Source organism: the organism of the source record quoted next, unplaced genomic scaffold (assembly GCF_019419815.1).
Source record: "Pyrus x bretschneideri cultivar Hongxiangsu unplaced genomic scaffold, Pyrus_bretschneideri_v1 Contig39, whole genome shotgun sequence".
NCBI classification, from domain to species: domain Eukaryota; kingdom Viridiplantae; phylum Streptophyta; class Magnoliopsida; order Rosales; family Rosaceae; genus Pyrus; species Pyrus x bretschneideri.
Window position 1 is genome coordinate 3,816,692 of NW_025999712.1, and position 140,429 is coordinate 3,957,120.

General features: G+C 36.1%; 19 protein-coding genes and 1 long non-coding RNA gene across 25 annotated transcripts; 10 read left to right on the top strand and 10 right to left on the bottom strand.

Annotated features, from left to right (window-relative positions):
* The first annotated feature begins 4,702 nt into the window (after positions 1-4,702).
* Positions 4,703-6,478, top strand: LOC103937760 (CAX-interacting protein 4-like). The gene is made up of 2 exons (XM_009347712.3): positions 4,703-4,852; positions 5,248-6,478. The coding sequence occupies exon 2, from the start codon at positions 5,270-5,272 to the stop codon at positions 6,233-6,235; it is 966 nt and encodes a 321-aa protein (XP_009345987.1). The 5' UTR covers positions 4,703-4,852; positions 5,248-5,269; the 3' UTR covers positions 6,236-6,478.
* Positions 6,479-6,859: 381 nt separating this feature from the next.
* On the bottom strand, positions 6,860-9,383 carry LOC103944917 (mitochondrial import inner membrane translocase subunit Tim9). Its single transcript, XM_009355392.3, has 2 exons — positions 9,108-9,383; positions 6,860-7,245 (listed from the first exon to the last, which is right to left on the bottom strand). The coding sequence occupies exons 1-2, from the start codon at positions 9,200-9,202 to the stop codon at positions 7,059-7,061; spliced, it is 282 nt and encodes a 93-aa protein (XP_009353667.1). The 5' UTR covers positions 9,203-9,383; the 3' UTR covers positions 6,860-7,058.
* Positions 9,384-12,967: 3,584 nt separating this feature from the next.
* LOC103937762 (outer envelope pore protein 16, chloroplastic-like) lies at positions 12,968-46,849 on the top strand. 3 transcript variants are annotated; one of them, XM_048564705.1, is made up of 7 exons: positions 12,968-13,135; positions 13,301-13,352; positions 13,567-13,598; positions 14,027-14,060; positions 15,331-15,398; positions 15,724-15,878; positions 15,923-16,034. In XM_048564705.1, exons 1-6 carry the CDS (start codon positions 13,022-13,024, stop codon positions 15,862-15,864), a joined length of 441 nt encoding a protein of 146 aa, XP_048420662.1. In that variant the 5' UTR covers positions 12,968-13,021; the 3' UTR covers positions 15,865-15,878; positions 15,923-16,034. The 3 variants fall into 3 exon arrangements, with proteins under 3 accessions (XP_048420662.1, XP_048420663.1, XP_018500616.1); XM_048564706.1 differs by lacking the exons at positions 15,331-15,398; positions 15,724-15,878; positions 15,923-16,034 and adding exons at positions 46,144-46,211; positions 46,538-46,849; XM_018645100.2 differs by having other exon boundaries at positions 15,724-16,034.
* On the top strand, positions 16,670-17,273 carry LOC103937751 (defensin NsD7-like). Its single transcript, XM_009347701.3, has 2 exons — positions 16,670-16,840; positions 16,928-17,273. The coding sequence occupies exons 1-2, from the start codon at positions 16,777-16,779 to the stop codon at positions 17,125-17,127; spliced, it is 264 nt and encodes an 87-aa protein (XP_009345976.2). The 5' UTR covers positions 16,670-16,776; the 3' UTR covers positions 17,128-17,273.
* On the top strand, positions 20,532-21,104 carry LOC108867074 (defensin NsD7-like). The gene is made up of 2 exons (XM_018646880.2): positions 20,532-20,679; positions 20,767-21,104. The coding sequence occupies exons 1-2, from the start codon at positions 20,616-20,618 to the stop codon at positions 20,964-20,966; spliced, it is 264 nt and encodes an 87-aa protein (XP_018502396.1). The 5' UTR covers positions 20,532-20,615; the 3' UTR covers positions 20,967-21,104.
* On the top strand, positions 24,479-25,042 carry LOC108866453 (defensin NsD7-like). Its single transcript, XM_018645098.2, has 2 exons — positions 24,479-24,626; positions 24,715-25,042. Exons 1-2 carry the CDS (start codon positions 24,563-24,565, stop codon positions 24,912-24,914), a joined length of 264 nt encoding a protein of 87 aa, XP_018500614.1. The 5' UTR covers positions 24,479-24,562; the 3' UTR covers positions 24,915-25,042.
* LOC125468624 lies at positions 39,596-43,945 on the top strand. Its single transcript, XR_007251014.1, has 3 exons — positions 39,596-39,892; positions 39,983-40,080; positions 41,300-43,945. It is a non-coding gene; the product is annotated as an uncharacterized LOC125468624 (long non-coding RNA).
* Positions 46,850-49,922: 3,073 nt separating the features above from the next.
* LOC125468528 (neuromodulin-like) lies at positions 49,923-50,351 on the bottom strand. The gene has a single exon (XM_048564356.1). It carries the CDS (start codon positions 50,349-50,351, stop codon positions 49,923-49,925), a length of 429 nt encoding a protein of 142 aa, XP_048420313.1.
* A 1,891-nt stretch (positions 50,352-52,242) lies between these two features.
* Positions 52,243-53,193, bottom strand: LOC125468529. The gene has a single exon (XM_048564357.1). The coding sequence runs from the start codon at positions 53,191-53,193 to the stop codon at positions 52,243-52,245; it is 951 nt and encodes a 316-aa protein (XP_048420314.1).
* Positions 53,194-55,508: 2,315 nt separating this feature from the next.
* On the top strand, positions 55,509-57,378 carry LOC103944918 (outer envelope pore protein 16, chloroplastic). Its single transcript, XM_009355393.3, has 6 exons — positions 55,509-55,696; positions 55,870-55,921; positions 56,104-56,135; positions 56,501-56,534; positions 56,673-56,740; positions 57,067-57,378. The coding sequence occupies exons 1-6, from the start codon at positions 55,583-55,585 to the stop codon at positions 57,205-57,207; spliced, it is 441 nt and encodes a 146-aa protein (XP_009353668.2). The 5' UTR covers positions 55,509-55,582; the 3' UTR covers positions 57,208-57,378.
* Positions 57,379-58,001: 623 nt separating this feature from the next.
* LOC103944919 (defensin NsD7-like) lies at positions 58,002-58,594 on the top strand. Its single transcript, XM_009355396.3, has 2 exons — positions 58,002-58,177; positions 58,265-58,594. The coding sequence occupies exons 1-2, from the start codon at positions 58,114-58,116 to the stop codon at positions 58,462-58,464; spliced, it is 264 nt and encodes an 87-aa protein (XP_009353671.2). The 5' UTR covers positions 58,002-58,113; the 3' UTR covers positions 58,465-58,594.
* Positions 58,595-69,552: 10,958 nt separating this feature from the next.
* Positions 69,553-70,325, top strand: LOC103944921 (defensin NsD7-like). Its single transcript, XM_009355397.3, has 2 exons — positions 69,553-69,908; positions 69,996-70,325. Exons 1-2 carry the CDS (start codon positions 69,845-69,847, stop codon positions 70,193-70,195), a joined length of 264 nt encoding a protein of 87 aa, XP_009353672.1. The 5' UTR covers positions 69,553-69,844; the 3' UTR covers positions 70,196-70,325.
* Positions 70,326-72,458: 2,133 nt separating this feature from the next.
* Positions 72,459-74,727, bottom strand: LOC103945029 (pentatricopeptide repeat-containing protein At1g07590, mitochondrial). The gene is made up of 2 exons (XM_009355533.2): positions 74,171-74,727; positions 72,459-73,852 (listed from the first exon to the last, which is right to left on the bottom strand). The coding sequence occupies exons 1-2, from the start codon at positions 74,504-74,506 to the stop codon at positions 72,602-72,604; spliced, it is 1,587 nt and encodes a 528-aa protein (XP_009353808.1). The 5' UTR covers positions 74,507-74,727; the 3' UTR covers positions 72,459-72,601.
* Positions 74,728-80,937: 6,210 nt separating this feature from the next.
* LOC103944922 (metallothionein-like protein 1) lies at positions 80,938-81,741 on the bottom strand. Its single transcript, XM_009355398.3, has 3 exons — positions 81,578-81,741; positions 81,363-81,440; positions 80,938-81,265 (listed from the first exon to the last, which is right to left on the bottom strand). The coding sequence occupies exons 1-3, from the start codon at positions 81,640-81,642 to the stop codon at positions 81,172-81,174; spliced, it is 237 nt and encodes a 78-aa protein (XP_009353673.1). The 5' UTR covers positions 81,643-81,741; the 3' UTR covers positions 80,938-81,171.
* A 6,026-nt stretch (positions 81,742-87,767) lies between these two features.
* On the bottom strand, positions 87,768-88,715 carry LOC103944925 (metallothionein-like protein type 2). The gene is made up of 3 exons (XM_009355402.3): positions 88,575-88,715; positions 88,360-88,440; positions 87,768-88,175 (listed from the first exon to the last, which is right to left on the bottom strand). The coding sequence occupies exons 1-3, from the start codon at positions 88,625-88,627 to the stop codon at positions 88,082-88,084; spliced, it is 228 nt and encodes a 75-aa protein (XP_009353677.1). The 5' UTR covers positions 88,628-88,715; the 3' UTR covers positions 87,768-88,081.
* A 7,105-nt stretch (positions 88,716-95,820) lies between these two features.
* On the bottom strand, positions 95,821-96,717 carry LOC125467800 (metallothionein-like protein type 2). The gene is made up of 3 exons (XM_009355401.3): positions 96,559-96,717; positions 96,364-96,444; positions 95,821-96,141 (listed from the first exon to the last, which is right to left on the bottom strand). The coding sequence occupies exons 1-3, from the start codon at positions 96,609-96,611 to the stop codon at positions 96,048-96,050; spliced, it is 228 nt and encodes a 75-aa protein (XP_009353676.1). The 5' UTR covers positions 96,612-96,717; the 3' UTR covers positions 95,821-96,047.
* A 3,041-nt stretch (positions 96,718-99,758) lies between these two features.
* Positions 99,759-100,696, bottom strand: LOC103944923 (metallothionein-like protein type 2). The gene is made up of 3 exons (XM_009355399.3): positions 100,536-100,696; positions 100,340-100,417; positions 99,759-100,087 (listed from the first exon to the last, which is right to left on the bottom strand). Exons 1-3 carry the CDS (start codon positions 100,586-100,588, stop codon positions 99,994-99,996), a joined length of 225 nt encoding a protein of 74 aa, XP_009353674.1. The 5' UTR covers positions 100,589-100,696; the 3' UTR covers positions 99,759-99,993.
* Positions 100,697-107,285: 6,589 nt separating this feature from the next.
* Positions 107,286-110,822, bottom strand: LOC103944926 (probable GTP-binding protein OBGM, mitochondrial). 3 transcript variants are annotated; one of them, XM_048564804.1, is made up of 7 exons: positions 110,593-110,822; positions 109,568-109,799; positions 109,336-109,444; positions 109,079-109,161; positions 108,937-108,999; positions 107,752-108,819; positions 107,286-107,424 (listed from the first exon to the last, which is right to left on the bottom strand). In XM_048564804.1, exons 2-6 carry the CDS (start codon positions 109,700-109,702, stop codon positions 107,755-107,757), a joined length of 1,455 nt encoding a protein of 484 aa, XP_048420761.1. In that variant the 5' UTR covers positions 109,703-109,799; positions 110,593-110,822; the 3' UTR covers positions 107,286-107,424; positions 107,752-107,754. The 3 variants fall into 3 exon arrangements, with proteins under 3 accessions (XP_048420761.1, XP_048420762.1, XP_048420760.1); XM_048564805.1 differs by lacking the exon at positions 107,286-107,424 and adding an exon at positions 110,158-110,252 and having other exon boundaries at positions 107,524-108,819; XM_048564803.1 differs by lacking the exon at positions 107,286-107,424 and having other exon boundaries at positions 107,524-108,819.
* A 580-nt stretch (positions 110,823-111,402) lies between these two features.
* LOC103944927 (protein TRM32) lies at positions 111,403-115,487 on the bottom strand. Of its 2 annotated transcripts, none has more exons than XM_009355407.3 (5): positions 115,252-115,487; positions 114,418-114,671; positions 114,038-114,126; positions 112,453-113,917; positions 111,403-112,261 (listed from the first exon to the last, which is right to left on the bottom strand). In XM_009355407.3, exons 2-5 carry the CDS (start codon positions 114,569-114,571, stop codon positions 111,582-111,584), a joined length of 2,388 nt encoding a protein of 795 aa, XP_009353682.1. In that variant the 5' UTR covers positions 114,572-114,671; positions 115,252-115,487; the 3' UTR covers positions 111,403-111,581. The 2 variants fall into 2 exon arrangements, with proteins under 2 accessions (XP_009353682.1, XP_009353681.1); XM_009355406.3 differs by having other exon boundaries at positions 115,222-115,487.
* A 6,249-nt stretch (positions 115,488-121,736) lies between these two features.
* On the top strand, positions 121,737-123,437 carry LOC103944928 (fasciclin-like arabinogalactan protein 4). Its single transcript, XM_009355408.3, has one exon. It carries the CDS (start codon positions 121,813-121,815, stop codon positions 123,079-123,081), a length of 1,269 nt encoding a protein of 422 aa, XP_009353683.1. The 5' UTR covers positions 121,737-121,812; the 3' UTR covers positions 123,082-123,437.
* The last annotated feature ends 16,992 nt before the right edge of the window (positions 123,438-140,429 follow it).

The window sequence follows — 140,429 nt, forward strand, 5'->3', positions numbered from 1 at the left end:
AAGGAACATTTTTCGGTGGTATCTCGTACTAGTATATTTCAACTTAAGTCGAATCTTCAGACTATTCGAAAGGGTTCAGATTCGGTGTCTCAATATCTGCAGCGTATTAAGGAAGCTCGGGATTATTTGTCAGCCACTGGGGTTACTTTTGCCGATGAGGATATTGTTATCCTTGCTCTTAATGGCTTACCTCCTGAGTATAATACCTTTCGCAGTGTTATTCGGGGTCGTGAGAATGTTATTTCTCTAAAGGAGTTTAGGGTACAATTGCTTGCTGAGGAGCTGATTGTTAACAGCAATATGAACTCATCGATTCTCACTGCTATGATGGCTAATAATTCTGGTTCTAAGTCCTCTACCACTTCTCCTCGATCTGGGGGTTCAGGTCTTGGTTTCTCGGGTCACAATAATGGCTTTAATAGTGGTTATTCTGGTTCTTCAGGAGGCTATCGATCTTTTACCAACAAGAAGGGCAAAGGAAAATTTTATCAAGGGAATAGGTATCCTCATTCTAATTCTCGACAGCAGTTTCACACTAATTTTCCTAATTCGCATCCTGGTGTTCTTGGCCCTTCACCACAATATTTTGGTTCTCATACCCCACCACAGGTTTCTTGTCAACTGTGTAATACATTTGGTCACACGGCTCCGTTCTGTAACTCCAAATCAACGGATAGGCAAGGGTGTAACATCTGTGGTAAAGCAAATCACACTACCTGGTATTGCTTCTTCAATGACAAAGGTCCTAACTTCGGTGGTCCCCATCATTATACAGCACCTATGACTGCGCATCCTTCTTCTGCTCCTAACTTTGGTGCTCCACCATTCTCACCTCAGTCTCATATGCAAGCTATGCACACAGTTACTTCTACATCGTCTCCAGCTTCCACATCCTCTTATCAACCACAGATGTGGATCACTGATTCCGGTGCTACAAATCATATGACCGCTGACCTCAGTAACTTGTCATTGGCTTCTCCTTATCCCACCAATGAGACTGTCCAAACTGCAAATGGTGAAGGTTTGCACATATCTCATATTGGTAGCTCCATTATTCCAACACCTATGCATCCCCTAAAACTCAATTCTGTTCTCTATGTGCCTAGACTTTCCAGCAACTTGTTATCCGTTCACAAAATTTGTCTTGATAACAACTGTTGGTTAATATTTGATGCTTATTATTTCTGGATTCAGGACAAGGTCACAGGGAGGATATTATACAAAGGCCCATGCAGTAATGGACTCTATCCCATCTTTTCCCCTCTCCGTCCTCACACATTTCATCGTCCAGGTCCTTCTCCAGCTTCTGCATTTCTTGGTCAGATTGTCAGTTCTCATCTCTGGCATAGTAGGTTAGGTCATCCTATTAATAACATAGCCAAAATAATGCTCAATAAGTCTTCCATTTCTTGTACAAAGGATGTTGTCCCATTGATGTGTCATGGTTGCTTAGAAGGCAAGTTTACTAAACTACCTTTTTAGTCTAGTGATCATAAGTCTGTCATTCCTTTTGAAACTTTACACAGTGACCTTTGGGGTCCTTCTCCATGTACTTCCATTGATGGCTATAAATACTATGTGACTCTTATTGATGAGTGCACTCGTTATTGTTGGTTGTTTCCCCTTGTCTACAAGTCTGATTTTTTTGACACATTTGTTGGGTTTTACTCTTTTGTACAAACACAATTCTCAGCATCTATCAAAACATTACAAACTGATGGTGGTGGAGAATATTCCAGTGTTAAACTTCAATCTTTCCTTCATAGTAAAGGTATTACACACCATAAGTCGTGCCCCTATACTCCGGAACAAAACGGTTTGGCTGAGAGGAAACACAGGCACATTATTGAGACCACTGTCACACTCCTCCAATCTGCACAATTGCCTTCTCATTTCTGGTCCTTTGCCTGTCATGTTGCTGTGTATCTTATAAATCGTATGCCTACTCCTATCTTGAAACATTGTTCTCCTTTTGAGGCTCTCTTTGGCACCCCTCCTATCTTAACTCATCTTCGTGTCTTTGGTTGTTCTTGCTTTCCCCTATTGAGACCTTACAATACCACCAAGTTACAACCTAAAACCAAAGAATGTGTTTTCCTTGGGTATGCCTCAAAGTACAAGGGTTTTATATGTTATGATGGCTTAACAGGTAGAGTTTATATCTCTCGTCATGTTGTCTTCAATGAGTCTAGATTCCCATATCCTCATTTGACTATGAAACCTCTATCTACCTCTGTCCAAGTACCTCTCCCTCAGCCTTTCCCTGTACATCCTGTTATTGATCTACATAACACCTTAGTTACGCCTCCACTTACACTCTCACCCTCACCATCTCTGTCCGTGAATGATGTTGTCTCTTCATCATCCATTCCCATGTCTTCTTTCCCCAATACTTCTCCTTCTGTTTCAGTACCATCTCATAGCATACTGTCCTCCCCAGAGAATGTTGTTTCTCCGTCCATTACTGCACCTGCTTGTTCTTCCCCATTACCCCATGTGGATCCTATGTTCAATTCTGATGACCTTCAAGTGGTCTTGCCTATAGCACCGCTTAATCTACATCCTATGCAAACAAGAAGTAAGGCTGGTATAATAAAAAAGAAAGTGTTGCTTAGTCAGCTTCATGATTCTAGTCCGGTTGATTTAGCTCAAGTGGAACTTGCTACGTATAAGTCTGCCCTGAAAACCCCAGTTTGGTTGAATGCTATGACAAATGAGTTGGCTGCCCTTCACAATCAAAACACATGGAGTCTAGTTCCTTTGCCACCTAAAAAGAATCTGGTGGGTTGCAAATGGGTGTTTAAGCTCAAAACGTACTCTGATGGTTCTATTGCTCGACATAAGGCCCGCTTGGTTGCCAAGGGGTTTAATCAGGAACCTGGCTTAGATGATGAGGAGACTTTCAGTCCAGTGGTTAAGCCAACCACCGTGCGTCTTGTTCTAGCTTTGGCAGCCCACTTTAATTGGTCCCTGCGGCAGTTGGACGTGAAGAATGCCTTCCTACATGGGGTGTTGAATGAAGAGGTCTACATGGCTCAACCTCCTAGTTTTGAAGATCATTCTCATCCTGAGCTCGTGTGCAGACTTCATAAGTCCCTATATGGATTAAAACAAGCTCCTCGAGCCTGGAATGAGAGGTTCACAGGGTTTCTTCCATCTTTGGGATTTCAGTCTACATATTCTGATTCTTCCTTGTTTGTTAAGTTTGTTGGTAGTGATATTGTCATCCTCTTACTTTATGTGGATGACATTATTATCTCTGGGAGTTCTTCTTTTGCTATTCAGCAGGTTATTCACTCATTGACCACTGAATTTGATATCAAGGATTTGGGAGAGTTGCATTACTTTCTGGGGATTCAGGTTACCACAACTGCTCAAGGCTTATTCTTGTCACAATCAAAGTATATCCAAGATTTATTGGCGAAGGTTGACATGTTGGATTGCAAAGCCTGTGACACTCCATGTCTTCCTTATAATCGGCTTTTAAAGGATGATGGTCTTCCATACAACAATCCAACAGCATATAAGAGCATTGTTGGCGCGTTACAGTATCTCACTTTCACTCGGCTTGACATTACTTTCTCAGTTCATCAAGTCTGCCAATTTATGCAGTCTCCAATGATGTCCCATTTCACAGCAGTGAAACGTATTCTGCGCTATCTTAAGGGTACTTTATTGGTTGGTCTCTCTTATACTCGGGGTGATTTGTCATTAAAGGCTTTTAGTGATGCAGACTGGGCAGGGGACCCTAATGATCGCTGGTCGACTACTGGCATGGTTGTCTTTTTGGGCAATAATCCTATTTCCTGGTCCTCCAAGAAGCAAAACACGGTTTCCCGGTCCTCTACAGAGGCTGAGTACAGGGCTCTGTCCACTACAACTGCTGAGCTTGACTGGATTCAGCAATTGTTACAGTTCCTGCATATTAAAATCTGTGATGCTCCTGTGCTTTTCTGTGATAATCTTTCTGCCATTGCATTGTCGTTCAATACTGTTCAGCATCAACGGACCAAGCATATTGAGATTGATGTGCATTTTGTCCGGGAACGTGTTGCTAAGAAGACACTCCTGGTTCAGTTTGTTTCTTCTCGGGAACAATTTGCCGATATACTCACTAAAGGCCTCAGTGCTCCTCTCTTTCGATCTCATTGCTTCAACCTCATGCTTGGTTCCTCCACGGCATGAGTTTGAGGGGGCATGTAAGGATATAGATAGTGGCTAGGATTATGCCATTTGTTAAAACGAGAAACTGAATGTTTAGTTAGTCAATTAGAAAGGTAGTCTTTTATATAAATAGATCATTGTAATGACTTACTGTTTAAGAAAGATAAATACAACAAATCTTTGCAGCTTCTCTCTCTAAACCTTCCTCTCTCTCTCTGGTTCTTGAATTCCTATTCCTTCATTTGTTCTTCCTCTGTCTATGTTAACACTTACAAATGAAAAAAAATATCAATTAACCGTAATACTATGTGGTAAGATTTACTATAATTCTATACATGTGAGATTAAGAATGGGAATCAAACGCGGGACCTCGATTTCTGAAGTTAATTCTCTACCCAATGTAAGTTACAAAAGCCTTGTGACAGCACCACTTGAAAATGGAGCTCCAAATCCAATCAAAACAACAGGCCCAATTCTGTATCATATTATACATTGCCACAAAACGCAACGTCTCATAACATACAAAGTTACAAACAAAAGACGACTGGCAAATTGATGTCGGCCAATAAAATGGAAATAAAAAGGATATATATTTGATATATTCGGGCGCTTCAACCTTCCCGATCACGATATCCGTTTGCTCTTCGACAAGTTTCGTTTCGTTTCGCCTCGCCTCTCCGATTCAAAAGTAAAGATTCAATCTTTCCATCTCAATTTTCGCTCTCCTTTGATTTCTGTCAATTGCAACGTAGAACAAACCCTAGAATTTAAATCCCATCGCTCGGACAATTTTCGATTCTCTGTTTCGAAAAAGCTCGAAATTGCTGTGTCATTTTTTGTAATCGCAGGTCGATTCTATTGCATTAATTTCTGCTCGCTGATTGTAATTAGACATTTTATTAGGAGTTGTAAAAACGCCAGAATTTGAATTTGAAATTGTTGAGTTATCGAACCCCTTTTGGGTTTACTAGCACTAGGGTTTCGTATTGATCGCAAATTAGATTAGATTCTAGTAATTTTTGTTTTTTTTCCTTTTGTGGGTGTAGTAGTTTTTGAGAATTCTGATTGAGTTTGTCTCTCTAGGGTTTGATCTTCGAATTTCAAGATGCCTGCCACAGCGGGAAGGGTTCGCATGCCCGCGAACAATCGGGTACACAGTAGTGCCGCCCTTCAAACCCACGGTATATGGCAGAGTGCAATTGGGTATGACCCCTATGCACCCAATAAAGATGACACCAAGAGCTCTGCGCAGCCCGATGTGTCGAACGCTGATCCGGATGGTGAGAATGCATATGCGAGTTTCCAGGGCCTCCTTGCGCTTGCCCGTATAACTGGGTCCAGCGCCGATGAGACTCGTGGGTCGTGCAGCAGGTGCGGCCGTGTTGGACACCTCAAGTTTCAGTGCAGGAACTTTCTGAGTGTTAAGGAAGATAAAGAGAGAGAGCCGGAAGGGATTCAGGGTGATGTTGCATCAGAGTTGGCTAGGTTGAAGGGGAAGATCGGTAGGACGAGTGGGAAAAATGTGGATGAGAGTGAGGAGAGTGAGGATGAGGATGAAGACAGTGAGAGCGAGGATTCGGATTATGATTCAGAGATCGAGAAGATCATTGCTCAAAAAAATGGGATAAAGGTTAGTAAAAAGAAGTCGAAAAAGAAGAATGATGACACAGACGATGATGAGTCAGATTCAGATTCTGGGAAGAGGAAGAAGAGAGGAAGGTCGAAAAAGAGGAGGAGCAGCAAGAGGAAATATGATGATGATTCAGATGAGTCAGATGAAGGTAGGAAGAGAAAAAGGAAGGAGAAGCGGAGGAAGAGGGATGAGTCCTCAGATGAGGATGGCGAGCGTCGGCAGCGGCATAGGAAAAGTAGGAAGGAGAAGAGGAGGAGGAGAAGTCATCGGCATTCAGATGATTCTGAATCTGATTCGTCTGATGATTCTCGTAGACACCATCGGAGGAGCAGGAAGGCAGCAACACCATCTGATTCTGACGATGATTCACGGGTAGGTAGGGGCAGGAAGCGATCTGAGAAGAAGAGCTTGAAACGCCGTCACAGGGATGATGAGTAAATCTTCCTACGAATGGAGTGTACACCAGCAAGTCACTGACTATCTTATGTAGTTTGCAACAATATGCTTTTGCAACCTTTGTATTGCTTCTGTTAATTTGCTTGGACAAGCTTCCGTTGCGTTTGGATCTTTTGCTTTGTGAGATGAAACTACTAGGCCGCTGATTCAGAAGTTTGAATTTCTGGTAATGTGTATTTAATCTTGTGTCTTTTTCTGTTAAGAATTTACATTTCATACCGTCAATTGTGATGGTTTCGATGTGTTTGTTCTATGTTTCCGACAATCTTGTGCTTTGTACAGTATTCTAGCGTTGGGATTTGTTTTTAGCGCTCCAAAATTGTCATCTCAAACTCGTATAGCATCTCTCGAAAAATTAGTTTTGTTACGTTGCTTTGATATTTTGCATCATTTCATGTGGAGCTGTAAAATCCAAGCACGCAACGCTCTTCTGCCATTCATCACCTTAATTGAAGAGCGTCGAGATTAACATTTCTCCGGGAATTTCCGCTCCGATTTATACATTTTTACTTGAATTGAAAGGCACAAAATTAAGTAAAGGTATGGCCCATTCATTAAAACAATTAATTTATTGATCACATTGAGGAACAGTAAAAACTCTAATCAGACAGCAACTTACGGATCCCTTGCATCTACACAATACAATTTTGCTGTTTTAGCTTGGATAAGAAAAGTGAAATCATGAAAAATGGGTACAACTACCATTTGTCCTGTTTATGTAAGAACGGGGGGACATTCTCTAAGAAAGCAAGAAAACAACAGGGTAAGACGGGCATGACCGGGCGTGATCTTGCTGATTTGATGACTAATCTTGTGTTGCAGCTCCCTGGTTGAGCTCTGCAAACCTCATGCCAACACGCATGGAATGCTTTAGGAACTTCTCAGCACATCGCCTCACACAGGTTTCCTCTTGCTTCTGCAGCGATTTGTGCTTAAAGGTGTCTACACAATCATTGAAGCATCTCTCAACAAGTGAGTTGTACATTCTCAAACTGCAAGCAAACTCATATTGTTAGCAGGTCGTTTCCGTCCTTTACGGTGGCAATGGCATCAGAAAAGCTCAATTCAAGGACCTTCACAACATATCCTATACAGATACTAGGCCAAAATACTATCTCAAAATACGTAACAGATATTTTTCATACAAATAAGTCCAACTTAGTAGCCAAGTACCACGAAACAATACCTTAATTATGATGTTCTGTACATGTTCCGAGTAGCTTATGAAAACAGAAAAAACAAGTAAGCATAACGAAACAGAACAAGCTGTTCAAAGTCTGAAGGAATCACAAAATTTGAAGTAGAAATGCCTGGATGAAAAAACAGAGGAAGCATAAGCTGTACAAGCTTACGACAGAAGGTGCAAGATAATTGCTTACGGTTGTAAGCAACAAGGTCCAGGCGATTAACCAGTATCTCATCTAATTACACTCAGGAATAAACACCATTTGCATTAACACAACTAATGTAGTTCCCAAAACGTCCAGAAGCAACACCGATGTTGCACTGTTTTTAAGGAGAACCTCTATATGGCTTCACAAAGAGTTTTCACAAAATTAAAACATGTGATGCACATCTTACAAATAGGAATTGTGAAGCAACAAATCTAAGTCAATCAAATTCCTTGATGTTCCATGCTCTTCATAAAGATACTAAGGCCGTGTTTGGTGCCTAGGACTCGAATGGATTGGACAACTAACAAGATTCATCAGGTGATCAAATAGTGACTCATCAAATTTTCTTTTTGTTAATTGGGTAAAACTCATACACTCAGTAATAAACAACATTTGCATTAACGCATAACTAATGTAGTTCCCAAAACGTCCAGAAGCAACACACATATGTTGAACTGGTTTTAGGAGAACTTCCAAATGGCTTCACAAAAAGAGTATTCACAAAATTAAACCAAGTGACCTGCATCATACAAAAAGGAATTGTGAAGTGACAAATCTTAGTCAATCAAATACCTTGATATTCCATGCTCTTCACAAAGATACCAAGGCCATGCTCGGTTCCAAGGACTCGAAAGGATTGGACAACTCATAAGATTGAATTGTTAAACTATAAGTTAACTTCTTTACAATATTTTAATATTGAATTGTTAAAAATGCAGTACAAGAACACCACCAATAAACTACACAAGCACTACAAAGCTACTACTAAAACACTACAAATGCACTACAAAAAGAATAAACAAAGGAATATCAAACGACACCTCTCATTTCAAAGTTCCTTCAAATGTATTGCATCTAGTTGTTTTCAAGTCTCTCTATCTAATTTTTGTAGTTCATTCTTAATAAATTTAAAGTCCATGGAACTTTAAAGTCCTGCAGCGAAACACCTATCAACTTCAACAAAATGTAGATGTTGGCATTCATTTCTTACTTCAACATACATTGAATTTTGTGAATTATCCAAACTATCCCAATCTTCAAGGGGTCCGGAAACATTATTTTTCCGTCTAAATACCCACTTCATCGAAGACAAAGTGATCAGTAGGAATCTAACTGCAAACGAAAACACGAGGTATTGCATTACATAGCACAAATTGAAGCAGGACAAACTACCCAATATATAAGAAACGCAAAAACAAATTGGCCAACGAAATCTAAGACATCAAACATGTACTACCCAAAATTCTATCATATACCCACAATCTCTTGTCTCATAAATTAGAAAAAAAAATTCAGACTTTTAGAAAAAATTCAAATTTCGAGTTCCTACATAGTATCAAGCTGAAATTCACAAAAGTTAAGAGCTCAAGAGATAGATGACGAAAATTTAAGAACTTTAAGTGCAAATTAAGGCAATGAACTAGATAGATAAATAGAGAGAGAGAGAGAGAGAGAATGACCTGTCGCGGATCTGGAGCTGGTCGATCATGGTGGCCATTCTCATCTTATCTTCCTCTGGAAGCGAATCCAGATCTCCTATCATGCTCTTGTCCATACTGGGTTGTATCGAGCTTTTACGATTTCAGCTTAATTGCTCTCTCTATGGAAAATCAAGAAGTTAGGTTAGGGTTTATCGAACAGGGCTCGCGCAGCAGATCTCTGCCTTTATAGTTAGGTAAACCCCAAGACTAGACGATGATCAGATCCGTGTCAACGGCACCGTTTAGCTACTTTGTCTTCTTGATAGTAGCCGTTGGATTTTGAGTTCTCCACACCCTTTTTTTACTTCACATTCAATTCCTGATAGTCGAAATTTTGTATATGAAGTAAAAAAGCATGTGCTATTCGTTCAAAAATTGAATGCTTTACAATTTTGAGTAAAATGATAGTTTTAGTGGATTAACTAGTTAGTTTGTTAAAAAAGAAAGTAACCCGTGGAAGTTAAATCTGCACAAAAATATATAAGCATAATTGTTTCCAGCTACAAGATAAAGCGTCATCTACAAATGCCTTACAATTTGTTTTGAACAAAAAATGCCTTACAATTTTTGTTGTGGATCATGTGGATTTTGAATTTATTCTATGTAATTAACTATTTATGAAAACAAAGGTGGGCATTGAACCAGAAAATGGGGCCGGTCCGGCTTGGAAAAAACAAAAAAATCCCCTTTGATTAGGCCCATTTGATTCCCTATTTTTTCACTTAAAATATAGTCGAACCAGTTATATAGTTCTGTTTTTCTAACGTTTTTCTTTTTTTGTTGGTGATCAACTTACATAGAGAGAGTTTGTTGTCACTAAGCGTTTTTAGTCTAAACAAGATCATGTGATGAAAACTTTACATATGTTATTATTTTATTGAAATGAAACGCAATGGTAGTGGTGAACACATTCCATATAAGTCATTCTCTTGTTACTACACATTTTACACAAAGTGTAGAACCGGTTGCACATAACCCAACCTGATAGTGCTATATGTTGCCGTTTAATTGTAGGGAATTGTTATTGACACTTCAAAATTTTCATTATACATTCCAAACTTTCTATAATTAGAAAGAAACAAACATTTGTGAGGAGTGTAGAATGAAATTTTTGGAATGCCAATAACATTTCCCTAATTTTATTAGTAATAATTGTTAAAGTTAAACTTAACACCTTTTACTTATAAATAGAGTCTCGTTTAATTGTATTAGTAACTTTTGATACGATGTTTACTGATCGACAGTTTGTTAAAGAAGTCCAAACAAACATTATCCAATCCTATAATCTCTGTGTGGGGTCCATCGTCTACCTGAGTAAGAAAAACCCCGCTTTAACCAATTCAACGATGTGGTACCTCAGCAGAACACCTTCAGTTTCAAATGCCAAACCAAATGATCAAACCCTCATTCCTTTGCACAATTCCATCTTCCCATTTTCTGATTCTGGCCTTTTCGATGAAATTTGCATTGTTGAAATCTGAAAAAGTCCCCTCATTGATCATAGAAACAACAACAAACAAGCGGAGACAACATATTCATTTCCATCATGGGAATGGTTTGCCTACCAATGCACTCCAACCCAATTCCATTGCGTGGTAGTCCATCGGGTTCTATCCGAATCAGGGTACAGAATCCAAGTGATCGGAGTCTTTCCGGAACAATTCTTGTGTGCCAAGCTTGTGGAGTGTCCTAATCAGCCTTATGCCAGTCTGTGTACCTATTCATGCAGTGACAATTCACTTGATGATGTCCCTAAAATGAACTGTGAGGACCGGAATCCATTCGGCACTGCCTGTGCCCTTCTTGATGGTACGTGGTTCTATGTTGCCGGAGGCTATAAGGGTAACCCTTCTAGTAAGCACTGCTATAATACGATGCATCATTTCCTAATTTTATGAAATGGTTTAATGTGTATGATTCAATATGTTTGGTGTTTTGTGTGTGGCCTGGTCATGGAAATATATCAAAATCAAATCAAAACTCGAAATATCAATTACCCAATTAGGGTTTTTGATGTGTGCTAGAACAAGCAATTTTCAATTTTAGCCATGATCAGTGAAAAAACACAAATATGTAAAAGAATTTTAGGCCGCTTTTCTAGATTTAGAAATATAGCCACTCGAGCACTCAGCTGAAAATGTGCACATTGGCACAATGATCGCATTTCTTGTAGAACTAACTCGATGATCATATGCAGATATTGATCCTTCATCTTACTTAAACTCGGCTGAACGTCTGAACCTGAAGACATGGAAGTGGCAAGCACTGCAAAACATGCAAAATCCACCCAGCCTTTGCATCAGGATTCACTCACAAAGGCAGGTTCTTCGTGGTTGTTGGCAGCAAAGCCCTCGAGTACTCAGCTGAAATCTACAACCCCAGCACCAACTCTTGGGTGTTTCTCAAGTCATTTGTGCCCAAGGAGGCACAAGGGTTCACCATAGCATAACGGACGGTTGATGATACTGACTTGGTCAGATCTGTTAGGTGTGAAGCTATGGCTGTGGACAGTACTGGCTAATAATCCAAATTCGATATGTAGATGCAGATTAATCGGTTTTATACCAAACCAAATCATCGAGAGGCCGCAGATAAAGGCGCAGGGGCGAGGATGGTCCTGTTGGAGGGAAGGAGGTGTGGGTTTTTGTGGAAGAGAGGGAACAATTTTGGCTTGAGGTTGATGGATCAAATGCATGGCCGGTGTTTCCAGCACCAGCTTTTAGGCCTGGGAATGGGAATGAAATTGTGAAGAAAGGTCATATTTATGCCTTTTCTTTCAGTAGTGAGTACTGAGTCGGAGAACAATCCCTATTTACTCAGTTTTTGAGTAATTTTTTCAAGTTTTCTGTTCTTTTCCCCTCAAGAAGATTGTAGAACAATGATGATGCTGCATGTTTTCTACTAATGCATGCACAAAAGAGTTTATGCTATAAAGACCAAAACATTGATGTCTGTGAGTTACGCAGAACTGCATAAACCCTAAACTTTCATCTTTCTCAATCTTGTAGTGTCTTTCCTTCTGTTAGACTATTTATATTACGTTCTTTTTTGTGAAAATAAAATTTACAACAGGAACTCCATCCTTAATAAGTTCATTTGCCACTAAGTTTGCGTCATTAAACACATGCGAACTTGAACAACTTGTAAAGATGATATAAACCCTTTCAATACTTTCAGAAGAGTAAAAATTCTCAAGAAAGGGAAATGAGAATGAGATCAACTAGGTGGGTCGATTTTAGTCCTCTCTGCATTCTAAATCAAACATTGCAATGAGCAAGTGATGATCTAAGCAATTACAAAGTCCAAACCGTAACCTTCTCCCTAAGTTAAGCTCACACCCTCACACATTACATTACATTAAGTAACAACTACAATTTTTATTCATTCATTTAATTCTTCTTTATGGGGAATGAAAAAACAATTATAATTTAAAAAAGTGTGCCAGTAACACAGACTGATACACTAAATGTTATAATATGAATGGTTGAATACTTAGAATTTTTTTTTTAATTGCTTGTATTATGACACTTAGTGTATCGAATCGTGTTCACGGCATAATCAAAGCAAATATTATTAAAAAGAAATGAAAATTGTCACTTGCAATCAAAGCAAATACCAATTTTAGCATTGACACGTTCACGGTTCACATGCACACGACGCACCATTGCACTTGATCCACCGGCACCGCCTGATGCAATTGATGCTGCATTGCCTGGCACCTTCCGATGGCATTCTCGTAAATGTCTCATCACTGATAAATATCGTATCACAAAACGCCCCCACCAATTTTGTCACCGTAGTGTTAGTCACACTACAAACACAGAGGAGGGAGAGAGAGAGAGAGAGAGAGAGTGAGGAGACAGAGAAAGAAGAAGAAGAAGAAGAAGAAGAAGATGCCGAGAAGCAGTTTCTCAGGGGCGCTTACAGGGCCGCAAGTCGACGTGGTCATCGACTTGGGAAACCCCTTGCTCAACCACACCGTCGATGGCTTCTTGAAGATCGGAACCGTACGATTTTTCTACTTATTTTCTTCTTTTTTTAAAATTATCTTCAACATTTTTTTAAAATTTTTTTGTTGTTTTTCTCAGTTGAGTATTTTACTTCTGGGTGTTGATGGTTGCAATGGCAAGGTTTTGAATCAAACGGTGTCCATTTTGTTGGTTTGGTTTCAGGTTGCTGCTACCAGAGCTGTTGCAGAGGATGCTTTCTCTGCGGCCAAGAAAGGTATTGTTGTTTATCATTGCAGTCCTACTGTTTGGTTCCCGAGAAACACTGAGAAAATGATGGTGGGAAAGTTTTAAATTTCATATGCCGATCATATTGTGCTGCGATCTGATGATGATGGTTGTATTTATTGTGGTTTCTGAATGAGATTTTTGGGCTTTTCTTTAATTTGTTTTATTTTATATTTACTAATAATTTGAGGTGGTTTTTGCAGGGGCCATTTCGACTAAAGACTTTGAGCACACTGTGAGTAACCAGACCAATCCCTTGTTTAATTAATTCGGTTTTTCGATTTTGCGATTCTTGAATGATCCAAGATTATTAGCTACTCTTAACCTCGACATTGAGCTTGAAAGTACCGATTTTGATATCCCACTTCGATTGTTAGTGTTGTGCTCAATGATCTTGCTGGTTTACTTTGTTCTGTTTGATTTGTGCTCGGCCTTTGGTCCCCTTGTTACCGAAGAAACATACTAGTAGCTCTGCGTTCGGTTAATTCAGCATCTTCAGTTGTTGCTCAACTGATTTTGTTTAGTGGGATCTATAGCTTTTTAGAGGTCTTATTTATACTGTGGTAACTTGTTGAATAGGTGATCGGTTGTTTATTCATAGGAGAAAATTGGGATGTAACACAATTTCCGAATCCTGCTAATTGAGAGTGCTGCTTTTTGCAGTTGAAGAAGATGTGTAAAGAAGGTGCCTATTGGGGTAAGTTTAGTCGTATTTCGTTGTGTGTTAGATGTATGTATGGATGAGATTATGCTCATCCTCCGGGAAAATTGCTTCAGCTTCCTCACTTTTGCGAATTGAGAACTGCATCAACAATTTCTTCTAGGGGCACTTTGATTCAGGTCCAAAAAATTCAGCTGTTTTTGAATTGGGTCCAATTTTATTTCATTTTCTATTACACCTGTTTTGCCCCTGGATTTCTTTTTTTTAATTCTTTAAATTTGAATTTTTAAAATTTGAATCTTCAAATACCTTTATCTACCCGTTTTTTAATTAAAAAGACATTATTACAAATCTTATAAGTTTATCAAAAATTAAAAGAAACATTGCTAGAGGTAGATAAAAAATTTGTGATGTAGGTAGAATCTATGATAGAGGTAGCCTATGAACAAAAACCTATTGTATAGATAGATAATACAAAATAATCTATGATACAGATAGACTATGAACAAAAACTTATTGTATAGGTAGATAACATAGTTAATTTGTGATATATAGGTAGATAAACACAATTAATCTTATATAGATTATCAACAAAATATGTAATATATAGGTAGATAAATACAATTATTCATGATACAGGCACAGTATAATATAAAAAGATAAAAAAATAAAAAAATAAAAAAAGGACAAGTGATATAGGTAGATAAAAACCAAAAAAAATCGTGAAGAAAAATGATATTGAGGGAGGAAACACTAGAGAAAATGCTAATTCGATAGAACTTCAAAGTTAAAAAAAATAAAAAAAATATATATATATATATATATATGAGAAGAAGAACCCAAAACACAAGATTGACTAATACAAATTTTTTTTTTTTTTTTTTTTTTTTGAAAAAACCAATCAAATGTATATTGATCATCCTTATGAAAGGAGGAGCAAAAGAATAATATTATGGTAGAAGACTACTGGGAAAAATAACAGAGGAAGAAAAAGATATTGTGAGGGAGAAACAAGAAAAGAGAAATGAACGATTTGGGGAAGGAGAAGAAAAAAAAGGAGATTTAAATCCCTAATCCTATAATTAAGGATACGATTAACATTAATCACAAACTTAAAAAAAAACAGTAATTACTTAATTGGTCAATTTAAGGGTAAATTTGGCAAGAGAATACATATAAGCTTATGTAGACAATGAATCACTGGACCTAACCTAAAAATTAAATAAAATTGGACTATAACTAATAATGGCTCATAAAATTGGACTCATATTAAGTTTCCCCTTTCTTTCTTCTATTGCATTGACAGGAACTGTAGCTGGAGTGTACGTGGGAGCAGAGTATGGTATCGAGAGGGTCCGTGGATGCAGAGACTGGGTATATGTCTGTTCGAATTCAAGATAGCTAGTTGTTCAGTACTGTTGGCCGTAATTTTCATGCTCATTCGTCCTAGTTTGCACATGAAGCTTCTAGATTCAGGAAACTGTTTCAGATTGTCTACTTGCTAGTTTAAAACTCTTAACCTCTATGTTCCCTAGATCCTCCCGTTGCCATGATTTGTGTAATTGTTCGTTTTCAGTATGTGCTGGTAGCTTCTAAAATTACATTCAAGCATGCCATTTCAAGTTCGTTTTTATTTAATTTTCGGACTTCCATTGGAACTTCTGCATCTGCTCACCCTTTTTCTTTTGATATCCTGCAGAAGAATGCCATGCTCGGGGGTGCATTGACCGGGGCTCTAGTATCTGCAGCCAGCAAAGAGAACAAGGATAAAGTTCTGGTGGATGCAATTACAGGAGGTGCCATTGCGACCGCTGCGGAATTCATCAACTATCTCACCTGAACATGGACGTAATATTCTACCCGATCTCTCTGTAGATCCTGGAGAACTATGAGTAGGTTTCTCGTGTCATCTTCCTCATGAATTCGTAGAGCATTGTATAAAGAATGTTCAAGGATTCATCTAAACTACTGAAGGTTGATACAATGAATTATGAATCTTCTGATTTTATCGTTCTTGAGCAATATGTTCGATGCTTTTTTCTTTTTTTTTTTTGACAAACGATAACAGTAATGGGTTAAATAGATAGTTGTTAGGAGGAAAAGAATCGGTAGGGATCAAATATGCTCCATGGTGCAAGTGCATAACTGTTTTCCACAATTGCGAGAAAGTGCGAATATGTGTAGATGCTTACTGGTGCAAAGATTGCTATGAATTTGTTGCATTCGCCGAAGAAAAAACAACCGATGCCCCCTCCATCGTATTATCTTCTATTTACAAAGCTGGTATTCAAATACGCGAATCCACATCTATGAAATTTAGATTAGTTAGGTACAGACAGACTAAAACTTGTGTACAAAAACAATTATATTGTTATAAGAACTATATGGTATATGCCGCATCATTTACATATACAAATGTGAATAATAAGTCAAAGTGCTTAAAACCCAAATATTCTTTTAAAAAAGAAACTCTAATGTGCATAGAAAAATGTATGACAGAGAACTTAGTCAACAAAAATAGGGATTTGGTTTATGGTGTCGCGTAAGTTGGAAATTTCAACTTTGTATTTTGGGTATGGAGCTACCTGGCTTTACGGAGACCGTTCCTCTTTAATCTGCACTAGATCACTATATAATAAGTCTTGCATGGTTATTATTATTTGCATCAGCGCCTGAGATCTCTCTTATTAAACACAAGCACACACATAGAAACACACAGATCAAGCACACACTTACATATACACAGATACAAATGGAGCGTTCAATGCGTCTTGTTTCAGCCGCTTTCGTTCTTGTCTTGCTTTTGGCCGCTACCGGTAATTATACCTCTTTTATTTAATAATTAATTTTTTATGATGTTTCGAATAAAGCATCTTATTCAACAACAAAAATTTGATCTTTAGAGATGGGGCCAATGGGTGTTGAGGCAAGGACTGAGTCAAGCAAGGCAGTTGAGGGGAAGATTTGTGAGGTTCCGAGCACCCTGTTCAAAGGGTTGTGCTTTTCGTCTAACAACTGTAAACACACCTGTAGAAAGGAGCAATTCACCAGAGGCCATTGTAGTGTCTTGACCCGTGCTTGCGTGTGCACCAAAAAGTGCTAATTAATTAGTTAAAAAGAAATGTAATCTATGTAGAAACTGTGCTTGTGTAATGTGATGGATTGATATGACCCTGTATCCACATGGTTGCTTTTGCTAATAAATTGAATGGCCCTGCATGGATCATTATTCATATGTATAGTGTAGTGTTTTCAGCGCTCTTGACGTACTTTTAGTCGCCTATTATCTTATATGTTTTTCTTTAGGATTATTATTAACATTCTAGATAGTCACCACATACTCTTCTTTTGTTTATTGACTTTCAATTAAGAAAAAGTGCACGATAATTATCGTGAAATGCTAATAACAATAATTTTTTTTCCCTTTTGACAAGGCATTTTGTTGAAAAATTTCACTTAGTGTACTTGGATTCAACACATTACTTTAATTTGTGTTACAAAGATTATTTAAGTCACATTGTTGATTTCAGATGTACTTTTTTATCCACACCTTCTGTTGTATTAAATTCTTTAGCCTTTTAAACCAGTAGTAATAAACGTAACATAAGGTGAGGTTGATGCACAAGAAAAAAATTAGGAAAAGGTTCGAAATTGCTTAACCAACTTTTAAGCAAAGGCTTAATTGTTTATTTTTATTTTAATTTATTTTAGAAGAAGTAGTCCTTAAAGATTAATATTTTCTTGATAACATTGTAAAAGACTCTTCCACATTTTGTTTCTTAAAACACTTTCATATTTTTCTCTCACTTTTCTGCATAGCATGTGTGGTATTACCAAGGACGGAGCCACATTGGACCCAAGGGGCAGATGCCCTAACTCATTTTTTGTGAAAAAATTGTACATATTGCATATAATAATTTCACATGATAAAAGCATTTTTGGGTATAAAATTTCTAAATGATCTGTCACATCCCGGCCCAGGACGGATCACTTCCCGGGCCCGCTCCACCACCGTAGCACGATATTGTCTATTTTCTTGATAACATTGTAAAAGACTCTTCCACATTTTGTTTCTTAAAACACTTTCATATTTTTCTCTCACTTTTCTGCATAGCATGTGTGGTATTACCAAGGACGGAGCCACATTGGACCCAAGGGGCAGATGCCCTAACTCATTTTTTGTGAAAAAATTGTACATATTGCATATAATAATTTCACATGATAAAAGCATTTTTGGGTATAAAATTTCTAAATGATCTGTCACATCCCGGCCCGGGACGGATCACTTCCCGGGCCCGCTCCACCACCGTAGCATGATATTGTCCGTTTTGGGCTTACCATTCCCTCACGGTTTTGTTTTTGGGAACTCACGAGCAACTTCCCAGTGGGTCACCCATCATGGGATTGCTCTAGCCTCCTTCTCGCTTAACTTCGGAGTTCCTACGGAACCCGAAGCCAGTGAGCTCTCAAAAGGCCTCGTGCTAGGTAGAGATGAGAATATACATATAAGGATCACTCCCCTGGGCGATGTGGGATGTCACATGATCAGTTGAGAAATCGTAAGAAAATTAATGGATGAATGATAACATGGTTATTTTTATAGGAAGAGATATTTGATGATATTGGTAATGAAATTGTTATGCAACACTTTCAAAACTTGAAAATGCGTCTTGAGATATTGTAATATGTTGTATGATATTAAAATTAGAATGCCCTACATCTTTTCTATAGTTGTTAGATTAAACATTCATCTCTTTTAAAGATTTGATTAAGGTTTTTACCAAAAAAAAAAGATTTGATTAAGGTGCTTCAATGAATTGCCACCTCAATAATTTTCTATTTATTTAATTTCCATGTCATTAATTTAAATACATTTATATAGAGGCATAAAGTAGTTTAGCAACTAATTGCCTATAATATAGGAATTTAATTTTGTCAATCCCCTTCTATGCATTAAATGACATTTTTTAATAAAATAAAATTAAAAAAATTAATTAACTAATTCCTCGTTTAAAAAAAAAAACTCTTTCTATTCAAATTGTCTCAATAAAAAGTCTTCAATACATTTTTTTTTTCCTATATAGATATATAAAAAATATACTTAAAACTTATGGTAAATTTGAGAACAAAAGTATCGACTTTTAGTACGTTTAGATTTCAAATGTACCGAGAAACCAAATGTACCAAAAATTCAAATGTACCATAAAACCAAATGTACCCATTGTTATGTAACTGTTGATATGTTTAGATTTCAAATATACAGAGAAACCAAATGTACCAAAATTTCAAATGTATCATAAAACCAAATGTGCCCATTGTCAGGTAACCCTTTTGGTACGTTTAGATTCCTATTGTACCAAAAGACCAAATGAACAAAAAATCCCAAATGTACCACAAAACCAAATGTCTCTATCAGATAACCATTTTGGTACATTTACATTCCAAATGTACTGAGAAATACAAAAAATCAAATCCACTATAAAACTAAATGTGTCCATATTATAGGTAACTAGACGTAGCTATATAATCAAACAAATCTTTATTATGTGTTGGGTCTTCTAAATAATAAAATTTGACAATTTTTTATTATAAATATTCTACTATATTCACAAAAAAAAAAGTAAAAATTATAACAAACAATAAAAAAATGCATAGAGATGGATAATAAATGCATAAATATAGGGATAATAGGAAAAGAAAGAAAAAAGAAAACAAAATACCCAGGAGAAGTCATGAAAAACTAAAATTCTAGAAAAATTGAACTTATGTGAAAAACTGAAATTAATAACCAAAATTTTAGGAAAATGTTTGATCAATTTTTCAAAAGGAGTGTATGTTTAGTCTAAAAAATTAAAAAACGAGGCGCCTATATCAAAACGCCCCTATATATAATGGATTAATGTATGTGCGTTGTTAGTAAATTCTTAAACTTTTTAATTAGTAACTTTATTTTTTAGGATGTATCGATTCATATTGATCTCAGACTTCGTCCATTATGTATTAGTATGAATTTACAGGAACTTATATAATATATATATATATATGTATGTATATATATAACCGATGCCCCGTCCATCGTATTATCTTCCATTTACAATTATATTAAAATATGCAAATCCACATCTATATAATTTAGATTAGTTTGGTACAGACAGACTAAAACTTGTGTAAAAAAATAATTATATTGTTATAAGAACTATATGGTATATGCCGCATCATTTACATATACAAATGTGAATAATAAGTCAAAGTGCTTAAAACCCAAATATTCTTTTAAAAGCAAAAGTAAAATGTGCTTGAAAAAGAAACTCTAATGGGCATAGAAAAATGTATGACAGAGAACTTAGTCAACAAAAATAGGGATTTGGTTTACGGTGTCGCGTAAGTTGGAAATTTCAACTTTGTATTTTGGGTATGAAGCTACCTCGCTTTACGGAGATCGTTCCACTTTAATCTGCACTAGATCACTATATAATAAGTCTTGCATGGTTATTGTTCTTTGCATCAGCACCTGAGATCTCTCTTATTATACACAAGCACACACATAGAAACACACAGATCAAGCTCACACTTACATATACACAGATTCAAATGGAGCGTTCAATGCGTCTTGTTTCAACCGCCTTCGTTCTTGTCTTGCTTTTGGCTGCTATTGGTAATTATAACTCTTTTATTTAATAATTAATTTTTTATGATGTTTCGAATAAAGCATCTTATTCAACAACAAAAATTTGATCTTTAGAGATGGGGCCAATGGGTGTTGAGGCAAGGACTGAGTCAAGCAAGGCAGTTGAGGGGAAGATCTGTGAGGTTCCAAGCACCCTGTTCAAAGGGTTGTGCTTTTCGTCTAACAACTGTAAACACACCTGTAGAAAGGAGCAATTCACCAGAGGCCATTGTAGTGTCTTGACTCGTGCTTGTGTGTGCACCAAAAAGTGCTAATTAATTAGTTAAAAAGAAATGTAATATGTGTAGAAATCGTGCTTGTGTAATGTGATTGATTGATATGGCCCTGTATCCACATGGTTGCTTTTGCTAATAAATTGAATGACCCTGCATGGATCATTATTCATATGTATAGTGTAGTGTTTTCATCGCTCCTGACATACTTTTAGTCGCCTATTATCCTATATGTTTTTTTTTCAGGATTATTATTAACATTCTAGATAGTCACCACATACACTTCTTTTGTTTATTGACTTTCAATTAAGAAAGAGTGCATGATAATTATCATGAAATGCTAATAACAATATTTGTTTTTTCCCTTTTGACAAGGCATTTTGTTGAAAAATTTCACTTAGTGTCCTTGGATTCAACACATTACTTTAATTTGTGTCACAAAGATTATTTAAGTCACATTGTCGATTTCAGATGTACTTTTTTATCCACACCTTCTGTTGTATTAAGTTCTTTAGCCTTTTAAACCAGTAGTAATAAACGTAACATAAGGTGAGGTTGATGCACAAGAAAAAAATTAGGGCAAGGTTCGAAATTGCTTAACCAACTTTTAAGCAAAGACTTAATTGTTTATTTTTATTTTTATTTATTTTAGAAGAAGTAGTCCTTAAAGATTAATATTTTCTTGATAACATTGTAAAAGACTCTTCCACATTTTGTTTCTTAAAACACTTTCATATTTTTCTCTCAATTTTCGACATAGTATGTGTGGTATGACCAAGGACGGAGCCACGTTGGGCCCAACGGATAGATGCCCTAACTCATTTTTTGTGAAAAAATTGTACATATTGCATATAATAATTTCACGTGATAAAAGCATTTTTAGCTATAAAATTTCTAAATGATCAATTGAGAAATCGTAAGAAAATTAATGGATGAATGATAACATGGTTATTTTTATAGGAAGAGATATTTGATGGTATTGGTAATGAAATTGTTATGCAACGCTTTCAAAACTTGAAAATGCGTCGTGAGATATTGTAATATGTTGTATGATATTAAAATTAGAATGCCCTACATCTTTTCTATAGTTGTTGGATTAAACATTCATCCCTTTTAAAGATTTGATTAAGGTTTATACCAAAAAAAAAGATTTGATCAAGGTGCTTCGATGAATTGCCACCTCAATAGTTTTCTATTTATTTAATTTCCCTGTCATTAATTTAAATGCATTTATATAGAGGCATAAGGTGTAACATCCCACATCGCCCAGGGGAGTGATCCTTAAATGTATATTCTGATCCCTACCTAGCACGAGGCATTTTGGGAGCTCATTGACTTCGGGTTCCGTAGGAACTCCGAAGTTAAGCAAGAAGGGGGCTAGAGCAATCCCATGATGGGTGACCCACTGAGAAGTTGCTTGTTAGTTCCCAAAAACAAAACCGTTAGGGAATGGTAAGCCCAAAGCGGACAATATCGTTCTACGGTGGTGGAGCGGGCCTAGGAAGTGATCCGTCCCGGGCCGAGATGTGACAATTGGTATCAGAGCCAATCCCTGGCCGAAAGTGTGTCGACGAGGACGTCGGGCCCCTAAGGGGGGTGGATTGTAACACGTCGGGCCCCTAAGGAGGGTGGATTGTAACATCCCACATCGCCCAGGAGAGTGATCCTTAAATGTATATTCTGATCCCTACCTAGCACGAGGCCTTTTGGGAGCTCATTGGCTTCGGGTTCCGTAGGAACTCCGAAGTTAAGCGAGAAATGGGCTAGAGCAATCCTATGATGGGTGACCCACTAGGAAGTTGCTCGTGAGTTCCCAAAAACAAAACCGTGAGGGAATGGTAAGCCCAAAGCGGACAATATCGTGCTACGGTGGTGGAGCGGGCCCGGGAAGTGATCCCCCTCGGGCCGGGACGTGACATAAGGTAGTTTAGCAACTAATTGCCTATAATATAGGAATTTAATTTCGTCAATCCCCTTCTATGCATTAAATGAAATTTTTTAATAAAATAAAATAAAAAAATTAATTAACTAATTCCTCATTTAAAAAAAACTCTTTCTATTAAAATTGTCTCAATAAAAAGTCTTCAATACATATATTTTTTTTTCCTATATAGATATATAAAAATATACTTAAAACTTATGGTAAATTTGAGAACAAAAGTATCGACTTTTGGTACGTTTAGATTTCAAATGTACCAAGAAACCAAATGTACCAAAAATTCAAATGTACCATAAAACTAAATGTACCCATTGTTATGTAACTTTTGGTATGTTTAGATTTCAAATATACAGAGAAACCGAATGTACCAAAATTTTAAATGTATCATAAAACCAAATATGCCCATTGTCAGGTAACCCTTTTGGTACGTTTAGATTCCTATTGTACCAAAAGACCAAATGAACAAAAAATCCCAAATGTACCACAAAACCAAATGTCTCTATCAGATAACCATTTTGGTACATTTACATTCCAAATGTACTGAGAAATACAAAAAAATTAAATCCACTATAAAACTAAATGTGTCAATATTATAGGTAACTAGACGTAGCTATATAATCAAACAAATCTTTATTATGTGTTGGGTCTTCTAAATAATCAAATTTGACAAATTTTTATTATAAATATTCTACTATATTAAAAAAAAAAAGTAAAAATTAGAGCAAACAATAAAAAAATGCATAGAGATGGATAATAAATGCATAAATATAGGGATAATAGGAAAAGAAAGAAAAAAGAAAATGAAATACCCAGGAGAAGTCATGAAAAACTAAAATTCTAGAAAAATTGAATTTATGTGAAAAATTGAAATTAATAACCAAAATTTTAGGAAAATGTTTGATCAATTTTTCAAAAGGAGTGTATGTTTAGTCTAAAAAATTAAAAAACGAGACGCCTATATCAAAACGCCCCTATATATAATGGATTAATGTATGTGCGTTGTTAGTAAATTCTTAAACTTTTTAATTAGTGACTTTATTTTTTAGGATGTACCGATTCATATAGATCTCAGACTTCGTCCATTATGTATTAGTATGAATTTACAGGAGCTTATAATATATATATATATATATATATATATATATATATGTATATGTATATATATAACCGATGCCCCGTCCATCGTATTATCTTCCATTTACAATTATATTAAAATATGCAAATCCACATCTATATAATTTAGATTAGTTTGGTACAGACAGACTAAAACTTGTGTAAAAAGATAATTATATTGTTATAAGAACTATATGGTATATGCCGCATCATTTACATATACAAATGTGAATAATAAGTCAAAGTGCTTAAAACCCAAATATTCTTGTAAAAGCAAAAGTAAAAATGTGCTTGAAAAAGAAACTCTAATGGGCATAGAAAAATGTATGACAGAGAACTTAGTCAACAAAAATAGGGATTTGGTTTATGGTGTCGCGTAAGTTGGAAATTTCAACTTTGTATTTTGGGTATGGAGCTACCTTGCTTTACGGAGACCGTTCCTCTTTAATCTGCACTAGATCACTATATAATAAGCCTTGCATGGTTATTGTTTTTTGCATCAGCGCCTGAGATCTCTCTTATTATACACAAGCACACACATAGAAACACACAGATCAAGCTCACACTTACATATACACAGATTCAAATGGAGCGTTCAATGCGTCTTGTTTCAACCGCCTTCGTTCTTGTCTTGCTTTTGGCCGCTACCGGTAATTATACCTCTTTTATTTAATAATTAATTTTTTATGATGTTTCGAATAAAGCATCTTATTCAACAACAAAAATTTTGATCTTTAGAGATGGGGCCAATGGGTGTTGCGGCAAGGACTGAGTCAAGCAAGGCAGTTGAGGGGAAGATCTGTGAGGTTCCAAGCACCCTGTTCAAAGGGTTGTGCTTTTCGTCTAACAACTGTAAACACACATGTAGAAAGGAGCAATTCACTAGAGGCCATTGTAGCGTCTTGACCCGTGCTTGTGTGTGCACCAAAAAGTGCTAATTAATTAGTTAAAAAGAAATGTAATATGTGTAGAAACCGTGCTTGTGTAATGTGATTGATTGATATGGGCCTGTATCCACATGGTTGCTTTTGCTAATAAATTGAATGACCCTGCATGGATCATTATTCATATGTATAGTGTAGTGTTTTCATTGCTCCTGACGTACTTTTAGTCGCCTAATATCCTATATGTTTTTTTTTCAGGATTATTATTAACATTCCAGATAGTCACCACATACTCTTCTTTTGTTTATTGACTTTCAATTAAGAAAGAGTGCATGATAATTATTGTGAAATGCTAATAACAATATTTTTTTTCCCTTTTGACAAGGCATTTTGTTGAAAAATTTCACTTAGTGTCCTTGAATTCAACACATTACTTTAATTTGTGTCACAAAGATTATTTAAGTCACATTGTCGATTTTGAAGAGCAAGTTACTGTTGTAAAAGAATCTAGTAAAAGTAAAAGTTAGCTTTAGTAAAAGTTGGTTAGTTGTTAGAATAGTTACCACTGTAACTATTTTCTTTAACTGTGTAAATCTAGTTTATATAAATACCCCAATGTAACTAATTATAACTCAATGAATGAAATGAAATTATTTATTAGTATGGTATCTCTTGCCTAAGTCAATCGATTTCGATCCTCTTTAGCTATTTTCTTGCTTATTTTCCTACCTACCAAACACCATAGCTTTCGTCTGCAAACCTTCAATCTTGTTCATCAATGGCAACAAATTCTTCTAATTCTTCCTCTTCAGCTGCCGCACATGCTGCTTCTTCTCCGATGAACACAAACCCTAACTCATCTTTTCAAGCTTCAATCAACTTCATCACGGTCCAAAACATTGAGAGCATGATTCAAACAAAACTCAAGCGTCATAATTACCTTGTTTGGCGTTCTCTGTTCGAGCCGATCTTCCGCTGCTACAAGTTCACTGGCATTGTTGATGGATCTGAATCGCCACCGCCTCAATTTCTTGCTGATGTTTCTGGAAATTTGTCCTCGATTTCGAATCCAACCTTTGAGATTTGGTATGAAAAGAATCAAAACATCATTATTTGGATCAATTCCACTCTCTCTGAGGATTTGATTCCCTTTACTGTTGGTGTTCAATCAGCGCGTGAACTTTGGCAAAATCTTGAGAAGCGATTTGGTGGAGTCTCTCGTTCTCACATTCATTAGTTGAGATCGAATTTTGCAATCGATGTCAAAAGGAACTTCCACAATCTCTAAATAATTGCAATGCATTAAAGAAATTTTCGATGCTCTCGCTGCTGCCGGTGCACCAGTTGATGATTCAGATCTCATTCACCTTATTCTTAATGGCTTGCCTGATGAATATGATTCTTTCGTGGATTCAATTCAATTTTGTCTTGCTGATACTACTATTGATGATCTACATGAATTTTTTCTCAGTAAAGAAATGGCTCTTGCTTGCCGAAAGCAAACTCAAGGTTCCTTTGAACCATATCAGGCATTTACCTCTATTCCAGCAACTTCAAATGCTCTTCTTTTGCTTCCTACACCTCGACGGCCTCAAGCGTACAATGCTCAGTCTAATGCATCTCAGAATTTTTACAATAGCAATGATCGAGGTAATTTTCAAAGGAACAACTCGCAAAGGAGCTACAACAACCGTAATTGTTACAATCGGTTCAATAATACCTTAACCAATCATGGTGGACATCGAGGTGGAAATCGTGGCTTCAGATCTTTCAACTTTGCATTCACTCCATGTCAAATTTGTGAGGACATTGGACATCTTGCTATTGATTGTTCCAACCTCATGAATCCAAATTTTGAAGGACGTGTTCCGCCAGCTAAACTTGCAAAGTATACATCTTCTACCACTTCTTCTCCTCCACCATGGCTACTTGATTCCGAAGTAAGCTCTCATATGACCAACAATATTCAAAATCTTCAGAATCTGCAGCCCTATACTGGTCTAGATAAAGTCTATATTGGAGATGGCCAAGGTTTGCCAATTCGCCATTTTGGTTCTACTTTACTTAAAACACCTTCTGCAAATTTTCAATTAAAGAATGTGTTACATGTTCCACAATTGAAGCATGATCTTCTTTCTGCCAATATGTTTTTGCGTGATAATTGGTGTTCATTAACACTTAATCCCTTTGACTTCAATGTCAAGGATCTTACGACGGGGAATATGCTTTTTAGAGCTCCTGTCAGCTGTGGTCTCTATCCATTTTATGCTTCTTCTTCTATTGCAACGAATGTTCATGCTCATTCTGCAATAAGGACCTTCTCTCACGTGGCATCAACGTTTGGGCCATCCAACGTTCAATACTTTTCGATCACTGCTATCAAAGTCTACACTGCCTATTTCTAATACTGTTCACCAATTTTTCTGCTTAAATTGTGTTTTAGGCAGATGTGCCAAGTTACCATTTAAAGAATATCTCTGTACTACTTCTCGGTCTTTAGAATTAGTTCATGCGGATGTTTGGGGGCCAGCTCCAGTATGCTTTGTTAGTGGCTATAGATTTTATGTCATATTTGTAGATGATTTTACCAAATATACTAGGCTGTATCCTCTCAAACATAAATAAAAAGTATTTCACATTTTTGTGCAATTCCAAGCTTTTGTTGAAAATCTTTCTAGACACAAGATTGGCACTTTAAGATCAAACTCAGGGGGTGAGTTTATTAGCTCTCAATTCAAGCATCATCTATCTTTACATGGCATTCAGCAGCAATTAAGTTGTCCTTACACTCCTCAACAAAACGGTTGTGCTGAAAGAAAGCACATACATATTGTTGAGATTGCTCGAACTCTTTCATTGCATCACAAGTTCCTCATAAATTCTGGGTTGAAGCTTTTCTTATTGCAGTGTATCTTATCAATCGCCTACCTCCAGTCAACAAGTCTTCTCATTGGGAACAATTTTTCAAAACAGTTCCAGATTACAATTCCTTTCGGGTCTTTGGATATCAATGCTTTCCCTGGCTGAAACTATACACCAACTCCAAATTAGAACCTAAGAGCAAGATGTGTGTTTTCATTGGCTACAATTTAGCTTACAAGGGGTATAAATGTCTAGATCCCTTCACTAATCGGGTTTATCTATCTAGACATGTCTATTTTGATGAACAAACTTTTCCCTTTCATGATCCATATCTTCTTAAATCCTCCACTCCAAATACCACAGAAATTTACTCACCTTTTTCCTTTACATTCCCCAATCTTTATTCTCCTAATCCTACCAATCCCCTTGTTCCAACACCTATACCTTCCTCACTTACTCAACCTGAACCAGTTTTTTCTCTTGCATCTTGTACTACACCTACTCAACCTTCTTCACCTCACTTTTCTCCTATACAAGTCCTTCATTTTCTAAACCTTGAACCACATCATGTACCTCATGTTGCATCTGTTCACTCGATGTAAACATGCTCTAAGTCAGGGATATACAAACCTAAAGCATTTACTACCACAAAACATCATGTGCCATCTCATTTTAGACAGTGAGTTATTCCTGCTACATATCTCCAGGCTTCAAAACATCCTCAGTGGAGGGTTGCAATGCAGGATGAATTTAATGCTTTACAAAATACAGGCACTAGGCAGCTTGTTCCTTCTACCTCCACTCATAATTTGGTTGGCCGTAAATGGGTTTTCCGGATTAAGAGGAAACCAGATGGTTATGTGGATCGATACAAGGCTCGGCTAGTTGTTAAAGGTTACAATCAACAAGAGGGCATTGATTATAATGATACTTTTAGCCCGGTTGCTAAACTTGTGATTATAAGAATAATTCTCACTCTTGTAGTACAATCAAACTGGTTTCAACACCAGTTGGATGTAAGTAATGCATTTCTACATGGTTATTTGAAAGAGAATGTATATATGGCTCAGCCACCCGGGTTCATTGATCAAGATAATCCCACTCATGTCTGTCACTTGAAGAACTCCTTATATGGCTTAAAGCAAGCACCTCGTGTTTGGTATGAAAAACTTCAATATGCACTTTTCTCTATGGGATTTAAAGTTTCACACTCTGATCATGGTCTTTTTGTGCTGCACAAACCTACTTTGGTTTTGGTTCTTGTTTATGTGGATGATATCATAGTGACTAGACATTCTTCTAGTGTTTGCAACAACATCATTTCTCAGTTGAGCACTCAATTTCCAGTCAAGGATCTAGGAGATCTTCATTACTTTCTTGGTCTGGAAGTTCAGAAATCAACCTCAGGAGCTTTCATTCATCAATCCAAATACATACTAAACCTTCTCAAGCGAACCAAAATGGATGGGGCAAAGCCATATGCAACTCCACTTAGTTTAGCCAAGCTTGATCACACAAGTTCTTTGTTATCAAATCCAGAGGACTATCGATCCATTGTTGGAGCCCTCCAATACCTTACATGGACTCGGCCTGATTTGTTTTTTGCTGTTAACTTGGTGCGCCAATTCATGCACTATCCCAGAGAACCTCATCTTCAAGCAGTGAAACGCATACTTAGGTATCTAAAAGGGACACTTGGTTATGGATTATGGTTTCCCAAAACTACATCTCCTCTACTTCTCAAAGCCTTTCAGATGTTGATTGGGTAGACTGTTCTTGGGATAGACGATCCACTAGTGGTTTTTGCATTTTTCTTGGTCCTTGCATTGTTAGTTGAAGTGCAAAGAAACAACACACAGTTGCAAGATCCTCTACTAAAGCTGAGTACCAATCACTCGCACATACCGCTGCTGAAATTACTTGGATTTGTCAACTCTTTACTGATATTGGATTCAAATTGTCATCCTTGCCACAAATTTGGTGTAACAATGTTTCTACTATTGCCTTAGCTTCAAATCCGGTTTTTCATGCTCGAACAAAGCATGTTGAAATTGATTATCATTACATCCGATAGCTTGTTTTGGCTAAGCTTCTTACTGTTCAATTTGTATGTAGTCTGGATCAATTAGCGGACATTCACACTAAATCTCTGCCAAGACCAAGATTTCTCCAACTTAGATCCAAGCTTTCACTTCAACCTTCTCCGTTCATCTTGAGGGGGTGTGAAGAGCAAGTTACTGTTGTAAAAGAATCTAGTAAAAGTAAAAGTTAGCTTTAGTAAAAGTTGGTTAGTTGTTAGAATAGTTACCACTGTAACTATTTTCTTTACCTGTGTAAATCTAGTTTATATAAATTCCCCAGTGTAACTAATTATAATTCAATGAATGAAATGAAATCATTTCTCAATAGATTTCAGATGTACTTTTTTATCCACACCTTCTGTTGTATTAAGTTCTTTAGCCTTTTAAACCAGTAGTAATAAACGTAACACAAGGTGAGGTTGATGCACAAGAAAAAATTTAGGAAAAGGTTTGAAATTGCTTAACCAACTTTTAAGCAAAGACTTAATTGTTTATTTTAATTTTAATTTATTTTAGAAGAAGTAGTCCTTAAAGATTAATATTTTCTTGATAACATTTTAAAAGACTCTTCCACATTTTGTTTCTTAAAACACTTTCATATTTTTCTCTCACTTTTCTGCATAGTATGTGTGGTATTACCAAGGACAGAGCCACCTTGGGCCCAAGAGGCGGATGCCCTAACTCATTTTTTGTGAAAAATTGTACATATTGCATATAATAATTTCACGTGATAAAGCATTTTTGGCTATAAAATTTCTAAATGATCAATTGAGAAATCGTGAGAAAATTAATGGATGAATGATAACATGGTTATTTTTATAGGAAGATATATTTGATGGTATTGGTAATGAAATTGTTATACAACGCTTTCAAAACTTGAAAATGCGTCGTGAGATATTGTAATATGTTGTATGATATATTTTATGGATTAATGTATGTGCATTGTTATTAAATTCTTAAACTTTTTAATTAGTGACTTTATTTTTTAGGATGTACCGATTCATATAGATCTCAGACTTCGTCCATTATGTATTAGTATGAATTTACAGGAGCTTACATAATATATATATATATATATATATATATATATATATATATAACCGATGCCCCGTCCATCGTATTATCTTCCATTTACAATTATATTAAAATATGCAAATCCACATCTATATAATTTAGATTAGTTTGGTACAGATAGACTAAAACTTGTGTAAAAAAACAATTATATTGTTATAAGAACTATGGTATATGCAGCATCATTTACATATAAAAATGTGAATAATGAGTCAAAGTGCTTAAACCCAAATATTCTTTTAAAAGCAAAAGTAAAATGTGCTTGAAAAAGAAACTCTAATGTGCATAGAAAAATGTATGACAGAGAACATCGTCAACAAAAATAGGGATTTGGTTTATGGTGCCTCGTAAGTTGGAAATTTCAACTTTGTATTTTGGGTATGGAGCTATCTCGCTTTACGGAGATCGTTCCTCTTTAATATGCACAAGATCACTATATAATAAGCCTTACATGGTTATTGTTCTTTGCATTAGCGTCTGAAATCTCTTTTATTATACACAAGCACACACATAGAAGCACACAAATGAAGCACACACTTACATACACACATATTCAAATGGAGCGTTCAATGCGTCTTGTTTCAACCGCCTTCGTTCTTGTCTTGCTTTTGGCCGCTACCGGTAATTATACCTCTTTCATTTAATAATTAATTTTTTATGATGTTTCTAATAAAGCATCTTATTCAACAAAAAAAATTGATCTTTAGAGATGGGGCCAATGGGTGTTGAGGCAAGAACTGAGTCAAGCAAGGCAGTTGAGGGGAAGATTTGTGAGGTTCCGAGCACCCTATTCAAAGGGTTGTGCTTTTCGTCTAACAATTGTAAACACACCTGCAGAAAGGAGCAATTCACCAGAGGCCATTGTAGTGTCTTGACCCGTGCTTGCGTGTGCACCAAGAAGTGCTAATTAATTAGTTAAAAAAAATGTAATCTGTGTAGAGACCGTGCTTGTGTAATGTGATGGATTGATATGGCCATGTATCCCCATGGTTGCTTTTGCTAATAAATTGAATGACCCTGCATGGATCATTATTCATATGTATAGTGTAGTGTTTTCATCACACCTGACATACTTCGCCTATTATCCTGTATGTTTTTCTTCAGGATTATTATTAACATTCCAAATAGTTGCCACATACTCTTCTTTTGTTTATTGACTTTCAATTAAGAAAGAGTGCACGATAATTATCGTGAAATGCTAATAACAATATTTTTTTTTCCCTTTTGACAAGGCATTTTGTTGAAAAATTTCAGTTAGTGTACTTGGATTCAACACATTACTTTAATTTGTGTCACAAAGATTATTTAAGTCACATTGTCTATTTTAGATGTACTTTTTTATCCATACCTTCTGTTGTATTAAGTTCTTTTTCTTTTTAAACCAGTAGTAATAAATGTAACACAAGGTGAGGTTGATGCCCTAGAAAAAAATTAGGAAAAGGTTCGAAATTGCTTAACCAACTTTTAAGCAAAGACTTAATTGTTTATTTTTATTTATTTTAGAAGAAATAGTCCATAAAGATTAATATTTTCTTGATAACATTTTAAAAGATGCTTCCACATTTTTATTTCTTAAAACACTTTCATATTTTTCTGTCACTTTTTTGCATAGTATGTTAGGTATTGCCAAGGACGGAGCCACCTTGGGCCTAAGGGGCGGAGCCACCTTCTGCCTGAGTATCGTTAATAGGCCATAATATAACTCAAACCAAGTAAGAAGGGCAGTCCGCCTCGTGGATCGATTTCGGAGTCATAAGTTAATGTTTCCTTCTCGGCCGTTGATGAATGGGACCCTTCGGCAAGCCTGGCGGTTGCTGCCTTGAGCCGATATCTTCCCAGTCCAAGCATTAGAGAAAGTGTGGGGATAAGGCCGACCTCGTTCCGCTACATTCATGAGATTCTACGGTTTAGGGAGTTCGCTGCTCGTGATTGACCGGAAAGGATCCGCCCCTAAATTCCTCACGCTAGTTTACGATTACATGGGTCAACTTAACAACAAAACCCATAGAGGCAGAAGAATGGCTTCCAATAGCTGTTATGATCAATCCAAAAAAAAGGAAAATTAGGATGCCTAATCCAGACCCATTCGCCTATGAAAGATCAAACGTGAAGATCCAGAGGTACCGAAGTTGTTGTTGTTGTTAGGCTAGAATCTACAGGTTCCGGTGTAGATAATAATTTCACGTGATAAAGCATTTTCGGATATGAAATTTCTAAATGATCAATTGAGAAATCGTAATAAAATTAATGGATGAATGATAACATGATTATTTTTATAGGAAGAGATATTTCATGGTATTGGTAATGAAATTGTTATGCAACGCTTTCAAAACTTGAAAATGTGTCGTGAGATATTGTAATATGTTGTATAATATATTTTATGGATTAGTGTATGTGCATTGTTAGTAAATTCTTAAGCTTTTTAATTAGTGACTTTATTTTTTAGGACGTCCCGATTCATATAGATCTCAGACTTCTTCCATGATGTATTAGTATGAATTTACAAGAGCTTATATAATACATATATATATGTGTGTGTGTATATATATATATATATGTCAATTGTATGATTCTAAGTTACCCTAATTAAGTTTGAAATCTGAAGTGTAAACTTGTTACAAATACATAAAAAACATTCCATGCGTTTTCTCCCAACTATATGCTTCTTCCTGTTGCTTTTGGTGGCCACCGGTAGTATTTCTTCTTGCTCGATCTTGTTAACTAAATTCATGGTTAATATATATATTATTATGATTATAAGCATGCATAGTAACCATATTTTGTTCTGAATAATTGTTTATTAGGACGACAGTTGCTGAGGGTAGGACATGCGAGTCTCAGAGTAACCGCTTCAATTGAACTTGCGTGAGTAAGAGTAACTGTGCAGTTGTTTGCCAAACTAAGGGCTTCCTCGGTGGCTGGTGCTTGGGTTTACGCTGCAGATGCTTTTGCACAAAAAACTGTTAATTAGCTAATTAATTAAGCTAGTGATGAGCTGATCACTTATCACTTACTTATTAGTGGGTGCATGGACGCACGTACTTTGGTACTAGCGTGGCAGTAGCTGGAATAATTCACGGTTAGGTTGTTAATTAATATCGTATCTATGTTATAGTTTTAAATGTTCTTCTTTGTTATGCATCATCGTCATGAGTTACTTTGTACAGTATGTCGTACTACGTAACTTCTTTATAGGTTAATCTCAGTTTACTACCCTGAAGTTTCTTGGTTTTCAACATTACATACATCAAGTTTTTTTTCGTCCCAGTATGGTACTTAAAGTGATAATTAATTTTGAGACACTATCATACATCTTCCTCGTCAATCCGTAGAGCATTGTATAAAGAATGTTCAAGGGTGCTTCATCTAAACTACTGAAGGTTGATACAATGGATTATGAATCGTCTAATTTTATCATTCTTGAGCAATATGTTAGATGCTTTTTCTTTCTGACAAAGGATAACGTTAGTGGGTTAAATAGATAGTTGTTAGTATTAGGAAAATATTTCTCATTAACTCAAATAATAACTGTTACACTGTGGGTATTTATACAAGACTATTACAGCTAGCAAAGAAAGATTGCTTAATCTCTAAGTATTTCCTCTTCCTGATGTAATTACATTTGTATCCTTAATAGTTAGGAGGGAAGAGATTCGGCAGGGATCGAACTTGCACCATGATGTGTAGACATGATTGCTTTTCAGTACTGCAGTAAAACGTCATCTGCCAGTATTTTAGATGCTTACTGATGAAATGATTGCTGTAAATTTGTTGTATTAGCCGAAGAAAAGACAAACGATGCCCCGTCCATCGTATTATCTTCCATTTACATATAAGTCATTCTCTTGTTACTAAACATTTTACACAAATTGTAGAACCGGTTGCACATAACCCAACCTGATAGTGCTATATGTTGCCGTTTAATTGTATTAGTAATAATTGTTAAAGTTAAACTTAATACCCTTTACATATAAATAGAGTCGAACCATTTAATTGTATTAGTAATAATCATTTGACCTAGTTTTCAAAAAAAAAAAAATTTCATTTGGCCTTTAGATACGATGTTTAGTGCTACTGCTCGAGTTTTTATAGAATAGTTTGTTAAAGAAGTCCAAACAAACATTCCTATATCCAATCTGAGTAATGCTAAGGAGACTAAATTGGTAAACTAAATGACATGAAAGTTGATGAGTGTATTATTTAAACATTAATAAACGTGCTCATTTTCTATCGGTGACACATCATTTAGTTTACAAATTTAGTCTCTCTAGCATTACTCTTACTGTGTAATGCTAGGGAGACCAAATTTTTTAAACTAAATTTGCAAACTAAATAATGTGATTGTAGATGATTGGATTATTAATTAAGTGTCGATTAACGTGCTTATTTTTTATTGATGACATATTATTTGGTTTAAAAAATTTGATTTCCCTTGCATTAGTCTTACTCTATCCAATCCTATAATCTCTGTGTGGGGTCCATCGTCTACCTGAGTAAGAAAAACCCCGCTTTAATGAATTCAACGATGTGGTACCTCAGCAGAACACCTTCTTTAGTTAAACTTAACACCTTTTACTTATAAATAGAGTCAAACCGTTTAATTGTATTAGGAAATTTTGATACGATGTTTAGTGCTACTGATCGAGTTTTTATAGGACAATTTGTTAAAGAAGTCCAAACAAACATTATCCAATCACTGTGTGGGGTCCATCGTCTACCTGAGTAAGAAAAACCCCGCTTTAACCAATTCAACGATGTGGTACCTCAGCAGAACACCTTCTTCAGTTTCAAATGCCAAAGCAAATGATCAAACCCTCATTCCTTTGCACAATTCCATCTTCGCATTTTCTGATTCTGGCATTTTCGATGAAATTTGCATTGTTGAAATCCGAAAAAATCCCCTCATTGATCATAAAAACAACAACAAGCAAGCGGAGACATCATATTCATTTCCATCATGGGAATGGTTTGCCTACCAATTAATGCACTCCACCCAATTCCATTCCGTGGTAGTCCCTCGGGCTCTATCCGAATTGGGGTACTGAATCCAAGTGATCGTAGTCTTTCCGGAACAATTCTTATGTGCCAAGCTTGCGGAGTGTCCTGATCAGCCTTATGCCAGTCTGTGTACCTATTCATGCAGTGACAATTTACTTCATGATGTCCCTAAAATGAACTGTGAGGATCAGAATCCATTCGGCGCTGCCTATGCCCTTCTTGATGGTACGTGGTTCTATGTTGCCCGAGGCTACAAGGGCAACCCTTCTAGTAAGCACTGCTATAATAAGATGCATCATTTCCTAATTTTATGAAATGGTTTAATGTGTATGTTTCAATATGTTTGGTGTTTTGTGTGTGGCTTGGTCATGGAAATATATCAAAATCAAATCTAAACTCGGAATATCAATTACCCAATTAGGGTTTTTGATGTGTACTAGAATAAGCAATTTTCAATTTGAGCCATGATCAGTGAAATAACACAAATATGTAAAAGACTTTTAGGCCCTTTTTCTAGATTTAGAAATATAGCCACTCGAGCACTCAGCTGAAAGTGTGCACATTGGCACAATGATCGCTTTTCTTGTAGAACTAACTCGATGATCATATGCAGATATTGATCCTTCATCTTACTTAAACTCGGCTGAACGTCTGAACCTGAAGACATGGAAGTGGCAAGCACTGCAAAACACGCAAAATCCACCAGCCTTTGCATCAGGATTCACTCACAAAGGCAGGTTCTTTGTGGTCGGTGGCAACAAAGCTCTCGGGTACTCAGCTGAAATTTACAACCCCAGCACCAACTCTTGGGTGTTTCTCAAGTCATTTGTGCCTAAGGAGGCAGAAGAGTGGTGATACTGACTTGGTCAGATCAGTTAGGTGTGAAGCTATGGCTGTGGACAGTACTGTCTAATAATCCAAATTCGATATGTAGATTCAGATTAATCGGTTTTTTACCAAACCAAATCATCGAGAGGTCGCGGATAAAGGTGCATGGGGCGAGGATGGTTCCGGTTGGAGGGAAGGAGGCGTGGGTTTTTGTGGGAGAGAGGGAAAAATTTTGGCTTGAGGTTGATGGATCAAATGCATGGCCATTGTTTCCAGCACCAGCTTTTAGGCCTGGGAATGGGAATGAAATTGTGCAGAAAGATCATATTTATGCCTTTTCTTTCAGTAGTGGGGTTAGAGTACTGAGTTGGAGAACAATCCCTATTTACTGAGTTTTTGAGTAATTTTTTCAAGTTTTCTGTTCTTTTCCCCCAAGAAGATTGTAGAACAATGATGATGTTGCATGTTTTCTACTAATGCATGCACAAAAGAGTTTATGCTATAAAGACAAAAAATTGGTGTCTGTGAGTTACGCAGAACTGCATAAACCCTAAACTTGTTAGAGAATCTGTAAAAGTTTGGCAGTATTTGCAGCAATTCAAAACAGAGAGAAGAAAATGAAGAGATAGAAGGAGAGTGATCAAAATCTCAGAGAGAGCCAATGTGCTCTTCTGCGTGCATTTTCATTTTATCACAACTGAACAAAAAATATCGTTAGAGAAGGAGAGAATCTAGGACAGCCTATGAGCTCATCTAGCCTTTCATTACAAGAACCTATGAGATCTCTCCACTTGCTCACATCTGTGCCTAATACATTAAGAGCTAATCTCAACCCTTGATTTCTAACAACTCATTTCACAAAGACTAACATCTTAATAAAATAAAGAAAGTAACAGTTTAGACCTTAATCAACCAACACTCCCTTCTAAGGTCTTAACTAAAATTACTCCAAGCTTGTCTCTCAAGGCACATAACCTGTCTTAAGCTAAAGCCTTGTTGAAAATATCGGCTAGTTGATCCTCACTCTTGCAGAATTGCAGATTAATTATTCCTTCTTGAATTGTATCTTTGATGAAGTGAAACTTCTTTTTAATGTGCTTAGACCTTTGGTGGAACACAGGGTTCTTTGACATGGCAATGGCAGATGTGTTGTCACACATCAAGGTAGTTGGCTCAATCTGTTCTTCATCAAAATCATGCAACACAAATCTCAGCCATATGGCTTGAGTTGTAGCTTCAGAGGCACTCATATATTTAGCTTCTGCTGTTGAGAGTGCAACACTTTGTTGCTTCACTGAGGCCCAAAAAAATGCACCACTGCCAAAGCTAAAAGAATAGCCAAAAATAGATTTCATGTCATTCTTATCTCCACTCCAGTCACTGTCATAGAAACCTATGAGCAAGGCTGCATTTCCCTTATTGTAGTTGATTCCATAATCTATAGTCCCCTGCACATATCTTAGAATCCTCTTAGCAGTGCTAAGATGCTTGGTGGAAGGGCAATGCATATATTTGGCAAGCACACAAGCTTAATACATGATGTCAGGTCTTGTTGCAGTCAAATATAAGAGGCTGCCAACAATTTTTCTATACAATTCTTCATCTGCAGGTTCACTGCCATCATCTTTCCTTAGCTTGTCAATGAGAGGTAAGCGAATAGAGACAGACTTGCAGCTTTTCAATCCAAACTTGTCAAGTAGACTCAATGCATATTTCTTTTGGTGGATGAAGATACTCCCTTCTTGTTGAATAACCCTAATTCCAAGAAAGTGATGTAACTGAACTAAATATGTCATCTCATACTTGCTCATCAGGTCACATTTGAAATCCTTAATCATCTGTGGACAACTCCCTGTGTAAATAATGTCATCCACATATATGGAGGCAATCAATGTTCCATGTCCTTCCTTATGCTTCACACATAGGGTAGCTTCACTAGGACTTTTTCCAAACCCACATTGCAACAAATAAGTGTGAATGTTGCTATACCAAGCTCCAGGAGCTTACTTCAGCCCATACAAGGCTTTCTTCAGTTTGTACACCTTGTGTTCCTCTCCCTTGACAATGTAACTATCAGGTTGGTCAATGTACACCTCTTCTTCAAGAACCCCATTCAGAAAAGCAGACTTCACATCTAACTAAAACAATCTCCACCCTTTCTGAGCTGCCAATGCAATGAGAGTCCTTATAGTGTCCAATCTAGCCAGAGGTCCAAAAGTCTTATTAAAATTAACTCCAGACTTTTAAGTGTACCCTTTGGCAACTAATCTTGCCTTGTGTTTCTGTATAGTGCTATACAGATTCAATTTAGTCTTGAAAATCCATTTTACTCCAACAATAGGTTTGTCACTTGGTCTATTAACCAATTCCCAGGTGCCATTCTTCTCAATCATAGAGATCTTATCCTCCATTGCTTTATTCCAAGCTTGATCTTGAGAAGCTTCATTGTAGTTTCAGGATCAATGGCACTAAGTCTACACTGAGCAAACATCTCATTCAAATTCCTCCACTTCTTTGGTGTGTTATCATATGTCTCAATGACTTGGATTTCACACTCTTCATTCACAATTCTAGAATAAACTCGGTGTACATCAGTGGCATTATCAACACATGTGTTTTGAGATTTCAACTCAAAGGCATAGATGTTAGACCCCTCACAGGAACCATTTTCAATCTCAGTTATACTTACACCTTCATTTGCATTTAAGTAGGGCAAAGGGATATGAATTGTCTCCATGTTCTCCCAATTGAGCACATCACCTTCATCAAAGATAACATGTGACAACTCGTCCCGGGTTTTACGAACAAAAATGGCATCTTTGTAATTTCACCAAGTTGGGATACATTTGGTGTTCTTTTCTTTTTTTTTTGTTTTTTTTTTTTAAATTGTTTTATGGGATTGGTTGGTGAGCCACGTAGGGCCCACCCTATTTTTGTGTTCCTTGGTTTCTCACCTCTCTCATCTCTCACAATTATCTCTTTTCCCTCGCTCTCCCTTATCTCTCATTCTCGACAACTCTCTTAACCCTCTCTCCCCCGAGAAGCAAACACACACACACACACACTTGGACACTCACCCTCCATTAGAACCTCCCCATGCCAGAAACCCGGAGTTGTCAACCTCTTCCTTACTGCACAATGGCGTTGCCACCATTCAAGAGTCATAGGAGAATCCTCGCCTTCTTCGATACGGTGAGTTTCAAAAACCTTTCCAAACTTCCTAGAGTTTTATTAGAGCTTGATTAGGATGATTTTAAGTGGTTTGAGTGCCATGGAATGCAGCTATACTCGGGAAAATGAGTTTCCAGATTTCTGGTGAGAATGCCATGACTTGCAGACATTTTCCGGCGAAACTCCGGCTGTGTCACGGCCTCCAATAGGTATATTATTCTTCCCCTCCTCTGTAGCTGCATTTTGGTATTGGGTTTTGGTGAGTTGTGGTTTGACTGGAGCTTGAAAGCTCCAGCTTTCTTCTTCAGCGGGACCGATGAACCGATCGGTGCACCAAAACCCAGTCCAGCTAAACTCAAGCCCAAATTAGTATTAAGCCCAAGCCCATTTAACCCTTTCAAACCCAGGCCCTTGGGTTGTTTTGACTCGGGCCTTAGGCTTTTTTGAACTCAGGCCAAACCGAGGGCCTCTAACCCTTTGGAACCCAGCCCACTAGAATCATTGGGCCGAGCTACCAAGCCTAGAAGAAAACTTAGGCTCGGTTACTAACCCAGCCCAGAACCGGCCCTCGGTTAATTCGAAATTTACCCGGGACCTTTCGTAGGTTAATTCGATGTTCTGAATCCGTTTTTTATGTCCGTTTTCCCAAATTCAATTGTTATAATATAGTTTTATTAATTGGACCCTTTATGTGCTTAGAGGCAATTATTTGTGACGTTTCCGTCTTCGCTAGTTTGCGTGGCTCTTCGACGGTGAAGTATTTGTGAGTAGAAATGCATACATGAAAAGCATGATTTAATGGTTACGTTTTATAAGTAAATTAGATTTACACTTTATGATTATTGTGCTTACTTAGAATATTTTGAATTACCCTATTTTATCAAACTCATGTTCTTTGTAGTATAGATGATGGATGACTATATACTGCTTATGAACATGCTTTTACACACTTCTTTATAGTATAGATGATGGATGACTTTATACTATGAAGATGTTTTTGAGATATATGTACCTACGTTTGGAAAGTCTATGTTCAATGGTTTTGTGCTTATCTAGTGGTCACTATACTGCCACGGACGAGGATTATGGTTGTTGGCTGTGGGCTGGGAGAAATAATCTCTAACTTCGGGGCGAGAGACACGGAGCTGGCATTGGGTCGGGAGAATTAATTTCTGGCTACGGGCGCAGAGACATAAAAGCTGGCATTGGGCTGGGAGATATTATTATTGGATACCACTATTTATCACACTATTATCGATATGTTTTAAGAAAGGTTTTATGGCATGCTAGGTTTTCGGAAAACCTATTAAATATTATGCTATTAGTTTTCATAAAGCTTTGGGGGTTAGAATGTTGATAACTGTTTTATTATTATTATTATTATTATATGTCAATTTGGTCCACTCATGTTTGTTTTGTGCCCCTTAGGACTTAGAATCGAGGTGTACAATCCCGGTGTTAAGGCACTTCCGCATCCGCATCTTCAAGTTCTCTCGGTGTAGGACCCACTTCTTGTTCATTCAATTTTATACCATTTCTTTTCTAGTGTATATAATTAGTTGTATGCTCCGAACACGTTCCTCATTTGCATATTAATTACATTTAGATTTATAAGTCTTATTTATTTTCTTGTTCTCATGCATCCTAATATGTCTTCGTCACCTTCGGGTGTCGGCTAACTCGTACCTACCCTGGTGTTCGGAAAATTTCGGGTTCGGGCATGTCATAACACTTCTGGAAACAATGATTTTGTTGCTTTTCAGATCAAACACCATGTAACCCTTCTCTTTTGTCCCATATCCAACAAACATACATTTCTGTCCTGTTTCATCTAGTTTATGCCTTAGCTGAGTTGGAACATGAGTATAACATACAAAACCAAAGATTCTCAAATGTTTTACCCTTGGTTTTCTACCATTGAACTCTTCAAATGGAGTTTTGTTCTTTAACACCTTGGTAGGACATTTATTCAAAAGATAGACAACAGTGTGAATTGCTTCACCTTAGAATTTGAGAGGTAGTTTCTTTTCATAAAGCATGGTTCTTGCCATCTTTACAATGGTACGGTTCTCCCTCTCAGCAATGCCATTTTGCTAGGGAGAATAAGCAACAGTTAGCTGTTTTTCAATACCAACATCTTCACAACATTTCTCAAACTGCAATGATGTGTACTCTCATCCTCTGTCAATTCTAAGTTTCTTCAACTTAAATCTAGTTTGTAGTTCCACCATAGCCTTGAACATTTTGAAAATTATGAACACTTCAGACTTGCTCTTTAAGAAATAAACCCAGCACATTATGGACTTATCATCAATAAAAGTGAGGAAATACTTGCTGCCACCAAATGTCCCACACATGGGTCCATAAACATTTGAATGAACAAGCTCGAGTGGAAGAGATGCTTTCCATTTCTATTCTTTGTCAAAAGCTTATATGTGAGCTTTCCCAGTAGCACAACCTTCACACACTTGATTGTGGTCTTTAAGATATGGTAAACCATACAACATGCTCTTTTCCTTCAACATCCTCAAGCTATCTTAATTCAAATGCCCAAATCTTCTATGCCATTTCCATGAGTTGTCTTTAGTAGATGCTCTATTTGCCATAATGTGATCCATAGATTCAAATATTAAAGGGAAGCATCTATTCTCCTTCATTTGCACAGTAGCAACATGATCTTGTAGCTCACTGTCACCAAAGATACAAGCCATAAAGTCACCAAATAAAAGCCAGTATCCATGTTTAACCATTTGATCCACACTGAGAAGGTTCTCATCTAGACCGGGCACAATCATAACTTCTGGTATGAACCTTGTTTCTCTCTTAGTGTCAACTACTAGAGTTCATTTGCCAATTGAATCAACCAAGTCTTCTGTGCCCATTTTTCACCTTGCATCTTGTACTTCTGTCAATATTGATAAGTAATGGTTCAATACTAGTCATGTGGTTACTACAACCACTATCTAGGTACCAAACTCCACTATTACCTTGCACAAAGGCCTTATGGCAAGAATAAAACAGCATTGCCTTATCCTAGACATGGTTCAAATAGTTGGTAGCTTGAGTTTTCTTTGGTTGATGGCAATCCTTCGCCATATGTCCAAACCTATTACAATTGTGACCTTTGGGTTTCCCTTTGAACCAACACTCTCCATAGTGAGCCTTATCATAAATTTTGCATTTTTGTTTACTACCATTAGTAATCTCACCTTGTCTCTCAGGTTGATGACTTTTGTTTTTCCACTTCTTGGGTTTAGACTTCCAATTGTTTTTTCCTTTGCTGTGATTTCCCTGTACAAATGGTTTATTTTGTGTATTTGATGCAAAAATCATACTAGAGAAGGCATGCTCTAAGCTTGTAGTATCATCTTCATGTCTACTCAACCTAAGTTCATAGCTTTTAAGAAATCCAACCACCTCTTGCACAGTCACAATATTCAAATCAGAAGTTCTTTCAATCACAACACAAATTGGATCATACTTATTAGATAGGCTAATCAAAACCTTTTGAACCTCTCTTTAGTGAGTGAGAATCTCACCATAAGATTTCATTTGATTAATTAATTCAAATAGTCTAGTAGGATAGGCAGCGAATGATTCATTTTCTTTCATCCTCATATATTCAAACTCACGAAGCAAACTTTGAAGTTTAACATACCTTGCATGTTCATCACTACGAAATTCCTCTTGGAGTAGATCCTAGTGTCACGGGCCATATGTTACAAACAAAGAAAACGCCCAAGACATCATATATCTAAGCCCATAAAGCCTTGTCTTCATGGAAGCTTCTGGAACATCCCGGAAAAATCAAGAACATGGCGGAGCGTTCAAGATAATCTAGGATCCACACAAGTGTACAAATTCAAGCCTCACCTAGAACAATCTAGATTAGGCAAGTTGTATCTAGAACTATACTAGATATTTTTGGATGTAAGTAGGGAATTCTAGAACCCTCCATTGAGGAGGTTACTTAGGCCTATAAATAGGAGGCAAGGCCATTTGGCCAAGGCATCCAAGAATTGTAAGCAATTGTAAAGTTCTCCTAAGTTTCAATACAAAGCTTCCTTTCTCCCATCTTCTAAGTGATTTTAGCATTCTCCAAGCTATCTTAGCTTTCTTTGTGATTCAATCCGGGGAAGCGAGGCTTCGAAGGCTTACTTAGCTTGTTCATCGAGGTATTCAAGTCTAAGTGCCGCACCGGCGGAAGGCTTAAAGAGTCATCCCGTGACACCAGGCACCCTTGGATGTCTCTTGATTCACGATCTGAGGGAAGATCTCTTTAGACACAGTGCTCTGAATGATTCCCAGTGCTTTAGTGTCTTTCATGAGTTGATCCTCCATGTAAGTATCAAACTTATTGTCGTCTTCTTCATCATCGTCCGATGAGGGTGAGTCTTCCTCCTTCTTTGTTTTTCCTCTCTCCTTTTTCTTCTTCAATTATGGAGTAACAACTCCTTTATCTACCAGTTTCCATATCCCATATGATTTGAAAATGGTGACCATTCTCACTTTCCCGAATTCGAACTCCGTTCCTTAAAAAAACGAGAGCTCGTAAATCGCTGCTTCCAGACCCAGCCATTGTAGCTTGAATCGAAATGAAATCAAGAGATTTCACGTTGGATTATCTCGCAAAATTTCACAGAAACCGATGCCCAGTCTGAAATTGAACCTAGGCTTTGGATACCATGTTAGAATCTGTAAAAGTTTGGTAGTATTTGTAGCAATTCAAAACAGAGAGAAGAAAATGAAGAGATAGAAGGAGAGTGATCAAAATCTCAGAAAGAACCAATGTGCTCTTCTGCGTGCATTTTCATTTTATCAAAACAAAAAGGGAGAAAATCTAGGAGAGCCTATGAGCTCATCCATCCCTTCATTACAAGAACCTATGAGATCTTGCCATTTGCTCACTTCTTAACCTAATACATTAAGAGCTATTCTCAACCCTTGATTTCTAACAGCTTATTCACAAAGACTAACAACTTGATAAAATAAAGAAAATGACAGTTTAGACCTTAATCAACCAACAAAATTTTCATCTTTCTCAATCTTGTAGTGTCTTTCCTTCTTCGTTAGACTATTTATATTATGTGTTTGCTTAGTTGGAATAGGGGAGGTCGCAAATTCGAGAAAGAAAAGAAGGAATGTGAATGAGATTTTTTTTATTTTTTTGTGAAAATAGAATTTACAAGAGGAACTTCGTCCTTAATAAGTTCATTTGCCACTAAGTTTGTGTCATTGAACACATGTCGAACTTGAACAACTTGTAACAATGACATAAACCCTTTCAATACTTTCAGAAGAGTAAAAGTTCTCAAGAAAGGGGAATGAGAATTAGATCAGCTAGGTGGGTCGATTTTAGTCCTCTCTGTAGTGTCAATCATGAATTTTAAGACCTTTTTTGCTACGTTTTGGACACCGCTAATACAAGTTGGGTTGAGATCTAAAGTTAAGCACGCAAATTCTAAATTAAACATTGTAATGAGCAAGTGATGATCTAAAGCAATTACAAAGTCCAAACCTTAACCTTCTCCCTAAGTTTAGCTCCCACCCTCACACATTACATTACATTAAGCAACAATTACAACTTTTATTCATTCATTTAATTATTCTTTTTGGGGAATTAAAAAACAATTATAGTTTGAGAAAGTGTGCCAGAAACACAGGTTGGTACACTAAATGTTACAATACGAATTGTTGAATACTTGGGAAAAAAATTTCTAACTGCTTGTCACATCCCGACCCGAGCCCCCACCACATCCCTAGCTCGATTCCACTATAGCACGATATTATCCGCTTTGGGCCCCGACCACGCCCTCACGGTTGTTTCTGGAAACTCACACGAGAACTTCCCAGTGGGTCACCCATCCTGGGATTGCTCTTAGGTGCTACTCGCTTAACTTCAAAGTTCCGATGAACTCCGAAGCCAGTGAGCTCCCAAAAGACCTCGTGCTAAGTAGAGATAGGAATATACATATAAGCCTGATGAACTCCGAAGTCAGTGAGCTCCCAAAAGACCTCGTGCTAGGTAGAGATAGGAATATACATATAAGGCTTACAAGATCCACTACCCTGGCCGATGTGGGATGTAACAATCCACCCCCCTTAAGGGTCCGACGTCCTTGTCGACACACATCCGGCCAAGGATTGAATCTAATTGTTTGTTACATGAATGTATGGATGAGATTATGCTCGTCCTCCGGGAAAATTGCTTCAGCTTCCTCACTTTTGCGAATTGAGAACTGCATCAACAATTTCTTCTATTGTATTGACAGGTACTGTAGCTGCAGTGTACGTGGGAGCAGAGTATGGTATCGAGAGGGTCAGTGGACACAGAGACTGGGTATATGTCTGTTCGAATTCTAGATAGCTAGTTGTACAGTACCTGTTGGCCTTAATTTTCATGCTCATTCGTCCTAGTTTGCACATGAACCTTCTAGATCTGGGAAATTGTTTCAGATTGTCTACTTGCTAATTTAAAACTCTTAACCTCTATGTTCCCTATATCCTCCCGTTGCCATGATTTGTGTAATTGTTCGTTTTCAGTATGCGCGGGTAGCTTCTAAAATTACATTCAAGCGTGCCATTTCAAGTTCGTTTTTATCTAATTTTCGGACTTCCATTGGAACTTCTGCATCTGCTCACCCTTTTTCTTTTGATATCCTGCAGAAGAATGCCATGCTCGGGGGTGCATTGACAGGGGCTCTAGTATCTGCAGCCAGCAAAGAGAACAAGGATAAAGTTCTGGTGGATGCAATTACAGGAGGTGCCATTGCGACCGCTGTGGAATTCATCAACTATCTCACCTGAACATGGACGGAATATTCTACCCGATCTCTCTGTAGATCCTGGAGAACTATGAGTAGGTTTCTCGTGTCATCTTCCTCGTGAATTCATAGAACATTGTATAAAGAATGTTCAAGGGTTCATCTAAACTACTGAAGGTTGATACAATGAATTATGAATCTTCTGGTTTTATCATTCTTGAGCAATATGTTCGCTGCTTTTTTTTTTTTTTGGATAAATGATAACGTTAATGGGTTAAATAGGTAGTTGTTAGGAGGAAAAGAATCGGTAGGGATCAAACATGCTCCATGGTGCAAATGCATAACAGTTTTCCGCTACTGCAAGAAAGTGATGCAAAGATTGCTATGAATTTGTTGCATTCACCGAAGAAAAAACAACCGATGCCCCGTCATCGTATTATCTTCTATTTACAAAATTGGTATTCAAATGTGCAAATCCACGTCTATATAATTTAGATTAGTTAGGTACAGACAGACTAAAACTTGGGCAAAAAAACAATTATATTGTTATAAGAACTATATGGTATATGCCGCATCATTTACATATAAAAATGTGAATAATAAGTCAAAGTGCTTAAAACCCAAATATTCTTTTAAAAGCAAAAGTAAAATGTGCTTGAAAAAGAAACTCTAATGTGCATAGAAAAATGTATGACAGAGAACTTAGTCAACAAAAATAGGGATTTGGTTTATGGTGCCTCGTAAGTTGGAAATTTCAACTTTGTATTTTGGGTATGTTGCTACCTGGCTTTACGGAGACCGTTCCTCTTTAATCTGCACTAAATCACTATATAATAAGCCTTGCATGGTTATTGTTCTTTGCATCAGCATCTAAAATCTTTCTTATTATACACAAGCACACATAGAAACGCACAGATCAAGCACACACTTACATACACACAGATTCAAATGGAGCGTTCAATGCATCTTGTTTCAACTGCCTTCGTTCTTGTCTTGCTTTTGGCTGCTACCGGTAATTATACCTCTTTTATTTAATAATTAATTTTTTATGATGTTTCTAATAAAGCATCTTATTCAACAAAAAAAAATTGATCTTTAGAGATGAGGCCAATGGGTGTTGAGGCAAGGACTGAGTCAAGCAAGACAGTTGAGGGGAAGATCTGTGAGGGTCCAAGCACTCTATTCAAAGGGTTGTGCTTTTCGTCTAACAACTGTAAACACACCTGCAGAAAGGAGCAATTCACCAGAGGCCATTGTAGTGTCTTGACCCGTGCTTGCGTGTGCACCAAAAAGTGCTAATTAATTAGTTAAAAAGAAATGTAATCTGTGTAGAGATTGTGCTTGTGTAATGTGATGGATTAATGTGGCCCTGTATCCACATAGTTGCTTTTGCTAATAAAATGAATGACCTTGCATGGATCATTATTCATATGTCTAGTGTAGTGTTTTCATCGAGCCTAACGTACTTTTAGTCGCTCATTATCCTATATGTTTTTCTTTAGTATTATTATTAACATTCCAGATAGTCACCACATACTATTCTTTTGTTTAATGACTTTCAATTAAGAAAGAGTGCATGATAATTATCTTGAAATGCTAATAACAATTTTTTTTTTTTCTGTTTTGACAAAGCATTTTGTTGAAAAAATTCACTTAGTTTACTTGGATTCAACACATTACTTTAATTTGTGTCACAAAGATTATTTAAGTCATATTATCGATTTCATATGTACTTTTTTGTCCATACTTTGTGTTGTATTAAGTTTTTTTTGCCTTTTAAAGCAGTAGTGATAAACGTAACACAAGGTGAGGTTGATGCACAAGAAAAAAATTAGGAAAAGGTTCGAAATTGCTTAACCAACTTTTAAGCAAAGACTTAATTATTTATTTTTATTTTAGAAGAAATAGTCCTTAAATATTAATATTTTCTTGATAACATTTTAAAAGACTCTTCCACATTTTTTTTCTTAAAACACTTTCATATTTTTCTATCACTTTTCTGCATAGTATGTGTGGTATTGCCAAGGACGGTGCCACCTTGGGCCCAAGGGGCAGATGCCCTAACTCATTTTTTTGTGAAAAAATTGTACATATTACATTTAATAATTTCACATGATAAAGCATTTTCAGTTGTGAAATTTCTAAATGATCAATTGAGAAATCGTAAGAAAATTAATTGATGAATGATAACATGATTATTTTTTTAGGAAGAAATATTTGATGGTATTGGTAGTGAAATTGTTATGCAAAGCTTTCAAAACTTGAAAATGCGTTGTGAGATATTGTAATATGTTGTATGATATATTTTATGGATTAGTGTATGTGCAATGTTAGTAAATTCTTAAGCTTTTTAATTTGTGACTTTATTTTTAGAATGTCCCAATTCATATAGATCTCAGACTTTGTCCCTGATGTATTAGTATGAATTTACAAGAGCTTATATATATAAGCGTGTTGCCTGAGATAGAATTGAATGAACTGTAAATTGAAGAATTGAAAATTTGATGTGGGGGATAACCATGATTAAATATACCATGAAACCAATTATTATAAATGAATAAGAATAATTGAACAAATGATTGATCGCTATTTACCTTGAACTGAAGGTACTTGATGAATTGACTGTGTGTAAGAATTTTATGCCATTCAAAATTAGTTGTTATGAAAATATGCATAAAGTAATGAATTCAAAATAATGATGCAATTATAATTTGAAAATAAGTTTTATTGCAAAACTTACACTGGGACTTACAATTAATTTACTGACGATTGGGTCAGCAAATTAGAAATTGAATGGTGAAAAGGATATTGGTGCACGTAGGCATCCTTGACATTTGAAAATTAAAAGTGTTTACAATTTTTTATTTCTTTGGGTACAGTGTGAACTCAAAAAAACTTTTGATTAAGAAAATGTAAAATTGAGCTTGGTTTCTTCTTCGTCGGAGACATCTTCTTAAAGACTTGGAAAAGAGACTTGGATGATTGATTGCTTTACTATGGAAGCACGGGATGGATGGTAACTTGCTTTTACTGTTGATGAATAGTGATCCTTGTTGGAATAATTGCTACTTTGACTGTGGAGTGTGCAGGTGACTGAGTGATTCCTTGCTTTGTCAGAATTATTGATTGAACTTTGTCAGAAAACTTCACATGGTGACTTTGGAAAGATGGCAATTGTCATGATAACTTGACTTGATGACTTTAGTTTTCACATAGTGATTAACTGTGTTCACATGGCTTTATGCAAAAAGGTCTTGGGAGTCCTGGTAGTCGGCCCACTTGGTTGACTATGTTTTTTGGCTTGCTAAGTTGACTGGTTGCTGTGAGGATGCATCTGAAGATTCAAAGTCTACGGCTTCTTCTTCTTCTTCTTCTTCTTCTTCTTCTTCTTCAGAATGGAGCATCGCTCCTTCTGCAAGTAATTGTTGAGCTAAGTCTTTAAGTTGGGTGGCTTTTTCTTTGCTTTTTGAGCTTGTTGAGTTGGATGACTTTGATGTTCCTTTGAGTGATGATGATGGACTAATGTCCGATAATGACTGTTCTGGAATGGCTGGCAAAGATGGTTGTGCTGGCTGTGTCATAATTACTGGAGATGGAGTAATGGGAAATTCTTTGAGGACCTGACTGATGGTTTTTTTATGGTTGGATTTATCCCACCATTTGACTAATTTGATTCTATTGACTTCATCGATTTCGACTTCATAATTCCACTTCATGATTAGCAAAGATGGTTTTTGAGATAATATCTTTTTGTAATTGCCTTAATTGACTCAAGTGCAGACTTGAATTGTATTCAAGAAGGTTTAATCCCCACCAAGTATTTCCGTAAATCAACAGAAATTCTTTGTGCAACAAACCAATCACCAGTGTAGTTAAAATATGAAATCCCAAAAGCCCATGTTTGTCAAAACAATGTTTGTTTTAAAACTTCATTTAATTGAGTTATTATCTTTTTAATCACTATATTTGTTCAACCTTCAGTTATCATTGACAGTTTATCTTATTTGTTAACATTCTAAGTATGATTGTTTACTCTCAACCCAAATAGTAAGATGTGTTCCAACCAATAAGTCCATAGGATTGGCATGAGTGGATTGCATAAGTGAAGAGGGAGTTTAGCAAATATGTGAGGAAGGTAAAGCAAGAAAGATTTCTGTATATTGAAAACCTACATTTTGACCAATATGAGTAGATTATTTAGATCTAATTCAACTGCCAGCACTAGCTCCAGATCCAGTTTAAGTAGAATTCCAGACATAGTACATGAAGAACAAAAATTAATTTTATACCATTTCTTTTCTAGTGTATATAATTAGTTGTATACTCTGAACATGTTCCTCATTTGCATATTAATTACATTTAAATTTATAAGTCTTATTTATTTTCTTGTTCTCATGCATCCTAATATGCCTTCGTCACCTTCGAGTGTCGGCTAGCACGTACCTATCCTGGTGTTTGGAGAATTTCGGGGTTAAGCATGTCATAACACTTCTGGAAACAATGATTTTGTTGCTTTTCAGATCAAACACCATGTAACCTTTCTCTTTTGTCCCATATCCAACAAACATACATTTATGGCCTGTTTCTTCTAGTTTATGCCTTAGCTGAGTTGGAACATAAGTATAACATACAGATTCTCAAATGTTTTACCCTTGGTTTTCTACCATTGAACTCTTCAAATGGAGTTTTGTTCTTTAACACCTTGGTATGACATTTATTCAAAAGATAGACAACAGTGTGAACTGCTTCACCCTAGAATTTGAGAGGTAGTTTCTTTTCATAAAGCATGGTTCTTGCCATCTTTACAATGGTACGGTTCTCCCTATCAGCAATGCCATTTTGCTAGGGAGACTAAGCAACAATTAGTTGTTTTTCAATACCAACATCTTCACAAAATTTCTCAAACTGCAATGATGTGTACTCCCATCCTCTGTCAATTCTGAGTTTCTTCAACTTAAATCTAGTTTGTAGTTCCACCATAGCCTTGAACATTTTGAAAATTATGAATAATTCAGACTTGCTCTTCAAGAAATAAACCCAGCACATTCTGGACTTATCATCAATAAAAGTGAGGAAATACCTGCTGCCACCAAGTGTCTCACATATTGGTCCACAAACATCTGAATGAACAAGCTCGAGTGGAAGAGATGCTCTCCATTTCTGTTCTTTGTCAAAAGCTTATCTGTGAGCTTTCCCAGTAGCACAACCTTCACACACTTGATTGTGATCTTTGAGATATGGTAAACCATACAACATGCTCTTTTCCTTCAACATCCTCAAGATATCTTAATTAAATGCCCAAATCTTCTATGCCTTTTCCATGAGCTGTCTTTAGTAGATGCTCTATTTGCCATAATGTGATCCATAGATTCAAATATTAAATGGAAGCATCTATTCCCCTTCAATTGCACAGTAGCAACATGATCTTGTAGCTTACTGTCACCAAAGATACAAGCCATAAAGTCACCAAATAAAAGCCAGTATCCATGTTTAACCATCTGATCCACACTGAGAAGGTTCTCATATAGACCAGGCACAATCATAACTTCTGGTATGAACCTTGTTTCTTTCTTAGTCTCAACTACCAAAGTTCATTTGCCAATTGAATCAACCAGGTCTTCTATGCCCATTTTTCACCTTGCATCTTGTACTTCTGTCAATATTGATAAGTAATGGTTCAGTACTAGTCATGTGGTTACTACAACCACTATCTAGGTACCAAACTCCACTATTACCTTGCACAAAGGCCTTATGGCAAGCATAAAACATCATTGCATTATCCTGGACATGGTTCAAATAGTTGGCAGCTTGAGTTTTCTTTGGTTGATGGCAATTCTTCACCATATGTCCAAACCTGTTGCAATTGTGACCCTTGGGTTTCCCTTTGAACCAACATTCTCCATAGTGAGCCTTATCATAAATCTTGCATTTTTGTTTACTACCATTAGTAATCTCACCCTGTCTCTCAAGCTGATGACTTTTGTTTTTCCACTTCTTGGGTTTAGACTTCCAATTGTTTTTTCCCTTGTTGTGATTTCCCTGTACAAATGGTTTATTTTGTGTATTTGATGCAAAAATCATAATAGAGAAAGCATGGTCTAAGCTTGCAGCATCATCTCCATGTCTACTCAACCTAAATTCATAGCTTTTAAGAAATCCAACCACCTCTTGCACAGTCACAATATTCAAATCAGAAGTTCTTTCAATCACAACACAAATTGGATCATACTTACTAGATAGGCTAATCAAAACCTTTTGAACCTCTTTTTGGTGAGTGAGAATCTCACCATAAGATTTCATTTGATTAATTAATTCAAATAGTCTAGTAGGATAAGCAGCTAATGATTCATTTTCTTTCATCCTCATATATTCAAACTCACGAAGCAAACTTTGAAGTTTAACATACCTTGCATGTTCATCGTCGCGAAATTCCTCTTGGAGTAGATCCCAGGGACCCTTGGATGTCTCTTGATTCACGATCCGAGGGAAGATCTCTTTAGACACAGTGCTCTGAATGATTCCCAGTGTTTTAGTGTCTTTCATGAGTTGATCCTTCATGTGAGTATCAAACTCATTATCGTTTTCTTCATCATCGTCCGACGAGGGTGAGTCTTCCTCCTTCTTTGTTTTTCCTCTCTCCTTCTTCTTCTTCAATTATGGAGTAACAATTCCTTTATCTACCAGTTTCCAAATCCCATACGATTTGAAAATGGTGACCATTCTCACTTTCTAGAATTCGAACTCCGTTCCATAAAAAAACGAGAGCTTGTAAATCGCTGCTTCTAGACCCAGCCATTATAGCTTGAATCGGAATGAAATCAAGAGATTTCACGTTGGATTATCTCGCAAAATTTCACAGAAATCGATGCCCAATCTGAAATCGAACCTAGGCTTTGGATACCATGTTAGAATTTGTAAAAGTTTGATGGCATTTGTAGCAATTCAAAACAGAGAGAAGAAAATGAAGAGATAGAAGGAGAGTGATCAAAATCTCAAAAAGAGCCAATGTGCTCTTTTGAGTGCATTTTCATTTTATCACAACAAAAAGGGAGAAAATCTAGGAGAGCCTATGAGCTCATCCATCCCTTCATTACAAGAACCTATGAGATCTTGCCACTTGCTCACTTATGAGCCTAATACATTAAGAGCTATTCTCAACCCTTGATTTCTAACAGCTTATTTCACAAAGACTAACAGCTTGATAAAATAAAGAAAATGACAGTTTAGACCTTAATCAACCAACAAAATTTTCATCTTTCTCAATCTTGTAGTGTCTTTCCTTCTTCGTTAGACTATTTATATTATGTGTTTGCTTAGTTGGAATAGGGGAGGTCGCAAATTCGAGAAAGAAAAGAAGGAATGTGAATGAGATTTTTTTTATTTTTTTGTGAAAATAGAATTTACAAGAGGAACTTCGTCCTTAATAAGTTCATTTGCCACTAAGTTTGTGTCATTGAACACATGTCGAACTTGAACAACTTGTAACAATGACATAAACCCTTTCAATACTTTCAGAAGAGTAAAAGTTCTCAAGAAAGGGGAATGAGAATGAGATCAGCTAGGTGGGTCGATTTTAGTCCTCTCTAGTGTCAATCATGAATTTTAAGACCATTTTTTGCTACGTTTTGGACACCGCTAATACAAGTTGGGTTGAGGTCTAAAGTTAAGCACGCAAATTATAAATCAAACATTGTAATGAGCAAGTGATGATCTAAAGCAATTACAAAGTCCAAACCTTAACCTTCTCCCTAAGTTTAGCTCCCACCCTCACACATTACATTACATTAAGCAACAATTACAACTTTTATTCATTCATTTAATTATTCTTTTTGGGGAATTAAAAAACAATTATAGCTTGAGAAAGTGTGCCAGTAACACAGGCTGGTACACTAAATGTTACAATACGAATTGTTGAATACTTGGGAAAAAAATTTCTAACTGCTTGTCACATCCGGACCCGGACCCCCACCACATTCCTGGCTCGACTCCACTGTAGCACGATATTATCCGTTTAGGCCCCGACCACGCCTTCCATTTGGGCCCCGACCACGCCTTTACGGTTTTGTTTTTGGGAACTCACACGAGAACTTCCCAGTGGGTCACCCATCCTGGGATTGCTCTCGCGCGCTACTCGCTTAACTTCGAAGTTCCGATGAACTCCGAAGCCAGTGAGCTCCCAAAAGATCTCATGCTAGGTAGAAATAGGAATATACATATAAGGCTTACACAATCCACTCCCCTAGGCGATGTGGGATGTAACAATCCACCCCCTATAAGGGCCCGACGTCCTCGTCGGCACACATCCGGTCATGGATTGGCTCTGATACCAAATTGTCACATCTCGGTCTGGGCCCCATCACATCCCGGGCTCGACTCCAGTGTAGCACAATATTGTTCGCTTTGGGCCCCGACCACGCCCTCACGGTTTTGTTTCTGGGAACTCACACGAGAACTTTCCAGTGGATCACCCATCCTAAGATTGCTCTCGCGCGCTATTCGCTTAACTTCGGAGTTCCGATGAACTTCGAAGCTAGTGAGCTCCCAAAAGACCTCGTGCTAGGTAAAAATAGGAATATACATATAAGGCTTACAAGATCCACTCTCCTAGGCGATGTGGGATGTAACACTGCTTGTATTATGATACTTGGTGTATTGAACTGTGTTCACGGCACAATCAAAGCAAATATTATTAAAAAGAAATGAAAAATGTCACTTGCAATCAAGTCAATACCAATTTTACACATGACGCACCATTGCACTTGATCCACCGGCACCGCCTGATGCAATTGATGCTGCACTGCATGGCATCTTCCGATGGCATTCTCGTAAATGTATCATCACTGATAAATATCGTATCACAGAACACCCCCACCAATTTTGTCATCATAGTGTTCGTCTATCACAGAGGAGAGAGAGAGAGAGGAGACAGAGAAAGAAGAAGAAGAAGATGCCGACAAGCAGTTTCTCAGGGGCGCTTACAGGGCCGCAAGTCGACGTGATCATCGACTTGGGAAACCCCTTGCTCAACCACACCGTCGATGGCTTCTTGAAGATCGGAACCGTACGATTTTTCTACTTTTTTTTCATTTTTTTTTTAAAATTATCTTCAACATTTTTTTTTAAATTTTTGTTGTTTTTTCAGTTTAGTATTTCACTTCTGGGTTTTGATAGTTCGCATAGTTGCAATGGCAAGGTTTTGAATCAAACGGTGTCGTTTTGTTGGTTTGGTTTCAGGTTGCTGCTACCAGAGCTGTTGCAGAGGATGCTTTCTCTGCGGCCAAGAAAGGTAATGTTATTTATCATTGCGCTCCAACTGTTGCAGTGGGAAAGTTTTAAATTTCATATGCTGATCATGTGCTTGCAGTCTGATGATGATGATTGTATTTATTTGGTTTTTGAATAAGATTTTTGGGTTTTATTTTAGTTTTTTTAATTACATTTACTAAAAATGTGAGGTGATTTTTGCAGGGAGCATTTCGACTAGCGACTTTAAGCACACTGTGAGTAACCAGCACAATCCCTTGTTTAATTAATTCGGTTTTTCGATTTTGTGCTTTCTTGTATGATCTGAGATAAGTAGCTACTCTTAACCTTGACATTGAGCTCAATGATCTTGCTGGTTTAGGTAGTTTAGTTTGTTTTGTTTCGTTTTGTTTTGTTTGATTTGTGATCGGCCTTTGGTTCCCTTGTAACCGAAAACAATATTAGTAGCTACTTGCGGTTAATTCAGCATCTTCAGTTGTTGCTCAATTGATTTTGTTTAGTGGGATCTATTGCCTTTTGGAGGTCTGTCTTATTCATAGAAGAAAGTTGGGATGTAACACAATTTCCAAATCCTGCTAATTGAGAGTACTGTTTCTTGCAGTTCAAGAAGATGTGTAAAGAAGGTGCATATTGGGGTAAGTTGAGTCCTATTTCATTGTGTGTTAGATGTATGCATGGATGAGATTATGCTCGTCCTCCGGAAAAATTGCTTCAGCTTCCTCACTTTTGCGAATTGAGAACTGCATCAACAATTTCTTCTATTGCATTGACAGGTACTGTAGCTGCAGTGTACGTGGGAGCAGAGTATGGTATCGAGAGGGTCAGTGGACACAGAGACTGGGTATATGTCTGTTCGAATTCTAGATAGCTAGTTGTACAGTACCTGTTGGCCTTAATTTTCATGCTCATTCGTCCTAGTTTGCACATGAACCTTCTAGATCTGGGAAATTGTTTCAGATTGTCTACTTGCTAATTTAAAACTCTTAACCTCTATGTTCCCTATATCCTCCCGTTGCCATGATTTGTGTAATTGTTCGTTTTCAGTATGCGCTGGTAGCTTCTAAAATTACATTCAAGCGTGCCATTTCAAGTTCGTTTTTATTTAATTTTCGGACTTCCATTGGAACTTCTGCATCTGCTCACCCTTTTTCTTTTGATATCCTGCAGAAGAATGCCATGCTCGGGGGTGCATTGACAGGGGCTCTAGTATCTGCAGCCAGCAAAGAGAACAAGGATAAAGTTCTGGTGGATGCAATTACAGGAGGTGCCATTGCGACCGCTGTGGAATTCATCAACTATCTCACCTGAACATGGACGGAATATTCTACCCGATCTCTCTGTAGATCCTGGAGAACTATGAGTAGGTTTCTCGTGTCATCTTCCTCGTGAATTCATAGAACATTGTATAAAGAATGTTCAAGGGTTCATCTAAACTACTGAAGGTTGATACAATGAATTATGAATCTTCTGGTTTTATCATTCTTGAGCAATATGTTCGCTGCTTTTTTTTTTTTTTTTTGGATAAACGATAACATTAATGGGTTAAATAGGTAGTTGTTAGGAGGAAAAGAATCGGTAGGGATCAAACATGCTCCATGGTGCAAATGCATAACAGTTTTCCGCTACTGCAAGAAAGTGATGCAAAGATTGCTATGAATTTGTTGCATTCACCGAAGAAAAAACAACCGATGCCCCGTCATCGTATTATCTTCTATTTACAAAATTGGTATTCAAATGTGCAAATCCACGTCTATATAATTTAGATTAGTTAGGTACAGACAGACTAAAACTTGTGCAAAAAAACAATTATATTGTTATAAGAACTATGGTATATGCCGCATCATTTACATATAAAAATGTGAATAATAAGTCAAAGTGCTTAAAACCCAAATATTCTTTTAAAAGCAAAAGTAAAATGTGCTTGAAAAAGAAACTCTAATGAGCATAGAAAAATGTATGACAGAGAACTTACTCAACAAAAATAGGGATTTGGTTTATGGTGCCTCGTAAGTTGGAAATTTCAACTTTGTATTTTGGGTATGGAGCTACCTTGCTTTACGGAGACCGTTCCTCTTTAATCTGCACTAGGTCACTATATAATAAGTCTTGCATGGTTATTGGTCTTTGCATCAGCATCTAAAGTCTTTCTTATTATACACAAGCACACATAGAAACACACAGATCAAGCACACACTTACATACACACAGATTCAAATGGAGCGTTCAATGCGTCTTGTTTCAGCTGCCTTCGTTCTTATCTTGCTTTTGGCTGCTACCGGTAATTATACCTCTTTTATTTAATAATTAATTTTTTATGATGTTTCTAATAAAGCATCTTATTGAACAAAAAAAAATTGATCTTTAGAGATGAGGCCAATGGGTGTTGAGGCAAGGACTGAGTCAAGCAAGACAGTTGAAGGGAAGATCTGTGAGGGTCCAAGCACTCTGTTCAAAGGGTTGTGCTTTTCGTCTAACAAATGTAAACACACCTGCAGAAAGGAGCAATTCACCAGAGGCCATTGTAGTGTCTTGACCCGTGCTTGCGTGTGCACCAAAAAGTGCTAATTAATTAGTTAAAAAGAACTGTAATCTGTGTAGAGACTGTGCTTGTGTAATGTGATGGATTAATGTGGCCCTGTATCCACATGGTTGCTTTTGCTAATAAAATGAATGACCCTGCATGGATCATTATTCATATGTCTAGTGTAGTGTTTTCATCGAGCCTAACACACTTTTAGTCGCTCATTATCCTATATGTTTTTCTTTAGTATTATTATTAACATTCCAGATAGTCACCACAGACTATTCTTTTGTTTAATGACTTTCAATTAAGAAAGAGTGCATGATAATTATCTTGAAATGCTAATAACAATTTTTTTTTTTTTTTTCGTTTTGACAAAGCATTTTGTTGAAAAAATTCACTTAGTTTACTTGGATTCAACACATTACTTTAATTTGTGTCACAAAGATTATTTAAGTCATATTATCGATTTCATATGTACTTTTTTGTCCATACTTTGTGTTGTATTAAGTTTTTTTTGCCTTTTAAACCAGTAGTGATAAACGTAACACAAGGTGAGGTTGATGCACAAGAAAAAAATTAGGAAAAGGTTCGAAATTGCTTAACCAACTTTTAAGCAAAGACTTAATTATTTATTTTTATTTTAGAAGAAATAGTCCTTAAATATTAATATTTTCTTGATAACATTTTAAAAGACTCTTCCACATTTTTTTTCTTAAAACACTTTCATATTTTTCTATCACTTTTCTGCATAGTATGTGTGGTATTGCCAAGGACGATGCCACCTTGGGCCCAAGGGGCAGATGCCCTGACTCATTTTTTTGTGAAAAAATTGTACATATTACATTTAATAATTTCACATGATAAAGCATTTTCAGTTGTGAAATTTCTAAATGATCAATTGAGAAATCGTAAGAAAATTAATTGATGAATGATAATATGGTTATTTTTTTAGGAAGAGATATTTGATGGTATTGGTAGTGAAATTGTTATGCAACGCTTTCAAAACTTGAAAATGCGTTGTGAGATATTGTAATATGTTGTATGATATATTTTATGGATTAGTGTATGTGCAATGTTAGTAAATTCTTAAGCTTTTTAATTTGTGACTTTATTTTTAGAATGTCCCAATTCATATAGATCTCATACTTCGTCCCTGATGTATTAGTATGAATTTACAAGAGCTTATATATATATATATATATATATATATATATATATATATATATATCTTTATATATATAAGCTTGTTGCCTGAGATAGAATTGAATGAATTGTAAATTGAAGAATTGAAAATTTGATGTGGGGGATAACCAGGATTAAATATACCATGAAACCAATTGTTATAAATGAATAAGAATAATTGAACAAATGATTGATCGGTATTTACCTTGAACTGAAGGTACTCGATGAATTGACTGTGTGTAAGAATTTTATATCATTCAAAATTATTTGTTATGAAAATATTCATAAAGTAATGAATTCAAAATAATGATGTAATTATAATTTGATAATAAGTTTTATTCCAAAACTTACACTGGGACTTACAATTAATTTACTGACGATTAGGTCAGCAAATTAGAAATTGATTGGTGAAAAGGATATTGGTGCACATAGGCATCCTTGACATTTGAAAATTAAAAGTGTTTACAATTTTTTATTTCTTTGGGTATAGTGTGAACTCAAAAAAACTTTTGATTAAGAAAATGTAAAATTGAGCTTGGTTTCTTCTTCGTCGGAGACATCTTCTTAAAGACTTGGATGATTGATTGCTTTACTATGGAAGCACGGGATGGATGGTAACTTGCTTTTACTGTTGATGAATAGTGATCCTTGTTGGAATAATTGCTACTTTTATTGTGGGGTGTGCAGGTGACTGAGTGATTCCTTGCTTTGTCAGAATTATTGATTGAACTTTGTCAGAAAACTTCACATGGTGACTTTGGAAAGATGGCAATTGTCATGATAACTTGACTTGATGACTTTAGTTTTCACATAGTGATTAACTGTGTTCACATGGCTTTATGCAAAAAGGTCTTGGGAGTCCTGGTAGTCGGCCCACTTGGTTGACTATGTTTTTTGGCTTGCTAAGTTGGCTGGTTGCTGTGAGGATGCATCTGAAGATTCAAAGTCTACGGCTTCTTCTTCTTCTTCTTCTTCTTCTTCAGAATGGAGCATCGCTCCTTCTGCAAGTAATTGTTGAGCTAAGTCTTTAAGTTGGGTGGCTTTTTCTTTGCTTTTTGAGCTTGTTGAGTTGGATGACTTTGATGTTCCTTTGAGTGATGATGATGGACTAATGTCCGATAATGACTGTTCTGGAATGGCTGGCAAAGATGGTTATGCTGGCTGTGTCATAATTACTGGAGATGGAGTAATGGGAAATTCTATGAGGACCTGACTGATGGTTTTTTTATGGTTGGATTTATCCCACCATTTGACTAATTTGATTCTATTGACTTCATCGATTTCGACTTCATAATTCCACTTCATGATTAGCAAAGATGGTTTTCGAGATAATATCTTTTTGTAATTGCCTTAATTGACTTAAGTGCAGAGTTTAATTGTATTTAAGAAGGTTTAATTCCCACCAAGTATTTCCGTAAATCAACAGAAATTCTTAGTGCAACAAACCAATCACCAGTGCAGTTAAAATATGAAATCCCAAAAGCCCATGTTTGTCAAAACAATGTTTGTTTTAAAACTTCATTTAATTGAGTTATTATCTTTTTAATCACTATATTTGTTCAACCTTCAGTTATCATTGACAGTTTATCTTATTTGTTAACCTTCTAAGTATGATTGTTTACTCTCAACCCAAATAGTAAGATGTGTTCCAGACAATAAGTCCATAGGATTGGCATGAGTGGATTGCATAAGCGAAGAGGGAGTTTAGCAAATATGCAAGGAAGGTAAAGCAAGAAAGATTTCTGTATATTGAAAACCTACATTTTGAGCAATATGAGTAGATTATTTAGATCTAATTCAATTGCTAGCACTAGCTCCAGATCCAGTTTAAGTAGAATTCCAAACATAGTAAATGAAGAACAAAAATTAGAATTTCAAACAGAGGACAATGTCGACTTTGGAGATTAGAATATCTCCAAGGTTTCTAGTAAAAACATTTACAAAAAGAAATGGTCAGTAGCCTCTTTTAGAATTGAACACCATGTCCAAACAGTTGAAAAAGCTTATGTTCTTAATAAAGAACATGAAACTTGTCAGTTATTTACATCAGAACAAATTAAAACTCATAGAAAAGATGGTTACAATTACATTCACATAGGTCTAGTCCAAATAGCAATCAAGCCCTTAACAAGAAGAGGCCTCAATACCTTTATTTTGTTATGTCTCTGAGATGCATGATTCATTGACTTCAGTGATAGTATTCTTGGAATGATCAAGTCAAGTTTTTACAATGGACCAATTCATTTTGATTGTTTCCCAGATCTCATGATAAGTCTTTCAGATCCTCACATACTGAAAGCACTCACATAAACATCAAAACTTTAAGGTACCAAGTTCTTGAAGGAGTCCAACCATTAGCCTTAATCTTTAAAGTTTACTACAAAGTCACAGGAATAAACATGAATTTCCAAGCCTTAGTCAAAAATTCTAGAGACCATACACTCTTGATACAAACCAATCAAGAAAATACCAACATCAAAATACCCAGAACCATTAGGTGGTCAGATATCAGTTTGCCTTCAGATTGGTGTTTGATTAATGAAAGTAAGCCAGTTAGTATCCAAAATAGTTTAGTCAACCTAGACAACATAGACTAATATTTTGATGGAACAGTTAAATTCAATTTTGACCGTCCAGCCAGAAAATCAAGTGTCCACTTACACGAGTTAGCCCAATCACACAAATCTTTAGAACCAAGTAGGAATTCTTTTTCTAGATCCACATCAGCTGATATGGTGGGTCGAGATCAAGATTTAATCAATTCCTTAGTCAATAAAAAATTAAAGGCAGTAGAAACTAACTCAGCAGTCACTCAACAAGAATTAATCAATGACCTGATTAACATAAAACCAAAATTAATAGAAACAACCTCTCAGGTGACTTACCCAAGATATTAGCCCAATACTCAGAACCAAGGAGAACAAACCTCTCCAACAGAATCTGACTTCAAAGCAAGTCAAATCAACCACCAATTACTTGTACTGAACAAACCATTCAAAATTCGATGGATGAAACTCAATGTTGACATTGAAGCAACATATAATATTCCCAAAAGAAATATTTTTCGAATTAAATATACAAAAGAACAAAATTTGGACATTTCCAATAAATGGACCAATTTCATGAAAAAGCACAAATTTGAAGTATTTTTATTCGATTTCGTTGAAAAATATTTAGAGTCTGAAAAGAAGTTAGAAGTCATCACCAAAGAAAATTGGGTCAAGGAAGACAAAACTATTGTCTCTTCTAGTCACCCTCCACAAGAAACAATTTTAATTACAGCTGCAAAAACACAAGTACCAACCACTCTTTTCAAACTTCCAAAAGAAGATGTAGGAGTCAAGCCAGTCATCGAACAAAACAATTTCACAAACCAAAGTCCACACACCATAGGAAAACAATTAGATAAAATTGAAACCAAAATAGATAGACTTTCTCAACCAAACCAACAATTAAGGAAAAACCCCTAGTCAACTTCCCAGAAGCCTCATCCAGCATGACAACTTTGAAAACAATCTTCACAAGTCAAAAAATAGATCAAATGTTACAAGAATTAAAAGAAGAAAAAACAGTCAATGTTTTACAACGTCCAGATGAATCTCAACCAAAAACAACTTCTGCAATATGAGATTCAGAAGATGAAAGTGAAACAAATTCCATTAGAAAAACAGAAGAAGCTTTTCAAAACCTTGAACTCAAACGAATCACAAATAAAAGAGTCAACCCAACAACTCTTTTCAAACATTGGTATCCAAGGCCAACACCTCCGAATATTCAATTTTAGGAAAGAAACATCCAAAATCAATTCTCAGTCTTGGTTGATAAACTCGATGAATGGAATATAGATGGATTATCAGAATAAGAACTTTTGAACAAATTACAACACATCTCTATGATTGCGAACAGTTATATTACCAACCATAACCTCAATTAAACTCAAGTAGTCGACATTTTGGTTACTGGATTTACAGGAATGCTCCATTCCTAGTGGGAAAAACATCTCACTGAACAGTCAATAAATGAAATTAAAAATGCAGTCAAAAGTGACGAAGATGGAACACCCATCTTTTATGAGCATATAGGACGAGGAGTCCTAGATGCAGTCAACAAATTACTTTTCACCATTATAGAATATTTCATAGGGACACCCAATAATGTCACCTCTAGAATTCATGACCAACTTAGTAACTTAAGATGTCCAACCCTAAGTGATTTTAGATGGTATGAAGATATTTTTATATCTAGAGTCATACTTAGAGAGGATAGTAATCAACCATTTTGGAAAGAAAAATTCACTAATAGATTACCAAATCTATTTGCCCAAAAAATTAGAAATGTTTTAGTTAATGAAGAAGGTATCATACCATATCATATCCTTACTTATGGAAATATTATTAATATTATCCAGAAAGAAGGATTGAAAATGCGTATTGATATGAAAAATTACAAAACAAGTCAACAAAGATAAGTTAATGGCCAAATACGAATTAGGAATATTTTGTGAACAATATGGATTACCTCCTATTGCTCCATCCAACAAAAAGAAAAAAATCAGAAGCCTACAATAGGTACCCAAATAGATACTCCAGTAGGAGACATCCCAAATATAACAAATTCAAAAAGAAGAATTTTGAAACAAATAAATTTTACGAGAAACCCATGTCCAACAAGTGGAAGAGGAAACCCTCAGGAAAATTCTACTCCAAAAACCAAGAACAAAAAGGAAATTGCTATAAGTGTGGTAAATTCGGTCATTAAGTAAATAAATGTAGAGTCAAGAAAACAATCAACCAGTTGAAAATTCTTGAAGAAGAGAAAACCTAATTAATCCAAGTCTTAGAACTCAGAGACACAGACCATGGTCAATCCGAAGATGATTTAGGTTCTAATTCGTCTTCTTCCAGTAATTCCTCAAGTAGCCTTTCATCCCCCGACATTAAAATAGGATGCACTGATACTTGTTGTAAAACGATTTCAGTCCTTAATAAACAAGAAGAACAAGAAGATCTTCTTATCAAGTTAATCAGCAAACTAGATGACCTTGAATTAAAGTCACTTTATTTAAAGAAACTTAAGAAGTTAGTCTTCCCTGAAGAAGCCAGTATTAGTCAACCCCAAGTGGCCCCAAAAATTTGTCTTAGCACAACCCTAGAAAGGTTTAATAAGGCTAAGAAAGAAATTACGGTCAAAGATCTACAAAGAGAAGTCAACAAAATTAAGGAAGAAATTAAGTCCTTAAAATTAGAAAACATAGAAATTCGCTCACATCTCAATAGTATCCAAACGCAAGCACTCCTTAACAATAATGATGAAGAACATAATAGTTCTTCCTCAGACTAAGAATCAGAATTCAAGTCCATAGAAAATCCAACAGAAAACCTAGTTTTAGGGTTACTACAAAAAATTAGGATCCATAAATGGTATTCTAAAATAAAATAATAATTGAAGACTTCCAGTTAGAAACAATTGCTTTAATTAACTCAGGTGCAGACTTGAATTGTATTCAAGAAGGTTTAATTCCCACTAAGTATTTCCATAAAGCAACAGAAACGTTTAGTGTAGCAAACCAATCACCAATACAGTTAAAATATGAAATCCTAAAAGCTCATGTTTGTCAAAACAATCTTTGCTTTAAAACTCCATTTGTTTTGATATTAAAAAAAAAAAAAAAACAAAAAAAACATTTCAGACCCAATCATTTTAGGTCTTCCCTTCATAGCTCTCTTATATCCTTTTAAGGTACACCATAACCGTATAACCACCAAAATGTTAAGACAAAAAATCACATTTGAGTTCTGCACGGAAACATATCTAAAAAAATTAAGACAATTACAAAAATATAGCAACTCAAAAACCATCAATCTAGTCACCAAAAATTCACAACAAAATAATTTATTAAAAGAAGAAATTAATTACAAAAGAATTGAAGAACAATTAACAAACAAATCTTTGGTACAAAGCATTAACAACTTTCAAAAGAAATTCCTCCGGATCTCCTGACCAAATTGTTCATTTCCATTTAGGAGTATGGAATCCAGCACAAAGTCATTATAGTACTATTAAGAAAGAAATATTATCTATAGTATTATGTATTAGTAAATTTCAAGATGATTTATTAAATCATAAGTTTTCAGTCAGAGTCGATTGCAAATCTGCAAAACATGTTTTACAACAAGATGTTCAAAACATTGCATCAAAACAGATTTTTTCACGATGGCAAGCTATATTAAGTATTTTTTATTTTGAAATCGAATACATCAAAGGTAGTCAAAATGGCATCCTTGATTTCCTAACCAGAGAATTTCTGCAAGGAAAGAATGACAGTAAGAAGACCTGATCAGAGGAGGCTTCCAGCCACTCTACCACCACCACCAGTAAAACAAGAATCAAACCCATATTCTTTGCAAGTAATTGTTCCGCCTAATTACTAATTTTGAATATAAGCTTGTTACAGATACATAAAAAACATTCCGTGCGCTTTCTCCCAACTATATGATTATAAGCATGCATAGTAACCATAGTAATTGTTTATTAGGACGACGGTTGCTGAGGGTAAGACATGCTAGTCTCAGAGTAACCGCTTCAATGGAACTTGCGTGAGTACGAGTAACGGTGCAGTTGTTTGCCAAACTAAGGGCTTCCTCGGTGCTGGTGCTTGGATTTACGCTGCAGATGCTTTTGCACACAAAACTATTAATTAGCTAATTAATTAAAATAGTGCTGAGCTGATCACTTATCACTTACTTATTAGTGGGTGCATGGACGCACGTACTTTGGTACTAGTGTGGAACTAGCCGGAATAATTCACGGTTAGGTTGTTAATTAATATCGTATATTTGTTATGGTTTTTAATGTTCTTGTTTGTTATGCATCATCGTCGTGAGTTACTTTGTAAAGTATGTCGTACTGCGTAATTTCTTTATGGGTTAATCTCAGTTTACTATCTTGAAATTTTTTGGTTTTCAACATTACATACATCAAGTTTTTTTTCATCCTAGTCAAGTACCTAAAGTGATAATTAATTTTGGGACACTTCCTCGTGAATTTGTAGTGCATTGTATAAGGAATGTTCAAGGGTTCTTCATCTAAACTACTGAAGGTTGATACAATGGATTATGAATCTTTTAATTTTATCATTCTTGAGCAATATGTTAGATGTTTTTTTATTTTTTGACAAAGGATAACGTTGGTGGGTTAAATAGATAGTTGTTAAGGGGGAAGGGATTCGGCAGAGATCGAACTTGCACCATGACATGTAGGCATGATTGCTTTTTGGTACTACAGTAAAACGTCATCCGCCAGTATGTTAGATGCTTACTAATGAAATGATTGCTGTAAATTTGTTGCATTCATCGAAGAAAAGACAACTGATGCCCCGTCCATCGTATTATCTTCCATTTACATATAAGTCATTCTCTTGTTACTAAACATTTTACACAAATTGTAGAACCGGTTGCACATAACCCAACCTGATAGTGCTACATGTTGCCGTTTAATTGTAATAGTAATAATTGTTAAAGTTAAACTTAATACCTTTTACATATAAATAGAGTCGAACCATTTAATTGTATTAGTAATAATCATTTGGCCTTTAGATACGATGTTTAGTGCTACAGATCAAGTTGTTATAGAATAGTTTGTTAAAAAAGTCCAAACAAACATTCCTATATCCAATCCGAATAATGCTAGGGAGATTAAATTGGTAAACTAAATGACATGGAAGTTCATGAGTTGATTATTACTTAAAAGTTGATAAACGTGCTCATTTTCTATTGGTGACACATCATTTAGTTTACAAATTTAGCCTACAAATTTAGTCTCCCTAGCATTACTCTTACTGAGTAACGCTAGGGAGACCAAATTTTTTAAACTAAATTTACAAACTAAATGATATAATTGTAGATAATTCGATTATTAATTAAGTGCAAAATGTTTGTTTCTTATTAATGACATATCATTTGGTTTAAAAAATTTAGTTTCCCTAACATTAGTCTTACTCTATCCAATCCTACAATCTCTGTGTGGGGTCCATCGTCTACCTGAATAAGAAAAACCCCGCTTTAACCAATTCAACGATGTCGTACCTCAGCAGAACACCTTTAGTTTCAAATGCCAAACCAACTGATCAAACCCTCATTCCTTTGCACAATTCCATTTTCGCATTTTCTGATTCTGGCCTTTCGATGAAATTTGTATTGTTGAAATCCGAAAAAAATCCCCTCATTGATCATAAAAACAACAACAAACAAGTGGAGACAACATATTCATTTCCATCATGGGAATGGTTTGCCTACCAATGCACTCCAACCCAATTCCATTCCGTGGTAGTCCTTCGGGCTTTATCCGAATTAGGGTACAGAATCCAAGTGATCGGAGTCCTTCCCGAACAATTCTTGTGTGCCAAGCTTGCGGAGTGTCCTGATCAGCCTATGCCAGTCTGTGTACCTATTCATGCATTGACTATTTAATTCATGATATCCCTAAAATGAACTGTGTGGTATTGCCAAGGACGGAGCCACCTTAGGCCCAAGGGACGGATGCCCTAACTCCTAACTCAGTTTTTTGGGAAAAAAAATTGTACATATTACATATAATAATTTCACGTGATAAAGCATTTTCAACTATGAAATTTCTAACTGATCAATTGAGAAATCGTAAGAAAATTAATTGATAAATGATAACATGGTTATTTTTGTAGGAAGAGATATTTGATGGTATTGATAATGAAATTGTTATGCAACGTTTTCAAAACTTGAAAAATGCGTTGTGAGATATTATAATATCTTGTATGATATATTTTATGGATTAGTATATGTGCATTGTTAGTAAATTCTTAAGCTTTTTAATTTGTGACTTTATTTTTAGAATGTCCCGATTCATATAGATCTCAGACTTCGTCCTTGATGTATTAGTATGAATTTACAAGAGCTTATATATATAAGGGAGTTTTAACGAAAGCACACGGTACTGTTTACTTTAACGAAAAACCACATTTTTACACTAAAAAGTCAATCCTTGTACTATTCACTTTACCCTTTATTTTGTCTTTATCATTAAAACTCAAAATTTTAAAGCCATTTTCATTAGTTTTCTTTATATATAAAGATACATAAGATACATATACATATATATATATATGTGTGTGCGCGCGCGCGCGTGTGTGTATAAATATTTCCTGCAAAAGAATGCCATGCTCGGGGTGCATTGACAGGGGCTCTAATATCTGCAGCCAGCAAAGAGAACAAGGATAAAGTTCTGGTGGATGCAATTAGAGGAGGTGCCATTGCGACCGCTGAGGAATTCATCAACTATCTCAACTGAACATGGACGTAATATTGTACCCGATCTCTCTGTAGATCCTGGAGAGCTATGAGTAGGTTTCTCGTGTCATCTTCCTCATGAATTCGTAGAGCATTGTATAAAGAATGTTCAAGGGTTCATCTGAACTACTGAAGGTTGATACAATGAATTATGAATCTTCTGGTTTTATCAACTTGAGCAATATGTTCGATGCTTTTTTTTTGACAAACGATAATGTTAATGGGTTAAATAGATAGTTGTTAGAAGGAAAAGAATCGGTAGGGATCAAATATGCTCTATGGTGCAAATGCATAACTGTTTTCCACTATTGCAAGAAAGTGCGAATATGTTAGATGCTTACTGATGCAAAGATTGCTATGAATTTGCTGCATTCGCCGAAGAAAAAACAACCGATGCCCCGTCCATCGTATTATCTTCTATTTTCAAAATTGGTATCCAAATATGCAAATCCACATGTATATAATTTAGATTAGTTTGGTAGACAGACTAAAACTTGTGTAAAAAAACAACTATATTGTTATAAGAACTATGGTTATGCCACATCATTTACATATACAAATGTGAATAATAAGTCAAAGTGCTTAAAACCCAAATATTCTTTTAAAAGCAAAAGTAAAATGTGCTTGAGAAAGAAACTCTAATGTGCATAGAAAAATGTATGACAGAGAACTTAGTCAACAAAAATAGGGATTTGGTTTATGGTGCCTCGTAAGTTGGAAATTTCAACTTTGTATTTTGGGTATGGAGCTACCTGGCTTTACGGAGACCGTTCCTCTTTAATCTGCACTAGATCACTATATAATAAGCCTTGCATGGTTATTGTTCTTTGCATCAGCGTCTAAGATCTCTCTTATTATACACAAGCACGCACATAGAAACACACAGATCAAGCACACACTTACATATACACAGATTCAAATGGAGCGTTCAATGCGTCTTGTTTCAGCCGCCTTTGTTCTTGTCTTGCTTTTGGCCGCTACCGGTAATTATACCTCTTTTATTTAGTAATTAATTTTTTATGATGTTTCTAATAAAGCATCTTATTCAACAAAAAAAAATTGATCTTTAGAGATGGGGCCAATGGGTGTTAAGGCAAGGACTGAGTCAAGCAAGGCAGTTGAGGGGAAGATCTGTGAGGTTCCAAGCACCCTGTTCAAAGGGTTGTGCTTTTCGTCTAACAACTGTAAACACACCTGCAGAAAGGAGCAATTCACCAGAGGCCATTGTAGTGTCTTGACCCGTGCTTGCGTGTGCACCAAAAAGTGCTAATTAATTAGTTAAAAAGAAATGTAATCTGTGTAGAGACCGTGCTTGTGTAATGTGATGGATTGATATGGCCCTGTATCCACATGGTTGCTTTTGCTAATAAATTGAATGACCCTGCATGGATCATTATTCATATGTCTAGTGTAGTGTTTTCATCGCTTTTGACGTATTTTTAGTCGCCTATTATCCTATATGTTTTTCTTCAGGATTATTATTAACATTCCAGATAGTCACCAAAGACTCTTCTCTTTGTTTATTGACTTTCAATTAAGAAAGAGTGCACGATAATTACCGTGAAATGCTAATAACAATTTATTTTTTTCTGTTTTGACAAAGCATTTTGTTGAAAAATTTTACGTAGTGTACTTGGATTCAACAAATTACTTTAATTTGTGTCACAAAGATTATTTAAATAACATTGTCGATTTCATATGTACTTTTTTGTCCACACCTTCTGTTGTATTAAGTTCTTTTGCCTTTTAAACCAGTAGTAATAAACGTAACACAAGGTGAGGTTGATGCACAAGAAAAAAAATTGAGAAAAAGGTTCGAAATTGCTTAACCAACTTTTAAGCAAAGACTTAATTATTTATTTTTATTTTATTTTATTTTATTGTAGAAGAAATAGTCCTTAAAGATTAATATTTTCTTGATAACATTTTAAATGACTCTTCCACATTTTTTTTTCTTAAAACACCTTCATATTTTTATGTCACTTTTCTGCATAGTATGTGTGGTATTGCCAAGGACGGAGCCACCTTGTGCCTATGGGACGGATGCCCTAACTCAGTTTTTTGTGAAAAAATTGTACATATTACATATAATAATTTCATGTGATAAAGCATTTTCAGCTATGAAATTTCTAAATGATTAATTGAGAAATCGTAAGAAAATTAATTGATGAATGATAACATGGTTATTTTTATAGGAAGAGATATTTGATGGTATTGGTAATGAATTTGTTATGCAATGCTTTCAAAACTTGAAAATGCATCGTGAGATATTGTAATATGTTGTACGATATATTTTATGGATTAGTGTATGTGCATTGTTAGTAAATTCTTAAACTTTTTAATTTGTGACTTTATTTTTAGAATGTCCCGATTCATATAAATCTCAGACTTCGTCCCTGATGTATTAGTATGAATTTACTAGAGCTTATATATATAAAGATACATACATACATACATACATACATATATATAAGCTTGTTACAGATACATAAAAAACATTCCATGCGTTTTCTCCCAACATATATATAAGCTTGTTACAGATACATAAAAAACATTCCATGCGTTTTCTCCCAACTATGCTTCTTCCTGTTGCTTTTGGTGGCCACCGGTAGTATTTCTTCTTGCTCGATCTTGTCAACAACTTCATGGTTAATATATATATTATTATGATTATAAGGATGCATAGTAACCATTGTTTACTTTCTAATATTAAAGATTAGGACGACAGTTGCTGAGGGTAGGACATGCGAGTCTCAAAGTAACCGCTTCAATGGAACTTGAGTGAGTAAGAGTAACCGTGCAGTTGTTTGCCAAACTACGGGCTTCCTTGGTGGCTGGTGCTTGGGTTTACACTGCAGATGCTTTTGCACACAAAACTGTTAATTAGCTAATTCATTAAGCTAGTGATGAGCTGATCACTTATCACTTACTTATTAGTGGGTGCATGGACGCACGTACTTTGGTACTAGTGTGGAACTAGCTGGAATAATTCACGGTTAGGTTGTCAATTAATATCGTATCTTTGTTATGGTTTTTAATGTTCTTGTTTGTTATGCATCATCGTTATGAGTTACTTTGTACAGTATGTCATATTGCGTAACTTCTTTATAGGTTAATATCAATTTACTACCCCGAAGTTTTTTTATTTTTAACATTACATACATCAAGTTTTTTTATCTCAATATGGTACCTAAAGTGATGATTAATTTTATAACTCTATCATACATCTTTCTCGTGAATTCGTAGAGCATTGTATAAAGAATGTTCAAGGGTTCTTCATCTAAACTACTGAAGGTTGATACAATGGATTATGAATCTTCTAATTTTATCATTCTTGAGCAATATGTTAGATGCTTTTTTTTTTCTGACGAAGGATACCATTAGTTGGTTAAATATAGATAGTTGTTAGGGGGGGGGGAAGGGATTCGGCAGGGATCAAACTTGTACCATGATGTGTAGGCATGATTGCTTTACTGCCGCTACTGCAGTAAAGCGTCATCCGCCAGTATGTTAGATGCCTACTAATGAAATGATTGCTGTAAATTCGTTGCATTGGCCGAAGAAAAAACAACCGATGCCCCGTCCATCGTATTATCTTCCATTTACAAAATTGTGTAAGAATCAATATAAATGCATCAAACAATCTTACAAGTTACAACTATGTTACATCGCGGAATCAGGTTCGAAACTGCTCGGCAAGTTTCATCAGACTATAGGTTTCCGCATCCGGCCTTGCGCCACCAAGAATCATCCTCTTCAAAAGGTTTGAATCATAAACTTTGGCTTTTACATAAGCCTTAATCAAAGTGTTGTACACAAAAGTATGCCTTGCATACTTGGCTTTTGCAAGTTCGTCAAACAACTTCTCAGCATTCCCTACATCGCCCTTCTTGGCGAAACCCTCGACTATCGAAAGAGTGGTCTCCAACCATGGGGTAGAATTCCTTATCACGTTGCTCATCGTCGAACTCATCCCCAACTCTAAAGTCTTAACAGCTTCCTCTACCAATCCTGCTTTTAAGCAACCCAGAGCAAGATGCCGGAAAGTTATGGCATTTGGTTGGCACCCATCCGTCTTTATCTCCCGGAAAACCTTGGATGCTTTATCGATAAGGCCATGCTTGGAATAGACAGATATCATGGAATTGAACTGCTCAGTGGTTTTCATCCCTTTCACCGACTTCATCTCTAACCAAAGTTCTTCAGCTCGGTTGAGTTGTCCGATTCTACCAAACGCTTCAACTACCAGCACATAACTTTTAGACCTAACATGGGGGAGTTCCTTCACTATGCCCCAAGTTTTCTCCAATTGCTTCTCCTTCCCCAAATACCCATACAACATAATTAGAACATCTAACGTTGACCAGTTATTACCCGTAACTGACTTCTCCAAGGCTTCAACATACGCTTCAGCGGCCGTATACAACCTTGCCACTGCATGGGCAGTAGCTATGATGCAGTAAGATATTTCATTTGGCTCAACATTTGCTCGCTTCATATCAGAGTATACCTTCATCAATCCCTCAATATTGTAGTCATTCGCTTCTATTTTCATGAGAATGTTGAATGTCGAGGCATGTGGGGGAACTTTATCGGCCCTCATTTGAGCGAGGATTTTCGCTATCAACTTTTTACGCCTTGAAGAGGAATGAAGAACAATGAGCCGATTGAATACCAAGTGCGAGATGGGATGGCCCAATTCCCTCATTTTCTTCATCAACTCGAGCGGAAGCCTTATTGCACCCTTATCCAAGCAGGCAATCACAAGATTGTTGTAAAGGAGATCGTTTTGAAACTCCGCTGGAACGCGCGTAAAGAGTTCTTTGCCTTGAGATATCCCATGAAACTTGGTTGTAAATTCCAGCAGGTAAGAGTAGTCTAGCTCCTTTGGCCTGTAGGGCCTTTCTCTGATCACCCATTCCATTACCTGTCAAAAGCAATAGCTTTAGTTGTAAAATCCATCCCCCCACTCTACCAAATTGGTTCAAAATTTAAAGGGTAGTGAGACTGATGGTTCTTATACATTGGCCAGAGCGGGTGTGCTCCTTTGTGCACTCAAGTTCGAATACCCCTCCCCGCAGTTGAGAATCCATTAAAACATAAAACACAAAGCTCAAAATGTTTCTAAAAAAGTTCACTTTCTTCTTTTCATCAATTTTCTCAGCAACTAAAAGACTCCCAATTTAAACAATACCAAATAAATCTACCCATTAGAAAAATGAACGTAGGGGAGAGAGAGAGAGACCTCAAGAGCGCGTTTATTCTGCTTGAGCTTCCTGAGGCGGTTAATGGCGTGGAAGACCTCACCTCTATGAATGGGGAAGCCATCACCCATCCAGCTCTGGAAGGCAGACCCAACTGGTTCTCCACTCGGCAGCTTCTCAATCCTGTGAGATAAGCAGGGACTCGGTTCTGCTCGTTCGGACTCGACGATTTTCTCGGGAAAATCATTTGGTGTTTGGGTGCAGAGAAAAAATTTGAAGCCGAACGAAATTTTCTGAGCAGAAAATTGTGGGACGTGAACTGTTCGACGATTTGCCTGAACGAGAGTGCGATGTATCACAAGGTACAGAGTTTGCATACTTCCATTCAGAAAGCAAATGCATCAGGTGCCTGGTAAATGCTAAAATTTCCAACCCATTTACTTAAGCCCAAAATTCGAAATTGGGCCTCGCTCCCAAGCCCAAACGGATTTATATATCTCTGTTCAACCAAAAAGGGAGCTTCTGGCTTTCTAAATGCACCCTAAAATCTGCTCAACGCAGCTAAATTATGGCCCTCAAATATTAAGAAAAACCCACAAGTAATTGCATGTGGGAAATTTTATTTAAACTCATGTAACATATTTCTATACTTATTCTTTGCATCCATTTGATTTTTAACTAAACTATTAATATCTCTTTAAACCCTAATTTACTACCTAATATACCTACCCCCCATAAACCCAATTCAATATGTGGATTTATTTTTACACCTATTTGATTTTTAACTCTATCTTTGCGCCGTCTAGAAATGGACACTGAGAATTGGGGTGTGAATCCAGCCATGGCTGACAACAAGACTGACACTTCTATAAATGTTGACAAAAATCATGTATCACCATCTCTCTCTATGTGGTCTCTGTTTCATGAGCATATGTGTCTGCTACCATACCTTTTCATAGGAATCTTTCTATAGGCTTCATGGAGTGCATGGAGCACTAGTAATCAAATTGGGTTTGTTCGAAAACATTATTGTTTGGTGATAGCTTGTGTATTGCGGCGAGGAAGGAAGATGTAAGAATAGTTGTAAGGCTGCTTGAGACAGGTGCGGCAATCAACTCTACATGGGTGGACTGCTCTCCATAGAGCCTATTTCAAAGGGAAGATAGAAGTCATTCGAACATTGCTTGAAAAGGGTGTGGATATGGATGCCAAAGATGAGGATGGATACATTGCGTTGCACTGTGCAGCGGAGCCGAGACATGCGGAGTAAAGAAAGAACTTGATGCTGAAGCTCGAACTAACAAAGGTGTGATTGCACTGCAGATTGCTGACTCTTTGATCTACGTTGGGATTACTAGGATACTTATTCATAGAGGTGCAACAAAAGACAATAGTAATATGGCACATATCTTGACCCAAGCCTCAATTTCATTTGGGAAAAAATCTATGGGACTAGAGGAGGAGATCATCAAGGGAGGAATGAAGAAGAAGAAATCAAGTCGAGCTAGAGCTTTTTGTGGGAGCTTCAATCGTTCGATGCCATTGGATGTTGTTTAGCTAGTAAAGCTGGAACTAATATTGGTGCATTGGTATTTTGAGCTCACAATGACGCTGCTTTTGACTAAAAGTATATGCGGAAGAAGTTGTTGACTCATTCGTACATAGTATGTTCATTCTAAAATAAAACACCTAAATACGTATATTTTGCTACTAAAACAAACTTGATGTGTATCACAATTCATTGTAATTCCTTATATATGCTAATAAGTGGATGTATTGTATTGTACGTTTGTCACTTGATCTACAGCATATGACATTGTAAGCAATGCGATATTCGTGAACGAAATTTTGCAGTATATATTGCTTGTTTGAATCGATAATACATATTATAATTGTTCGCCTACGAATCTTATAAACTGGCAATAAAATATCATCATTTTCCATATTACAAGTGAAAGGATACTTAATCTCTTCTAGGAGAGAAGAGAGATTGTAGAGAAATTTCAATAACATCTCCTTGTAAATGGATTATGATAACTATGCATGCAATCAAACTGCATTATAATTAATGTGTGAAATCGTAAATACTAGTTTAGTATATGAAATTTTAAGAATGTACATGTTAAATACTTGAAGCTTATTTTTGTCTTCCACTCGAGAATCATTCTCGTGGGGTCCTGAGCGGTAAGTTCGTGCACTGATACACAAATTGAGGTTCATGGGTGTCAAGAAATGCTTCAATGTTTTAATCATCTTCAAGATCCGCAATTTCATTAGTGACTACATTTTCTAGCCCTTAATGTTACTTAAATTGAACCACACACCCCTGGTATTTTGAGTACAAGTTTTTCACTCTAATATCACTGCTTGTTTGACTCTTTTTGTGCCACATGGTAGAAACTGGTGACATTGGGTGACCTTCACACAAATGTACCTACAATACACAAAGTCATCAATCAATTTAGAGTTATCAAATAAGATAAAATAAATATATATGTAAAAAGAAAAAACATATCTTATACCTTGATAAAATGATGATCTTCAGTTAGATAACCAATGGCAACTTCACGTAGGTCAGTATCATTCAAGGTTCTAAAAGACGCTAGACGCTAGTCAGGCGGCAAGCTGAGACCTAGCGCCTAGGCAGACTAAACGGATTTAAGTAAATCTATTATATCGTGTAAATAAGTGTCTGTTTATACTTAAAATATATATAATTTCATCATAAACTACAAAATAAAATGACATATGTACTATGAAGTATTGGACATAATGAAAATATAGGGAACAAGCATATAATGTGTGTTCATTTAAGTATTCGCAACTAGTAAGTCGCAACCTAGTCGGTACCTAGGCAGGTATGAGTGAGCTAGATGGGTGCTTATGCGGTCTAGGTAGGCGCCTCAGCAGGTCTAGACGTCCTTTCTTAATCTTCAAACGCCTAGGCATTAATCGAGATGATGGTTAACCGCTTAGCACCTAGGCGGCGCTAGGCGGAGATGTTTAGAACAGCAGTATCACTTGATTGAGATGATGACTCTAGAGAGAATAGAAGAAACATAATGCATTGTGTCATGCTCAAGTGTATCAAAACCACGTTATAACATGTAGCAATAATATGCTCCATATTTGGCATGGTCAATCAGCTATACTCTGGTGTAAAACCATCTTCAAAATAATCAAGTGCTCGCTCAATCTCCGCATACCTGTCATTCTCTACAAAACACTCCTGAAAAAGAGAAGGCATTTGACGTAGTTGATGTAGTAAATCTCTTCGTACCTTACACCATCCATTATCGATTCCCAACACCATAGATATGACTCTATATCCATAGTTTCCATTAGGATTAACATCAGTTTGACCAGTAATATATGTCCTGATAGCCTCAGGGAATTCTTCTCTATATATCCATGTCGGCAAAGGATCAATAAATTCCGGAGGTGTATAAATCTAGTATGACATAAAAAAAATAATGAAAAACAATGAACGTTAGTTTCTTCAAAGTAATGAATGAAAGCTTTATTGTATTTCAAGAGATGCTCAAATTTTTACCTACCTTAAATTGTTTACGTTGTGGCAATATATTAGTCTCTGGTGTTTGAATGTCACAACTCAGTTGATCAAAGACAATCCCGGCATTCACGATTGGTGATATGGTAGCAAGATTCATCTTTTGTTTCTTTTTTGGTAGGGTAATGACATTCTTTTTTCATTTCTTTTTTTTATGCTGCAATGACATTCTCCTTTTGCTTTTTTTTTTTCTTTGTGAACAGTGTTAACACTCGCCATTGTACTAGTAACTGGTGTTTGGCAATCAAATCCAAATTGGGCAAGTTCAGCCTCTGTAATCTCAAATGCTGATGGGAGACACCGAGTAGAATTATCTTAATCTTTTCTTTTGGAGAATTAATTGAAGTCATATTTGGGTTCATTAGCTCTTCAATTTTCATCTCAAGCTCTCTTTTCTTGTCATCATCTTGTTCTTCATACCACATTAAATCTTTCTACACTTGACTTTTCCGGAGGAGCTAGTTGTTCACTACTATTTGGCACATTGATAAAATCTAATTTTCTCCAATGCAGATGAAGAGCATCAAGTGGGATTGGCTTACCAAGCCTTCTATACTCTGCAATCTCTCGTGCACAAGGCAATTTATGAGTTTGGTGAATGGTGCAACCACAAGATACAACAATCACTCTTTCTTTTGCCAACCTGTTATTAAAAGAAGTACAATATAATTTAAGTTACCTTGAAATACAATATAGTTTAAAAGGCTAAACAATAATAATGTAAATGCAAGGCAAACCCAAACTACCTTTTGGACTCACAGACGATTAAGTTCAAGGCATAGGTAGAAACAAAACCTACTAGTCGTTGCAACTCAGGTTTCTTGAATTTGTGTTGAACAAAACATCGACTTTTTTCAAAAGATGCTTTAACCTCTGTATGATGCAACTCCAACAAGGAGTGTATATGTACCCATGATGTCTCAAAGTTAAGTTGACTGGAACGAAGTTGTCGCTTCAACTTTGCATGTGCATTTTCTGTCATGTTTATAACAATACATGAGTAAGCATAAACTATATATAGAACTGAAAAAGTAAGGAGAAATATACCTGTTTGAGGTTGTAGTACCAAGATGCATACAATTATCTATCCATGTGCCTATGAACTTATCCTTATATGGAATTAACCAATTGTTTCATATGTACTCAAGAGCACGATCATAATTATTGAACTTAGATTCCATTTCTTACAACGAACGTTGATAGTCCTCTTCTGTTTCGAACTCTCTATTAAATTTATTCCATTGCTTGTTTGACTCAAACTTTTTGTGCACTTTGACAATACTTTTTTTGTTAATATGCCATCTACACAATAAATGTTGCGCACTAGGAAATACAGACTTAATAGAATTCAAGAGTGCTAAATCTCGATCGGTGGCAATAACCCCAAGAAGATAATAGTCATGAAGCAATGTCTTTAATCTAGTCAGAGCCCAAGTGTAATTGTCTTCTTTCTCAACCTCCATATACATAAAAGCAACTAAGAATGTCATATTAGTGGATGTCACACCCATAATTTGTAAGAGCGGAAAAGCATGCAAGCATAAATGTGCCTGACATAGAATTCCTTTTATTTTCTCGGCTTAGTTTTACTAATGTTTTAAAGTCCTTGCAAAGTCTGCAAGTCTCCAAGTCCTTGCAATACTTTTACCAAGAGTAAAGTTATGTCTTTTGCTATATAGGAACATAAATTACTTGAAAGTAAAGTGATAGGTGGCACTTTATGAAATAGCTACATTGATGCCAGATGATTTTGGGGTGTAGTCAGACACCGATAGAGAAGAAAAATAAACATATAATATAAAAACAGAAGAAGCAAACATAATCCATGGTCCTTGCAATATCTGCAAGTCTTTTTAGTTTTTTGTGGTGCAGATGGATAGTGGGAAAGTAACTGCAACAATTTGCTGTTGTAGAAAGATAAACAAACTATGCGGGATTGATTAAAAAAAAAAAAAATTAAAACCAAAATACTCATCTTCCAAATCTAAAAAATTGAATTCAAACGAACAAAAAATTCATAAATTGAGTCATACCTTGGTTGGAGGATTCAAAACTTCAAAATCACCATCCATCAATAAAAAATAAAAATAAAACTTGTTTTTCTCTATAAGAGCTATTAGGGTTTTAGCCGGAATGAACGTAGGATAAACAAAGAGTGATTGTAGGGTTTAATTATAGTGTTTGGGTTTATTGATGAATTTGAGTTTTATTATTAATTTCATTTTGTACTTAATAATAATTATGCAATAGGGTAAAATAGACAATTAATATTTAAAATTTAAGTTGGATGTAAAAAGAGATTACATGGGTTTAAATAAAATTTCTCATTCCATATTCTTGGTTCATTTGCATATTTTAAACTTTATTAAGACCAAGAAATCCATATTACTCTACATAAGTTTCATTTTCTATCACATAAAATATATAAAATTTGACATGTCATCAAACTTCAAAATTCAGTATAATTACTGTACATATTCCCCCTTAAGAGGATGTGCTTATTCATCCACTTACAAATAATGTATATTCGACGTTGAAATTTCATAATCGGAACCGTTCAATCTCTTAATATTTATTAGAAGATCTTCCCTACAAAATATCATTTGAATCGGTGATCGTTTAGTCATCCAAATGTATCAAATAAAGCAATAATAAATCAGTGGTTCGTCATGAGTATGTTATTTGGTACTTACATTATTGTTGGTTTATTTGATACATTGGATGATTAAATTATCACCGATTCCAAAAATCTTTGTCAAGGGGGTTTTCAAATGAAATTTAAGAGATTGATCAGTTCCAATTATAAAACTTTACCTTATTCACAAGTGAGAGATTGAGCTCATTTCTAAAAAAAAAAATCCATCCAAATATCAAGAGGTTGAAGGCTCCACCAAACTTCTAATTCGATATCCTTATCTAGTTATCAGCCAATAAGACTACTACACTTGTAAAACAAATGATAAAAAAGTATCCGATTTGGTTATAGACCGTTTGATTGTCTGCTGTTCAAAATAAAGGGTTTTGATCCTGAGTGCAGCATAGAGTTGGGCCCGATGTATATTTAAGCAGTTGTTCATCCGATACCAATACGCAACCCAAATTAAGTATTTGTTACCTAATCAAATTTCCTAATAAATAAATGGACAAATTTGTTCAACTAACACCATTTTTTAATTGTTCATATTCAGTAGAAATCCATCTCTCATTCCAAACTCAAACATGCATCCAATTCCAATCTAAAAGAAAGCACAACAACACACACATATATTTAAGAAGGATTGTAACATACAAAGGCAGCCACAACTCACAAGCCACAAAGCAAATCAGAAACCCTAGCTAGCTAGCTCTCCCTAGCTAGAAGATCATGGATTTGCAGATCAAATGGCAATCTTATTATTTTACAATAACCTAACACTTCAGCTTTTACAGTCTTTTCTTATTTATAGAGACCCCATGCATGGCGGCTTTTGATCATTTTTGCCAGCCGCATGAACTGTAGCGGCAGTTTGCTCCGTATTTGCAGCCATTCTCTGCTCCATAGTTCCTCTCAGACCCCTCATAGAACCTGCAATAATATTCCATTTTCAAACTAATTAACCAATTATATTTCCAGCATATATATCATGCAAAAACAGATTTTTGAAGAAGTCACGAAAACTTACATCTTCACTGGTGCAACCCCAGTAATGATGGTCTCAGTAGAAGCAGTCTCTAAGTAACCCAAATCAGGGTACGCACAGCTAAATATGTACACATAACAGAAAAAATATATTAAGAAAAACATAAAAGAAATTCATTCATGTATAAAAGAAGGAATTTAAGGCCACAAAATTGATGTATTTATAATCATTGGTAAGAATATAGAACAGTAAATTACTTGCAGCCTTTGCCACAGGAGCAGTTGGAGCCACAGCTACAGTTCGGATTATCGCAACCAGACATTTTTTTGGGAAAAATTGGCGAGTGATAAGAGAAGATTAATCTAATGCTGGTAGCTGAATTTCACTCCACCAAAGATGGGTTCTCTGGTGAGGGCCTTCACTGGTATTTATACTGCAGTTCAAGATGAAGTGGTGAAGATCCACCGTGGCTGAAAATTAGATACATCATCAAGCATTATCTTGTACTGATAAAAAAAAAATGATTTTAGAACTTGTACTATCATGGTAAAACTTAATTCATTAAAATTTTGGAATATGCCACTTAAAACTACAATTTAGTGGTATTTTTCTTCTAAGTGAGATCTAGGTTGAAATTTTGTGGATATCAAGTTAAAAACTAATTTATATCTCCACTTCTTATTGTAAATATATCGTTTGTATAAATAGAAAAAATTGAAAGTATGAGAGTTTAGAGTTTACAATAAATGAGATATCAATTCTTTCTTACTAATATTATAACATACAGATGATTAATACTAACATAACGGTGTAAATATGACACTAAAAAGATTTCTGCACACTCTGAAATATGGAGTGCTTGCTGGTTAGAGATAAGGGAAAACCTTTGCATAGGTTATAAATTACATTACTTTATGTTTAGATTTCTTACAGTTATTGGTATTATTTTGCATAGAATTTTTTTTTTTTTAATTACGGAAATAAACATCATGTATATTGTAAACCAAGTACGATCGACAAATATTCTTGTACTGCATTTGAGGAAAGAAAAAGATTATCTGTACTACACATTTTATGTAGAGTTGTCATTGGGCTTATGCAAAAGATAGTGAATGAGACCCTTATTAACACAATCGTGAAAATAAAATATTTATAATTTCTGAAAATTAACTTCTAATTAGTTAGTAAAGTAGGGAAATTTTATTTGAACCCTTATAACCTCTTTTTACAACCAACTTACTCTCCACACCCATATTATTTTTAACTAAAATACTAATATTTCTTTAAACCCAAGTTTACTACCTAGCCTACCGTCGCAAACTCAATTCAACATGTAAATTTTTTTTTACACCCATTTAGAAAATAAAATTCCAATTGAATAATTTTTATTAATGAACTAATATCTATTTAATCAAATTCCATAAGCATAAAATCGTATGGCCTGCTTTCGTTAATGTAATACAGTATTACGTCGTAATTGATGTAGTACAACATTATTCTGTGTAGAAATTAATAGAATTTCTTAAGATGATGTGCCCCATTGCTCGAGCTGCAGCGTACATCACTATGGCTCCCATGGCTATTGTTGCTAGCTAATTTGTTTGTATTTTGATGTCTCTTTGTTGTGGTACCTGCTGCCTCCTAGTCAGCCAATTTTCAATTATTCCATGATCTAAGGTAAGTGGTAGCAAACAACATGCTCATTTACTTTCGCAAGTTCTAGCAAACCCATATTTCTTTAGGTTAGCCCTAGATTTTCAACCACGCTAATGGAGTGGATTCGAGGAAACCAAATGGCTTCGCCACCATTTACACTATGAAACACAATAACGCATCTTTTCAACTTTCAGCATTTGACCAAAAAAACAAAAAAAAAACTTTCAGCGTTGATGGTTGTGAATTGAAACTTAAAATCGATCTTCTCAACTCCAAAAAAATTGAAATCAAACGAAAAAAAGTTGCATAAATCAATTCATACCTAAGTTGAAGGATTTAAAACTTCAAAATCACCATCCATTGATTAAAAAAAATTTAAAAATAAAAGCTTGTTTTCTCTATAAAAGCTCTTAGGATTTTAGCCGGGATGAACATAGGATAAACATTGCGTGAAACTAGGGCTTAATTATTGCATGTGGGTTTATTGATAAATTTTAGTTTTATTGTTGATCTTATTGTGTACTTGATGCTAATAATGCAATAGGATAAGAAAGAAAATTCACATTTAAAGTTTAAGTTAGGTGTAGAAAAAAATTATATGGATTCAAATAAAATTTCTTTTTAGAGTATCTCTGATAGGACTTTATTTTGGGATCTCCACTACCACTCGACTCTTGAGAACTCTTTTAAGGGCTTCAAAGGAATATCCGGTTCCTGTAATAATTAATATTAACTCCAAGGGAGGGTCCTTATAGTATGAATCTTAAACTTAGGGACTAAAAGATCAAGAAAACCATTGTTAGCAAAACAATCGTTGATCTAAATAGTGTAGTTATATGTATTGTTGGCTTAAAACAAAAAAATAATAATTGCAGGACTCGCGCCTAATGCTGTGTTAGTAGTTGTCTGGAGATTGTGAGTTGTTTGCGCGTGTATGAGCCACGGGTCGTGTAACTCCACATTGTGGGGACCATTCCCACTCAAAAAGCAATCTTGGTCCCACCCCTTTTAGTCCCTACATAGTCCTTAATTGTGGAAAATTTTTGGAGCTCTCATCAGTCTCTCTACCATAAGGACTAGACCTCGGCCCAATTAGAAGCCACCAAGTTTTTAAACTTAACACTATGCGGTGGTAGGGACAATGTTAGGGCACCACTGAAGATGCTCTTAAAACATCTCCAATGCTACTAACTACAAATTTGTTAACTTAGCAGAAATTCTTTTCATAATGCTAGAAAAGGTCATAGTTAGAATCTACCTTCCTAAATTGAGAAGAAAAAAAAAAACTATAGAAAATTATTGGCATCTTAAAATTTATTGACCACTCTTCATTTAATCACATAATAAAAACGATTCACATTTACTTTTAAATTAAGGAATTATCTTAAGTGTGACATCCCACATCGCCCAGGGGTGATCCTTAAATGTATATTCCTATCCCTACCTAGCACGAGGCCTTTTGGGAGCTCACTGGCTTCGGGTTCCGTAGGAACTCCGAAGTTAAGCGAGAAGGGGGCTTGAGCAATCCCATGATGGGTGACCCACTGGGAAGTTGCTCGTGAGTTCCCAAAAACAAAACCGTGAGGGAATGGTAAGCCCAAAGCGGACAATATCGTGCTACGGTAGTGGAAGCGGGCCCGGGAAGTAATCCGCCCCGGGTCGGGATGTGACATTTGGTATCAGAGCCTAACCCTGGTCGTGGTGTGCCGACGAGGACGTCGGGCCCCTAAGGGGGGTGGATTGTGACATCCCACATCGCCCAAGGGTGATCCTTAAATGTATATTCCTATCCCTACCTAGCACGAGGCCTTTTGGGAGCTCACTGGCTTCGGGTTCCGTAGGAACTCCGAAGTTAAGCGAGAAGGGGGCTTGAGCAATCCCATGATAGGTGACCCACTGGGAAGTTGCTCGTGAGTTCCCAAAAACAAAACCGTGAGGGAATGGTAAGCCCAAAGCGGACAATATCGTGCTACGGTAGTGGAAGCGGGCCCGGGAAGTAATCTGCCCCGGGTCGGGATGTGACATTAAGACACTCGACTTTTTTTTTAAAAAATGAAATTATTTACATTAAAGGGAAAGGCTGGTAGACTTAGCCTCACACTGAACTAGCAATAATGTGGTTCAAATTCGCCTTTGGCGATAATCAAACATAAAACCTATGACTTACAAATGAAGAAAAATATCACTAAAATGTAGTACTAAGTGGCAAGACACTTGCTTTACATAGTCAAACTTTCACACCAACACTCTTGACATAACACCGTTTAGTGGGAATCAACTAAAAATTTGAACCATCAGCAGTTGTACTCTGCAATATTGTAACATGTTGACATACAATGATTACATATACCTTGTATTTTCAATAAAAATTACTAAATTAATTTCAAATGTTTAGTTGTTATGGACTGAAACTATAGATATACGGCAGTAGAGTTCAGCCAAATATCTAGACGTGACATATATTTTGTATTTTTAGTAAGGACTATTGAAACTATAGACATATTTTTGGTACATCTCCGCCGAAATATATTTATGTTTTCGGTTGATGGCTACCGAAAAACTTGTCGTGGTATACAGTTTGACCCATAATATGACATCGTTAAAATTGGTGCAAAATGAAGGAGAAAAAAAAAAATTAGGGCCTAAATAGTCATTTGCATTATAAATATAACATATAATCAAAACAGTCTTTAAAATTTCTTCGATATCGTGGATATTTATGTGAAAATATCTAAAAATATATCAAAAGATGGTGAAGTCTAAACTTCACCTCATACCGGAGAAACTCTTTAAGTTTAGGCTAAAATCGACATATTTTGTCGATATTTCCTACATATCGTTTAAATATCGAAGAAACTTTTATATTTCGTCCAAATCACTGTTTGACATTCCCTAAATTTTTGAATTTCCATCAAAATTAACCGATATCAATATCGATATTCTATCTGTCAATATTTTCCCAAATTTGTATATTAATATTTTTACGCAAATCGATATTTTAAAAACTGCATACAAGTCATTCACTATTAAAATTTTATATCAGGCCTGTTTAACAAATTGTGGAGTATAAAACAACAAATTTGGATCATCTCCTGAGCCCAAGGATAGGATCCTCTTGACCAAGCAGTGTGGGCTGTTGGATTTTTATCCAACGACTACAAACAGGGGATCCCTTTAAAGTTATATTAATTATAGCCGTTGAATGAAAATTCAAGGGCTCACACTGCTTGGTCAGAAGGATCGTCTTCTTGAGCTCAGAAGAGGATCCAAATCCTAAAACAACCTAAAGAAACTATTAAATTTAAGATAAACCCATATGCAAGTATTGACCACAATAAAATGGATCAAGAAGAGAGATGAGCCAAAGCCCATTAAAGCCCAAGGATGTAAGGGTTCTGATGCCATTCGCCGGTGCGTGTTTTCTTTCCACTTTGGTTTGGCCCAAGTATCTTTTATCTCCCTTACATCACTTGCAAAAGTAGCATACGTCCCCTTTTTTAAGTTCTGGCTTTGGTTGCCGGCCGATCACTCTTCATTTTCGATGTCAAAGTTAGAACTTTATCTCAAGTGATGATAAAAATGGATTCAATACAAGAGTTTTAGCCAAATGGTGGATTTTCCAAGTGAATAAATACATCCCTAATAGGCCCTTTGTCATTTCCATCTCAACATGTTTGTGGATCACACACTTGATATCACTATAGTTGTTGATAGCTAGCAAGGGGATGCCTAAATAGACAGATCGATCCTTCTAGTGTTTTGGTTGTCACCAAAATGTTTTTACAATTGGTACTACTAGACGGTGTCTCTGTTGTTTTACACCTGCTACCCATTTAAATAATTACTCTCTTAAACAAATCTTGAGATTGCCTACGAAACTTGATTGTAAGATAGTCCAAAACGTAGTTATAATTTTAGCCACTAGGTTAGCCTAATTAAGTTCAAGGTTCGAAGTCTTCTAATATTATAAAAAAATAATAGTTATTTTTTTGTTTTGATTAAACAATAGATTTATTACATTAGATGTTAAATTAGAGAGTCGACGGGGTTCGAACCCTTACGGTGGTGCAAGGGCAACACACATCTCCACTACTGTGGTGGATGGCCACTTGCATAAAATATAATAATAGTTATAAAGTATAAAATTATACAAAGAAAGAATTCAAGCTTCTAATTAGTCAGTTATATGAATTGAATTAATCAATTAAATGAGTTGAATTAATCAATTATATGAGTTGAATTAATTCGAATTAATCAATTAAATGGTAAAATATTTTGTGAATCCAATTCTGATCACATCAGGGAAAAGTAAGAAGATAGGAACATGACCATACTACGGTCATGCATAGAGGCAGATTGTCTGCTCTCCTAATATGGTGCTCTCTCAATGTCCTCCTATTTTGTGCGATCACGGTTAAGCCACGTCAATATAAAACTTAATATGGTGCCCTCCCCATGCCTTCATATTCTATGCGGTCAAGGTTAAGCCACGTCAATATTTTTATATTCACTTAGTTTAACCGTGACCGCACAAAATAAGTGAGCATAAGGAAGACACCATATTAGGAGGGCAGACAATCTGCCTCCGTCATGCACACTGCCTAATAGTATTAGTGGCTTATCAATTAACAGATCAAAGGTCAACTTAAAGGAGCTTTAATTGTTGATAGGGAAATGTTTTTTATTCCCATTATTTGGCTTCTTTAATTTGTATTATATTATTTATTTTTATCACTTGATTTTTATTTTGTTTTATTCGATGTAAATACCCAAAATAAATAAGAACGTGTATAAAGAGATAAACGGTCATTTTCCTCATTCATCCTACTGCAATCTTATCAACCATTTTCAAACCCAAACGAAACACCCATCAAACTGAAATCACCAGAAAGTAGAACAAACACGGAAATATGAAGAAGAAGGATACAAAGGTAGACACAAGCCACAAAGCAAATCCCAAATCCTTGCTAGCTTACTAGGAGATTCATGGGTTTCCAAATCCCATGAACAATCTTATTTTACAATATTCCAACTCTTACACTCTTTTCTTATTTATGGAGACCATCACAGCTTTTTCTTTGAGTCTTGACTTCGGCTTGCTTCGATCATTTGTGGCACCCGCATGAGGTGCAGCTGCAGTTTGAGCCACACTTGCAGTCGTTCTCTGCTCCATAGTTCATCTCAGGCCCCTCGTAGAACCTGCAAAGTATTTCATGAAATTAAAACAAGATTTTTTGATACACCAATATTGGAAGTTAGGCTAAGTTACACAATATTCTTATAAATCGTACTTAAAGGTCTCTCGCATACAAGTGAGCAGAAATACTAATAGATCATAGTGCTACTCGCGAAACAGAGATCTTAAGAGTTTATATAAGCTTACATCTTCGCTGGTGCAACCCCAGCAATGATAGTCTCAGTGGAAGTGGTCTCTGAGTAACTCAAGTCAGGGTACATGCCACATCTACACATATATACAAAGAGAAATCAATATTTTTAGGAAACAATGAACAAAGTAATTAACTCCTAATTAAGAATATAATTAGATGTTATGGAGAATCATGATAGCATAAATGGCTATTGGAATGGAAGAATTACTTGCAGCCACTGCCGCACTTGCAGTCGCTACCACAGCTACAATTGCAAGACATTTTTTTCAAAAGTTAGCAAGACTACTAAAAGAACAAGGAGAAGAAGTTGTATTGTTGGGAATTGAATTCACTCAAAGCCTGGGATGGGTTTTATTGTGAGGGTCTCAACTGCTATTTATAGTGGAGTTGAAGGTTAAAGTCGTTGAGATCCACCGTGCACGTGGATCAATCCTAGGCATCTATCAGAATTATTAAAATTAATAGAGATTAAATGCCCTGGTTAACAATCCATTTATTCAAATTAGAAATTCTTTTGGGTGTGACTGGCTAGAACTTTGACATGTGATGTGATGTGATGTTACTAAATAGGCTTGTAATAAGGGTAGAAACCTAATGAATTTGCCCAAGATCATACCTATTTTTTGGGTTATGGTTGGCTCGACTTAGCCTTAAGGTTAGTTTGGTATTGTTGTGCTTTGAAAAAAAAAAAACTGCTTCTGCTGTGCTGTGAGAATAAGCTCATTTTTGTTGCTTCACGTTTTCAGCTTTTTTTCACCTAAAACTGTGAAAATAAGCTGTTTTTAAGTGTTTACCAAACACCTTTTTGAGCTCAGCTTTTTTTTATACCCACTTTTTATAAAAGCACATCAGTACCAAACCAGTACTAAGCTCATTTTCGCTGCTTTACGTTTTCAGCTTTTTTTTCACCCAAAACTGTGAAAATAAGCTGTTTTTAAGTGTTTACCAAACACCTTTTTGAGATCAGCTTTTTTTTTTTATACCCACTTTTTATAAAAGCACCTCAGTACTAAACCAATACTTAGGCCATCCCTAATGGAGATAGCTATAAGGTCATAGACCATTTTTTTGTCTGTGTTGGTAAAAAACTAAACTTCAATGGAAGATAGACAAAAATGTGTGGAACCCACCAGGCTATATAATGGCCTTTTGGCTATCGGGCTGGCTACTTTCAACTACCATCTAAGCCCATTGGTTGGAATAAGAATTTTCTTCGGATCCTCTTTGTAAGGATTTCAATGATCTGTGTATTATGTCTGTTTATCGTATATCGTGCGATTAGAAACTATTTTAAATTATTTTAAATTGTGAGGGTCTCAATTGCTATATATAATCGAGTTGAAGGTTAAGGTCGTTGAGATCCACCGTACACGTGGATCAATCCTAGACATCTATCAGACCTATTAAGGTTAATAGAGATTACGTGCCCTGGTTTACAATCCATATATTCAAATTGGAAATTCTTTATGGTGTGACTGGCTAGAACGGTGACATGTAATGTTACTAAATAGGCTTGTTAAAAGAGCAGAAATCTAATGGATTCGCTCGAGATCAGACCTATTTTTCTGGTTATGGTTGGCTCGACTTGGCCTTAAGCCATCTCCAATGGAGATGGTTAAAAGGTCATAGACCACTTTTAAGCATGTTCTGGTAAAAAACCAAACACTAATTGAAGGCTAGGCCAAAAATGTGTGGAACTCATCAGGTTAAATTATGACCTTTTCGCTATATGGCTATCTACTTCCAACCAACTTTTTTTTTTTTTTTTTTTTTTTTCAGATGAAACTAAAAATATATATATAATTTTTTCCTATAAATACCTATAGCATTTCTACACCATTTCTCACATTTTTTTTCACCCTTACATACTATCTTACCTCATTTTTTTTTCTAGTTTTTCACATTCTATTCACTTCAAACATTCTTTTCATACACACTACTATCTTAATCTCTAGTTGTTAACATGCAAGTAATATTAAAATATTTAATAAAATATGTAACAATACCAGCATGAAACTTAAACAATATGTAACAATACCAACATGTAACAGTACTAATAAGTTAAAGAACAAACTTAAAAATAATAAATTAATTTGGGGCTATGTTTAGCCCCTTTCGTTTGGAGATGATATATAAATATAGTCTAACACTGTTCATTGAAAAATAATATTTTGTAAGGCTACAATTTTGGACTGAGTTATACTTAGCCCCTTCGGTTAGAATTGGCCTTAGAATCGAGCTTTATCTTCCTAGGCCCGATTTTTAGGCCGACACAATATGGCTTGATGTAATTTAAATACTTTTGAACTTTCTTTAATATAATTAACTTGTTTTTCCAATACTAATATAATTTTTTTTAACAAATGATATTATCTACACCAAAGGAGATAAGGTGGGCATAAACTCACAATAAGCTAGCAATAATATGGTTCAAATTCATCTTCAACAATAATTGAACCTAAGACCTCTCACTTACAAGTGAAGAAGAATATCACTAGACCATAATACTAAGGGCTCGTTTGGTATTGCTGTGCTTTGAAAGAAAGTTGCTTCTGCTGTGCTGTGAGAATAAGCAGCTGTGAAATAAAGCAGCATAATGTTTGGTAAACTTTTTGTAAAAGTGCTTTTGAAAAAAAAAAAAAAAGCAGTATTATAGTGTTTGGTATGCTTTTATGTAAAACAGATGTGAACAAAAGTTGGTTTTTCAAAGATGGGTTTTGCAGCTTCTTGTTTTTGGCTTTTTTCCACCCAAAATTGTGAAAAAAAAAGCTGAAGCTGAATGTTTACCAAACACAAAAACACCTCCCAACTTTTTCTGATACCAGCTTTTTTCAGAATCACCTCAGTACCAAACCAGGCCTAAGTGGCATGATATAATTTAATTGACTATATTAACCAAACAAATACCTAAATTGAAATGGTAATTGACAACTAATAAAAATAAAAGGTCTTAGGTTCAATTCTCAATATTTCACCCACTATATGTGACGATCTGTCCCGAATTATTATATATTTTTATCTCCGAGTATGTAAAGTGACGATAATGTCCTTGTGGTCTTGTGATGTGGATGTACATATGCAATTTTAAATTAATTTTCTCACTGACGTAATTAAATTGTACTCGACGTCACGAGTGTGTTGACGAGAGTTAAGGTTGAACCGGTTCCTTAACGAAAATGTTACGACGATTTAAGATCGAGATTGGATGGAATTATATTTTTGGGCTGTTTTATTTCCTTTGGACCAATTATTTAGGCCCTAAATCCCATAGCCCAATCAGGGCTTGTGACCCCTTTTATTTTGGCCAACTCGTGACCACACACGCACACACATGCACGCGTATGCATGTTTCCCTTCTCTCTCTCACCTTTGCTCGATTCTTCTCCCCATCCATATAACCCGTAAATCACCCACGTAGAAGCCCATCAAAACCTCATAGATCAAGCAAGAGGATAACACCCTCGTGCTCCTCTCAACTTCACAAACCTGGTGGTGTCCCTTGCTCGAAGAAAGGACATGTAGAACTCGAGAAACCAGAGCTCCGGCGAGGGGTCCAATTTCCTCCGACGTGATCGCGAAAGATTTATTTGGTTTTGAGATTCAAGAAGGTACTCATCTAATTTCCCTAGCATTTTGGAACAATTTTGGAGTGGTTTGAACGTCAGAACACTTAGGGTGGTGAAGTTGCAGCTTTAGCCGATTTTTCCAAGCTTTATCCCGACCATTTTCCGTCGTTTTTAGGGCCTCAAATAGGTATGGTTGTGTTCTATTCTTCAAGAGCTTCAAATCCATATAAAATTCATGGATTTTGGTTGAAAAATGAAGAAGATATTGAAGTTTGAAATTTTTCCAAAATCTGGCATAACAGATGGCAGCTGGAGGCGGCTCTAGCGGAGCCCAATGGAGAAGGAGGAGAATATTCCATCAACTTTGACAGAATATACTGACGGCATCAGGTAACTCCGTTAGTTTTAAAACAGAATATTCACTAACGCCGTTAGGGATTCCATCAGTGTGCCAGACACGTGCCTGCGCGTGGCCGGCGTATGTGGCCATACCTTGGCTTGCATGTGAGGGGGCGTGTGACGTCCAAAATTTTTTCTAAAAATATAGGGGTGTTTGTGTTGTTGAGTAAATTACGTTGGTATATTCAAGCACCTCATTTAAGCAACATATGAGGAATTAAACCTAAGTTTGTTAATGTGCTATCGAATTAACGTTAAATTAGTTATTTCGCATATAGGTGAGACGTACCATGTACGGCTGAATCTATAGCTCATCAAGTATGCCTGCACACGAGTCGGAACCACCTATTGTGGTCTGTACGATAAAGCATAGTCCTTCACGTGATGTTCACTTCCCACACCGCACGCTCACCTTGGATCCAAGTTTGATGCACAGCCCTGTCGTATAGACCACGATAGGTAGTTTCGACTCGTAGGTGACCTGCGATTATTCGCACAGCCTTCACGTGATCGTAGCACTTAAGCATACTTTTCTACACCCAACCCTGTCATATAGACCATAATAGGTGGTTCTGATTCGTGTGCAGGCATACTTGATGAGCTATAGATTCAGCCGTACAGGTCACATTAAGTGACTCCGGCTGGTATACTATTTTACATTGATTCGTATCACCTGGCTTACACATTTTATGGTTGAACATTTTGACATGGCATACCTCTATTTTCACTGCTTCTAAGCACTGTTTTTATATACTTACATGTTATTATTTTCTGGGAAATTATACGGGTTTTACAGTGAGAGGTTAGTATGTTCATAAGGACAACTGCGTTTTCAAAAGCTTTGTTTTTGCCCACTCACGTTTTCTGTTTTACGCTCCTCCAGGTTCTAGGTAGCTAATAATCCTTGGTGGCCCACGAGAACGTCACGGCGGTTCTAACATCTCTATAAATAAGTAGAGATCTTTTCCCTGTTTGTATAATTAGCACTTAGTTGGTTTGACTGCACTATTGGATTGCCTATGCTCTAAATATTGGTATTTGGTACTTGATCACTTTCACACACTTATCTATTATCACTAGTTAAATTAGCTTAGGGTTTTTATTTATTCGCATTTACTTATTACTATCATCACTTTTGTTGTACACTTGGGTACGTCACCCTTACGTGATGGTCAGTACATCTTAACTTCAATCGGGGTGTGTCACTATAGAAATAAATTTCTTCTGTATATAAATTTGTCACGTTTCAAAATAACTCTAAACTGATGACGATCAATTAGTAGCACTCAATTTCTATATTGATAATTAATAATAATTATTTCAACCTAGTGGCACTCAATTTCTACCTTGATAATGATTAATTTTTTTTAGTGGCACTCCACTTTTATTATTTTCAAAAAGAGGTTTAATGTTCAAATATGATAACATAAGCACATAAACAATAGTTTAAAATTAGAAAGACTTTTTTTTTTTTTTAAATAAACGATATTATCTACACTAAAAGGGTTGAGGAGTGTACTAAACCTCACACTGGGCTAGCCATAATAATGTGGCTCAAATAGGAATACAATTAGGGTGTAGAAAATTAAGAATCTTATTTCTTATCATTCATGTGCATCACTCACATTAATTCCTTTTTTTTTATTATTTGGGAATAAAAACTTGGGGTCCTGAAGGATATATTGAGGAACTTTTCTTGAAAATATTCTCAACTTAATTCTCTCAATTTATTATTTGGAAAGAAAGAATTGGCTCCTTAAGGATTGAGGAGAACTTCTCATTAAAATATATCATGGCATATTTACAATACTCTATGCTTTTACCGAATTTATTTGTATGTTTTTATACAATTCGATAACTAAACAATTTTAATTTTAATTGATTTTTTTGCAAGGGAATTGTTATTAGCACTTCAAAATCTTATTTGACACTCCGAACTTTCTATAATTAGAAAGAAAAATACACTTGAGAGGAGTATAGAATGAGATTTTTGGAGTGTTAATAACAGTTCTTTTTTACAAATATAATCTTTAAATAATGATTATAATATGAACAATTTCGATAATTAATATAAAATTATGTAAATAGGTCACAAAGTATTTTTTAATAAAAACTCTTTTTTAGACTTAAGGAGTCAACCTATTCTTGAGTTTCATTTGATTGGTGGAGTGGGCCAAAGTAGTTCATTTCTTCCTACCACACGGCACCTGCACAACCAGGTCACGTTTTAAGTGATGATGGCTGTTGCCAGCCGACGGTTCTTCGATGCCTATATTAGAATTCTATTTCAAGAAATGTATGGGTTTTTTCCGGTAGACAAACATATATGAGTCCAATATGTTCTTGTTTTGGCCAAGACTTCAACTCAAGGTAATAAATCAACCCTCCATGGGTGGTACGTACCAACAGAGGGGATGTTGAGGGTGTCCAAAAGGTACAGTGGCACAAGACTGAATTTTTGAGAGGTCCCATAATTTTTCATCTTTCTATATAAATATATATGAGTATTAATTTCTAATAAAAAAATTTTAACTGAAAAGAAAAATCATCATTGTATGATTTTACAATTGATTAAGTGGAGTTTATACTTAATATATTAATTTTTTACTCTTCTCTAGCAATAAAAAACTTGTGTATTACTTTCTTCTATTTTTTTATGAAATTTGCATAGGCTTCCAAACTGTCAGAGACGGCCCTGCCTACCAGCTCCCTTTACCTGCTGACCTCGTGTAGGCATCTGAGAGAGATTGATTATGAAGATGAGGAGGGCACACCAAATGACGATGGATTACACAGTCGGGGATAGCGGCAAATGGTAGAGGACGTGGTTTCGGAGGCAGCTACTCAAGGTGGCTGCGGTCGTGGCCATGGGAGGGGAGGATGGAGGATACAAGGAAGAAGCACCTCATGCTCAAGGTGGCCGCGGTCGTTGCCATGGGAGGGGGAGGATATGGACGTGGCTGTAGGTGGAACATCATACAAAAATGGCCAGTGTCTAGTAATGAACGCCTTATATTATCACAGATCCATGTTTCCGTTTTCCCATGAATTATGCCGTTTATTATTATCCCCGTTACGGAAAACTACTAGTTTTAACTCTAAGACATGATCATAGTAGATTTAGTTTAGAGCTCCAAGATGGAAGTAAATCTCTTGTTTTGTCGCGTAGATTACGTGCGATGTTTGAATAGATGAAATTAATCATGCCTTTAATTAATCAATTATATGACTCTTGGAATGAATTAATTATATGGTTTATCTCTTGTGTTTCCCTTTTTTTTTGGGGTCGAATATCCCTGGTGTTTCTAAATTCCAAATCTGGTTATATCAGATAAAAAGTCAGAAGATAGGAACATGACCTAATAGTTGGTGGCTTATAAAATATGGATTAAAGGTCAACTCAAAGGAGATCTCAATTGTCCATATCCACTACAATTTTATCTTTCATTTCCAAACCCAAACACACATCAAAGTAAAACCCACAAGAAATTTAAGCTAAAGAAACACATAAATTAAGAAAGATGTAACATACAGATAATTAAGCTAGCCACAAAGCAAATCCCAAACCCTAGCTAGCTAGAGATTCATGGATTTGCAAATCTCATGGCTAATTTTATTTTACAGTAAGTTCTAAAACCCAGCTTTTACAGTCTTTTTCTTATTTATAGAGACCATAACAGCTTTCTTCTTTGAGTTTAGATCATGGCTTGCTTCGATCATTTGTGGCAGCCGCATGAGCTGCAGCTGCAGTTTGAGCCACACTTGCAGTCATTCTCTGCTCCATAGCTCATCTCAGACCCCTCAGAGAACCTGCAATAATAATGATAATATAGTGAATATCATTTTTTTTAGAACCCCTAAAAAGTGATTCGGCACTCCTTGAAGAGTAAATTCTCTATATATTTCTATGTGATTAGAGTAGAGAATGACATTTTTTAAATGCTAATAAGTACTTTTACAGTACGCTTTAAACCTATTTTTGGAATACATTTAATTAACCTTAGTTAATAAAACAGTCCTTATAAAACTTACATCTTCACCGGTGCAACTCCAGCAATGATGGTCTCAGTGGAAGTGGTCTCGGAGTAGCTCAAGTCAGGGTACATGCCACATCTACACATATATACAAAAAGAAAACAATTGACATTATTAGTAAAAAGACTAATAATTAAGAATTATAGAGATTGATGATCATATATATGCTGGTTAGGGGAATAGAAGAATTACTTGCAGCCACTACCGCACTTGCAGTCACTACCACAGCTGCAATTGCAAGACATTTTCTTCAAGAGTTGGCAAAAGGACAAGGAGAAGAGTGCTGTTGTGCTGGGAATTGAATTCACTCAAAGCCTCGGATGATTTTTCTTGTGAGGGTCTGAAATGCTATTTATAGTACCGGTGAAGGTTGAAGTGGTTGAGATCCACCGTACACGTGGATCATTCCTAGATGTCTATATATGCGGGATTGTTATAGTTTACAGAGATTACTGGCCCTAGCCAACCATCCACAATTCATATTTGTAGGAATTTTTTTTTTTTGGTGTAACTAGATCATTGACACGTGGTATCGATGTCATTAACATTTATGTTTGAATGGTAACACATTTATACTTTAGAGATCCTTACTGTTTTTTACTATGTCTAAATGTCACAGTATAAAGTAATTATCAAACACTAACTTAACTTAAACTCTTAGCAAAGATATCGATCATTTGTTCTATTCACTCTATTTGTACTATTATTACAGAAAAGTTTAGCTGAGTTCAAATTTTATAGATAATAATTGTAGAATCAAACAAAAAATAAAAAAAATAAAAAAAATAAAAAAACTTCAAAGATGCTGTTCAAAACATAAGTACAGCATCAATGTTTAAAATAGAAACTTAAGGATCTTATTTCTTATCACTCATGTACACCACTCAAATTTAATTCCATCAACTTGTTATTTGCGAGGAGTTCTTTCATTTTATTTATTTATAAATAATAATAGTCCCATCTTTCGGTCTTCTCCGCAGGACAAAGCGCATTTGCGTCCACAAGTGGTCGTCTTTTACTAAAGGGTACAAAACCTTTAGTTTTTGGTTTTTTTTTTCTTTTTTTTTTCTCCTTTTTTGACCTTTTGTTATGAACAAGAGTTATTGATTGTTTTTTAATGACCAATATTATCTACACTAAAGGGAAAGGAGATGAGCTTAACCTCACAATAAATTAGCAATAATGTAATTCAAATTCGCATTTGACGAGAATCGAATATATGACCTTTCACTTACAAGTAAAGAATAATTCTAATAGACCATACTACTAAGTAGCACCAGAGTTATTGATTTTAATTTGGATAAACTTCAGTAAGTGATTTTATGAATCCGTTTGATAATTTTTGGTTTTTAGTTTTTAGGGGCTTTTAGATCCAGGTCCAAAAACATAGAGTGTTTTTAGGAATGAGTCCAGTTATCTAATTATCTGTTTTTATTTCTTTTATACTCATTTTATATTTTCTAAAAATATTAAAAATCAATTAAAATCTTCTAATATTATGCATTTTCCAACTCCAAAAAAATATATTTAATATCTTATAACAAAAAAAAACTAATATACTAACATAAATTTATCTGCAAAACATTCTACCCTAACTCAAGTAACAAATATATGAATGTATATAATACCTATACGTGAGATATGAAAACTAATTAAAAGGTAGAAAAAACATAACATACCTACAAGCAAGACACATTAATCTGTGACATGTTGATTATAAAAAAAGAATCTGTCATATAGGTAGATAAATATAATTAATCTGTAATATAGGTTGATTATAAAAATTAAAAATAAAATCTATAAATGGGGTTTAAAGCAGGAGGAAGAACGAGAAATAACAAAAAGATAAATAAAAAGAAATAAGCAAAGAGATAATTGGGAAGAAATTTGATTTTTATAATAAATCTTATCATTGAACAGATAACTATTGATAATTAAATAATTAAATATAACAAATTGGACTTATTTTAATAAACTGGACTATTCCTACTATTGGCTCAAAAAATTGGACTTATATCAAGTTTCCCCTAGTTTTTAATTATGGTGTTTGGGAGTTAGAGAGTTAGGGAGAGAGAGAAAAGAGTGGTGAAGAGAAGAGAAATAAAGGACAATTTGACTAAAAATAAAATCTTAAAAGTGAGAATAACTTAAAATAAATTTTAATTTTAATTTTGTGTTTCTTTTCTTGTGTTCTTATACATTTCTTGAACGTATCTTTCACCATCATTTTTTAACTCATAGCTAACAAAAATAAATAAAATCTGAAAAACTAAAAACAAAAAAAATTAAATGGTTATGAAACAAATCCCAAGCTATTAGATTTTATGACTTATTTTTTTGTTAGAAAACAAACGTGAATGGATATTGAATCTTGAAGCTCTTCTCAAGTCAACTAACATAGTCCTTGTTGAATCATGACTTATATAAATAATAATCCATAGATATATCAGTCCTTGATTCCTGGGATAGATCACGACCAAAACATCCATGAATAATTGACAAAGTGGTCATTCTCTGTGGGTAAAATTCTAAGAGCAAGACAATGTAATTTTTGTGTGTGGATAAATTAAACAATTGTCAGTTGTAAATAACGCTAATTGTCCTAACTTTTCGTTTGGTTAATTGTCCTAAGTATTGTTCATGGCATCTTATTAAGAAGGAATACAGCCTGCTGCTTAACAGACAAATCAAACGTACACGTCAAGGTGAAGAAAGAAACACATTTCAAATGTTCTTGTCTGGGTACCTTAATTAATTAGTGTCGAATAGTTTCTTACAGAAAAATAAAAATGGTGGCCCTTTGGAATCTAGCCCTCCATGATCTCGTAAAGTTTATACACTCTAGCCTATAAAAGGTTTCAAATAGTGCATATGTTACAACTTCATCACTAAAAAAAACTATCACATCTAACGTAATGATAGAGATAGACGCATGAATGTATATAATCGGCCATGTCTAAGAATATCTTATCATAATTTTAGAGGTGTTAATTAGCTGATGATCCAGTTGTTATCCTCTTGAGGATGAAGCTTATTCAGATTTTAGAAAATTAAACTAAGAGTTACAAAGTTAAGCAAACAAAAGAGTTGCCACCTTTATCTGATCAATTTATATCACAATATAATTGCGTTTCTTTTGTAAGTGATTGAAGACCTGGTCCAATTACCGTCGCATTGAAAAAAAATAAAAAGATATGGATCGCGATCAACAGTACTTGTGCTGGTGTCATGCATGCATACTGAGTACTTTGTGCTTAATTTAATAAATTAATGGATAATACTGATATATTGGAGGTCTCAGCTGTTCATACTAAGTATTAACTACGTATAGTTTGATCTCTCATTTGCAAACCTAAACAATCATCAGTGTGATGAACTCAACCAAAAAAAAAAAACACCAGAACAAACACTTTTAATTAAGAGTAACATACAACGGTAGCCATGCACGAAGCAAATCCCAAGCCCAACTAGTGTAGGAGATCATGGATTTGCAGGTAAAATGGCAATCTTATTTTACATTAAGTTTTAAAACCCAACTGAACAATTCAACTTTCACAGTCCTTTTCTTATTTATATAGACCCCATGCAGGACAGCTCTTCTTGACTTTTGACCTCGGCTTGCTTTGATCATTTGTTGCAGCTGCATGAGCTGCAGCTGCAGTTCGAGCCACACTTGCAGTCATTCTCTGCTCCATAATTCATCTCAGACCCCTCAGAGAACCTGCAATAATAATAATAATCAGCTTAATTCAATTAATCAATCTATTTTCAGCATACAATTCATAAAATTAAAACAATGTTTGAAGATTTTATCAAAGAGCAATATGGACAAATAGAACTAGAGGGACACTAAGTAAACAACATGCAGTACATGCCGCATTATTGTCTGTTTAGTGTCATTGTAATTCCAAACTATTATAAAAAAAATTGTAATCAGTTTTATTCTAGGTATATTTCTCTTATAAAAACTTACGTCTTCACTGGTGCAACCCCAGCAATGATGGTAGTGGAAGTGGTCTCTGAGTAACCCAAGTCAGCGTGCATCCCACATCTACATATATAAAACGATATTATTGGAAAATACAAACAAAGTAATTAATTCCTAATTAAGACTATTAGGAATAATAGAGAATGATGATCGATCATATATACGGTTAGGGTTACAGTACTTGCAGCCACTGCCGCACTTGCAGTCACTTCCACAGCTACAATTGCTAGACATTTTCTTCAAAAGTTGGTATAAGGACAACGGAGAAGATTGTTGTAGTGCTGGGAATTGAATTAACTCAAAGCCTGGGATGAGTTTTCTTGTGAGGGTCTCAACTGCTATTTATAGTAGTGCAGGTGAAGGTGTACACGCCGATCAAGTGTAGATATCTATGCTGATTAATAAAGTTTATAGACATCACATTGCTCTGTCGAAAAATCCAAATCCCATGAAATTAAAAAATAAAAATAAAAAAAATAGTGTGACTGACGTCACATAATGATATTAACATTGTGTTATTATATGACGGGGTAGGAGGTTTGTATTTTTTAGTTCTTGCTTGTATTCGAACAAAAAAAGAAAAAAGACCTTGCTTGTTTTTTATGTGCTAATTTAATGTTTATAGCAAAAATGTTCAGTTAGGCCAGCTGGTCTAACACTGTGTCCATTTACTTGTACTCAAATTTGAATCTTTTCTTTGTACATACTAGAATAATTTAGAAAACTACTTTGTTAATATGAAAAAAGTTAAACTTGTTTCATCATAAAATCAATAGTTGGGTGACGTAAAACCCATGTGAAGTGAAGATCCACTTGCACTAAAGTTGAATAATCTCTTTGTGCATATTAGAATAGTTTAAAATACTATGAAGAAAGTAGTATTGTTTTTTTTTTTTTAACAAATGGCATTATGTACACTCAAGGGGATGGGAAAGGCTAAGCCTCACAATGGGCTAGCAATAATGTGATTCAATTTCACCTTGGCGCGATAATCGAATTTAAGACCTCTCACTTACAAGTGAAGAAGAATACCACTAAACCGTAGTACTAAGTGGGGAAGAAAGTAGTATTCTAAACTCAATAGTTTAGAATACTATTTTGTTAATATGAAAAAAGTTAAAATTTCACCATCAAATCAACAGTTGGGGGGTGGCGTAAAAAACCCGTGTGAAGACCCTCTTGCACTAATGTTGAATCATCTCTATGTGCATATTAGAATAGTATAAAATACTACGCTGGAAGTTAAAGTTCTATCACCAATTGACAAAATAGGAAGTAGTTCAAATTCTTATAAGCACATGCTAAGTTCTTTTTGTTTTCAATGTGAGATTTATATTTATCAGAATTGAGTAAGATATTAAAATCACATCCACTTCATCTCAACTCTTGATATCAAATCCAAAGGCAAGTCACCGTGAATTTCTTGATCATCAAGTGACCAAGAGAACATTTGTGGGTACATGTATACTTCTATCAAATTATATTATAAGTATGGTCATACTTCTCTTTAATTGTTTTTTTTATATATTAATTCTTTAAAACCATACTTTAATTCTTCGTAACAACATATAGCATAATAACACTCAATCTCTATGTGTATGCATCAAGTGGTTCCTTTTCTTATGAACCAGAGTTATCGATTTTAGTTTGGCAAAAACTTATTTAGATGAAGCCCAGTTGTTGGATCAAAAGAAAAAAAAAATATGAAGCAAAGTTGTCCTAAATGATTAGATTCCATAGCTTAAAATTTTGTTGCAAGATAAAAAGGAATTGAAATTGAATCATGAAGCTCCCCTCAAGTCAACGGGGGTGAGACTACAATATTCTTGAAAGTTCCTAATCCAATCCTTAATTTCTATGATGGACCAAACATACATGAATTGACAAAGTGGTCATTTTCTGTAGGTAAATTTCTAGAAGCAAAATAATGTAATTGTTTTCTTTTGACCACTATTAGTTGAATCAAATAAAATGTACACATCAAAGTGACATATTTAAAATGTTCTCTTCTGGGTCCCTTAATTAATCTGTATCAAATATTTTTCACATAGACAAATAAACTTGGTGGCCCCTTGGAAATTTGGAATCCAACCCACCATCGATTTAATTGTTATCTTATACTCTAATATCAAGGATGGTCGATGCTACCAAAGACAGTCTAAAAAGGACTTCAAATCATTTTATATGATGCAATTTTGTCACAAAGCCTTCCAACCAATCAAATTAAAGTTGATAACGTGTTGGGGAAAGTTGTCTCATCAGATTATTGGCGCGATTCGGCTATTTTATTCTTACCAAGAAAAAAACTTTTTTTTTTTTAATGAGAAATATGTTGATTGTTTGTTTTTACATAATAATACTATTAACACGTCATTATTTATGTATTATCCGTAAGTTAAACACATGAATCATTCATACTATAAAACGCATAAACACATATAAACTTTAGACTTAAGTTACGAAAGAAATCTGACAATGATATCCTAATAAAAATATCCAACTCAAAATCAATCAACAATAATTAAGAGTATATCCATATGGCCAAATCCATGCCGTTTTTCGAAAAGCCTACTTTTTTTTTTCTTTCTCGTTTCCCTCTTTCATAACGCTCCAAGTCTCTCACCTGCAAATTTTCAGTTCCAGTGGGATGTGTTATTTAGAAATCCAATTATAAAAATAAACCTGTACTTGTGTGGATAGATTTTGCTCCTAATTAGGTGTATCGTTGTTAAATTTATGAGTTTGGACATAGTAGGGAGTCGGGGCGGAATAACGTTTCAAGGACTCAATTAGGTGTCGAAGGTCAGGGTTGCAAACGAGCCAACACCAAATATTACGGTGATCAACCTTGACTTGTCCAGTTTGTAAGATTGTAAACGAACCAAGTCAAACTAAATACCACTGGTGGCACTGAAGCTTGACTTGTCCAATTTTTCTCAAACTCGAGCTGGATTCTTTGGCGTGCTTCTCATACGATCCAAGCTCGAGTGAGTTCAAAAGATTTGCTGCTTGACAACGCACTTTAATGACAGAATATATAAAATCTAAAAAAGCAAAACAGGGATCACCAACATAAATTGCTTTTTCTTTTTACATGGATGGACCTAATCGGAGGCTCACACCACTACGGTTGTGATTTGTCTTTGAGGAAAAAATCAAATTGAAGATAGTCAGCCTAAACATTATCTTTCATTTCAACTAAACTTCTTGTATAGATTCTAGCTCAAGTTATCTCATAAAAAAATATGAGTAGCTCTCGAGCTTTACAAGCTGAACATACTCATATCCAAACTAGGCCTGATTTGGCTTGTTTCTTTCATGAGCCGAATTTATTGCAAACTCGAGCTGTTTCGAGCCAATTGACAACCCTACAGCATAACGCTGAGTTTCATTTGCTGATATGGGATAATACTCTCAGCACTCGAGTTGCAAAATCTTTGTCCACCTTCAGGAGAAAAAGACACCCCCATTCCTTCATTCCTCCATTCCTCCATTTTTGTTTTGTGTGTTTGATTATTTTAAACGTTATAACAAATGGACATGGTGAAGATTAATCCCACATTAGAGTCTTTTCTACTTATCGTTGCTTAGACACTAATTCATGAATTATACTTTGACAACTTGCACATTCACATCAACATGGTTTGTGGGGAGTGAGATTGAAACACTTACTTTTAGTCTAAGTTTCATTTGTAATTTTTGTTTTGCATAAAGTAAAGTTAGTTTGTGTTATAAAGTAATAATTGTCTCACCCGAGACTTTCCCCGGCAACGGCGCCAGTTTCTTGATAGAGATTTTACCACACATGCAAACGGGTTAAAAACTCCTATATTACTTGCAAGAATGACAAGGTTGTTGTAGTATAAACGGTTCTCGCAAGGTCGTTCTCCACAGGGATTATTAAATAATTCAAAACAAACCTAATTCCAATTAATTATTGTAAAGCAGAAAGTTGAGATGATTGGTTTTATAATCTACTTAAATTAAAACGAATTTAATTAATAAAAATAAACTAATTTGCAATATTAAAGATGAAGGGAAAAGAAAAATGTTTTGGATAAATCAAATTAAGAAAACACTAGGGTTCCACCATCACCTTGCAATCCTATGTATTTTTACCAATTAATTATGATCTATACATGCCACTTTGAAGGTTAGGTTTTCCTAATTTATATTCTACTTGGAACCTCCAACATAGAACGTATATCTAACATGCAACCCGTCCGGACGTTCGGATCAAATCTGAACATGAGAGACTCATTATGCTTTATGAAAACCCTTTGAAAAACCATGCAACCCTTAAGATGTGGTGTTCATCTTAAGTGAAATTACAATTATTAATCACAAGAAGCCAGCATCAATTTCAGGGAACCTTCCGACCAAAATTGCATCAAATTACTTTTCTAAAGATCCTAATGGTGATCAGGCATTAAGACAATTAGATAGTTTTAATCACTGTGATCAATAATTCAAAGTATGCATGCAATCAATCATAAGCAATTAAATAAAAATCACATATTCATGCTAAGGCTTACGGCTTCACCCTAGCAATGAAATTAGTTACGCATATTCATAATTGAAATCATAGAATATATTATTAAGAATAAAAGGAATGAAAACACCTTAAAGTAGAAAATCTCCAAGAACCCTAGCCAAGTTCTCTGTCTCCCCAAAATTGCATAAAAGAAAAGCCTCTCCACTTGGAACGGCCAAGCCCTTTTTTATTTTCCCTACAGCTCACACACAAACCCTAACCCTCAAGTCTTTTATTCCCACTAAGAAACTAAATAATAATAAAATAAAATAGAAAATAAATTCCTAATTAACCTAGGAAAAACTGCACAGAAACTGTTCAGCCACGTTTTAGCCTCAAATCTCCTCCAAATCCGGCCCAAAATAGCTTGTTTTAAAGATAAGAACATTCTGAACACATCTCCAGAAGGCCACAAACCCATCCGAGGTCATCTTGGGCCCCAAAAACGCAATTTAAGCCCAACACGTCACTATTCCAGCACTGCGCATGGCTCCTTTATTTTATTGCCAAAAAAATCATCGTTTGGTAGAAAAAACTGATATTTTGACAGGATCAAGCTAAGTGACTCACGAACGTTCTCCAATTGGAATTACTCCAAAATTCGTCCATTTGACCATGTTTTGCTCCAGAGGAAGTCGAAAATCCTATATTGGAAATATAATTCAAAGTATCAAAATTCTTCCAAATTATTAACCAAAATATACTAAGAATAGGATTAAATATATAATATAAAATATACTCATCAATACTCTCAGCACTCGAGTTGCAAAATCTTTGTCCATCTTCAGGAGAAAAAGACACCCCCATTCCTTCATTCCTCCATTCCTCCATTTTTGTTTTGTGTGTTTGATTTACTTTCTTGTAGTTTAGATCCGGCCCCTCACATGTGCTGTGATTTACTTTCTTGTAGTTTAGATCCGGCCCCTCCAATGTGCTGTGGAGTAGAAACAGAAAAAGATGTTGCGAGAAGGAGACTGCCTCCTCCAATTATTGATCTTCCATTACAAAGGGTGGGGCTTGAAGGGCTTCTATCCCCTCATTGTGAAGCCAGCCAGCTATAATTGTGACTCCCAAAAGTGAGATGATATTCTCTTCAAATATCTTCACCTCAGATGTCCTTTTCTTTTCATTTTTTTATGATCAAAGGTTCTCCATTTGCCTTTTCTTCTCTTTTCTTTGGAAAAGAGAAAGAAAGAAGTTCTCTAAAGTTATTCTAACTCGATATATCTTATGGATTATCAAATATTAAACTTGGTAGTATAGAATTGTCACTTTTATGGCGTGAAGACAACCTCTCCAATTATGAAAAACACCAGATATGGACTCTCAAAATTGGAGAGAAACTTACATGAAACAGGTTTACTATCAGGTAGCGTCCCAATCAAATAATACATTACCATATGAAAAATATAAAAAATAAAAAATATAAAAAACCCCTTATATGGCAATCGTTGAAGGAAAGCCATATTGACGGTGAACCCGATGGATGAATGGTTGAAAAGGAAAGAATAAACTGCCCTATACCCTCCCGGACAATCACGTGAATGCCAATTTCTATTATGAACTATTTTTTCAACCAATTTACCTCTTGAACTATGTTAAAGTGGCCAATTTCTCCTTATTCACACTCTTGTTATTTAAATTATTTGATTTTTCCTTGATTTATTCAATTCAAAAGCCAACCAAAAATTAACCAAGAGAGAGAACATGGTGAGCGGAAATCATTTCCATCGTTAAAATGTGACAAGATTCCATTAGTCAATGCACTACTCAATGAGGTGCAATAATCGAAACCATCTAATTTTTGGATCTTCGTTTAAATATTTTTTTTTTCCTTCACAAAAGTCATTGAAATCCAAAATCGTTGGCCATTTGATTATCATCGTGAACATTTGGTTCTTTTAGAGAAACATTGTGTTCATTTCCCTTTATATTCTTGTTTGATGACCAAGTGATTTGAGATCTCTTGAACCGAAGGCTTTAATTTCAACTTTAGCGATAGAATATGGGACATAGAGACACGCGAAAGACAAAAAGTCCATCCGATACAAAAGCTGACGGTCATGGGTACCCACTTCTTGCAAAGATTTCAGGGCAGCGATTATGTGATCCAATTTTTAAGACCATTTTGCATGCAATTGCCTCCTTTTATGACCCCAATCAACCTCTAGATTTGGAGAAGTCTTCCCGCGTGACGTGGTATTACCAATCTACTCAAGTTATTTGTTAATACTACATCCTAGGTTGATGATATATCAATCACGTCATTCATCCATACTGTAATACATAAATTAGTAACAAGATTGAGGTGTGACCGACGCACCAAAGAATTTCTCCTGCATTTCGTGTCATGACCTATTTGCTATTTTGTGTGTGGAGGAAGCCAGGCCCAAGGACTGATAGAATTCAAATAGCCACCTCTTTCAAAGTTGATTGCTTTTCAATGGTTTTCAAGCTCTGCATAATGTGTCAGCCTGAGTTTGATACCACTATAGAAGTTACATCATGTGATCAACTCAAACATACTGAATTCTATCTGAGAAAAAAAGGGAAAATGAAAATCAGGGGATGAGTCTGACCACCACTAACCTGTAAACCCTAAACCCTAACATAACGCGTCTGAGTTCAGACCACCGAAGAAAAATCAACCGTTAATATTTGAAATTTTGTTTTCGGTTGCAATATATACATAGATATGTATACTGAACAAACCAGACACGAAATGATTGTCCTGCAGAAGTTCTTCTAAACGGAGTATGATTCTAGTGTGCAAAACTTATTATGGATACTGCAAAACAAAGTAAATCTAATACTGAAACTCGACATCCAACAAATCATTTTTTGTTGAAGAAGTATCACTAACCTTTTAATCAACCGTAATTTTATCTAAAACGAGTCTGTCTGATGTTTCACCATTCACAAGCTTCTTAAGAGCCAGTTTTACCTCTGGCACTCCTTCCTCCAGAACAGCACAGACGGGGAATATAGAAACATCTTGCACCCGTCTTTTCAATTCTTCGTACACTTCTTCAGCACCGTCCTCATCTATTTTATTTGCCACTATCAAGGACGGTCGATTAGATAAACCCTCTAGATGATGCTCGAGCTCTAAAACTAAATCCCGAAGTTGTTCCCAAGGTGGCGTTCCAATTCTACCATCCAATCCAGAAGCCAAGTCTACCACATAAGCTAGAACTTTTGTGCGTTCTATGTGTCGCAGGAATGCATGTCCAAGTCCACGATTCTCATGGGCGCCCTTTATGAGTCCAGGAACATCAGCAACTGTGAGCGAGAAGTCCTCAAAGTTTAGATTCCCCAAATTGGGTCTAAGAGTTGTGAAGGCATAATGTCCCACTGCAGGTTTTGCCCTCGATATAGCCCCTAACAGAGTGCTTTTACCAGCATTTGGCATTCCGACTAGGCTCACATCAGCAATGCTCTTCAGCTCTAGTATAAGAACAGCTTCAGAACCAGGCAAACCCACACGAAGGGACGACTCCTCATCATCAAATACTTTCACAGAGGACACATTGCCCATACCACCTTCCCCTCCACAAGCAATAATTACTCGTTGACCTTGTACAGTTAATTCAGCAACATTGTACTGAATTTGATCTTTTTTCTCTGTCTCATCTTCTGAGCAACTCTCAGAAGAAGATGACGCTTGAGAATCAGTTGATCCCATTTGCGTAGTTCCCTTCATATCAGCTGATTCCTCAACAGTTCTGTCAGGTTGAGAGGATGAGCTATCACTATCCTCTGCCGTAGTTAGGCCGGTAAGCGTAGAGTGCTGATCGGATTCAGTTACATCACCAATAGGAGTACCTGGAATTTCCCATGGATCCAAATCTTTAGGAATTTGTCTTTCAGCAACACAAGGAGTTTCACCCTGCAAAAGATGAATCACGGTACCAATGGGCACTTGGGCAACCTACGAAAGTAAAAGATTTTGACAGTAAATCTCAGCTTTCTAATTTGAGTACCTAGCATACGAAAAACTACAGGATACAATCATGCAGGTAACGACAATTGCTAAACACAACTATACCTTATCTGCTCCTCTGGTGCCAATTTTGTTCTTTGAGGATCCATGTCCCCCTCTCTGTGCAATCTGCAGAACAACATTACTTCAATGCAATTTTATCAACAATGGTACATGTTGAGAAAGAAGAAAGATAAGAGTTACATACAAGGTGAGGTTGCAAACCGCTGAAGTCCCAACAAGTTGGAGAACATTCCAAAATAACATCACCACCTCTTCCACCATTCCCACCTACATTAGCTCCAAGGTTAGAAGGAAATTGCAGAAATGCCACAACAGAAGTTCTCATAATTTCCAAAAAGAAAAATCTTTAAATTGTTGATGTAGATTGAATTGAATTAAATATATAACATGCTGCTCAGTCAAAAGATGAATATAGACATTGAACTACAATAGAAAACCTACCATCAGGTCTGCCGCGGCGATCATGTCGACTGCGGCGAGTGCTGGTGCAACCACTGCCACCACCACCCCCTTTAGCATAAAGCCTAAACCTGTCTACCATTCTCCTTTCCTACAAAGAAAGAATGAACAATCCCAAATATTCGAAGATACATTGGTTTAGAAAAGAACTATCAATAAATAAAAAAGGGCAAGCATAAGGACTGATGAAAAACAGAAGTGGATAACTAGCAACCTGCAGAGGAGCAAGCTTTGATCTTTTGTGGGGAGCATCTGAGTATGAACACGAAAACAAAGATATCCATGGAGACTTGGAAGAATGTCTCAAAGTCTTTATGTGCTGAAGCGATTTTGGAAGGTGCCCCCACATCTGTCTTCGTATTCTTATCCCTCAAAACTCTTCTTATGCCTTAATGTAAACCTATCGCAAACCACCTATCACCTTGCCAACATGTGACGCTAGAGACCTAGAAAAAGAAAACGGCATACGATGGTAACAGTGAGAAAGATGATCCCTTTATATTCTTTCATTGCATTCAATTCATTCAAATGGGTCTTCAAACAGACAAACGAACATTAACACATCTATCACAGGAAATTTGTCTAAAAATGTACCACCTCGACCTCACTCCTTTTCTTCTTATCTTTTATATTCAAATTACATAGGTGCAACTGATGCGTGTGAGCACTCGGATTACACACAATTAATCAAATCCTTTAATCCGATAGCGTTCCAACAAACAATCTTGGTTAATGCACTAGCCTTGATTCCCGAATTGAAATACTTATATGCATTACTGCAATTGCATTCACCAGAATCCTCACCAAACTTCAAACTTGTCACGTGTTTTAATCCGAATAGCTGACGAAAGGCCACCCTTTATGCATCTATGCGATCCACAAATTCTTACTGCTTAAAACTACAAGCAGCAAAAAGCTGTATAGTAATAGAGATGCAAGAAATGAAACACTACGGAGAAAAATGTCCTATAAATTACCGGTATGTACAGAAATTTGAATAAAGATGAACAATTTACATATTGCAACCAAATTAACAGGATTTAAGTTTAACCCACAATTCTTAAACCCCATGCGCACTAGGGTTTAAGGAAAATAATCTGAAAACCCAAAAGAAACAGAATCAAATAAATGTTAGCAAAAACACTGAACCCACAAAAATGTGCTTATTGGATATAGAAACCAATCATCAAACACTACCAATGGAATTAGAGAGGAGAAGAATCAGGGAGAATTACTCACATGGTTCTGCGTCGCTGTTGGATTAGGGATTGGAGGAGGTTTGATGCTTTGTAACTTGCGACTTTCCGGAGAGAGAAAGTGAGCTGAGATGAAGGTTTGAAATCGAAGGACTTGCAAACGAGAAGGAGAGGAAATTAAGAAGGTTGCGGAAATGAGGGACAGCACAGCTGCACAAGAGCAAGAAGCAGAGCCTGCAAATGGTGTGGTTTTGTGGGCTGGGATTATGATTGATGGGCCTATGATTTAGCCAACTAAATATATATCCAACGTTATTCATTGTGAACATACGTTTTAGATTTTAGTTTTAAGGAAATTTCTCCCGAACAAGTTTTTTCACGAGTAAACAGTTGAGATTTAGTAAATATCAACAGTTATCTTTTTTCCTTTAGAGCAAGTAAGCAAAGCTTCTATCCTGCACATGTTTTTTCACAAGTAAACGATTCAAATTTAATATCAACCGTTATCTTTTGTCCTTTAGGACAGATAAGCAAAGCTTTTTAGTTTTCGTACAGGGTTGACACTCTAAAAGGGCCATTTTGCAGTCATTTAGTTTTATTGAAATAAATTAAGGCGAAACTAGAAAAAAATAAATTAAGGAGGAAGGAGCATAATGAATTTTCTTGAGTGCTAATGATAATTCTCTTAGTATTTAGAATTTGGTCAAATTAGGATTTTAGACTGTGTAGTTCGAGCAAAGTTTTGCTAATATTTTGTAACTTCAATTGTCGAGATTTAACCTTTATAGTTTTTTTTTTTTTTTTTTTTTGTGAGACTCGCCTGCATTAGAGAAGTTGTCAGCAATGTAATCAATAAATGTAACGTGATCCGTATAATAAATATAGAGCAAGCTATCATACTCCATTTTGTCAGAAGTTCTTATGATAGCTACAAATTTTTACACATAAATCTTTTACAATTACTGAAATTAAATACATACAAAAATTTATGTACAAGGCTAGCTAGCAGCTTGTGATTTGGCTTCAACAATATTAAGCACAAATAACTTCATCTAATAGTCCATCAAAGATCAATTCCTCAAGTTCAAGTGCCACACACTCAGTTTCCCATTGAAGGTTCATCCAACGATCGCCCTTTGCCAAATCTCGAGCCACAACATCATCCAGTGATTGATCCATCTCCGGCCTCAAGCTCAGGTACGAGCTAACTCTTGTCCAGACATCATCAAGAAGACGTTGCCCCTTGGGCATTGGACGGATGTTGCCACTGAAGTACAAGGCCCTTGGGAAGTAGGTGTATGACCTCTCATAGACCGCAAGGAGGGTCTCATTAACTAAATCAAATAGAAGACGGTGATCACAATTGCCGGATGTAAGCTGGTCTTCGTAGGATTCGGGTTCATGCTGAAAGCAATCCTCCAATTCCATGAACATCGTGGGATCCAGAGGCTGGTCTAGTGAGTACCATGCTCCGAGGTGCTCTTGACCAATGAAGCCTGAGAGCTCAAGAACATATCTCACGTAACTGAATTCGGAATCAGGATCATCCACTTTGTCCACTACAAAGCGCGAGGAGTGAGTGATTGAACTCTTATGTTCAATTTCAGTGCTTATAGAGGATTCCGATAACGAATCTATGATGTGCCTGCCTTGTAGGTCAAGAGAAGAATTCAGCTCATTCGCATGGGGACTTCCGGGATTTAACTCTGAACCTGATACATATTGTAACAACAATTGAATCAAATCATACATAGCACCAAAAAAATGCATTAGCACTTGATCATTCAGAGATAAATTCTGTTTAACATCGTAAAACATGCAATATTCGATATAATTGAAACTTAAGCAAATATTTTAAGACTTGTACTCATACATGTGCAATTACAAGGGTATTGTGATTTACCTTCAGAGATTGACAACATTGCATTGCTGGTTATATAGTCTGGGGGATCAAGATTAGAACTTTCCATCGGCTGTGCTTGCTCGCTTTCACGACTCATCGCAATAACCATCTCTTGCTCCTGGTGAGTTGTGCTCTCTCCTACTAATGGCACGACTGCATGCTCATCACTGTCCTTTATGTCAGCAATATTTGCACTGTCGTCACTTTCTAAAATAGCATCGCGTTGTTCAGACTTATCGGTAATTTGTTCCGCAGCTTTTGTAACCGGTATCCCTAAACGAAAAGCATCTTTAACCAATGCCCCGTTTAAGATGGAAGAAAAAGAGTCAAGATCAGTCAGTGATAGATTCCTTCTGGTGGTTTTCTGAGCATTCCCAGTTGAAGGAACTTTTTCTTCACTTTTCAACTTTAAGCTCTTCGAGTGATGCAAGTTTCTCTGATCACTGCTGTAGCTGCTCTCATACAACTGAGTATATCTACTAAGCGACTCATCTAGAGAGGAGGTTCTTCTTACACGTTGACGTCTTTGCCGCCCAAGATTATCATCTAAACCATGAACCTTGATTCCCTCTTGTGTCGTAGTTAACTCCAGCGTTTCAAGCACTTCTTTGCCATCACGTCCAGAAGGGTCTTTCCAGAAAAGAGACTCGATGGCATTGCCAGAATTTTCCTTCTTGCTCTCTTGGAGCGCATGCATTAGCTTCTGCGTTATATGTCTGAAACGATTTATGACCAATTGATTCCATCCTTGGTGACTAAATTCCTCAGGCAATCCCAAAGAAGAAAAGCTTGTTTCTTGTTGCATGGTACTGCCTACGCTGTTATTACCCTCCATGTAATGCTTGGACTTCATAGAATAGTCTTCCTGACTTTCGGATGTCATTGACTTCAGTGTCTGAGTAGTAGCAAGCAATTTTTCTCCTTTTGCGAAGGACCAAACTTCATTCTGCTTGTGTTTGAGTGTGCTAGGCCTCCTATTTCTCGCTCGAGAGGAATCAGTGAAGGGGAATGACCTTGATTTTGTTAATCTGACTTTGTTCTTGGAATTTTTCAGGCCTGGAAACTGGTTTGTACTAACTTCTGGATCTTGTAGAATTTTAAAGAAAAATTCCTTGTTTACTTTGAATAACTCCAAAATGTCAACATGATCAATAACTGTGTCACTGGAAACGTCCTTGAGAGGAAGTTCCCGTTTCATTGTATTCTTCGACATCTTCAAGTGCGATGAATCCTGCAATCCTCTAGGACTAGTGATACTGCCGTTTCTTGTTGTATCCAAACAATTTTCCGAAGGCTCTGCATCATGTACAACACTAGTCCTTCGCAACCATGACTGTACAGGGAAGCTTAAAATCCATCTTTTGGGGCTGTCTTCCCTTGGTTTGTCTTTTGAACTTGATGCTTTCTTGCGAGATTTACAAGACCTTTTCTTAGCTGTGCTAGTTTCTGTACTATGCTGTTTGACCTAGTACAATTACATTAAGATACAGTCAGCTTATGCTTCATTGCATGCAAGAGTAGTACTTCTGTGTTCTGTCGTGCGCTTCTGAATTCGGTATTTAATCAAAGAATGACATGAACTTACCAACAAAGATTCAGCTTCCGCAACTACCAACTCTGGCCTTTTACCAATTTCACGGTTCTCCGAAGTTGCTTTACGACTTCCATAATTGCCTGCAAGAAAGAGATTTGTCGCACTTAGCTCGTTTAAGTCAATCATTGAAATTCGAACATAAACAACCTTGTGTGCGGAAAGAGAACGATTTGCAAAGTGAAATCCTCACTGCACAAATTGAAAGTTGCTTGTTTTGAGCAAAATAGTATGCTTATATAGCACCAAAACAACCAAATCTAGAAATTGCACTACATAATCCACATGAGTTCTTGTTTAATTTGTCACTAGAAAAAAAAGCATCACACATGAACATAGGAGACTATGTGATAGGGTGAACTGAGATATCTTACGTCTGACTCGCTTTCCCCCCGCCCGCTTTCTGTGGGGAAGAATCTTCTTGACATTACTCCAATGATGGTAATCAAGGATGTTCATTAGGCTCCACATGCAGCCTGGACGGTTGCCCCCAACACTCGAGTCCAGGCGTTCCAACTGCTTTCCCATTTTTCAGCTCAAGGGGAAGCAAATAATCCTCAGAAATTCGATACCGAGTTGAGTATTAATCTCAAGATTCTCAACTATTTGGACCACTCCCTTGTAAAACCTAAAAAAACATAGAAGAAAAAACCACCATGTAAGCCACGTATACATCTAAAGGCCGGTTTGATAACCATTTCGATTTTATATTTTAGCTTCATTTTTCTCCAAAGCATAAACAACAAAAAAAAGACTAAAAACTAAAAACGAAACGGTTTTCAAACTGGGGTTTTTTAAGTGTTTGATCTTCAAGAACGTAAACTTCAGATGAAAATTCAGAGAGAACCGATATCAAACGGAATCTAAACAACATGGAAGGCATGTGTTCATACAGCTATTCAGATAATCTCAGAGCCTCTATTCAAAATTCAAAGGCGGGAGCAAACACCCAGTTCCATTTTCCATGCGGCAAAACAAAAAAGCTTGCAACTTTATCAAAGTTGATCAATTGATGTACTTTTGAGGTCCAAAAAACTTGAACCGAAAGCCGAAAAAAAGAAAAGAAAAACAACTTCAACTAATTAATGTTTGAACTAAACAACGCTTAGTATTTAAGATGGAAATTAAGCAAACTAAAACAACGCTTAGTATTTAATTTGGGAATTAAGCACACGAACCTTAAAAGTAACAGAAGCAGATGTGCGAACCTTGGGAGAAGCTTGGAACAGTTTGCAAATCTATGGTGGGCTTGGAATAAGCTTGGAATATATGTTGGTTTGTGTGTGGCGTATACGTTAAGAAAAACAAGAGTAGAAGAAGGTGGTTAGTCTTCCAGTAAAGAGACGACTCCGGAAAGAGAAGGAGGAATAGGTAACCTAAGCTGTTATTACCCGCCAAGAATCTCAGAACCATGGTCCTCTCTCTTTAGTCTAAATTATCAACCATATATATATATATATATATATATATATATATATTTTTTTTTTTTTTTTTTTTTTTATTTGAATAATACCGAGATTAGAACTTTGATGTAGAAGAAGCGTGCATTGTTCTAACCAATTTGAACAACTCTGTATGATTCATCAACTATATGGTATACAAATTTATTTAGGTATTTTTTATTACTGATTTATTGGATCAATTAGAGAGTTTAGGTGATGTGTGATTAGGTGTACTGATGTCTTGCAGTTGATGTTGGTTGAAATGTTGTTCAAAAGAAATAACGGCATAGACAAATGATATTCAATTACGTTATCATTAGACTTGAGAGAATACTCAATTTGAGACAATTGTATTGATCAACATGCTTACATTTCAACAGTTGAGACTGTTGAGAGTATCTCACATTAGAGATGGAAGTCTTGCATAAAGTGCTCACGAAATCTTAAGTTTCACCACACTTCACCAATTGGTTTTGCGTTCGAAGTTTAAATTCTAGTATGATATAAAATCATGTTATTCACGTATCAAACTCTCTTTTAGGCATTTATTTTGCGGTAAACTCTAATTGTATGATGGAAAAACATTCCTAGTGTTTGCAAACCAAAGACAAAAAGGATTGGCAATGATATCAAAGGCCAAACAACATCAAAACACATCTTTAACTCTGCCTTAAAAAGAAGAAAGGGGAGACATAGATACATTGAAAGTTCAAAGCCTCCATGAGTAAAGTTTTTCACTTGGTTCAATGAATAATTAAAGTAATTTTTGTATGACACTTGCAATTTTTGGCTCGTTCAAAGTCGTTGTAGGTCCTAGTAACCCAAGTTGCCCTTGATATTTCAAGATTCTATGCATCCGGTAGGCTGGAAAGGGATTGGTAGCTGCCAGTCAAAAGGATCTTTCATATAAAAAAACGTTTTTAATTATGTGTGTGCAAATATTTTGAATGAAATTTGTTATTTGCGCTTTAAAAATGTGACTATATAATTTTATGAAATTATCAAAAGAAAATAAAGCACTACTTGTGTTACGACTCAATACCGAAAAAATAACGTAATCTTGGAATGCTTTAAGATAGCTTTAATCACCCTTATCTTATAAGCCATTTTTTAGTAGCAAATTTTACCACGCAACTAATTCTAAGCGAGTGAGACCTCCTCAGAGAAAGGAAGGAGCTACCATCGGACTAACGTCAATAAAATAGGCCAACGAGAAAAAATACAACAAAAAACAATCTGTCAAACTGATTTATCTGTAGTAAAGAACTCTTTATATTCAACCACCCAAATATTTTCAAACAAAAATCACAGCAGCGTACGTATTCGTGTATCATTTGCACTTGCTATTTGGTTTTCTAGAAATTCTGAAAGTTGACTTGATTCAATCATCGATGCATGAAATTATCTCCGTGGGGTTAGAACTGAATTAGGTCAACAGAATTATGGATGTGGATCTTGCCCTTGACTTCAACTCCGTGGCTGAATATTCGTCTGATCACTTCAATAACACGTGTGAATCCTAGAAATCAACAATTTAATTAAGTAGTCTAAGAATAATTAATTAGATAGTCTAATTAAGGTGTCAACTTTGAACTGTGTCAACCAAAGAAAAAAAAGAAAGAAAAACTTATAGGGGCTTGGCCCAATTCTGCTCTAGCGGTTCAGTGGCTTTAGAATTTACAGGCCGGTCCTAATTTTATAATTTGATTCATTTTTCAACGTTTAGTTTTTCACTTGGGCAGGCAGGGTTTGATTCCGTTTTTTTTAAGACCGAAAATTAAACCAAAATTATTACTCAGTTTAATTTGGTTTGATTTTCTTTAGTATAGTTCGGTTAGGATTAATTTTGGTTTCATATTTTTTCCTAAATAATTAAAAAAAATGCTGGAAATTGGCTTTGCCCAGAAAAAGGAAAAAACAAAAAAACAAAAAAAAAGTGGAACGAGATTAAGAAATTGGCAGACCTTAGAGCATTTTTATTGAAAAACCCTATTTAGGGACTTCCACCGCTAATTTTGAAAACTCATTTAGGGACTTAAAGAGAATAGTCAGGTCCCTAAAAAAATATTATCTGCATCGGGAGGTCCTTATAGTATAATCCTTAAATATAGAGACTAAAATATCAACAACAAAATCATTGTTCATGTTGTTGGAGTATTATGGCCGTTGTTAAAAACAAAAAGCTATCTCTACTATTGGAAGAGAAAAATCAAAAAGATAAGCTGTTGTACAACATTCCCATAAAAAGAAGGCATTCTCACTTGGATTGGGTTGTTTCTCACTCAAAATCAACAGTAGGTCCACCCTTTAAGTCTCTATATACAATCCTTACATTTAATGATTACTCTGAGATATCCAGCGAGTCCCTATATGTTAAGATAATTGGAGGACTTCTATTTCGACCCATTAGATGCTTTTTGTCCTTATATTTAAGGACTATATGGTTGAAGAAACTCCATTTAAGATCCACATTAAAGATGCTCTTAAACCACGTCTCTAGCCTTACCTTAACTTCAACCATCTATAGAGTATAATCAAACAATCACCATCTGGGATTTGACGAGTTGTATGCTTACGACGGAGTTGTTTGCTGTCAAAGTTGGTTTGGAATTTTCAACCGATGAGAGTTTTGTTTTCCTTTAGTGATTGAGATTTGAGAGGCATAGCTTGGAGGAGCTTAATCCGTAAGTAAGACAGATAAGGAGGGGGTCGTACTCTTTTTATTTCTTTCATGATTTTTTACGCTGAGTTTTCTCCTCTAAAGCTTTTAATGTGGCCACTTTTAAGCTCTAAAAAAATCAGGCCATGTTGGGGGAAATTTGGCATCACTTGGCAACCTTATTAGCAGCTGTAAGATTCATCATATCATATGCAAGCTTTTGCTTTCTTTTATTTTTATTTTGGTTTTTTAGTTAAAATGAGTCATGAGATTGACATAACTCTTCATTTTAATTCCTGAAATTTGAAATCGATAAAAATTGTCATTGAGTTTATCCACCACCAATCATTTTTGTCATTCGATGAAAATTCTGTTAAATAAAGACCAAAATAACAAACTTAACTAAATTTAATAAACAATGGAGAAAAGTGATTTGGCAAAAATTGTGAGTATTTTTGTTATTTTATCTTTATTTAATGAAGCTTTTTCATAGAAGTACTAAAATGATTGATGATAGACAAATTCATTGGTCACTTCTATCGATTTTAAATTTTAAAGACAAAAATGAGGAGTTATACCAAGTTTGGGGACTATTTTACGTAAAAAATCTAAATACTTTATGCATGAAGCAACAAAAAATAAGAAAGGGATTCTCTCCGGATCCCTTCTACTAAATCCACACAATCACCTAATTCAGACTCTTGAAATTTAATCTAATGGTTAAAGTTATTATAATTTTTAAATAGGTCTCTATTTATAACTGTTAGATCAAATTTCAAAAATTCGAATTGATTGATTGGGTAAGCAGGTACGCCAGCAGCCTCTTTTGTCCCTCTTTAATTCTGATTTTAATTTCTTCCTCCTGAATCGTGCAGATATTGGGTCAAGTCCCCCGCTTCTCCTGTTGCTCTAACTCCGAGAACAAATGATTGATGTATAAAAAATTTAAAAAAAAAGCACATTGTCCCCCTTTTCAATCAATATTTCTTTCTTTGCATTCAAATTAATAAAAAGAAGAAAAATGATTTTGAATCTTTTTCTATATCGATTTTACAATTTACAAGTTTTCCTACTGTAAATTATAAATTTGAAATTTATAATTAAACAATTTTAATTGCAGCAATGATTCTTAAATATATACCCCATCCTCACTTTAGTCCCTTAATTCTATTTTTAAATTTTACAAGTTTCAAATGTTATCTCATGTCTCCGTTAAATCTTAGATCGTTAGATTGTTTCATTTTCTGTTTGATCTTTGTAACAACATTTTTAGACTTGTTTTTTCCCTTTATGTTTTGTCATACATTTTGAGTTTTTCGATGTTGCACGTTTTCTTATTCGAATGTGTTTTTGAGATACGATGAGTTCTTAGTTGGAGATTTACGAAGGAGAAAGATAAAAGATAGGGGTTTGTAGGGTGTAGAGAGGAATATTATCGTAATTTTCAAGCAATGTCCTCTTTGTCTTTTAATTACACAATCACAAATAAAAAATAAAAAATAAATTATGCGTAATGAAGAAAATTTAGATGGATAATGGTATTTAAATAGAAAAACTCGAGATCTTCTCAAATAAATCCACATTTGACACTTGGCCCTCACAAATTTGTGTAGTTAAAGACTATATCCTTATAATGCAAAAGACACTAAACACCAGACCCAAATCCTCACAAATTAAGTAACTAATTTAAGAAAGAGATGACTGTAATAGTGGAAAATTAAAAGATACAAATCAATATGATATTACAAATATGTTTAGAAGTACAATTAGAAGCGATACGAACACTTTCAAAATTTTAAAATAAAGCATTTGAAAGAAAAACTGAAAGTGCTTATGAAACCAAATTATTTTTTCAGCAATTTATATGTAGTTCTTTTTTTTTTTTGTCAATAGTTTATATATAGTCTAGGTGCTTTACTTCAAACATACACTTTAACTTTGAATATAAAAAATGAAACATAAGTAGAAGTGCGACATACAAAAATATAACCAAACAAATCAACTTGCGATTTCATTTGGAATTTGAACACCTTATTTTTCCCAACATTATGCTTAAGAGTTAGCGTCCCAATAATTGCATGCGTCGTGTGTGCGCCTTTTTCTTCATTCTTTTTCTTAAACAAACAATACATTAACGAATATGATCCAGATAATGTTATTCACACATTATTTTTATTTTTCACACATCTTAATTACTTTTTGTTTATTAATTTTTTTTAATTCATTTAATCTGACGATTAGAACTTAAAAAAAATATGGAGAGATAAAAGCGGGTATATAGATGACACCACCCATTTGATTTTCGATAGCAGCTTTGTTGTGAAATGCAGAACACCCATCTCAATCAAATGGTTTCATATCAAATATCTCTTCAAAAACAGAGGAGAGTGATTTCCTCTTCCAGTTAAGACAAGGCTTTTGTGGTGCCAGCTATTAATAGATGATTGCCACGTGTAGAAGGTCTATTCCTTTCGTCGATGTCATGTCATTTGTTGGATAACATTTGTTACATTTTCAAAAAGTGAAATACCCATCCAATAAACGTTTGCAACATAAAGCATAGGTGATAATAAAATATCTCTCCTGTAGTATATGGATGCTCTAAATCCAAGTGAAATCTGTAAGAGTTTTTCCATATATGAGCTAATCAAACTATTTATTTTGGTATGTCGGACAACAAGTAAGTAAGGGATTGTGATATATTTAGACAAGGTACACATTAAATAAATATTGGTTTAATAAAGGGAATTAATGTAATTAGTCTTTTCGAATTGGAGTTGGTTACAAACTCTTTAAAGAATTTGACGACAACTGTCTCCATGATAGGAGGAGTAGTTGCATGTATAAGTGGCTTGATCCCTCTTCTCAAATCACGTTCGTTCTCTTATGATTGATAATCCTATTGAAAGTAAGGAACACAAAAGGATTTCAAAGAAGAGAAGATCAAATACTCGACATAATCGTGATGTCTTCCGCTGCAAATAAGTCCCATAATAGTTTCTCCATTTAGGGTTTTCTGCAATATACACAAGTCATTCAAACGTAGTTTAAGTGCTTAATTGTTATGATCTTTGGATGATGTTAATAAACGTCCAACATGATCAACTTGACATTTGATAAAATCGAAATATATGAACTACATTTATATTTTTGTAAGAAATATCTTACGAATGATATAGATAGACAACTTTTCTCCTCTTCCCGACACTCCTAATCCAAAAGCAGAAGATTATTTGAAAATTACAAGAAATTAGTCAGTAATCGGATTGCATTAGTTATGAACTTAAGTGAAGAAGCTGAACTCACCACTCTCTCACCGCCCAAAACAGTTAACTTGAGTTCCCAAGTTTCCGAACCTCCCAGTTTCCTCCGCTTTACTTGCACTTTCCTTTGCCAGCTAGCAAATCTCTCCACCGCGAGTATCCCCCACTCAACCATATCCTGCGACTGGTCAAACAAATCAACCACCACTTTCAGACACCAAAACCAAATAAACTATGTGAAAAAAAGAATGAAATTTGTGGTACTTTCACACGCGTCATCTCTCACTCACTCTCTCACTCTCTCTTGCACTTAAAGCCAGCACCCACCAAAAACCCAAAACACTCTCTCTGCAGTGCGAGAGAGAGTTAAACAACCACCCCCACCCCTACCCAATCCAAGCCACCATGGCCAATACATTTCCCACTTCCCATTTTACCCCTGCATCCCTCCTCTATTTCCTCCTCCTCCTCTCCTCGTCCTCCTCCATCCACGCCCTCAACATCTCCACCCTCCTCTCCCCCTTCCCCGACCTCTCCTCCTTCACCTCCCTCCTCTCCTCCTCCATCTCCTCCGACCTCCTCCCCCGCTCCTCCCTCACCCTCCTCGCCATCCCCAACTCCTTCCTCTCCTCCACCTCTGACCTCACGCGCCGCCTATCCCCTTCCTCACGCGCCGACGTCCTCCGCTACCACGTCCTTCTCGAGTACCTCTCCCCCGCTGACATCCTCCGCCTCCCTCCCTCCGGCAAGCTCGTCACCACCCTCTTCCAAACCACGGGCCGCGCCACCAACAACTTCGGCTCCGTCAACCTCACCCGCAACCCCTACACCGGCGTCGTCTCGATCCGCTCCCCTGCCCCCTTCTCCCCCTCAAATGCCACCGTTTTGTCCCTCGTCACAAACCTCCCGTACAATGTCTCCATCTTTTCCGTTAATTCCCTTTTACTCCCCTACGGATTCGACCTCATGGCCTCTGATGCCCGCCCGCCCCTTGGCATGAACATCACCAAAGTCCTCATCGACGGCCACAATTTCAACGTCGCAGCCTCCATGCTCGCGGCATCCGGCGTCGTCGAGGAGTTCGAGGCCGCCGAGGGCGGCGCCGGAATCACCCTCTTCGTCCCCACCGACACCGCGTTCTCCAATCTCCCATCCACTGTCCGCCTCCAGTCCCTCCCAGCCGACAGAAAAGCGGTAGTTCTCAAATTCCACGTCATACCCTCCTACTACCCGCTCGGTTCGCTCGAGTCGATTGTGAACCCGGTCCAGCCCACATTGGCCACGGACGACGGCGGAGCCACCTCGTACACTCTCAACATCAGCAGAATCAACGGCTCGATGGCCATCAGCACTGGGATCGTCCAGGCCGTGGTCACCCAGACGGTGTTCGACCAAAAGCCCGTGTCAATTTTCGGGGTTTCGGAGGTTTTGCTGCCCAAAGAGATCTTCGGTAGAAACCCGATTTTCGCAACGCAACCCGGGCCTCCCTTAGACGGGGCTCCGCCCCCCTACATTGCCTTGTCGCCGGAGAGCCTGAATGAGCCTCCGTCGCACCTCTCTTCGCCGCCGGGTTTTCGCGAAGGGATCAGATCGATTGCTGCTACTTCTGCAATCAATGGGTTCCGGAGCTTGTGGATTGCATCTTGTTGTATAGGATTGTATTTAATGGTATGAGATTAAATTTTTGTTATTTTTGGTTCTTAATTGCTAGATTTTTTGTGGGGTTTTTTTTTCACACATTGAATTGAATTTAGGCTGCAAAAATCAAAGAAGCCATTTTTGTTTTTAATTTGTTAAAATTGTGTTAATTACTGAATAATTTTATGTAAATCAGAAGAAAGAACAGATTTTGTTTTATTTTTTTAGTTTCTTGGATCTGGTGTTTTCCACTGTGGAAGATGTTCAAAGTTTGATCATAAGATCTAATTCTTTTGCTTTTTACCAGTCTCATCTGCATTTGCAGAGTTGCATTGATCTTACTTTGCAGTAACTTATGGTAAATAAAATGGACGAGGATTGTTTCCCTCTCATTTCTGGCTCTTTTATTTTGTTTGTGTGGTCACTATGAAGTCACATCAATAATTTATATGATTATTTATTTTTGTTTTATTATCTTTATACAAAAAAAAATATAAAATATTAACGTGATTTAACCGTGATCATACAAAACAAAAAGACACATAAGGGCACCAAAAGTGGGAGGACAAACAATCCTTATCCAAAGAAAATAGGTTAGCTTTTGCCTTTAACTGACTAGCCCATCGAGCCCATGGGTAATTTTTATTTTTCAATGTGCGGAAGGCTGGAAGCACCCAAAATGTAGAAAATCTGCAAATTCTTTCAGATGGAGTCTGCAGACTTTGAGAAAAAGTAGGAAGAAGGAAGCAAAGGGATCAATTAACTTAGGTACAAAAATAATTAAATTAAGTACTTAAAACTCTTCAACCTTTTATTGTTATTTTATATTAGTTTTATTTTTTTTTTAAATACTTCAAACAAGTAAAAATTTATTAAAAATGTCACATCTGTTAAGTTTTAATTTCAATTAATTTCCATAAATGCACATGTGGCATTGATAGATCCTATTTATTTGCTTACTTGGACACTAAAACAATGATAAAAATAACTTCAAAAAAGACATAAAGATGAAAAAATAAAAATAAATAAACAAATTTACGAATTAATTGGAAAAAAAATGAAGATCGAAAAATGTCCTAACAAAAAAGAGGGTTAAGAATTAAGATAGGATTTCTAGGAGCTTGTTTCTATTTATATGATTTCCTCATTCGTTGATTTTTTGCTAGTAAAACTTCCAGTTCTTATTTGTGGGAAGTGAAGATGGTGGCTATATCATGGCAATCCCATTTCAACAACCTCCATTACCTTTTTCCTTGGCAGCTTGAGTTGTATGGTGGAGTTTGTGATTATGCTGGGTTTGGAGGTGATGGCCTGAAAGGTGGAGGCATATTGATGATGTAGACAAATTAAGCCTAAATTAATTTAACATAAATTTATTTGGGACTATTAGGATATGACATTTTCAATATATTAGGTACTTGTTTGATATAGACCAACTTGGATTGCCACTTAGTACTACGATTTGGTAGTATCTCTCTTCGCTTGGAAATGAGAGGTCTTAGGTTCAAATCTCGTGGATGATGAATTCGATACTAAATTAGGTTGCCTACTGTGTGGCTTAGCTAAATTTGTCATCATCCTAGTATAAAAATATCGATGTACTAAAAAAAAAAAATTAGTAATTGTTTTTTTTTTCTTTTAACTTTTGTTTCCTTTTGTCATACTCATAATAAAGTTATGAAGCTTTCATTTTTGTGTTCCCCACGATATCCTTCTCCATTTTGAACATTTTTTAACCGCATTATTTTTAGCATAGAGATAACATTAGTGAATTAAATAAGTTGCTAGAAAAAAGAGAAGGTAGGATCAAATTATACTAGGATGCATAAGTAAAGCGCCATCTGTTAATGTTGAATCCCACATCAGCCATAGGGAAAGAAGAATAAGAGTTTAAATAGAATTACTCTACTCTAACAAACACCGAGACTTTTTATGATAAAACCTCATACTTGATAGATTAGGCAAGTAATAATTACCAAATTGAAGACATTATCGATGTTACTAGAGTGGAAAAATAAATGGAACAAAATGATTTAATAATCATTAGTTTTGAAAAGGAAGCAATAGACACAAAAGGAAAACCGAACATATTCTAAATTTCCATTTTTAACTAAAATTAATTTGTACTAGCATATAGGCGCACACAAAGTGTGTGTGAAATTTTTTTATTTTTGTTTTTGAAGTAGAAGGAGAGAGGAAGAGAGTGATAGAGAATGTGGGAATGGGGAGAGGCTTTATTTTTTATTTTTAGTTTTTAATTAGAAATATGTTAGAATTACATGTAGGTGAGACTTTGAAAAAAAAAAAAAAACAAAATTTGGTTGTGTGAAATTACATTTCTGCCCATATTTCTTATTCATGTTCAATTTTAATTAGAGAGTTAAACTGGTAATTCTATAAAATTTTGGTTGAAAATGAATGTTTTATTAGTACGTAGTTTAGATAATTGTATCTTCTAACCTCACACAATCCCAAATGGCGTGCTGACCACGCAGCCCCACAAAATACATTTTCCTCCCCTGCTGGTAAGGCAAATTGAGGCCAAAATAAAGGGAGATTTTTCAGTGTGATCAGTACACGAGGTGATGTATTATGTGTCATTATACAAATAATGGGATATATGTCTAAAAAATTAATAACATAAAAAATAAAAATTTTCACCATTTCTATTAAAATATGTGATATACCACTTATGTTTCCGTCACAATTAAAAATTTCTTCAAAATAAAAGGAAATGACATTTCGTCCACATCCCCTCTTCTTCTAGAAGCTTGCATTTTATTTTTTTTTATTAATTTTCCTTTAATTTACTAAAAATTTAGTAAATAAATTGCCAGAGTGTGTGGGGAGCTTTACTCCCCAAAATAAAATGTAAAACGAAGAAAATTGAAAATTTGGTGTTTATTTTCTAAAGTCTTTTTTTAATCAACAATTAAAAAGTTACTACTCAGTACTACGATTTGGGATATTCCTCTTTACTTATGAATAAAAGGTCTTAGATTTAAATCTCATAGATGAAAATTTCGATATTAAATTAAATTGTCCATTATATGATTTAACCGAATTTCTCATTTTCTTAATATACAATATATCTTTCTACCGAAAATTAAAAAAAAAACAATTGAAAAGTTGGTGGTGGGGAAATCAGAAATGCAATGAGTGAAGAGAAAGTGCATGACAGATCATGGTGTGGGCCTTAGAAACGGACGGTATCGACGGAGGATGTGGTTCTGTTCATGCATTTTAAGGCCGTTCGATGTTTGATTGGACTAGCAGAGGGCAGGGGGAGAGTGGGGGCAGTGTACGGCAAGATCTAGTGAAACTATTAGATCAGAGGGAGGAAATCTGCAGTGTGATGTGCTCAGACGCTTTTTTCGCGCTCTATTTCTGGGATACGCCTCTGATGGTGATGTTAGTTTATTGGCGTCCAGATTATACAGATGAAACAGGGTTCCTTTTAAGTGAATTTGTCTTGCAATTGGTGACATCAACACAATGTATTATTTGAATATATGATAATAAAAAATATTATTATTGGTGTCACTGAAACAATATATTAATTTTACGAAAGATTATGTGGTTGGTTTGAAGCCTTTTGAAACTTTTGCAATATGATCCAAACTCACCCGTTCAACTGAAACAGTGATGCAGTTTTTAATTTAATTTGGAAGTGATGATATTGGGCTTTCATTTGTGAACACGTGTTTGATCCAAAAGAATGACTTGTTTGTTTTTATTTTCTTTTATATAACGATAATACTAAAGTAAATAAATAATAAATTGGCATCAAACTCATCATCAACGAAATTCAAATCTAAGACTTCATTTACAAATGAAATAAAAACTACTAAGTCGTAGTACTAACTGACAAAGAATGAGTTGTTTAGGTTATAAAAATATGAGGCTACAATCAAATCCTACATAGAAGAAAGGGACTGAGATGAAGCTCTAAGCATTCGATATCTCAGCAAGGGTTGTAGTGGTTAAAAACATCCATCTATGCATTCGAGATCTTATATTAAAGTACCTAGTTTCTCTTGCATTGATTTGGGGACATAAATAAGGTAGCCATAAAGCATAACATGAACGCAAGTTAAAATAGTATTACTGCTATAGTTTAGTAAATTCGAATTTCAAACATGACGATGTCACACTATTAACCCTTGCATCCAAAATCCTGTGTTAGATTCTCCTTACCCTACTATCATTTGCATAAATGCAAGGCTCGTTCTGATAACTTGTTAGTTTTAGTTTTCATGCTTTGTGTGTAAAGAAAACATAAAGGGAAGACAAAGAACGGTTATGAGAGGATGACAATAGAATCTTGAAAGTATTCAAATAGTTCTAATAGTTTTTGGCTTTTAGTTTTCATGTAGTGCACCTTTCGTTGTATATACATAACATTCTTCAGACAAATGTACATACATTACTACAACATCTCACTTACCATCTTTCCTCCACAAAATCCTTTTAATTTGTGAGAGTTGGGTTAAATAGAACATGCAGATTGCTTCAGAAAATAGAGTGGTTGTAACGATTGAAGCATATGATTTTGAAGGCGATTCATTACAAATTTATCTTCTATGCTTAAAAATTGAAAAACGAAGTGTGTTTTCCCCAAATTTGAAGAAGAGGAAGAGGAAAACAATGGACTCAATGTTGGTGAAATCTCAGCCAAATCCTCATGCCAAAATTGGAGGTCAGCACGTAGCAATACTGGAGAGCCAAGGGCAATTGTGCAAACTATAATTGAACTCGCTGAGTGTACAATCTTTTTTCATTGACGAAGCGTTAACCCCGCATAATCCTTCTTTATTTCATTAAAAAAAGCATCAATGATCTTTTTTGCACTGTTTATTCTAACCGAAGTGACCTAGGATTTTAAGGAACAATAGGCAGCAGGTCCTCACTGCAACAAAAAACGTAGAGGAGGCCAGCAAAGGTATGTGGCTGAATTCCTCCATGGTTTGAGGATTGATTCTCAATCATTATGTAGGATTACAAAGCCTTGATTTACATGTATACTTTCTATACAAGAAATACATAAAAGGAAGGCTAATCTAAGGGATTTTATTTACACAAAAAATCAATTAGAAATCACAATAAATCAGGAGTCATAATTATCGTCTATCACGAACACTGACCCACGACGGCCTCCCCCATCCGCAATTGGCTTGGTAGAAGGAAAACCTGCACCAACTGCTGCAAGTATGGGTGTCATATCATCCATTTCTTGGAAGTTACCGTACTCTTTGATAGTTTCAATTACATCGTTACCGATAACTTCATTAGCGTACTTTTTTTTGTATTCCTCAATCCCTTTCGTGAGTTTAGCAACCAAGCTCTCAAGTTGTACCTCATCACTTTCCATGCACTGTCATTGCTGCAAAGGTCCACGCATAGTTTCCCACAATGTTTTCAGCCAAGGCCTGCCCCGATCTCTCTTTCTCATGTTCACAGCTGGACACAAAATCGATGGCTTTATAAAACTCGTATTTGATCTTGATGCTTGAATTATGCATTTCCAAATGAGCACTGACACTACTTCAACGCGCGTCGGGTTTGGAATGGTATTGGTAGCTTTAGACTTGAGAGCAGAAATCTTGGAGGCATCAATCACAAGTCTCCTTGTCATACACCTTTCTGTAGACACTGGGTGGCAGTGCAAATTGGTTCGAGTTGAAGAAATCTAGAGGTGGGAAAAGAGAAGCTAAAACACTGAATTCTCCAGCAGCAAGCACGACGTTATGATCAGTAGTAGAGCTGGCCGAGACAAGGGCAACTGCAGCCTGATAAACCTACTAATCCTACATGTCCTCCAGGTCAGCAACCCGCTTCAACTCATCAAGCAAAGTTTGAATTATATGGTTCCCGCTCATCTACTCCAAATCACAGTTTGGATAACACACGAAGTCTTCAACAGATTGTGAAGAACCAGAGTCCTCCTTCAACATGACTCTATCTATCATCACCAAGTACCTTAGCTTTCGGTTTGTGTATTTTGTAATTTGAATTCCATTGTAATCTTGATAATAGATACACTGTAACTACCTAATCCTGTAAAGCTTATATAATGAAGTATAGAACTCACCCATAATTAATTGAGTTGAGCTTATGCAATCAGTCTTTACAATCCTTGCTTAAGTTCTTTCATGGTATCTTAGAGCTAAAGTCCAACGATATAAATTTTTTTTCTCATGGCTTCTTAATCTTCCTCTCCCATTCCCCTACCAAATGTCTCCAACTTCCTCACAATCAAACTTGATCATACCAACTACCCACTTTGACAAGCCTAGATGTTTCCTCTCCTTCGCAGTTGAAACCTTGTTTCATTTGTAGATGGAACCAGTCAGTGTCCTCCAGCGTTTCTAAAAGATCTGGATTGTAACCTCATTGATATAGTCAACCCCGACTTTGACACCTGGATACAACAGGACTGTCATGTCCTGGATCAATTCTTCAGTTCATCCGACCGTACTTGCTGCTTTAATTGGGAAAATTAGCTCCCATTCTGCCTGGACAACACTACGTGACCGATATGCTTCTCAGTCAATCGGTCGTCTTCTTCAACTTCGAAGTGAGTTGGTGAATACTTACAAAGGTGATTTGTCCATTTCTGAATTCTTGGATAAAATTAATTTTCTAGCTGATACTCTCTCTCTCTCAGGTGCTTTTGTTTCAGACTCCGACATCGTCGCCATTATCCTTAATAATGTTGGCCTTGCTTATGAAAGCACGGTTGCCTCCGCCCAAGCTCGTGACGAGACCATCACCTATAGTGCTTTGGAAACACTTCTTCTTGGCGTTGAACGCTGACAGAAAATGCATTATGTGTTCATTGCTGACACCGAACCTACTACCTTTACTGTAGTTTACAATGGTGGTTGTCCACCTGCTGTTTTTCAAGTACGCAGATCCTCTTCTGGGTTTCGATGTCGCGGTAGTCCCAATGGTGGTTGTGGTTCCTCATCTCGACCATGCAAGTCACCAGGCTCTCATCATGGGCCTCATCAAGGATCTCACTCTCGCCAACCTGATGGTATCCTTGGTAATGCTCATTCTCCGAGTCCTTTTCCCACTAATAGGATTCAATGTCAAATTTGTAGTCGATATGGTCACTTGGCAATCGACTGTTTCAACCGTCTCAACATGTCCTATGAAGGGCGTGTTCCAATGCCAAAACTTCAAGCCTATGCTGCTGGTGTTCCACTTGTATCTGCCAGTGCTCCAACTATCCAGAATTGGCTTTTCGATTCTGGTGCCAATGCTCACATAACAAACGATCCAGCCCAGGTGTCCAACTCGTCTCCTTACCATGGTACTGACCAAGTGAATGATGTAGTAGATGGAACAGGTTTGCACATTTATCATATTGGAAACTCTTGCATTCACACACCCAAAGCCACTTTTAATTACCCAACACACTATTTTGCCCTAATGCATCCATAATGTTTTATATCCATTCATAAGTTTACCACTGATAACAATTGTTCCCTAACCTTATATCCAAATTCCTATGGTATTCAGGACCTTCACACGGGGAAGATGCTTTCCAAGACCCGAGTAGGGATGGTTTCTACCATTTTTTTCCAGTGACAATAATACAAGTATGTGATAATCAATAAAAAGAAAGACCATCGATCATAGTTTATAAACCTTAAATATAAGTTCGTAAATATGAAAACATAGTCAAGTCTTTAACAACTCCGAATGAGTCACCCAGACATCCAACAGCTTTTCCCATTCAAACCACCAAGATTCTCAAAAACCATCGTTCATATGTACATTAAAAACTAGGGCTAGAGAGACGCAGTTCGGCTAAAGCCTACATAAGTAACCAAACAGGAAGTGGTCCCCCATAGCAGATTAACCAAGCATGATCACCTCTAAGTATGTATGGCCATAAGGATCGCTCATTGCGGATTAACCAAGCAAGACCACTAATGACCCCCTTATTGCGAATTAACCAAGCAGGGTCAAGATAACTAAGTAGGTAGTGACCCCCTATCGCAGATTAACCAAGAAAGTCACACCTACAAAACTGTTAGCCAATGATCACCCATTGCGGATTAACTAAGCATGATCACTCCTAAGTATACATAGCCATAAGGATCGCAGATTGCGGATTAACCAAGCGCGATCCATAAATAATACGGTCCCCCATCACAGATTAACCAAGTAGGACCATCCATGTACCACCGCTACATGGTGCAGACTTGGTGTCACCTAACCCCGTGACACTAGGGTAACGGTCCCCTACTAGCCCTTTCATTTCTCAACATTTCAAATGTATATTTATAACACAATTCATAAACATTTCAATATGCACTTCAAATCACCTTTTCACAAATACTTCCAATCCATGAATCAAATCACATTTAATAAAAATAGATCGATGATCAATTATAAAATCACATTTTAACAGAAAACACATTTATAAAACCAAGTCATCCACAAAGGATACTAATATAAGAAAACAGGATAATAACCATATCACATATATTAAAGTCGCTCACCAAGACAAGTCCGCAAAGCCTCATTGAGTCTCTAGCAATACTAATTTTAGTAATTTAAATGATTCAATACATATTGACCAAAAGTCAGCTTCCGATCAACGGTGGGGTCCACATCCCTACGTAATTTGATCCGGAAGATCCGCACATCGGATTTTGGATCCGTAATCTTCTAAAATCCACATTATACCTCTAGAACAACATACTAAAATTTCATCACGATCCGACGGTCAGATCGTCGATTCATATTTTGATCAAGTAATGTATCATAATGAAATTAGGTTCAAACGATCAAACCACATCATACGAATATCAAATACAAATTCAGGACATTTAATTGAACTTAGAAAGGTATCGTTGGCCCACTGGCCAAAGCGCCACCACCGGTGGCGGTCAGCTGCCCGACTCGTCGGAAAATTTAACAATTTCCAAATTTTACAAGCAAGTATATCTCAGTGAGGGGAGCAATTTTCATACTTGTGGCCAAGTCCAATCTGGTCAGGAAGTGTCTCAATTTCATCCAAACCCGCCGGAGACCCTAGAAATGGGTGTTTCTCGATTCATCCCCAAAACAAACTCCGACGCCTCCGACGCCTTATCCAATACTTGGGCCTTGCTCAGGGGTTGAGGGGAGTCTATTGGTAGTGATGATCGACAGTAATCGTTGTCGGAATCACCGTAAAATGAGAAACTCGCCAGAAAACCCTCAGCAGTTTGTGGCTTTGACCTAGAAAAATGGAAAGGAAAAATGGAAATCTAACACTACAGGGATGAAGGACTCGTTAAGAGCTTTCCATGGACATCAAGATTACCCAAAATGGAAGTCGGATGAAAAAGATATGGCCGGGTCAAAATGGTGGTTTGCGGGTGAAAAATGACCCATTTTTGGGTCTCTCCTTTCCCCTCCTTACTCTATTTTCCCATTGGTCACTCTTCCCTTCCTTTTCTCTCCAACACTTTCATCTTCTTCTCTCTCCTGCTGCCACCTGGCAGCATCCAGTCCTCTTTTTTTTTCCTTCCTTCCTTCCTTCCTGATTCATTCTCCTTTTCTCTCCCATTTCTAATTGGTCCCTCACTCTCTTATCTCATTGGTCTCTTTCCTACAAGGTGGGAGTTTCAAAATAAATTTAAAATCTATAATTTAGTAACAACTTCGAATGTCCGTAACTATACCGTTAAAACTCGGACTCCCAAACAGCTTCCGTCTATGTGCTCGTGGTTTCGAGATCTATTCAAAAACGTTACTTGTGACCTCGAAAGGTCAACAAATCTTAAAGATTAATTACGAAAATTCAAACCCGATAACTATTCGATTTAATTCCCAAAATTTACGGAATTAAAATTAAGTAATAAAAATAACGTAAACGTAAAATACGAATTTAAATTACGAGATACATAATGAATGGTGAAATTCCGGGGGACAGGATTTCACATCAGGAGTCATAAGTTACCCTTCAATTTGTCTAGTTCTAGGTCAAGTTGTCCTTTACAATTAATTCATTCGGATGTATGAACTTCTCCTTCTATTTCTATCAATGGATTTAAGTATTATGTAGTGTTTATTGATGATTTTTCTAGATACTCATGGTTGTATCCATTAAAACTAAAATCAGATGTTTTTTTTCCACTTTTGTAAATTTTAAAAAATTAGTTGAAAACATGTTTAGCACCATTATCAAATCCATTCAAACTGATGGTGGAGGAGAATATATTAATAACACTTTCAAAATCTTCTTGACTCATTATGGTATACATCATCGTTTCACATGTCCTTATCATCCCGAAAAAAATGATGTTTCAGAACGTAAACACCGTCACATTGTTGAACCTGATCTTACTCTTCCTGCTCACTCATCCCTACCCACTTCTTTTTGGGACGATGCTTTTCACACTGCCAATTATTTAATCAATCATTTGCCCACTACGGTCTTGAATGATGAGTCACCATTTCAAAAACTCTTTCTCAAAACTCCTCAGTATGAAATTCTTAAAGTATTTGGTTGTGCATGTTTTCCATATCTTAAGCCATACAACTCCAATAAATTACAGTTTTGATCCAAACTTTGTGTCTTTCTTGGCTACTCATTAAATCAACAAGGTTATAGGTGTCTAGACTTGTCTACAGGTCGCGTCTTCTTGTCTCGTCATGTTGTCTTTGATGAAAATACATTTCCCTGTAAAGAAACCAACTCTACTCGGTCTTCTTCTTCTACCTTTTCACCTAACACCATAATCAATATTGAACCCCACATGCCACTTTTCCATCCCATTCCCGCGTCACCACCTACACCTACTTCATCCATCCCTCCTGCAACCCCACATCCTACTACTACCAACCCTTCTGCCAACCCCACTTCTACTCCATCAATCCCTCATGCTACCCCACATCCCACTACAACCATCCCTTCTGCCAACCCTACTCCCTTATCTTTATCCCTTCCAGTCAACAATCTACCCTTAGATCCCGTAGTTTCTCCCCACCTTGCGAATGCAAGTACATCCACTATCACCTCTTTATCTCATAGGTCCATTCTACCTACATATCCCATGGTTACTCGTGCTAAAGAAGGGATTCACAAACCTAATCTCAAATATGCATTTATTTCCCGTACAACTAACGATGTGGTTGAGCCTACTTGTTTTACACAGGCAAACAAATATGAAGAATGGAGACATGCTATGGTAGAAGTGTTTAATGCCCTCCAACGAACTGGTACATGGCCATTGGTTCCATTTTAATCATCCATGAACTTTTTCCAAATAAATGGGTGTACAAAATTAAGAGGCATTTTAATGGTTCCATACAACGATTCAAAGTAAGTCTTATGGCAAATAGTTTTCATCAACAAGCCGGAATTGACTACAGTGAAACCTTTAGCCCCGTTGTCACTCATGCCACGATCAGACTTCTTCTTTCCATTGTTGTGCACTACAATTGGCCCATTCGCCAACTCGACGTCCAAAATGCATTTTTACTGGCTCTTTGACAGAGAAAGTGTATACGCGCTAGCCCTCTGGCTTTGTTAATCCTCAGTACCCCTCACATGTTTGTTGTCTGCATAAATCTTTATATGGTTTGAAACAGGCTCCTCACGCCTGGTTTCACTATTTTTCTCAACATCTTGAGCACTTGGGTTTTCAGGCATTCATGGTAGATTCATCACTCTTTACTTTCTTCAATGGCATCACCATTATTTATTTGTTGATTTATGTCGACGATATCCTTGTTATGGGCAAGAATGCTAGTCACATCTCCCAGCTTATTCCCCAACTCGATCAAATGTTTTCCATGAAGGACCTCGGCCCCTTACATTATTTTCTCGGCATGGAAATCAAGTGGACTTCCACTACCATGTATCTCTCTTAGTCAAAGTATATCCTAGACCTCCTTAACAAGACAAAAATGGTTGATGCCAAACCACTCACCACTCCAGCTGCCACTGGTCGAAAATTGAGTTTATATGAAGGCGAAAATTGTTGGATGGCACTGATTTTCGAACTGTCATTTGGGCATTTCAATATCTTCTTTTTACGCGACCTGATATTGCCTTTGCCGTTAACCAAGTCTACCAATATATGCATTCACCCACCACTGCTCACCGGGCTGCTGTCAAACGCATATTACGCTATTTAAAAGCTACACATGATCATGGAATTGTATACAAACCCAGTCCTTTTACTCTCATTACGTTTGCTGATACCGACTATGCCGGCAACCCAAATGACCATCGCTCAACAGAGGGTTACTATATCTTCCTTGGAGATAACCTAGTATCTTAGAACTCTAAGAAATAATGAGGTGTCTCCCGCTCCAACACTAAGGCTGAATATCGACAGATGGCATATACTGCAGCTACCTTGTCTTGGTTCCGTCATATTTTTCGTGATCTTCATCCTCCTTTTACATCACCACGGTTATAGTGTGACAATATCAGCGCCTTTGCCGTTGCTTCCAATCCTGTTTATCAAGCTCGGATGCGACACATTGAAATTGATTATCACTATGTTAGAGAGAAAGTGGTGCACAAAGAGTTAGTTGTTGGCTACATTGCTACTACTGACCAACTTGCTGATCTTCTCACAAAAGGACTGTCTCCTACTCGGTTTCATTATCTTATTTCCAAGCTTCCCGTTCGCCAACGACCGCTTCGCTTGCGAGGTAGTGATAAACCTACTAATCCTACTTGTCCAGGTCAGCAACCCGCGTCAACTCATCAACCAAAGTTCGAATTATATGGTTCCCGCTCATCTACTTCAAATCAAAGTTTGGATAACACACGAAGTCTTCAACAGATTGAGAAGAACCAAAGTCCTCATTCAACATGACTCTATCATCACCATGTACCTTAGCTTTCGATTTATGTATTTTGTAATTTGAATTCCATTGTAATCTTGATAATAGATACATTGTAACTACCTAATCCTGTAATGCCTATATAATGAAGTACATAACTCACTCATAATTAATTGAGTTGAGCTTATGCAATTAGTCTTTATAATCCTGGCTTAAGTTCTTTCACAGCCAAGGTCAACGAGTTTGCTTATTGTAAAAGCATCGAGATCTTATGGCAAAAGCTTACCCCAATTGCCAACCCACCACATTCAAAGAAGTTGGCCTGGATTAGTACAAGAGACATTGTGTCTGATATTGTGGATTCTTTCTTAGTAGGAAGCAGCTGTTCTAAGACCCCAACATCTGGTTTCTCCAAAATCTTCCATATGGGACAGTTGACTTAGGCTACAAGAAATCCAACCCATGATCATCGCAATAGAATGAATCAATTTTTTGAAACTCTCTTGCAAAGGGGTAGAAGCGAGTAAGGGCTTCAGATAATTATGTTTTTAGAAAGTTGGATCTCTCAGAAAACAAAGAATGGTGATCAATGATATCATGAATCCTAGTTTTTTGGGATAGAAGAGAAGTAGTGGGACATAAATATCAGGTTCAAAAAGAGAGGGTCAGATTTCTAAGGTGGGAAGGAGTTGGAGAAGATGGTTTAATGGTTTCCTTTTCAAGGATTTTAACATTGATTTCTGAAGCCATCTTTTGCTCAACCCTTTGAGTTTAATAAACATAGAAGGACCCTCCATGTATATGCTGGAGTTGGAGCTCTAATGGAAGGTTTCAGGAGCGCGGAGCGCGCGTTGGAGTCGTTGAACGGAGGAGACACAATGTGGTCGTTAAAAGTCTTTTGCATCCATGGCATTGGCAAGCCAGCCGGAGGAGTTGGGCTGGCAAACATTATTGAGCCTATAACGCTGCATGGCTAGCCTAACCATCAAGTATTGGGCCTGCTCATGTATGCCTGCAATAGAGGAGTGGATTTAACAGGAAATTTGTTGTTAAAATGATAACTTCAAATAAGTAAAGTTTCATGTGGTAATAAGAAATTACTGCCAATTGATGATTTAACATTAACATAAGAAGCCCTAGCGGACGAAAGATGGCCTTCAAATACTCGCGAGAATCCAAGTCCACGCTTGAGTTTCCAGTGGCCTCGATAAAGTCGCTTGGTGGAGGAAATATGAACATTGATAGTTAAATTATTACTTAAATGCTGAAACTTTAATCTACCTAGCATTACTTTTTTGCTAATAATTTGACGCGGCTAGCAAAACTCAAATCCTTCCTTTAGCCTAGCAAGGCCTGATAGAGAAATTAGCCCAATAAGGCTGAATAAGGAATATTTTCAACAGAATCAACAAACAAGATAGCAATTCATATAACCGTGGCCCAATCATATGCCATGATATTCGATGTGGTTACGAGGTCTCCCTAAATGGGACACTTAACTATTGCACTTTGTCACGTCTCACTAAAATCAGACTAATGACTTCATGGGCAAGATAAAAGATCTTAAACAAGGCAATCATCAGAATGCCACACGTGCCCTAATGAATCACCTTCAAGCTCAAACTTGCCACTGTGTAAGGCCACAGCCATCCGCCATGAAGAGGTAACTTCTCCTACGCCAAGAAACTAAAGTATGCACATTCATTCCATCTACTAAATCAAACATAGACATCAAAGACTTTTTGGCTCAAACCACACTAGTGTGACAACTTGTCTATATTTTTTTATTGCAGGATGACCAGAATAATTCTATGTTTGTACGTTCATGTTGAAATATATATCGGGTTCACATTAATGATATATACAAACAACATATGATCATTCTTCTTTCCATGTGGGAACTGGATTTGTGAAAAAAAAAGAAAAAGAAAAAAAGATTGATCAACACAATTGATGTAAAGTCCAGCCCGTGATTACTGCAAATGATTATAACATCCATTCACATATTTCCTCATTTGAAGTCAAAACCAAATAGTTGTAAATGTGAGTAGCATTTTGGAAATGACGAATGCCCTACAAACCTAGCTTCGTGGCGTTCCTCGTACGCAAGTACACCTAGTTAATTTTGGAGTGCAAATAATACCCCTAACAATTATGTAATTTATGTATTGAATCTCGTCATTGCCTAGTGAAGCAAAATGGAGAACAATAAAATTCTTTTGAATCATAAGAGTCAAATTAACTAGCTCATGTAGATTGATTTAGGAAATAGAGTGGTTACGACGATTGAAGTGTATGATTTTCGAAACGAGTCACTAGTGATTTGTATACCATTACTTAAAAATAAAGAAATTATCCCCAAATTTGAGGAAGGGGGAAACAAAGGAAACAATAGACTCAATGTTGGTGAAGTCTCAGCCAAACCCTCCTGTCAAAATTGCCAAATTTAGGACCAAGATATGGATGGCACAGAATGGAGACAACAATGTTAATATGTAGTGCTGGTTGTTAAATATTAGCGGTGGGCAATGGTGGTGGTGGAGGAGCTTAAGCCTAATGACAGTGACCACGGTGCCTAGCTATGAATTCTTTTTCAGTCAAACTCTTTTGATTGTAAATATCTACTGCTGCTTGTAAATATTAGTGGTGGGCAATGGTGGTGGTGGTGGTGGTGAAGGAGGAGCTTAACCTAATGACAGTGACCATGGTGCCTAGCTATGAATTCCTTTTCAGTCAAACTCTTTAGATTGTGTTTGCTCTATGGCTGGCATTTATGTTCATTTAAATCTCTTTTGGTACTCCTAAAATTAAAATCTGTCTAGCACAAAGTATATAATATTTTTTCTATCCGAGATGCACTCTTGCAACTATTTCACCATGTGACAAAGTTTGTATTAGGCGGATGGTGCACTTTTTAAACACGTTTAAGCATTGACGGGCCTGATGAAGCGGTGCTAAAACTGTGAAATAGTTGCCAAAGAAAATGTCTCATTTTCCCTCCCTATTTTCCTTGCTAATCAAGTTTCCTTGATTTTGCAACGAAATCAACATTCTTTTTGCAGGTTGAATTAATAATCTTAATTAACAAGAATTTTTAAGGTTCAAGTTTTGTCTATGTGCATTTGGAAAAAGGAGACCTTGTAATTAAAGTCAAGAAATAAGATTAGTTGTTTTAGCCCTCTTTTCATTAATTTATAAATTGATTGACTGGTGTGCTGCCTTACATGATAGAAATTGTCAAACAACATTCATGAATCATAATTGATATTTGGCACTTTTTTAAGGGATCCCCTTTTTATTTCTCAAATTAGGTAACCTTAAAATACATAATTTATTCCCAGTTGAAAGGCACCATGATCAAGCCATTTAAGTTATATCTTATTGGGTTTAAACAAAGTCTTACAGTTGTTAATTTATTTTAATAATTAAGGGAAAGAAAGATCAAGAACAAAAAAGACAGATTGATTACTAAAGATGTCATGACATGCACATTATTGGGTTCTCCTTATTTACTTAAACAAAGGCTTAGCTGAAGTGTATAGCATTAGGAGTCCATTGGTCAATAAACATGGTGGCAGCCATGGACAGAGCCAGAAGTTTTTAATGGAAGCATTTTTTAACGATGAAATTAAGTTTAAAATTCGATACAATGTAAACAACTTATCATCCAACTACATGATTTTGAGAATTAGTGTTTAGAAAGTTAAGATTGTAAACTATTAGTTTACATGACTAGGAAGGGTGAGAGGATAAGAAAAGTATAGAACGTAAGAGGTTAATTCCTATTTTTAGTTGGAGCAATTTTCCATCGCAAAAAGAGTTGAGTAAGGGCAACTAGCAGCAAAACTTTCAAAAGGATTGAGAAGGTGATAGTAAAGAGAAGTGATTTATGCACTGCTCTTATTCTCTTACTTTTGTCTTCTAACCGTACGATTGGATAAGTCAGAGAACCATCAATGAATATAAACAAACGGAGAAGTGCAAATGTGAAAATCACTATCGTAAGTAAAACCCATCAAACTGAAACAAACCAAAATAAATAAAAAAAAGTTGAAACCCATTGGATGCATCTTCTTTTACCATATATTATTTGGCAATATAATAACCAAAAATGATTTAAAGATCCAAAGCATGATTATTTTTTTCTCCAAGTTGATGAGTCAATGGATCATGCCATTATCTTTCTTTTCTTTCTTCTAGAGTTGTTTAAAGGCCACACTAATTGTGCTCCCCAAAAAATTAATTTGGATATGCATGCAAGTCATTGTTCAAATATTAAGCTATTCAACTTTATATGGATTCATTACATGACATTTTATTAGAATTCTGCATAAATTACAATTGAAGATTTGAGTCCAAGATTGTGAAATCTTTTCCACAATATCGGTGGATATTTTACTAATAAAATAATAAGTAAACGAAAGTTTGTTGAATAAAAAATCACTTATTCACAAAGTCTCACATGGTTAAGAATAAATTTTACAATGGTAGTGTTAAAACATCTGTTGGAGAATAGGATCCCATATCAGTCATATGATAAAATAATACATAATTAATATGTGTGAATTTCCACCCTT

Excerpts from the sequence above, each read along its gene's own strand:
- LOC103944921 (XM_009355397.3), top strand. The coding sequence starts at position 69,845 with ATGGAGCGTTCAATGCGTCTTGTTTCAGCCGCCTTTGTTCTTGTCTTG. Across the intron at positions 69,909-69,995 it reads CTTGCTTTTGGCCGCTACCG|AGATGGGGCCAATGGGTGTT; the intron begins GTAATTATACCT and ends ATTGATCTTTAG.
- LOC103944927 (XM_009355407.3), bottom strand. The coding sequence starts at position 114,571 with ATGGGAAAGCAGTTGGAACGCCTGGACTCGAGTGTTGGGGGCAACCGT. Across the intron at positions 114,127-114,417 it reads GGGGGGAAAGCGAGTCAGAC|GCAATTATGGAAGTCGTAAA; the intron begins GTAAGATATCTC and ends TCTTTCTTGCAG. Across the intron at positions 113,918-114,037 it reads CGGAAGCTGAATCTTTGTTG|GTCAAACAGCATAGTACAGA; the intron begins GTAAGTTCATGT and ends TAATTGTACTAG.
- LOC103937760 (XM_009347712.3), top strand. The coding sequence starts at position 5,270 with ATGCCTGCCACAGCGGGAAGGGTTCGCATGCCCGCGAACAATCGGGTA.
- LOC103944928 (XM_009355408.3), top strand. The coding sequence starts at position 121,813 with ATGGCCAATACATTTCCCACTTCCCATTTTACCCCTGCATCCCTCCTC.
- LOC103945029 (XM_009355533.2), bottom strand. The coding sequence starts at position 74,506 with ATGCAAACTCTGTACCTTGTGATACATCGCACTCTCGTTCAGGCAAAT. Across the intron at positions 73,853-74,170 it reads AGAATAAACGCGCTCTTGAG|GTAATGGAATGGGTGATCAG; the intron begins GTCTCTCTCTCT and ends TGCTTTTGACAG.
- LOC103944917 (XM_009355392.3), bottom strand. The coding sequence starts at position 9,202 with ATGGACAAGAGCATGATAGGAGATCTGGATTCGCTTCCAGAGGAAGAT. Across the intron at positions 7,246-9,107 it reads CAGCTCCAGATCCGCGACAG|TTTGAGAATGTACAACTCAC; the intron begins GTCATTCTCTCT and ends GTTTGCTTGCAG.
- LOC103937751 (XM_009347701.3), top strand. The coding sequence starts at position 16,777 with ATGGAGCGTTCAATGCGTCTTGTTTCAGCCGCTTTCGTTCTTGTCTTG. Across the intron at positions 16,841-16,927 it reads CTTGCTTTTGGCCGCTACCG|AGATGGGGCCAATGGGTGTT; the intron begins GTAATTATACCT and ends TTTGATCTTTAG.
- LOC108866453 (XM_018645098.2), top strand. The coding sequence starts at position 24,563 with ATGGAGCGTTCAATGCGTCTTGTTTCAACCGCCTTCGTTCTTGTCTTG. Across the intron at positions 24,627-24,714 it reads CTTGCTTTTGGCCGCTACCG|AGATGGGGCCAATGGGTGTT; the intron begins GTAATTATACCT and ends TTTGATCTTTAG.
- LOC103944918 (XM_009355393.3), top strand. The coding sequence starts at position 55,583 with ATGCCGACAAGCAGTTTCTCAGGGGCGCTTACAGGGCCGCAAGTCGAC. Across the intron at positions 55,697-55,869 it reads GCTTCTTGAAGATCGGAACC|GTTGCTGCTACCAGAGCTGT; the intron begins GTACGATTTTTC and ends GTTTGGTTTCAG. Across the intron at positions 56,136-56,500 it reads CTAGCGACTTTAAGCACACT|TTCAAGAAGATGTGTAAAGA; the intron begins GTGAGTAACCAG and ends TGTTTCTTGCAG.
- LOC108867074 (XM_018646880.2), top strand. The coding sequence starts at position 20,616 with ATGGAGCGTTCAATGCGTCTTGTTTCAACCGCCTTCGTTCTTGTCTTG. Across the intron at positions 20,680-20,766 it reads CTTGCTTTTGGCTGCTATTG|AGATGGGGCCAATGGGTGTT; the intron begins GTAATTATAACT and ends TTTGATCTTTAG.
- LOC103937762 (XM_048564706.1), top strand. The coding sequence starts at position 13,022 with ATGCCGAGAAGCAGTTTCTCAGGGGCGCTTACAGGGCCGCAAGTCGAC. Across the intron at positions 13,136-13,300 it reads GCTTCTTGAAGATCGGAACC|GTTGCTGCTACCAGAGCTGT; the intron begins GTACGATTTTTC and ends GTTTGGTTTCAG. Across the intron at positions 13,599-14,026 it reads CTAAAGACTTTGAGCACACT|TTGAAGAAGATGTGTAAAGA; the intron begins GTGAGTAACCAG and ends TGCTTTTTGCAG.
- LOC125467800 (XM_009355401.3), bottom strand. The coding sequence starts at position 96,611 with ATGTCTTGCAATTGCAGCTGTGGTAGTGACTGCAAGTGCGGTAGTGGC. Across the intron at positions 96,445-96,558 it reads AAGTGCGGTAGTGGCTGCAA|ATGTGGCATGTACCCTGACT; the intron begins GTAATTCTTCTA and ends ATATATGTGTAG. Across the intron at positions 96,142-96,363 it reads GGAGTTGCACCGGTGAAGAT|GTTCTCTGAGGGGTCTGAGA; the intron begins GTAAGTTTTATA and ends TTATTATTGCAG.
- LOC125468529 (XM_048564357.1), bottom strand. The coding sequence starts at position 53,193 with ATGAAGGATCAACTCATGAAAGACACTAAAACACTGGGAATCATTCAG.
- LOC103944922 (XM_009355398.3), bottom strand. The coding sequence starts at position 81,642 with ATGTCTGGTTGCGATAATCCGAACTGTAGCTGTGGCTCCAACTGCTCC. Across the intron at positions 81,441-81,577 it reads TCCTGTGGCAAAGGCTGCAA|CTGTGCGTACCCTGATTTGG; the intron begins GTAATTTACTGT and ends GTACATATTTAG. Across the intron at positions 81,266-81,362 it reads GGGGTTGCACCAGTGAAGAT|GTTCTATGAGGGGTCTGAGA; the intron begins GTAAGTTTTCGT and ends ATATTATTGCAG.
- LOC103944923 (XM_009355399.3), bottom strand. The coding sequence starts at position 100,588 with ATGTCTAGCAATTGTAGCTGTGGAAGTGACTGCAAGTGCGGCAGTGGC. Across the intron at positions 100,418-100,535 it reads AAGTGCGGCAGTGGCTGCAA|ATGTGGGATGCACGCTGACT; the intron begins GTACTGTAACCC and ends TTATATATGTAG. Across the intron at positions 100,088-100,339 it reads GGGGTTGCACCAGTGAAGAC|GTTCTCTGAGGGGTCTGAGA; the intron begins GTAAGTTTTTAT and ends TTATTATTGCAG.
- LOC103944925 (XM_009355402.3), bottom strand. The coding sequence starts at position 88,627 with ATGTCTTGCAATTGTAGCTGTGGTAGCGACTGCAAGTGCGGCAGTGGC. Across the intron at positions 88,441-88,574 it reads AAGTGCGGCAGTGGCTGCAA|ATGTGGCATGTACCCTGACT; the intron begins GTAATTCTTCCA and ends ATATATGTGTAG. Across the intron at positions 88,176-88,359 it reads GGGGTTGCACCAGCGAAGAT|GTTCTACGAGGGGCCTGAGA; the intron begins GTAAGCTTATAT and ends AATACTTTGCAG.
- LOC103944919 (XM_009355396.3), top strand. The coding sequence starts at position 58,114 with ATGGAGCGTTCAATGCGTCTTGTTTCAGCTGCCTTCGTTCTTATCTTG. Across the intron at positions 58,178-58,264 it reads CTTGCTTTTGGCTGCTACCG|AGATGAGGCCAATGGGTGTT; the intron begins GTAATTATACCT and ends ATTGATCTTTAG.
- LOC125468528 (XM_048564356.1), bottom strand. The coding sequence starts at position 50,351 with ATGAAGTGGAATTATGAAGTCGAAATCGATGAAGTCAATAGAATCAAA.
- LOC103944926 (XM_048564804.1), bottom strand. The coding sequence starts at position 109,702 with ATGTGGGGGCACCTTCCAAAATCGCTTCAGCACATAAAGACTTTGAGA. Across the intron at positions 109,000-109,078 it reads GCGGTTTGCAACCTCACCTT|ATTGCACAGAGAGGGGGACA; the intron begins GTATGTAACTCT and ends GTTGTTCTGCAG. Across the intron at positions 108,820-108,936 it reads GCACCAGAGGAGCAGATAAG|GTTGCCCAAGTGCCCATTGG; the intron begins GTATAGTTGTGT and ends TTACTTTCGTAG.